The sequence below is a fragment of the Scyliorhinus torazame genome, chromosome 5, assembly GCF_047496885.1.
Source record: "Scyliorhinus torazame isolate Kashiwa2021f chromosome 5, sScyTor2.1, whole genome shotgun sequence".
NCBI classification, from domain to species: domain Eukaryota; kingdom Metazoa; phylum Chordata; class Chondrichthyes; order Carcharhiniformes; family Scyliorhinidae; genus Scyliorhinus; species Scyliorhinus torazame.
In genome coordinates, this window is record NC_092711.1 from 294,651,786 (window position 1) to 294,795,964 (window position 144,179).

Consider the following 144,179-nt stretch of genomic DNA (forward strand, 5'->3'; position numbering starts at 1 on the left):
TGATATCAGGGTATAGATGTTAACAACAGCTAACTTCATCTCTCATAGTACCACACAAGGCATTTCTATAATTGCTCATTTGTTTTGGGATCATAAATGGAATGCACTCACTCATGAAGAATTGACCACTTAAGCAAGGTACCATGGGGTGGCCAGTGCTCAACTACCTATAACATAGCATGCACAAAGAGTGAGGGAAACCTATATGAACAGGGCTGTGAGCCCTGAACTGCACATTGTACAATAGGTTGGTAGGATGAAGTTTCATGGCCATAACTTAGGACTGTAAAAGTTCCAAGCTATTTTGCCACGGACAGGAGCTGCACAGCAGTCAGAGACTTAGCCCCAGCTAAAGAGGAGGTCACCCAATACTCTATTTAATGGCTCTCTTTATGATGGCATAAGCAGTCATTTTCAAAGATAATCCGTAAAATAAAAAAACTGCACATTAATAAGTTATGTAATGGAGTTGGACCTGCTATTTGTCTTTTTGCTTGAACTGTTGGTAAATGCGGATCCTCCAGAGCACATTGGTTGTTAAGCCTTGCTGGCTGTGGAAAACAGTATTGAAGTGCAGTTTCAAAAAAAAAAAATGTCCGACAGCAGATGTCCTTTTTGGCCGCTTCGGAGTTGCAGCATGTGCTGACATTTTACGCCTGAAGCAAGTCTTGCCAATTGGTACTATGCTGTGCTTAATTCACTTCTGTCCGTTATTTTGGCAGTATTGATAGCATGTTCATTCTAACTATTTTGACATGGAGATGGGTGATAGTTATTTGTGATCGTGCATGCAGATATAAACTTCCATAGCTGTCAGGATATTCATCTGAGTGCTAAAGTGACATTTAGCTGGGACTTTGGAAGACTTAATTGAGTAGAAACCGTCTCATACTCTTAAATGATGAGGATAAAGTTATAAGCCTTGGATTGGAATATAACCTATTGTTAAGGCCCTGTTATCTGTCTTTTGCCATGCAGTCTCCATGCCCATAAGTTTATTTCTTGCTATTTAGTTGCCCCACTGCGACCATGCCCAAATCTATATCACCCTCCATTCGAGAGGTTAGACAAGAGACCGTGCCATTTTAGTCCCATTCCAAATTCCTGTTGAGGAATTGTCCAGAAATTGACTAAGCTCAGAATCTTGTGCCAGCAATCAATTCATCAAACCTGAATCTGCTACTTCTTGGCACAATGGATTGGAGATGTGAAATTTTAAGATGTAAATGAATTTTTGAGCATTCCAATGTTTCAGAATAATACCGCGTGTTGAGACTGTATTCTTTTCTAATATTGTTACTGCAAATTCTTTGCAAAATGGTTTGTACTGGATTGCAGGGAAATTCCAAGGCACTGCTAATCTATTACATGCATTCTTCAGAAATTCAACACCCCAGAATACAATCTCTTGTCTCCTTGCCAGTGAAACCACATTTGTAATTGCAGCATGTGGTAATAATACTTGAGTTTTGTACAGATTAGTGGTACTTAATCATGCACATTCTCATTATCTGTAAAATAAACGTGGTTAGTTGTAAAACTTGATAAATGATGGAAATGCATGAGTGAGTGATATACGTGGTCAGTGATTTGCAGTTTATCTAAGTATTGCAAACTTGCCTATTGAATAATCCATATCAATAGCATGGTTAGACTATGTATAAATGCATTTTAAAAAGTTTTGTTCTTTGTATATTTTAAACATTGAAGGCAATTAAATGCTTCCATGATGCCATGAGGAAAATACTGAGATCTTAGTGTGTACAGTGACTTGTTTTTATTTCGCTGATTAGAAGTATAACTTATAATATTGCCACATGTTGAACCTACTATCATCCATGTGTTTGAAGCCTGGTACTAATATTTTTCCAACGTTCATAATTGATCTGCTGAGGAACAGATCATCAATGCTTTCAGCCCTTTCAATTTTATGGTAAACTTGAAATGCATTTTGTGGTTGATTTATATATTTTTTGAAACTGAGCAAAATTTTATATTCAATGAATTATCATGTTTGACCATCAATATTAAAAAAAAAAAAAAAATATTCATTTTCAGACTTTTTTCTGTCTCTTTCAATCTAGGTTTATGTTATTTCCATCCTCCCCTGAAGACATTGACACTCAAGTTTGATGCCACCAGTACCTTGTAATGCTAATTCTTTAAGATGATGAACTTTCTTTCATAAGTTTGATCTGTCTTTACATGCCATTTATCTAACTGGTTTGAAAGCCGTGACTGATTTTCCTCCTTGCTCTGAGCTGATTTTACCCAAGTCCAATTATAGCGCTCCTGCCACTTCTCTGACTGAGATCAGTGAACTCAGCATTGACTTGAAATATAATCTCGGACCTTCTGTGGTACACTCACTCACTGATTAACCTGCTGAGGCATTTGGGAGTATTTTTAAATGAACTAAGAGAATGACTGAGCCAGCAGGTTAGTGTTACCATCTTCTGCATTGATTGTGCTGGGATTGCTATTCCCTAATCATTATGGAGTGGGGTATGTAGTTACTTTAGAGGTCACCTTCTCATCTAGAATGGCACATTGACGAGGAAGAAAAACCTGGAGAAATTCTACATACTAAATTAACTTTTTTTTCTCGATCGTGATTATTGCAAATGTTCCTCAATTCAGCTGGCCCTGTTGTAAATAGCCTGCGGTGAAAGCCTGAATTTACACTAACTTGAGTTTTTGAGGTGTTTCACTTGTTTCATTGCAGAACGTTGTAAAGTCTAAGTCGAATTTTTGGGACATGTTTGAAAGACCTACATGGGAGCATTTAAAACACCTGAGGTTAAGAAATTTGTCTTCAAACTTTGAAAAAATAAAACTTTAAATAAATGGTTTTAGATAATTTATCTTTTAAGCAAGCATGTGCCCTAATTCAGAAACCATCAATTAAAAAAAAAAAAATTTTAAATGCCAAATTTTTTTTCCAATGAAGGAGCAATTTAGTGTGGCTAATCCACCTACCCTGCTCATCGTTATAGGTTTGAGACCCACGCAGACATGAGGCGAATGCACAAACTCCACACAGACAGTGACCCGGGGCCGGGATCGAACCCGGGTCCTCAGCGCCACAAGGCAGCAGTGTGCCGCTCTCAGAAACCACCAATTAATAGAAATATGCAATGGACAGTTCTTAAAAGATAGCAATTGTAATTATGGATGACTTGGATAAAGCTGCAATTGATGCCCCTGTATGTTTTGCAAAGCAGCAAAAGAAGATTCCATTTTCATTAAAATATGAAATGAAGTAACAGTAAAATAAGATTAGTTTTATTCTACATTTTTTTTTATTTTATACATTTGGAATATCCAAATCTTTTTTTCCAAATAAGGGGCAATTTAACATGGCCAATTCACCGACCCTGCGCATCTTTGGGTTGTGGGAGTGAGACCCACGCAAACACTGGGAGCATGTGCAAAATCCTCACGGACAGTGACCCGGGGCCAGGATTGAACCGGGTCCTCCGATTCTACGTTTTCAATTCTCACCCCATTCATAACACAGTGGTCATCAAAGGAATGCATCCTAAAGAATGCAAAAATGGGGAATTTGATGGTAGTAGGATTTTGGTGTACAGAAGGGAATGCTTTTTGCCTCATTGTGGTGATGTGAGGAAGCTCGAGCCAATGAATATTTAAAATTTTTGTCCCATGTTTTAGTGCTTCTTGCCGAATAGTGTGTGGATAAAGGAAAGAAAATCTCAACAAACTAAGTAGAGGATATAAATATTCCGGAGTAAGATGCAGAGCAGGTTGCGTATTTGGACGGCTGTATGTGGTAGATTATGGTCTGTGAGATTGAACACATGCACTAGCTGCTTCTGACTCATTACTCCCGCTACGAGTCATTTAGCTGGAATGCGAGGTAGAGGCACTTTTGCCACGTAAAAAAGGGGGAATAATATCTGGACAGAAACGCTGAAATAAAGAGGCAAGTCCCTCAAATAGTACATCAAACAGAAGAAAATGCAAGGAATATGGGAAAAGACTGGGCGAGGGACTAACTAAAGAGCCAATGCACTCTGGGTGAAAGACCACCATTGGTGCTGTACTAATCTGCAGTTCTATTTCAAACTGGCTTGAAATGGTATTGGGAGAGGCAGGGAGCATGGCCAACTGTTGTGATCCATATTGGGACTGACAATATGATTGTTGGTAAGTTAACCTGTTTGAAGAGTACGAGGAACTAGGAGCTAAATTCCAGGACAGGACTTCAAGTGGATAGTAGTTAATCATCTGGATTGTTACCTAGCCGTGTGCAAATTGACATTGTGTTGAGAAGTTTAGGGAGGTGAACATGTAACTGAGGAAGTGGTGTGAGAAAGAAGAATTCCATTTCATGGGACACTGACCGGACAGGTAAAGAACTGTACCATTCAAACAGGCTGTACTTGAACCTGGGTCCTGGTGAAAAGCGCAAATAAGATGGTCACTGACATAGTCACTGGACTAATAAACCAGAGGCCCAGAGTAATGCTTTGGGGACCCGGGTTCAATTCCTGCCATTGTAGATGGTGAAATTTGAATTCAATAAAAATCTAGAATTAAAAGTTGAATGGCCATGAAACCATTGTCGTAAAAACCCATCTGGCTCACTAATGTCCTTTAGGGAACGAAATCTGCTGTCCTTACCTGGTCTGGTCTACATGTGACTTCACAGCAATGTGGTTGACTCTTAACTGCCCTGTCAAGGGCAATTAGGGATGGGCAATAAATGCTCGCACAGCCTGTGATGTCCACGTCCCATGAATGAAATAAATAAAAAAAGGTCTTTAAACTAGTGAGTGGGGTCTTGGGTGCAAATGACAGAAGAGATAATAGTTCAAAATAAATGGAAGAAGCCAGTAGAGTAAAAGTCAGAATTTCTGCTTGGGGTCAATAGGTAAAAGGCAAATTGAAAGGTGTAAAATAATAGAATTAGAGAAAAATAAAAATTGAGAGGAAAACATTTTGGCAGAAGGACGGCTGGTGTGTGTGGCCCAAATAAATGTTAGTTATGCCAACACATTGCTAGAAGGAACAACTTAAATGAATTGCAGGTATAAACTTAACTTGGAAGGTATAACATGGTGACAAAAAGATCAACAGTGGGCATTAAAAAACAAACCCGATGGCAGCACCGTGGCGCAGTGGGTTATCACTGCAGCCTCACGGCGCTGAGGTCCCACGTTCGATCCCGGCTTTGGGTCACTGTCCGTGTGGAGTTTGCACATTCTCCCTGTGTTTGCGTGGGTTTCTCCCCCACAACCAAAAAATGTGCAAGCTAGGTGGATTGGCCACGCTAAATTGCCCCTTAATTGGAAAAAATGAATTGGGTGCTCTAAAATTTAGAAGAAAAAAACCCAGATTATAACATCTACAGGAAAGACTTCTGGTGACGGCGGGCGGGAGGCAGCTGCGCGTTGGAAGGCTCCCGTTCGGGAACGGCATTGTCGGGGGTTAAAGCCCGGTCCTAGGGCTAGCGAAGGCAGTAAAAGTCGGGAGACAGCACAGAGGAGGGGAATGTCGAAGACCAGCAAAAAAAACGGCCATGAAAAAAACAGCTGAAAGTCTGTCGGAGAGTGGAAAGGTCACCGCGGGGTCAGTAAAGAAAATGGAGGCTGGTGCACCAGGGGAGGCCGCAATGCTTACGGCTGAAGAAATAACTAAGGTGATGGCTGCGGAATTCGAAAGGCAGTTTGCAAAATGCATGGAGATGGTGAGGAAGGAGATGCGGGAAGTTTTGAGTGCTCTGGTGGAGGAGGCGATTGCCCCGGTGATGGCGGTCGCAGTGGCGGAGGTGCGAGAGCAAGGGGAGGCGCTGAAGGAAGTGGAGGAGATGTTATTGCAGCACGGTGATCAACTTGCCTCGATGGGGGAAGGAGATGCGGAAGGTGATGGACATTAACAAGAACCTGCGAGGAAAAATGGAAGACCTGGAAAACCGATCCAGGCGACAGAATTTGAGGATTGTGGGGCTGCCCGAAGGAGTTGAAGGACCGAAGCCGACTGAGTATTTTGCCGCGATGCTGGCAAAACTACTGGGGGAGGACCCCTCCCGATATGAACTGGATCGGGCTCATCGGTCGTGGAGGCCTGTACCAAAGGCGAGTGAGCCGCCAAGGGCAGTGACTCTGTGCTTCCGTAGGTACAGTGTGAAGGAGAAGGTCCTGAGCTGGGCCAAGCAGAAGCGGGTGGTGCAGTGGGCTGGAGCTGGTATACGTGTATACCAGGGCTTTACGGTGGAGCTGGCGAGGAGGCGGGCTGCCTTCAACCGGGTGAAGAGGGCACTGTACATTAGCAAGGTGCAGTGCGGCATTGTATATCCAGCGAAGCTGAGGGTGACTTATAAGCTCAGGGACTTTTATTTTGAACTGTGGAAGCAGCGGAGGAGTTTGCGAAGGCAGAAGGACTGTGGCAGAACTGCCATTGAGAAATGGCCATGTGCCGATGTAACCTCATGACTGTATTTTCTTCTGTTTTGTTTCACTGCGTGTGGGTGTAGGGGCTAAAGGAGCCAATGTTGTATATATTTGGACAAGGGAAGGGATGGGACTTTCACTCGAAATGAGGGCTCTTTGGGGTGTAGGTGGATATGCGGGGCTAAAAGGAGATCTCTGGGCTTTCCTAGGGCCGGGCAAGGGGGAAAGGGACCCGGGCGGGGGCCTCCACGCTGGCTGGTTTAAGCCGGCCAGTGAAGGGAGTGAGGTGGGGGGAGGGGCTGCGGCCATCGGAGCCTGGCAGAACAGGGTCCGAGTGTTCTAGCCGGGGTGGAAAGTTGGGGGGAAGGAACTGAGGTTGGGAGGAGGAGTTTTACAAGAGGCAGTGGACGGGAGGAGCTGGAGACTTGGGGGGGGGGGGGGGGGGGGGGGGGGGAACAACTCTTGGGTATCATGTACGGTACTCTTTCAGAGGTTGGATGGCGTTGAGAGTAGGGGGGGGGGGGGGAGGGGACTCTATAGGTCAATGGTGACCATGGGCGGTCCCGGACTCTTTTTTTTCTTTTTCTCCTTTGTTTTTTGTTTCCACCGTGGGAGGGTTTGGTTTATTGGATGCATATATTGACAGGTGGGCCGTTGTTTGGGGTGGTGGGAGGATGGGATCATTGGTATTGTTAAGGGGATTGATTTTGTATTTGTTACCATTTACTGTTTGTGGGTGGGGTGTAAATTTTTGAAGGAAAATGTGAAAATGTAGAATAAGTTCTTTTTTAAAAAAAAAAAACATCTACAGAAAAGTAGCATGGCAGGAGTAACCATAGTGATTAAGGATGAAATAATTTCATTGTGGGGTAAATAATAAGAGGTATTTAATAAGGGATAAACAAGTGATCGAGAATTGTGTATAGGTCCTCTGGAGCAACTGTTAAAATGATAGATTGTATAAATGCAGAGGCTAGGCAGGTATGTGGCAAAGACAAGTGGTTTGATGGGGGATTTTTACTTCTATAATACATTAAGATGAACATAGTAACTTGTCAACAAGGTTGTGAATTTGAGTGTATTTGGGAGGTTTTCTGGAGCATTATGTCTTTGACCCAATAAGAGGACATGCCTCATTAGCTAAATCAGATTTATTAATAAATCTAATGTTTAACAGTGTGTGAACTTTTAACTGATAGTGATCCCTATGATTGAATTCGAAATGGTGTTTAAAGGAAATGTGAATTCTAGATTGATGTGAGGCTGACTTAAATGCCATGAGACCGACACTGTCCAAAGTAAACTGGACAAATTTGTTAATGAGTAAAATGACAAGATTTCTGGAAGTGTTTAAAATTGGTTCCGTCTCAAATGAATTTTTATGCTTCTTAGGGGCAAGAACGTTGCCAAAAACAGCCACTGGCAACTAAAGAGGTAATAGACAATATAAAACAAAAAGAAAAATCATACAAAAATGCAAAAAATAACACCTGGTGAATGGGAAAGATGCAAAGAACCAAAGTGTGGTCAAGAGAAAAATGCACCCCATGACAGTTGATACATCAGTGATATCATCGAGGAAAATAAGAATAAGGTGGATATGCTGAATAATTACATTAGTATTTACAGCAAAAGAATAAGTCAGCATGACTGATATCGCAGGGTAACTAATATCAAATCAGGGATTCCCAATTAGCATAAGCAAAATAATAATAATGAAGAAAAGAATTCCACTAAACTGACAAACCCTAATGACCAGGTGGTTTCCATCCCAGGGTTTTAAAGGAGCTAGGTGAAAACATTGCAGATGTCCTGACAATCTTCAAAATAAATAGAATACCGCGGATGCTAGAATCTGAAACCGAGGACGCTGGAAAAACTCAGCAGGTCTGCAAGCATCTATCAAATAGAGAGAAAACATTTAATGTTTCTAGTCATAGACCCTTTGGAACTGAAAGTAGGGAGAATGTTAGTTCTCGTTAGGGAAATGTCTCTCGATCTTATTAATATGGGCTTACAGAAAGCATTTAACACTCATAAGAGATTGTTGACTAAAGTTCATGGAATTGAAGGCAAATTATTGACCTGTTTAGAAAATTGAGTGATTGGAGACGGAATAGGAGTACTGGTCAGATACTCTTGAAAGGCAGGATGTGATTAGTGATGCCCCGCAAGATTCTGTTTTACAGTTTCAACTGGTCACCAGAGTCCTTGTGGCACAGTGGTGGTGTCTCTATATCTGGACAAGAAACTCCATCAGGTCTTATTAGCTACGGGAGGAGCATTCATAACATTGTTCAGCGGGTTGGTAATCAGTTTGGGAATCCTTCCACCACTTACACTTTTTTCCCTTTGGGGAATATTGGGAATGTGTGAAGTTAGGCTAAAAAAACTGGTAACCATATTTAATTTTGACATGGATGATGGGATAGAAAGGCAAATACTCAATTGGAAGGATGCAAACAAAGGCAGTATTGAAGCATTGTTGAAGGAAGCATAATGTTACGAAGATGTATTGATAGATTAGTGAATGGGCAAGACGAGCAAAGGATTACAATGAAGACAAGTGTGAGGTATTCCACTTTGGGCCTAAAAGGTAGATAACAGGGTCATGTGATGAGAAGTTGGGAACAGTGGAGGTCCAGAGATTGAGGTATATAAATCATTGAAATGTCAGGTACAGAAAATAATCAATTGAATGATGGCCTTTATATCTAGAAGACTATAATACGCAAGATTCAAAGTCTTGCGTCAGCTATACCAAACTCTAGTTAGAGGGCACTTGGAGTACTGTGAGCAGTTCTGGACACCATACATTTGTCCTTTTAGGTACCAGGCCCCAAGAGGGCATTGGCAACCATGGACTTGCATTGGATTGTCTCAGATTGATATTTGGCAAAGTACTGCACAGGTTTGCTGTTGCCTTCTGCAATTTGGCTGACCAGTAAACTCTCCTGCTCTTAGCACATGCCATCAGGCTATTGGAAGGATTTACAGGCTCATAATCAACCTGTTTGGCCAGGCAATGCATGCATCTTCCAAGGCCATCAAGTCCTGAAGAGGGACCTTGGTATGCATGTACACCCGTCCCTTTAATGTAGCAGAGCAGTTGGGATACAGTGGTTAGGCCACAGCTAGAATCTTGTGTGTAGTTCTGGATTCCACATAATAGGAGTTATGTGATAGTACTTGAAAGGGTCCGAGGAGATTTACCAGGATGTTGCCTGTGCTGGAGAGTTTTAGATAGGAAGAGAGATTGCATAGACTTGGATTGTTTTCCTTGGAGCAGTGGAGACTGAGGGGACGCATGATTGAGATGTATAAAATTATGAGGGGCACAGATAGAATAGACAGAAAGAAGCTTTTCCCCTTGGAGGGATCAAATACCAGGAGACATAGATTTAAGGAAAGCGGTTTAGAGGGGATGTGAGGAAAATTAATTTAACCAGAGGGTAGTGAGAATCTGGAACTTGCTGGCTGAAAGGGAAGGTTGAGACCCTCGTATCATTTAAAAAGTATTCGCCCTTGCAACCCCAAGACTATGGGCCAAGTGCTGGGAAATGGGGTTAGAATTGTTAGGTTGTTGTTTTTGACTGGCGCAGATGCATTGGGCCGAAGGACATTTTCTGTGCTGTATGATATAACTGACTTGAACCTAGAAAGTCTGGTCCGGAGTTAGTGACCCGATCACTTCCTTATCACCACATTTCGGGAAAGATCTATTTCCCTTGGGAGGACTGTAGTGTGGATTCCTAGAATGGCATCTGGACTCCCAAGAGTTAACTAACCAGGTCAAATTACATCAACTAGAGTTGAAAGGTTAAGGGTGAATTGGTCAAAAGCATTCAAGATATTAAGGCAGACAGGATAGATATCAATAGAAACTGCTGTTGGCAAGTCTAAGGCTAGGGGACACAGTCTAAAGATTAGAGCCAGACCTTTTAAGTGGGAAATAGTCCTACACAAAAATGCAGGTGGAAGTTTGAAAAACACTTCCACACATGGTAATTGATGCTAGATAAATTGATCATTTAAAATCCAAGATTGAGAAGAATTTTGTTTGTCAAAGGCACGGAGCAAAATGTATATGGGGTTAGATCAGCAATGATCTTGCTGAATAGAGGAACAGACTCTAGGGGTTAAATGGTGTATTTCTTGTTCTTATCTTTATGCTGGGATGAAATTTAAATGTGTTGCCTAAAGGACTACCTCGTATGGCAGCTTTTGTGGGTGCAGTTGGCTATTCTTCCCATAAGGGCCATCTCCTTGGCTAATCTGATGATGCATGTGTTCTCCAGTAAAATTCGTATTGGATAGTAATTCCGTAGGAATTTTAATAGAACATTACAGCGCAGTACAGGCCCATTGGCCCTCGATGTTGCGCCGACCTGTGAAACCAATATAAAGCCCATCTACACTATTCCATTATCATCCATATGTTTATCCAATGACCATTTAAATGCCTTAATGTTGGCGAGTCCACTACTGTTGCAGGCAGGACTTTCCACGCCCCGACTACTCTCCGAGTAAAGAACCTACCTCTGACATCTGTCCTATATCTAGCTCCCCTCAATTTAAAGCTATGTCCCCTCGTACTAGCCATCACCATCCGAGGAAAAAGGTTCTCACTGTCCACCCTATCTAATTCTTTGATCAATTTGTATGCCTCTATTAAATCACCTCTTAACCTTCTTCTCTCTAACGAAAACAGCCTCAAGTACCTCAGCCTTTCCTCATACGTGCTCTCATCCCACGTACTCCCCGCATTGGAGATCTCTACTGCCTCCCGAAAATACATAAGGCGAACACACCAGGCCGCCCTATCGTTTCAGGCAATGGGACCTTGTGTGGGAACCTCTCTGGCTACATCGAGGGCATCTTGAAACCCATCGTACAAGGTACGCCCAGCTTCTGTCGCGACACGACGGACTTCCTACAGAAACTCCGCAACCATGGACCAGTTGAACCACGAACATTCCTCGTCACAATGGACGTCTCGGCACTCTACACCAGCATCCCCCATGACGACGGCATTGCTGCAACAGCCTCGGTACTCAACACCGACAACTGCCAATCTCCAGACGCAATTCTGCAACTCATCCGCTTCATTCTGGATCACAACGTCTTCACCTTCGACAACAAGTTCTTCATCCAGACGCACGGAACAGCCATGGGGACCAAATTCGCACCCCAATACGCCAACATCTTCATGCACAAGTTTGAACAGGACCTACTCACCGCACAGGACCTTCAACCGACGTTATACACCAGATACATCAATGACATTTTTTTCCTTTGGACCCACGGCGAAGAATCACTGAAACGACTACACAATGATATTAATAAGTTCCATCCAACCATCAGACTCACCATGGACTACTCTCCAAAATCAGTTGCATTCTTGGACACACTCGTCTCCATCAAGGACGGTCACCTCAGCACTTCACTTTACCGCAAACCCACGGATAACCTCACGATGCTCCACTTCTCCAGCTTCCACCCTAACACATTAAAGAAGCCATCCCGTATGGACAAGCTCTCCGTATATACAGGATCTACTCAGACGAGGAGAAGCGTAACAGACATCTACAGACATTGAAAGATGTCCTCGTATGAACGGGATATGGCACTCTACTCATCGATCGACAGTTCCAACGCGCCACAGCGAAAAACAGCACCGACCTCCTCAAAAGACATACATGGGACACAACCGACAGAATACCCTTCGTCGTCCAGTACTTCCCCGGAGCGGAGAAACTACGTCATCTTCTTCACAGCCTTCAACACGTCATTGATGACGAACATCTTGCCAAGGTCATCCCCACACCCCCACTACTTGCCTTCAAACAACCGCGCAACCTCAAACAAACCATTGTTTGCAGCAAACTACCCAGTCTTCAGAACAGTGACCACGACACCACACAACCCTGCCATGGCAATCTCTGCAAGACGTGCCAGATCATCGACATGGATACCACTATTACACGTGAGAACACCACCCACCAGGTACGTGGTACATACTCGTGCGACTCGGCCAACGTTGTCTACCTCATACGCCGCAGGAAAGGATGTCCCGAAGCGTGGTACATTGGCGAGACCATGCAGATGCTGCGACAACGAATGAACGGACATTGCGCAACAATCACCAGGCAGGAATGTTCCCTTCCAGTCGGGGAACACTTCAGCAGTCAAGGGCATTCAGCCTCTGATCTCCGGGTAAGCGTTCTCCAAGGCGGCCTTCAGGACGCGCGACAACGCAGAATCGCCGAGCAGAAACTTATAGCCAAGTTCCGCACACATAAGTGCGGCCTCAACCGGGACCTGGGATTCATGTCGCACTACATTAATCCCCCACCATCTGGCCTTCGAAATCCTACCAACTGTCCTGGCTTGATACAATTCACACCTCTTTAAACTGGGGTTACCCCATCTCTGGATCTGTAAAGATTTAATCACCTGCTAATGGTCGCATTCCAAGCATTGTTTGGCATCTTTGAATTTGTCTATATATATGTTTCTGGAACATACCTCTTCATTCACCTGAGGAAGGAGCAGTGCTCCGAAAGCTAGTGACCTCAAAACAAACCTGTTGGACTTTAACCTGGTGTTGTAAGACTTCGTACTTTCCTCATAAGAACATCCCTCCATACCAGGCAACATCCTGGTAAATCTCCTCTGCACCCTTTCTAATGCTTCCATATCCTTCCTATAATGCGGCGACCAGAACTGCACACAATGCTCCAAATGCGGCCGCAGCAGAGTTTTGTACAGCTGAAACATGACCTCATGACTCCGAAATGCAATCCCTCTACCAATAAAAGCTAACACACCGTACGTCTTCTTAACAACCCTATCAACCTGGGTGGCAACTTTCAGGGATCTATGTACATGGACACCGAGATCTCTCTGCTCAACCACATTACCAAGAATCTTACCATTAGCCCAGTACTCTGTATTCCTGTTACTCCTTCCAAAATGAATCACCTCACATTTTTCTGCATTAAACTCCATTTGCCACTTCTCAGCCCAGCTCTGCAGCTTATCACTGCCCCTCTGTAACCTGCAACATCCTTCCGCACTGTCCACAACTCCACCGACTCTGGTGTCATCTGCAAATGTACTCACCCATCCTTCTACGCCCTCCTCCAGGTCATTTATAAAAATGACAAATAGCAGTGGCCCCAAAACAGATCCTTGTACACCACTAGTAACTGAACTCCAGGCTGAACATGTCCCATCACCACCCTCTGTCTTCTTACAGCTAGCCAATTTCTGATCCATAACCGCTAAATCACCCTCAATCCCATGCCTCTGTATTTTCTGCAGTAGAATACCATGGCAAACCTTATCAAACGCTTTACTGGAATCCATATACACCACATCAACTGCTTTACCCTCGTCCACCTGTTGACTAGCCCTAATCAAATTATTCCTTTCTAGATGATTATAAATCCCATCTCTTATTCTTTCCAAGACTCTGCCCACAACAGAAGTAAGGCTCACTGGTCTATATTTACCGGGATTGTCTCTACTCCCCTTCTTGAACAAGGGGACAACATTTGCTATCTTCCAGTCTTCTGGCACTATTCCTGTAGACAATGACGACATAAAGATCAAAGGCTCAGCAATCTCCTCCCTAGCTTCCCAGAGAATGCTAGGATAAATCCCATCCGGCCTAGGGGACTTATCTATTTTCACACTTTCCAGAATTGCTAACAGCTCCTCCTTATGAACCTCAATCCTGTCTAGTCTAGTAGCCTGTATCTCGGTATTCTCCTCGACAACATTGTCTTTTTCCTGAGTGAATATTGATGAGAAATATTCATTTAGCGAATTTTAACTGTTTATTTCCGTCCTCCAGCAATCCCAGGTCTAGAGGGAATGATGGAGTTTCCCATTGCAAAATATACTCATTCTAATTTGTGAAATATAAAGGATTTCAACGCAGTAAATCATCTTTTCACCTTGTGGTTTGCGTTCAAATCTAGCTAATGGGATGTAAAGAAATTAATTTAGGTGGTCTCAATCTCAGAGGCTTTTCACAGTAACTTCATTGAAGCCTACTTGTGACAATAAGCGATTTTCTTTTCATTTTCATTTCATTTCATCAGATCAAGAAACTAAGGATTGTTGAAATGAGAAATGGAACAAAAAGAATGTTAATAATCACCATGGTATTTAGTTTGCCTGCTTAATAGCTACACAGTGATGACCTTCGATTTCAATGTGATAATTCACCACTATTTCATTTTCCTTTGTTACCATGCACCTGACTCCATTGTGTCTTTCTCCCTGTTTTCCACTTGTCTGGTTCCAATAAAGGGGAGACTACAATAGATGACAGAAAATACAAAAGCAGAGTGACAAAGGAAGTCTGAAACCAAGTTTTATTTTGTCGTTTGACAGTATGCAACATTGGTCACATTACGGGCCAGGGTTTAGAGAACCCCAAAGTGTATCATGGAGTTCACCTGACCCACAACTTTTAATAGATTTTGTTTATGGGGAGAGCACAAGGGCCCACTCTACAGGTGTGATGCAACAGAGATCTAAAGTACTTTTAAAACAAAACAATGTTTATTCTGTCAATCCAGGTAACATTTTATAAACACACAGTAAACATCTTAGCAACTATCAACTCAAATACTCTTTCCCCCCCCCCCCCCCCCCAAAAAAAATATGGTACTCTATAAGCAGCCCTTAATCTTTCCTAGCACCATCCATAAGCCAAATACCCTCCTTTAAAATCTCTACTGAGAGCAGTTACACTTTTAAAATGAGCAAGTGATCTGAAGACATTCTTTTCATACAGAGAGAGATCAAAATTACACCTTGTTTGGCTGGATGGAGCTCCAACTCTGAACAAAACTAAACACACACACTAGCTGCCAACCCAAAAACAAAAGTAAAAGCAGACAGACAGCCCACTGTAGACATCACTGCAGCTATTGGATAAACACTCATTTCTTAAAGGTGCATCCACTACAGCTATTTGATAAACACCCATTTCTTAAAGGTACTCACACATGACCGTCACTAAATGTCCACGTTGTATCCTGTGCTGATGGTGTTTCTGTAACCAGCTGGTGACAGAACCAAGAGGATCAAAGCAAACCTCTTGACCTCACCATTGCCATCTACCTGTCACAGCAGTATCTGCCCATAAGTGATGCTGGAAGTGACCTTTACACAGTTTTTGTGCAAATGAAGTCTGGGCTTCTCATACACACGATCTGTTGTGTCTTACCACCACCATGCTAAAGGGAAAAATTCAGACCAAATCCAGCAACACACAAACTGTGCTTTCATGATGTAATGATGGCTATCACCAGCAGTATTCATCTCATGGCCCAGAATATCACTCCAAATCGAACATGAGATCAATCTTTAGCATGTTAGGATCAGTGAAGTTGTAGTGTAGGACTCTATGCATGTTAAACAGCAGAAGTAGCATGAGAAAGGCAGAGCCAAGTGATACCACAACCAACGGATCAGATCAAAGCTGTACTTTCCTGGCACATCCAGTCATCAATGGTGGTGGATAATTAAAGAACAAACTAGAGGTGGAGGCTCTTCGCCCTCACTGTGGAAGCTCAACTTATTTGTGCAAAAGGAAGGCTCGGGTATGTTAAACTATTTTCAGTCTGAAGTGCTGAGTGGATGATCCATCTCCACCTTAGCTCCCCAGTGTCACAGATACCAATTTGATTCACTCCATGAAATAGCAAGAAACAACTTAATGCACTTGATAAAGCGAAGGCGGTGGGCCCTGACCACATGACACTTGTACTGAAGACTTGTGTTACAGAACGAGCGGCGCCTCGAGCCAAGTTGTTACTGTACAGCTGCAACAGTGGCATCTATCTGGCAATGTTGATAACTTGCCCAGGTATAACCTTTCCACAACTAGCAGGACAAATTCAATCTGATCATGCTGCTCTTGATCATCAGCAAAATTGTGGAAGGTGCCATCGACTACTATTAAATGGCATTTAATGAGAAATAACATCATTAACTCGTTTTGGATTCCATCTGGATTACGGTTCCAGACTTCATTATAGCCTTGGTCTAAAATGGAGAACAGCTGAATTCAAGAGGTGAGGTGAGAGTGACTGCCCTTGACATAAAGACATCATTTGACTAAGTGTGGCATCATGAGCCCTAGCAAAACTGAAGTCCATGGGAATCTAGGTGGAGGGTGGAACTCTCCACTGGTGAGTTGTGGTTGGAGGTCCGTCATCTCAATCCAAGCACACCATTGCAGGAGTTTCTCAGGGTAATGACCTAGACTTAATCATCTTCATCTGTTTCATTAATGACCATCCCTCCAAAATAAGTTTAAAAGTGATGATTGCACAGTGTTCAATACTTCCTTAGATACAGAAGCAGACCTGCTCCCATGCAGCCAGAACTGGACAACATTCCGGTTTGATAAGTAGCAGGTAATAGCGTGCCACTCAAGTGCTAGGCAATGACCATCTTCAACATAAGATAATCTAACCATCTTCCTTTAATGTACAACGGCATTATCATCAACATCTTGAGGGGTTGCCAGGCAGTGGCATTTTACCTGCCTTCAAACCAGCCAGCGGAGTTTGTGGAGTGTGAAATAGTTGCAGAGATGATGGTTGCACTGGTTCTCATCTTTCAAAACTCACTGGATTCTGGAAATGTCCTACCGGAATGGAAACATAACACTCTATTCAAGAAAGGGGGGAGACTGAATGCCGGAAACTAAGGGCCGGTTAGTCTAACATCTGTCATTTGGATAATGCTAGAATCTATTATTAAGGAAGTAGTAGCAGAACATACAGGAAATCATAGTACAATCAGGCAGATTAACATAGTCTTGTAAAAGGGAAATAATGTTTGACAAATTCATAGAATTCTTTGAGGATATAATAGGATGGATAAAGGGGTGCCAGTAGATCTAGCATATATTGATTTCAAAAAGGCATCCAATAAGGTGCTGCATTAAAGGTTATTGCACAAGATAAGAAAGAGCTCATGATCAAGGGGGTTTAATATTTGCTTGGATAGAGGATTGGGTAACAGGAGGATGAATTTTTTGGTTGCTGTAAGGATGTTGGGGTCTCAATTATTTACGATCTAAATGACTTGGATGAAGGGACCGGCTGTATGGTAACCAAATTTCCTGACAATGCAAATGTGGGAAAGCAAATCTTGAGGATACAAAGAGTCTGTCAAGGGATATAAATGGGTGAATGAGAGGGCAAAAAACTGGCAGATGGAATATAATGTGGAAAAATCTGAGGTTCACTTTGGCAGGAAGAATAGGAAAGCAGAATATTATTCAAATGGAGAGCGACTGCAGACTGCGGGGGGATCTGGGCATGCTAGTAGTATATAAATCACAAATCGTATATAGGTACAGCATGTAATTAGGAAGGCAGATGGAGCTGGCTTAATTGCCACGCTATCCACCACTTTGAACACTCTCCCTCAAGCACCAATGCAGAGGGGCAGCACCATGTATCATTTAAAGATGCAATGTCGCAACTTGCCAAGCGTCCTTCAATAACACCTTCCAAACCTGCGACCTCTAGCACCTAGAAAAACAAGAGCTGCAGATGCATGGCAACACCACTGTCTGCAAATTCCCCTCCGAGTCGAACACCATCCTAACTTGGAACTATATCGCGCTTCCTTCACTGTTGCTAGGTCAAAGTCCTGGCGCTCCTTTTCTATCAGGTCTGAAAATATATACCATACTGCAATAAAATAAAATACAAATGTTACACCGCTTTTCAAAGTAGGCCCAAGGTCACTCAATCGTATTGAATGGCAGTGCATGCTCAGTGGGTCATATGGTCTACTTCTCCTCCCATATCTTGTGTTCCTATGAACTCCAGTGATATCCAAGTCCCATGAATAAATAAAATGAAACTTTCCAACCTTACTATGTTTCCCAAATGGCTATTCTCCATATGTCAGTTGAGTCCGTGAATCTGGGCTGTTCAGGATGCCTGATTCCTCAGCCAAGCTTGATCAGCACATGTCCACAATTCATCTAGTCCTGTGGTTCCCTAACTGTGGTTGCAACCCCGATTGGGGTCACAGAAACAGCAAATGGAAATAAAATCACTTCAATTCCATATAATGTGGTCTAATAGAGCAGGGTTTTTCAAAGTGTGGGTCATTACCCATGGGTGGGTCGTGGGCAGGTGTCCGGAGGATCACGGAGCGATCTGTCGAAGCGTTCCCACGGTGGTCCTAATTGAGGCATTTTTATTGAGAATGGTGGTCACTGCAGCCTTTTAAATGAGAAGGAAATGAGGCTGTGTGCAGTCTTTTGACCAGTAGTGGCAGCAGTGAGCAAGTCACACCCCTGCATGTACACTTGTCATCAAGCGCCCTCTGTGTATGTGCTTTTGGTGCCAAATCACGGAGGAGAGCTTCTTCCGTTTCCAATTGCTGGCAAGCAAGGCAAAAGGACTATGAAGATGAATCATTATTTTACAAGTAAGAGATGGCCAGGGACACACATAGGCAGTGCACCTTATGGCAGGGATGTCACAATTGGAGCTGCAGGAGAGAGCTGCACAGGAGAGTCCCAGGCAAGACAGGGCAGTGCTAGTGTTAGCTCTGTACAGAGCGCCAGCAACTCTGGTTAACAGCCTACAAAGAAGAAACTGAAATCGGAAACAAAAGAGTAGAAAGATGATTTATTGCTTTGATACAGGGTCATCTGGACTCGAAACGTTAGCTCTTTTCTCTCCCTACAGATGCTGCCAGACCTGCTGAGATTTTCCAGCATTTTCTTTTTGATTTTTTGCGGTATGGTTTTGTCAATTGTGCCAATGCAAATAAGAATGCAAAGCCTATTTGTGTTATATGCAGGGAAGTACTGGCAAATGAGAGAAGTTTCAAATTTGGAAAGACGTGGGTGAAAAATTCCTTTTGAGGTTCAGATCCCCGAATCAGTTAACTTACAGCTGACTTCAAATGAAATGACTACGCTGCTGTACCTGATCTGTGATAGCACATTTTTAAAAAACAGCTAAAGCCCATAAGACTGCTAGCATTCTGGAGTATCCAGAGCTGAGTGAAACCAGCATTTTTTTAACTATTGCCCTTCACGACGGCTTGCATGTGCGAGGTTGGATTTTACTTTTTCACAAAGATGAAGATGGCACAAAGGAACTGGCTGAAGTCTGCAACTGATATGCGCATTGCCCTCTCCTCATGTGAACCTGATTGGAGTGAGATCGTGAGGATCAAGCATGCTCCCCATTTGCATTAACAGTAAGCGAACACGGCGTGTGTCGCGAAGGTCGGCTGGCGTAGGTCCCGAAGGTCAACCGGCTGGCAATGCTGGGTCACGGGGGTAGGGGGAAAGTTTTAAAAGCACTGTAATAGAGGGCTTCCAAAATCACTAGATACTGGGACAGCTCTTCCGTCACAGTTATAGAATTTAGGGCAAGTCAATACACTGTAAGATGATGACTTAAAAAATTTTTTTTAGAGTGCCCAATTAGTTTTTCCAATTAAGGGGCAATTTAGTGCGGCCAATCCACCTATCCTGCACATTTTTGGGTTGTGGGGGGTGAAACCCACGCAAACACGGAGAACGTGCAAACTGCACACAGACAGTGACCCAGGGCCAGGATTCGAACCCAGGTCCTCAGCGCCATAGGCAGCAATGCTAACCACTGTGCCACCGTGCTGCCCTAAGATGATGACTTTTGAGCTGTGCATTTTGTCATGAGCTGCAGTGTCTGGTTTTGATGCTGAGATTGCTGCCATCCTTCAACTCTTCACTTGGTTTGCACAGGATCTCATGTTCCCCTGCCCTGTAGCTCAACAACCTTTGAAACAAGTGATCTGAGAATAAATGATGGAGCAGGAAAATCGAAACGCCGGTGGGGAGGGAGCTTCACCAAACAGATGGGGATAAGGAAATAGTGGTGCCAGTGACCTTTCTCACACCAAACCCAGGGAGAGTTTGCACTGAGCTCGCAAAATATATTTTCATATTCAAGTAATAAATGTTAATCTCTTAAACATTAAGTTTAATAGTTATATGCTAAATGTTACTGTGCTGTTTTATTGCTTTTGTTGTACCTTCTAAAGCGCAGTGCGTATTTAACCTGTACACGATGGACAAATGACCACAAGTTGTTTAATACAATAAGATTTTATTACACACACACAGTTAATATTAGTTAATCACACACATACAAGTTGAACTCTAAACTAATACACTAGAAAGACCTTAACTTAACTTCCAGGTGACTGGCATGTACAGCGCAGATATGACCTTATCTGGGCTCCTGTGGTCTGGCAGTGCTGGATGTCTGTTGCTGGTCGTCTGTGTCCTCGGCTCTGGTCCCTCTGTGGATGGCGCGGATGGTCTTCCTCTTGGCTGGGGAAGGGTTCACCTTTGCTGTTGGCCGTTGAAAGCTGCAGTCCAGAGAGCGAGTGGTGGGCTGCTCAGCACCTTTTATCCTTTGGGAATTTTGCGTGCTTTTGGGCGGTCCCAGGTGATTGTCCAGTGGATCGTTCAGGGCTCGATCACCAATTAAGGGTTGCCACCTTGTTGATTCCCAGTCAGCCATGGCTATTAGTGCCCAAGGCACATAGGCCTTCCCAAGTAAGGAAAACACACGCCACCAAGTCTGCCACTTATTGTTAGTTTCTACCTGGAGCCCATCGTCCGGGATGGCCTTTCTCCTGTGTCAGTTTCTGCAAACGTCTGAGCTGCAGCCTTTGAATCTTTGCATGCTGCAGCCTGTCTGTGCTCTGGCTTTGGCCAAATTTTAGGTGGACACACCTTTCTGTTCTAGGGTGGCATAGCTGTTAAAATTGAGTTTTATTGGAAAACAGTATGAGAAGTGTTGATCTAATCACTTTTTAAAATAATCGTTATTGTCACAAGTAGGTTTACATTCACACTGCAATTAAGTTACTGTGAAAATACCTTAGTCGCCACATTTCGGGCCTGTTCGGGTACACCGAGGGAGAATTCAGAATGTCCAAATCACCTAACAGCAAGTCTTTCAGGACTTGTGGGAGGAAACCGGCGCACCCGGAGGAAACCCATGCAGACACACGGACAGACAGTGACCCAGGCCGGGAATCGAACCTGGGACCCTGGCGCTGTGAAGCAACAGAAGTGGACGCGATAGGGCCTTGCTTTCACGTCATTCCATGAACGATGGTGGTGGAAGAATCGATGTATTGTGCGAAGATTTGAAAACCTCGTCATTATTCGGGCTTGAGTGAAAACCGTTTAAGGGGAGCATCAACTGTAATTTTTTTAAATGACTCATTTAAGGAAAACATCAAGATTCTGCTTTTATAAACTGAACTATAATTTATGCTGCCTCTTCTGGATACAGATGTAGTACATACCTTTTGCCAGTGAAAGGAGCTGTTGCATTTTGCATGGACTGCTTTACAATACTTCACAAAGCAATTGATTAACAGAAGGGCTATAATAATATGGAATGGCGCTGTTCAATTTAAAAAAGAAAATGAGATGAGAAACAAGAGAATTAAAATGGTTGCCAGTTCACAAGAAAGGGCAAAAAATTGTTTTTAAAAAATTCATGGGATGTGGGCATCGCTAGCTAGGCTGGCATTTATTGCCCTTGAGAAGGTGGTGGTGAGCTGCCTTCTTGAACCCGCTGCAATACATGTGGCGTAAGTACACCTAGAGTTCTGTTTGGGAGTTTTAAGATTTTGTCTCAGCGACAGTGAAGGAACAGTGATAAACTTCCAAGTATATCACTGGGACAGCACGGTAGCACTGTGGTGAGCACGGTTGATTCACAGCTCCAGGTTCCCAGATTTGATTCCTGGTTTGGGTCACTGTCTGTGCGGAGTTTGCACGTTCTCCCCGTGTCTACGTGGGTTTCCTCCGGTTGCTCCGGTTTCCCCCTAGTCCAAAGATGTGCAGGTTAGGTGGATTGGCCATCCTAAATTGCCCTTAATGTCCAAAAAGGTTGGGTGGGGTCACTGAGATTGGGTGGAGGTGTGGGCTTGGGTAGGATGCTCTTTCCAAGGGCCGGTGCAGACTCGATGGGCCAAATGGCCTCCTTCTGCACTGTAAATTCTATAAGTCATGATGGTGTGTGGCAGTGCATCTTGTAGGTGGTATACACTGCTGCACTGTGTCGGTGATGGAGGGAGCAAAATATTTGTGGCGGGGCTACTTTGTCCTGGATGGTGTCAAGCATCTTGAGTGTTGTTGGAGCTGCTCATCCTCATCCAGGCAAGCAGAGAACATTCCAACACAATCCTGACTTGTCCCTTGTAGATGGTGGACAGGCTTTGGGGAGTCATGAGATTTGCCACAGGATTTCAAGCCTCTGACCTTCTTGTGTAGCCACAGTATTTATGTGGCTAGTCCAGTTCAGTTTCTGGTCAGTAGTAACCCCCCCCCCCCCCAGGATGTTGATAGTGGGGGAATTCAACAATGGTGATGCCAATGAATGTTGAGGGGTGATGGCTAGATTCTCTTGCTGGAGAAACGAAAAATAAAAATGGACAAAATGGTGATTATTAAAAACATTTTGGGAAGACAGTGGCATAGTGGTATTGTCACTGGGCTAGTAAACTAGGGACCCGGAGTAATGCTCTGGGGACGCAGGTTCAAATCCCGCCACTGCAGATGGTGAAATACGAATTCAATAAAATTCTGATGACGACCATAAAACCATTGTCGTAAAAACCCAACTGGTTCACTATTGTAATTTAGGGAAAGAAATCTGCTGTCCTTACCTGTTCTGGCCTACATGTGACTCCAGACCCACAGCAATGTAGTTGATTCTTGACTGCCCCTTCAAGGGCAATTAGGGATGGGCAATGAATGTTGGCAGAGCCTGCGACTCCTCCGTCCCATGAACGAATAAAAAAAAAACATTCCTGCATGTACTCTACAATGGCAGAGAGTGGGAGTCAAGGGGACGAACAAAGATGCAACATGTCCCATGGGTGAGGTAGGGGGCTGCTGATGCTCTGGAATTCTAGCCCAGTATGAGTTTGCAGAGGGTAAGATATACAGTGGGGGTGGGAGGAGACAATGGAGGGGTGGAGAGGGTCGAAAATTAACTTATGCACTCAGAAAGTGGCAGAGCCAGCGAGAATTGCATAACTGACAGCCTTTTTCCTCAGTTTTAAAAAAAGTTTTATTTTTATTTTGGTGCAAATAAAATGCTACTGCAGCGCTTTGAAACTCTCAGGTTACATCAAAGACAATGACAGCAGCGACAGATATGTTGCAATTGCTCTGAACTTTTCTTTATTCTTGGATTCCTAATAAAATCCGTAAAAGAGCAGAAAAGCACAAGGCTTGTGAGATTGATGACTGAATGCTACTCCATTTTGGAACGAGTCAATTGCTAAACCATAGTCTCCACGTAAACATATTGCACAATTAGAAACACACCATGAGAAGGATTCTAATCACGATGAAGATGATGATCTAGATCGTGACCACAAGACGGTCTTGTTCCACACATCATCAGCCACAGGACCATTTGTTCCAAAATGGTGTCCATTTACAATATATTCCTTTTTATTTTTTTACAGTCACATTTATACCGCTAAAAAAGGAAGAAAAAAAGTGTTATTTTTTAGTATTTTTAACTGGTTATACCTAATGATAGACCAGCACCAACAATTTTTTTTGTTTTTTTTTAAATTTGGGAGGGGAGTGGTTGGCGATGACGAGCGGAGAAGCCACGCTTGGTCTGGGGCCTACCGCCAGTGGCCGATCGATTCTGCAGCTACTCCCACACAAGATGCTGGCGTCGCCGTCTGACAGTAAGTGGAAAATGATGGTTGTCCTGCTGTTGCTTGTAGTGGCGAGGAATCACATTACATGCAAAGTGAGCACCAGCCACAAATGCAATCGTTGTACAAGCCAATTACTAGTGATGTGCACTTTTTGATTTCTCACTACTTCTCCTTCCTGTAATGTAACACTGTTTTAAAGAAAAATTGAATAAAAATACAGTTCAACAGTGATCCAACTCCAGTTAGGGTGACCAATCCAATGGCTTCCATTCTCATACCAAGCTCAAGAACCTGTGAGACCTTAAGAGATGCTTTTATTTCCTCCCCCACCACCCCCACACTAGAAAAGCATAAACATGCAGTGCCGTCAATCAACTAACTGCACATGCAAATAGCATGAGAGAACTTCAGGTAAGGAAGCCCAAAACTGCCTCAGAAGGGTTGGAGGCCACCAGACTAATCAACAGCTTAAATCATAAATTTTTTTTTTAAAAATAAGAGTACCCAATTCATTTTTTTTCCAATTAAGGGTCAATTTAGCATCGCCAATCCACCTAACCAGCACATCTTTGGGTTGTGGGGGCGAAACCCACGCAAACACGGGGAGAATGTGCAAACTCCACACGGACAGTAACCCAGAGCCGGGTTAAATCATTTAATGTTGGCCTGTGTAAATTTGGCTTCTGAACCCATTTTAATATTGGCAAACATGATGAGGATCCTGTCATTGAAATTTCAGTAGGATTGGGTAAATCAACCATGCTCATGTGGCACACCGCATCATAGCAGTGCATACCTCTATAACCACTGACTAGGATAGGAAGAAAGTTCACATGATTCATTAGTGCCTTTTTTGGGCAAGCTCAAGAAATGTTGAGTCCTTGTTGGCTCGCCGTCCTTCCTCCCTTCCCTTATTCAGCCACCCAAGATTTACGAAATTCACAGCTCATTGGCACAGTTAACCTCTTCCTCCTCACGATCACCCCCTCCCCACCCACACACGTGCACGCGCGCACACACACACACACGCATACACACAAGGCTTTGGATAAGTCATAAAACCAAAAGTAATATGGCAAGGATTTGGAAACGCCATTCCAATATGAAACAGACTCAACACGTGTCAAACATATTATCTGTTATTACTATTCATAGCAAAAATAAGTCTTTCTTTTCCAAAAAAAAGGGGGCTCATCTGTCCCAACATCAAGGCTTGAAAATATTCTGTACGTTGATGGTAGTCACACAAACCACTGATGCGATAGCCTTTTGACTTCCGAAAACTTGTCGAGAGATTGAAGATCCTCAAGTGAATACTTGGTGTCGAGGCATGAAACACTTTTGTGAAATTACATCACTCTCTGTACACAGTCACAATGCTCGATTGTGTCACTGTCAATAATTGCACATTAACTGCCACAGACACTGCGGCATGGTACCAGCTGCCCTGCGATGCCTCCATCCATGAAGACGCTCAAGTCTTTAAGCTTATGTTTAGTCCTTTTTTTTAAAAAGTCCTCCGCAGGTGAGGAGATCCTTCTTTATGATCGTCTTAAGAGATCATATAGTGGGTTATTGCATGCAGTGCATAGAGAAGCTCTGCCTGCATCCGAGCTTCCAGGATCAACAGATTCACACGAACCTACCAACAGAGACAAAGAAGTGTAAGAACAGTGCAAGGCTTCTCTCCTCAATAATACGCAAACAAATCAAAAGGGGTTAGTTACTGAAATTAAATGGCACACATAGAGAGCAAAAATGGAAATGTCCAGCAGGGCAGTCAGCAGCTGAAAGGAAAAAGGCAGTTCAGAAAAGACTGCCATGTAGAACTGATGGGGTTCTGCTGACCTGTTCCCCATCCCCTCCCCTCCCCATCTCAAACCACAAACTTTTTTTCTCTAGCTGTGTGAATCTCCCCACACTGTATTGTTTTTACATAGTTGTAATTACTGTACATTTGTCGTTAAGGAATGGTGTGTGCCGTCTGCAATCAGCCAGTAGGTTCAGAGGATTAAGAGGTATGCCGTGATTTGCAAATCTCTAGAACAGCAGGCGGGATTCAACCAAACCATTTCTATGCCCGGTTTTGAGTACATTTAGCAGGGAAAGATCCCACTATCCGGTGGATCGTCCACTGCACCCAACCTATCTCTTCTGGGGTCCTAAAGCACCCTTCCCTCACCCCACCTCTTAAGAGCAGGGCACCCCTAGGCCTGACCCCTGGCATGGGCAGCCTGGCACCTTGGTACTGCCATGCTGGCAGGGACACTGCCAGCCTGGCAGTGCCACTCCTGCCAGGGTGCCTGTGCCAAGGTGCTATCTGCAGTGCCCGGTGCCAGGGTACAATTCTGTCCAATACCTGACCACCTAGCGGTCTCCAATGGCTGGGAGACCCCCCCAGCTGCTGTTACGACTGATCCACGTTTGTGTGGACCCATTGTAAACGGCACCCTGGATAGGTCTCCTAGGCATAGCTGATGCATCACGGGAGAATCCAGCAAATGAATATTTAAATAAGTCTAATGGATCATTTAAATATGCATATCTGGATTACGCCCAGTGAGGGCGAGATCCAGATCGCGACATCTCGCGAGATGTTTTGAGTGTTGTGAATCTTGAGAGAGGCCTCCCGCGAGATTCAACGATCTCACCCCGACACCACGTTGGGGGTGACAAAGCCGTTGATATGTGCCCTGGGTTTCCCAAACTTTTCCAGGTGTGGAATCCTTTTGACTTCCCAAAGGTACGAGGACCCCATGGAAAACATTCTTAGATTGAAGAACTAAATCACAAAAAATGACTTAATTGCGTGCCAGGTACAATCGTACAAAAACAAACTGAAGGTGTTTCTATCTTATGTGTATATTTATTGTAATAAAAAAGTCCTGTTATTCAACAAAGTCTTTTTGTTATTTTTATTGGGAGCAACCTTTGACAGAAGCTCCGTAAATGTAAATGTCAGAGGACCACAGGCTGCACTCCCCTTCGATAGCTGACTGGTGGTATTTTAACCCGAGTTTCACCACACTTCATGCGAGGGCCATAGTTGAGAAGATTCAGGGATAACCTGAGCCAGTACGGGAATTGAACTCATGCTGTTGGTGTCTGCATCACAAACCAGCTGACCCCTGCTCCAGAACCTAGTTCAAACAGTGCATCATGCTTGGCTTGCCAGAATTTTTAAGAATTTGCGGGATTTGTGCATTAGCTGTCCATTAAACTCATTGAAAAATGTAACATCTCGTATATTAATTCAGACTGCAAAAAATGGGAATTGGTCTTCCACGCTGTTTGGAAAAATGCCTTTCTATTCTGTGGCTTGCCATAGTCATGTGACCTCAGATCATCCTTTGTGCATAAATGCTTGAGAGCAGAGGCCATTTCATCCACCACTTGAAACATGGGGCACAAGTTAATGATCGCACTGCGCCCAAAAAGCAGCACGCCGCAGCACAGCATGGCCAATAAAAGCTGGGAGACCCAGCTCCCGGGATCTACCCAGCTCGGAATGCCTCATGATGTGGGTGGGATCACTTTTTAGCAAATCTGCATAGTAAAGCGAGACAGCTAGTCTCACTTTAATGTGCAGTTTCCTGAGCTACCTGAGGTGTGGGAACAATCTCCCTTGCTTCGGAGCCCTTGGGAGAGTGCCGTTCAGTCCTGGTCTCCACAAACAAGAACCAGATGGAATGGCACTTCTGGGGTTCGCCCAGGGGACTAGAGGCCCCCAGGTGCATTCCCTTTGGGCAGGGTGTCATCCTGGCACTGGCATCCTGGTAGTGCCACCTGGGTGTCAGTCGGGCACTGCCAATGTACCCAGGTGGTGCTGGCAGGGGTGCCTTGTGTGGGTGTTGGAGAGGGTGTGGGGGCTGCCAGGGACTCTCCCATAGTGCTTTTGGGGCCTTGGAGATAGAGGATTGGCTGACTGACTGAAGGCAGAGAGTGGGGATAAAGGGGTCTTTTTCAGGATGGCAGCCGGTGACTAGTGGTGTGCCTCAGGGGTCTAGGGGTCTGTGCTGGGACCACAGCTTTTCACAATATACATTAATGATCTGGAAGAAGGAACTGAAGGCACTGTTGCTAAGTTTACAGATGATACAAAGATCTGCAGAGGGACAGGTAGGATTGAGGAAGCAAGGGGGCTGCAGAAGGATTTGGACAAGCTAGGAGAGTGGGCAATGATGTGGCAAATGAAATACATTTGCTTCCTCAATACTACCTGTCCATCTACAGATCTTTATATAAATTTGTCAGGAATAAAAGAATGACTAGGGTAAGAGTAGGGCCAGTCAAGGACAGTAGTGGGAAGTTGTGTGTGGAGTCCGAGGAGATAGGAGAGGTGCTAAATGAATATTTTTCGTCAGTATTCACACAGGAAAAAGACAATGCTGCCGAGGAGAATACGGAGATACAGGCTCCCAGACTAGAAGGGCTTGAGGTTCATAAGGAGGAGGTGTTAGCAATTCTGGAAAGTGTAAAAATAGACAAGTCCCCTGGGCCGGATGGGATTTATCCTAGGATTCTCTGGGAAGCCAAGGAGGAGATTGCTGAGCCTTTGGCTTTGATCTTTATGTTGTCATTGTCTACAGGAATAGTGCCAGAAGACTGGAAGATACCAAATGTTGTCCCCTTGTTCAAGAAGGGGAGTAGAGACAACCCCGGTAACTATAGACCAGTGAGCCTTACTTCTGTTGTGGGCAAAATCTTGGAACGGTTTATAAGAGATAGGATGTATAATCATCTGGAAAGGAATAATTTGATTAGAGATAGTCAACACGGTTTTGTGAAGGGCAGGTCGTGCCTCACAAACCTTATTGAGTTCTTTGAGAAGGTGACCAAACAGGTGGATGAGGGTAAAGCAGTTGATGTGGTGTATCTGTATTTCAGTAAAGCGTTTGATAAGGTTCCCCATGGTAGGCAACTGCAGAAAATACGGAGGCATGGGATTCAGGGTGATTTAGCAGTTTGGATCAGAAATTGGCTAGCTGGAAGAAGACAAAGGGTGGTGGTTGATGGGAAATGTTCAGACTGGAGTCCAGTTACTAGTGGTGTACCACAAGGATCTGTTTCGGGGCCACTGCTGTTTGTCATTTTTATAAATGACCTGTAGGAGGGCGTAGAAGGATGGGTGAGTAAATTTGCAGATGACACTAAAGCCGGTGGAGTTGTGGATAGTGCGGAAGGATGTTACAAGTTACAGAGGGACATAGATAAGCTGCAGCGCTGGGCTGAGATGTGGCAAATGGAGTTTAATGCAGAAAAGTGTGAGGAGATTCATTTTGGAAGGAATAATAGGAAGACAGAGTACTGAGCTAATGGCAAGATTCTTGGTAGTGTGGATGAGCAGAGAGATCTCAGTGTCCATGTACATAGATCCTGAAAGTTGCCACCCAGATTGAGAGGGTTGTACGGTGTGTTAGCTTTTATTGGTAGAGGGATTGAGTTCCGGAGCCATGAGGTCATGTTGCAGCTGTACAGAACTCTGGTTCGGCTGCATTTGGAGTATTGTGTGCAGTTCTGGTTGCCGCATTATAGGAAGGATGTGGAAGCATTGGAAAGGGTGCAGAGTAGATTTACCAGAATTGTGCCTGGAATGGAGGGAAGATCTTATGAGGGAAGGCTGAGGGACTTGAGGCTGTTTTCGTTAGAGAGAAGGTTAAGAGGTGACTTAATTGAGGCATACAAGATGATCAGAGGATTAGATAGGGTGGACAGTGAGAGCCTTTTTCCTCGGATGGTGATGTCTAGCACGAGGGGACATAACTTTAAATTGAGGGGAGATAGATACAGGACAGATGTCAGAGATAGGGGGTGAGATTCTCCGACACCCCACCGGGTCTGAACTCGTTGGGAGTTCAGAAGGATGAAGGGGGATCTTATTGAAACTTACAGGATACAGCGAGGCCTGGATAGAGTGGATGTGGAGGGGATGTTTCCACTTGTAGGAAAAACTAGAACCAGAGGACACCATCTCAGACTAAAGGGACGATCCTGTAAACAGAGAGGAGGAGGAATTTCTTCAGCCAGAGGGTGGTGAATCTGTGGAACTTTGCCGCAGAAGGCTGTGGAGGCCAAATCACTGAGTGTCTTTAAGACAGAGATAGATAGGTTCTTGATTAATAAGGGGGTCAGGGATTTTGGGGAGAAAGCAGGAGAATGGGGATGAGAAAAATATCAGCCAGGATTGAATGGCGGAGCAGACTCGATGGGCTGAGTGGCCTAATTCTCCTCCTAAGACTTACGGTTTTATGGGTCACCGTCTCTCGCTACACTGGCGAGTTCTGGCAAGCGGAGCTCCTAAGTGCACAAAACTGGGTACGGCCGGGGCTGCGCGTTCCCCATTGAGGTCCTTTATCAAACACATCACGTTTTATAGCCTTGTGTTTCCAGCAGAGAATTATTAAAACTTCAGTCTTCAACTTTGCACAGTACGCCATTGAATGTTCCAATACTCAGTATCATCTTGAAGTAGATGAGGGTGTGAGACCAATTCACCATCTTCCGAAGAGACTTTCCAGCTGCCCTCAAATCCAGCCCGAGATAAAAGATGGGAGTAATCAAAAAAAGTGACACAAACCTACAGACTGGATTAGCAGCGTGGTAGCTGTGAAGAAAAAAACCCTGGAAAGCTGGGCGTGTGCAGGGACTTCAAAGCTTTCAAGAGATCTCACTACCCCATGCCAACCATTGAAGAAATTTTACCACAGCGTAGCAAGGCAAAGGTATTTGCCACGCTAGATGCAAAAGATTGATACTGGCAAGTGATGTTGGCTGGAAGCGGCAGTTTTCTGACTAAGTTCTGCATACAATTTGGTCGGTATAGATGTGTTTTTTATTCATTCATAGGACGTGGGCATCGCAGGCTGTGCCAGCATTTATTACCCATCTCTAATTGCCCTTGAGGGGGCAGTTAAGAGTCAACCACATTGCTGTGGGTCTGGAGTCACATGTAGGCCAGACCAGGTAAGGACGGCAGATTTCCTTTCCTAAAGGGCATCAGTGAACCAGATAGGTTTAAAAAAAATAAAACATTTTTATTAAAGGTTTTCATAAAATATCAACAACAAAATGAGAAAGAAAAAAGAACCCAAAAGGGTTAAGTACAAAACACAATCTAAAAAAGCAACCCCCCAAACCCCTCCCCCCTGTACATAAATAATAAATTAACATTAACACCCCGACTTAACACAACAGGTGTATACACCCCCCTCAGACCCTTCAGTGTAAATAACAAAAACAATAGTAAAGTAACCCCCCCCCCGGTGCTGCTGCCATTGACCAATGTCTATCATTCTGCCAGAAAGTCTAAGAACGGTTGCTACCGCCTAAAGAACCCTTGTACCGACCCTCTCAAGGCGAATTTCACCCTCTCCAATTTAATGAACCCTGCCATATCGCTGATCCAGGATTCCACGCTTGGGGGCCTCGTATCTTTCCACTGAAGGAGAATCCTTCGCCGGGCTACCAGGGACGCAAAGGCCAGAATACCGGCCTCTTTCGTCTCCTGCACTCCTGGCTCCTCTGCCACCCCAAATATTGCGAGCCCCCAGCCCGGTCTGACCCTGGATCCTACCATATTCGACACCATCCTCGCTACGCCCTTCCAAAATTCCTCCAGCGCTGGGCATGCCCAGAACATATGGGTGTGATTTGCTGGGCTTCCTGAGCACCTAACACACCTGTCCTCACCCCCAAAGAACCGGCTCATCCTTGTCCCGGTCATGTATGCCCTGTGCAGCACCTTAAACTGTATGAGGCTGAGCCTCGCGCACGAAGAGGAAGAATTCACCCTCCCTAGGGCACCTGCCCACGTCCCCTCTTCGATCTCCTCCTCCCACTTACCTTTCAACTCCATGACCGAGGCCTCCTCCTCCTCCTGCATCACCTGGTAAGTTTCCGAGATCTTCCCCTCTCCCACCCACCCTCCCGAGAGCACCCTGTCCTGTACTGTGTGTGGCAGTAGCCGCGGGAATTCCACCACCTGCCATCTGGCAAACGCCCTTACCTGTAAGTACCTGAAGGTGTTCCCCGGGGGGGAGCCCGTACCCCTCCCCCAGCTCACCCAAGCTCGCGAACTTCCCGTCCACAAACAGGTCCCCCAACTTTTGTATCCGTGCCCTGTGCCACCCCGAAAACCGTCCACCTGTTCTTCCTGGGGCGAACCGGTGGTTCCCCCGTAATGGGGTCCACGCTGAGGCCCCAACTTCCCCCCCCTATGCCGCCTCCACTGCCCCCAAATTTTGAGGGCTGCCACCACCACCGGGCTCGTGGTATACCTCCTTGGAGGGAGCGGCAGCGGCGCTGTTGCCAGCGCCCCCAGATTCGTACCCACACAGGACGCCGTCTCCAGCCTCTTCCATGCAGCCCCTCCCCCTCCATCACCCACTTGCGCACCACCGTCGCATTGGCGGCCCAGTAGTACCCACAGAGGTTGGGCAGCGCCAGCCCCCCCTATCTCTACTCCACTCCAGGAACACCCTTCTCACCCTCGGAGTTCCTCGCGCCCACACAAACCCCATTATACTCCTGTTAAAAGCCTTTGGGATAAAATGGGGAGGCACTGGAACAGGATCAATAACCTTGGGAGCACCGTCGTTTTGATTGACTGCACCCTACCCGCCAAGGACAGCGTGAACGCGTCCCACCTCTTGAACTCCTCCTCCATTTGCTCCACCAGCCTTGTAAAGTTAAGCCTATGCAGGGCCCCCCAGCTGCTAGCCACCTGGACCCCCAAATATCTGAAGCTCCTCTCCGCCCTTTTTAGTGGGAGCTCGCCAATCCCCCTCTCCTGGTCCCCTAGCTGAACTACGAACAGCTCGCTCTTCCCCATATTGAGCTTGTACCCCGAAAAGTCCCCGAATTCCCTAAGGATCCTCATTACCTCTGGCATTCCTCCCACCGGGTCCGCCACATACAGCAGCAGGCCGTCCGCATAAAGCGACACCCTATGCTCCTCCCCACCCCGCACCAACCCCCTCCAGTTCCTCGACTCTCTCAGTGCCATAGCCACTGGTTCAATCGCCAGTGCGAAGAGCAGGGGGGACAGGGGACACCCCTGTCTCATCCCTCGGTGCAACCGAAAGTACTCGGACCTCCTCCTATTTGTGGCCACACCCGCCATCGGGACCTCATACAACAGCCTAACCCACCTGACAAACCCCTCCCCAAACCCGAACCTCTTCAGCACCTCCCAGAGGTACCCCCACTCTACCTTATCGAAGGCTTTCTCAGCGTCCATCGACACCACTATCTCCGCCTCCCCCTCCCTCGCCGGCATCATGATAACGTTCAAAAGCCTCCGCACATTCGCGTTCAACTGTCTCCCCGTCTGGTCTCCATGGATGATCTGCGGCACACAATCCTCAATCCTCGTGGCTAAGACCTTCGCCAGCACCTTGGCATCTACCTTTAGCAAGGAAATCGGTCTGTAAGACCCACATTGCAGGGGATCCTTGTCCTGCTTCAGGATCAAGGAGATCAGTGCCCGGGACATCGTCGGGGGTAATGCCCCCCCCCCCCCCCCCTCCCTCCCTTGCCTCATTAAAGGTGCTAACTAACAGCAGGCCCAACAGGTCCATATATTTTTTTGTAGAACTCGACCGGGAAACCATCCGTCCCCGGTGCCTTCCCCGCCTGCATGCTTCCTATCCCTTTGATCAGCTCCTCCAGCCCAATCGGGGCCCCCAGTCCCGCCACCAGTCCTTCTTCCACCTTTGGAAACCTCAATTGGTCCAGGAAACGGCCCATCCCTCCCTCCTCCCGTGGGGACTCGGATCGGTACAATTCCTCGTAGAAGTCCCTGAAGACCCCATTGATGCCAACCCCACTCCGCACCACGCTCCCTCCCCTGTCCTTAACTCCCCCGATCTCCCTAGCTGTGTCCCGCTTCCGAAGCTGATGCGCCAGCATCCGGCTTGCCTTTTCCCCATACTCATAGACCGCCCCCTGGGCCTTCCTCCACTGCACCTTCGCCTTCCTTGTGGTCACCAGGTCGAATTCGGCCTGGAGGCTGCGCCTCTTCCTCAACAATCCTTCCTCAGGCTCTTCCGCATATCTCCTGTTTACCCTCACCATCTCCCCCACCAGCCTCTCCCTCTCCCCCCGCTCCTTGTGGGCCCTAATGGAGATCAGCTCTCCCCTCACCACCGCCTTCAGTGCCTCCCATACCATCCCCACTTGGACCTCCCCGTTGTCGTTGGTCTCCAAGTACCTCTCTATACTTCCTTGGACCCGCTCGCTCACCTCCTCGTCCGCCAACAGCCCCACCTCCAAGCGCCACAGCGGGTGCTGGTCCCTCTCCTCCCCATCTCCAAGTCCACCCAATGCGGGGCGTGGTCCGAAATGGCTATTGCCGAATACTCGGTATCCTCTACTCTCGCTATCAGCGCCCTACTCAAAATGAAAAAGTCGGTTCGAGAATAAGCCTTATGGACATGTGAGAAGAATGAAAATTCCCTTGCCCCCGGCCTTGCAAATCTCCAACGGTTCACCCCTCCCATTTGGTCCATAAATCCCCTCAACACTCTAGCCGCCGCCGGCTTCCTACCCGTCCTAGACCTGGAGCGATCCAGTGCCGGATCCAACACCGTGTTAAAGTCTCCCCCCATTATCAGGCCCCCCACTTCCAAGTCTGGGATCCGACCCAACATACGCCGCATAAAACCCGCATCGTCCCATTTCGGAGCATACACATTGACCAGTACCACCCTCTCTCCCTGCAACTTACCATTATGTACCTACCGCCATTATTTGCCACAATGCTCGAAGCCTCGAATGACACCTTCTTTCCCACCAAGATCGCCACCCCTCGATTTTTGGCATCTAGCCCCGAGTGAAACACCTGATCTACCCACCCTTTCCTCAGTCTTACCTGGTCTGCCACCTTCAGGTGTGTCTCCTGGAGCATAACCACATCCACCTTGAGTACTTCAGGTGCGCGAACACGCGGGCCCGCTTTACCGGCCCATTCAGTCCCCTTACATTCCAGGTTATCAGCCGGATCAGGGGGGGTACCTGCCCCCCTCCCCCGCCCCCGCCGACTAGCCATGACCCCCTCCTTGGCCAGCCACGCGCCCGCACCCCACACCCGGCCCGTTCCCCACAGCGGCATACCCCCGTCTCGAGCCCCCCCACTCGCTCCAGCTCCTCCTTGACCTTAGCAGCAGCAACTCGATCCCCCCCCCCCCCCCCCCCCTGCCGCCGCCCCGGGCTAGGACCCATCCTGGCTGGTTTACTCCCCCCATTGCACTTCCGCAAGTCAGCTGACTCCTGCTGACCCCGGCCACTCCCGCCTCCCCTTCGACTCCTCCCATTGTGTGGCACACCCTCCTCTCCCGCTCCCCATCGACAGGCTCTCCCCCTCCCCCCTCCGTTCTAAGCGTGGGAAACAATCCTCGCTTCCCCGGACCCCCCCCCCCCCCAAATCTTCGGCGCGGGAAAAAAGCCCGCGCTCTCCACCTACCAGGCCCCGCCACCAACCAACACAGTGCCCAACCCGCCCCATCCACCCTCCCCAACCCGAAATTGAAAAACACAGAGAAAAAGAAACCCAAAACAATGCAAAGGCACACCCCCCCCGAACCAAAAATAGGCATAACATATCCACCGCAGTCCCCAATCGCCCATCCCGACCCTCAGTCTGTGTCCAGCGTCTCGGCCTGAACAAAGGCCCACGCCTCCTCCGGAGACTCAAAATAATGGTGCCGGTCCTTGTAGGTAACCCACAGATGCGCCGGCTGCAGCATGCCAAACTTCACCCCCTTCCTGTGCAGCACCGCCTTCGTCGATTGTACCCGGCCCTCCTCTTCGCCACCTCCGCGCTCCAGTCCTGATATATCCGAACCTCCGCGTTCTCCCACCTGCTGCTCCTCTCCTTCTTGGCCCACCTGAGCACACACTCCCGATCGCCGAACAGATGGAACCGCACCAGCACCCCCCGCGGAGGCTCGTTAGCCTTGGGCCTCCTCGCCAACATTCTATGGGCCCCTTCCAGCTCCAGGGGCCCCTGGAAGGACCCCACTCCCATCAGCGAGTTCAACATGGTGACCACATAGGCCCCCACGACCGGCCCCTCCGGCCCCTCCGTGAGGCCCAGAATCCGCAGATTCTTCCGCCTCGACCGATTCTCCATCTCCTCGAACCGCTCCTGCCATTTCTTGTGGAGCGCCTCGTGCGCCTCCACCTTTACCGCCAGGCCCAAGATCTCGTCCTCATTGTCAGAGATCTTTTGTCGAGCCTCTCGGATCGCCACCCCCTGGGCCGTCTGTGTCTCCAGCAGCTTATCAATAGAAGCCTTCATCGGCTCTAGCAGGTCCGTTTTAATCTCTCTGAGGCAGCGCTGGATACCCTCCTGTTGCTCCTCTGCCCACTGCCTCCACGCTGCCTGGTCTCCGCCCGCTGCCATTTTGTCCTTCTTGCCTCCTTTCTTCTGGTTCACCACCACGTTTTATGTCGCCCCGCTCCTAGTTAAAGCCATATACTGACGGGGAGCTATTATTAACTCCTTCCCACACCGGGAAACGTCGGAAAAGTGCCCTTGGGGGCCCTGACAAGAGCCCAAAAGTCCGTTTTTGCGGGAGCCGCCGAATGTGCGACTTAGCTCCGCATAGCCGCAACCGGAAGTCTCGAGAGGGAATCCTTTTGGCAGTGTTCGCTTCACCAATCTGCCCCCAAAAGTCTATGGAAACTCCTGAAAAAGGTCTGAGAGTCCGTTCCAGACGGGAGCTGCCGAATGCGTGATCTACTCCTCCATGGCCGCCACCGGAAGCCTCGTCCCCGCTTCTTCAATGGCCTTGGCAGATCTTTTCACAGCTGATCCCTCTGCTGCTAGAATCCACCTTTAATAGAGGCCCTCAAGTCAGCTTGCAGCTTTAAGCTTGCCCTTCCCCCGCCTGCATGCTGGAAGAAGCCCCTCTCTCCCCTGCAGTTACAGCCAAATCTTTTACTGTTTCTGCCGGGTCTGGTAACCAAAAGACATACCATTCCTGGGGACACTGTCAGGGGAATGTTGCAGTCTTCTTCGCACACCGGGAAATGTCAAACAAATGCCGTGGGGCCCCTGTAAAAAAGCCCAAAAGTCCGTTCCAAGCGGGAGCTACCGAATATGCGACCTAGCTCTGCATAGCCACACCCGGAAGTCAACCAGATAGGTTTTAAATGACAATCGGCAATGGTTTCATGGTCATCATTAGACTTTTAATTCCAGATTTTTGCTGAATTCCAATTTCGGTCCCTGGGTTTCTGGTTTACTAGTCCAGTGACAATACCACCTACCCACTGCCTCCCCGACGAGCATGCTGCTTGGCATTTCTACTGCTCCAGGAGAGTATCAATACAACATGAGACATGGTGGCGCAGTGGTTAGCATTGCTGCCTCACGGCGCTGAGGTCCCAGGTTCGACCCCGGTGCTGGGTCACTGTCCGTGTGGAGTTTGCACATTCTCCCCGTGTTTGCGTGGGTTTCGCCCCCACAACCCAAAGATGTGCAAGGTAGGTGGATTGGCCATCCTAAATTGCCCCTTAATTGGAAATAAATAAATAATTGGGTACTCTAAATTTATTTTTAAAAATACAACATGAGATAGTCAATGATCTTCCAGGAGCGCAAGCAATCATGGTGATCTGCTAGACTACGAATATGGAGATATGATGGAAGAAGCCATGGCAGACCATAATCAGAATCTACTAAGATGGCTAGAGAGAACTCACCAGGTGAACCTGAACTGGAAAAAACTGCAACTGTTTGAAATGAAGTCAAGTACATCGCTCATGTACTGACAACGAAGCAGCTCGCCCATGTCCTGATGAGAGAGCTGTAGCAGAGATGCAGCAATCAACCGATATGAAGGCGGTGCAACGATTTCTTGGATTTGTAAAATGCCCGGCAAAGTCCTTGCCCAATTTGTCATTAAATTGTGAACAGTGGAACAGTTGCACGGTGGTTAGCACTGCTGCCTCACAGCACGAGGACCTGGGTTCAATTCCAGCCTAGGCTGACTGTGTGGACTTTGCACATTCTCCCCATTTCTGAGTGGGTTCCTCCGGGTGCTCAGTTTTCCTCCTGCAGTCCAAAGATGTGCAGGTTAGGTGGGGTTACGTGGATAGGACATGGGCGTAGGCCTAGGTAGGGTGCTCTTTCAGAGGAAGGGTGCTCTTTCTGAGGGTCGGTTCAGAGTCGATTGGCTGAATGGCCTCCTTCTGCACTGTAGGTTTTCTATGGATTAAGCTCACTGTAACGGTATTGGCGCATGAAGCAGCTTTTATTTGAATCAATCAACTAGTAATGCCAACACCAGTGCTGAGGTACTACGATGTTAATGGAGGTCACGCTGCAATTGTGATGCCAGCAACAAAGGACTTGGAGCAACCCTCATGCAGCAAGGGCAACCAATTGTATTTGCAGCCAGAGCATTAGCACAAATTGAATGACGCTATGCACAGATTGAGAAAGAGTACTGGCTATTGTTTTTGCTTGTGAGCATTTTAATCAGTACCTGTCTGGGAAGCCAAAGTGATGGCAGAGTCTGACCACAAGCCATTTCAAAGCAACTTTCTCAGACCACTTCAAGTGCTGCAACAAGTAGTGATGAAAGGAATGTTGGAAATCATCAAGAAGACAGGCCGGAATGCCGGAAATCATCAAGGGCAGCATGGTAGCACAAGTGGATAACGCTGTGGCTTCACAGCGCCAGGGTCCCAGGTTCGATTCCCCGCTGGGTCACTGTCTGTGCGGAGTCTGCACGTTCTCCCCATGTCTGCGTGGGTTTCCTCCGGGTGCTCCGGTTTCCTCCCACAAAGACGTGCAGGTTAGATGGATTGGCCATGACAAATTGCCCTTAGTGACCAAAAAGGTTAGGAGGGGTTATTGGGTTACGGGGATAGGTGAGGGCTTAAGTGGGTCAGTGCAGACTCGATGGGCCGAATGGCCTCCTTCTGCACTGTATGTTCTACGTTCTATGAGATACTGGGCATCTTTTACAAAGGAATTAGTCATAATCCCTAAGGAGATAAGAAAAGAGATGTTGAAGCGCTTCCATGCAAACCATCAAGAAATCGAGTCTAGTCTGAGGAAGGCAAAGAAGGAATGCTCTACTGGCCAAACATGAGCAATGGGATAAAGAGCCACATCAGCCAATGAAGTACTTGTAATGAACAGAAGCTAAGCCAGCTAAAGAGCCATTAATAACATCACAGGCAGACCACAGATGGAGCTTGGAATAGACCTCTTTACTCTCTTTGTAACTGACTATCTCAGACTACTGGGAGTTAGACAAGCTGAAGTCAATGACCACCAGTAAAATCGCAGAATGTCTAAACAGACACTTTTCAGTCATTACGGTATTCCTGACATTGTGATGGAGGACAGTGGCCCTCAGTTCACGATGAGGAATTCAGGCATTTCGTAAATGATTGGGTAATTCAACATGATACGTCATCTCCGCGCCATCCCATCTAATGGAAAGACTGAGACAGCAATGAAAATTGACAAAGGTTTCATCAAAAAATAAGAGTATGTCCAGCACAGATGTACAAAGCAATCCTAGAATGGAGAAACAAGGCATGGAACGTAGTCCAGTTACTAATATCATGCCCAACCTACTCTTCAAGTAACTAAACCAGAAGTCATAACAGGAATGAGTGGTAAAATTAAAGTGAAATGACAAATTTCACTTTGATAAAGCTGCCAAGTCGTTGCCAGAGCTGAGAGTTGGAGAGCTGATCAGAATGCAAATATTCAACTTTCTCCACAAAAGTCAGCCCACTTGGCAACTTGGGACCTGTGTAGAGAAGTTATCATCTCGATCGTACACGGTGAAAATGTCACCTCGATCGTACATGGTGAAAACCAACGACCAGATATATCGCCATAGCAGCAGAATACAAGTACAACTGGCAAAGCTACTCCTTCACGGCAGACAGCTGATGAGGAAGCGGTGAGTTCACCAACCGCAAAAGGAACCGAATGGTCCCAGAGGTCAATCATTCCCCTACAAAGGCAACGGATCAGCAGCAACACTTGCCACAGCAGCGACATTTCCTCGAGAGGTAACATGACTCGAAGAATGTATGGACACCAGACTGAGAGACAATAATAACCGACATGCGAACCATTAGAAGACCTGAACACATTAGAATGATCAGTTTTCTGTACATGCATGATTTTCTTGGTCGATCATGTTTGTGCCGGACTTGCAAATGCAAACGATAAAGAAAAGGGAGATAATTGGCAAAGTGTCTTTATGCAATGTGACTTGCAGTAGTCATGTGACCCCGGCCATCCTTTACAGTATGAAGGCTTGAGAGCAGAAGCCATTTCGTCCACCACTTGGAACACATAGGGATTAGTACAGGGTTCAATGCTGCTCACAACTTGAATTCAGTTTACGATTTACATTCAATTTGCTGTCAGAAAGACTGAATAGGCTAGTGCTCTTTTCCCCAGAAAGACAAAGCTGAGGAACAATCTGATCTAACAAAGGTGTTTATGATACTGAAAGGATTTGACAGGTTAGGCTCTGAGAAATATTTCCACTTGTGGGAAAAATCAAAACTCAGGGCCATACATATAAGATAGCGACTAATATATTTAAAGGGAATTCAAGAGTATTTTTTTTACCCAAAGAGCATGCCAGCACAAGGGGGGGGAAAATCATATGGTACATAAACCCTGGCAAAGACCAGTTGAGCCAATTAGCCGGTTTTCTAGCTGTAAACGTGATGTAATTCAGATCTTTCTATGTTACACAGACATGGGGAATATTGCATAGAGATGGGTATAACTTTGTTACTGGACTAAAAAGCTAGAGATCTGGACTAATAATCCAGTCAAGTATGAGTTTAACTTTCAGCGTGGTAGTCTGAAAATCTGAATTAAGAAGAAAATCTGTAAGTTAAAAAGCTGGTGTGGGACTTCCGGTTGCGGCTATGCGGAGCTAAGTCGCACATTCGGCAGCTCCCGCTAAAAACTGACTTTTGGGCTCTTTTCAGGGCCCCCAACGGCACTTCTTCAACGTTTCCCGGTGTGGGAAGGAGATTGCAATAGTTCCCCGACAGTGTATGGCTTGGACCAGGAGCGGGGCGACTAAAAAAGTGGTGGTGAACCCAAAGATGGTGCGAGGAATGGCGGCGGGCGGGGACCAGGCAGCGTGGACGCAGTGGGCGCAGGAGCAGCAGGAGGTTATCCAGCACTGCTTTAGGGAGATCAAAGCGGACCTGCTGGAGCCGATGAAGGCTTCTATAGACAAGCTGCTGAAGACCCAGACGGCCCAGGGGGTGGCGATCCGCGAGGTCCGACAAAAGGTCTCCGACAACAAGGATGAGATCTTAGGCCTTGCGGTAAAGGTGGAGACGCATGAGGCGCTCCACAAGAAATGGCAGGAACGGTTCGAGGAGATGGAGAATCGGTCGAGGCGGAAGAATTTGCGGAATCTGGGCTTCCCGGAGGGGCTGGAGGGATCGGACGTGGGGGCCTATGTGGTCACCATGTTAAACTCGCTGATGGGAGCGGGGTCCTTCCAGGTGCCCCTGGAGCTGGAAGGGGCCCATAGAGTGCTGGCGAGGAGGCCCAAGGCTAACGAGCCACCGCGGGCGGTGCTGATGCGGTTTCATCGGTTCGCTGATCGGGAGTGTGTGCTCAGATGGGCCAAGAAAGAGAGGAGCAGCAGGTGGGAGAACGCGGAGGTTCGGATATACCAGGACTGGAGTGCGGAGGTGGCCAAGAAGAGGGCCGTGTACAATCGGGCAAAGGCGGTGCTGCACAGAAAGGGGGTGAAGTTTGGCATGCTGCAGCCGGCGAGACTGTGGGTCACCTACAAGGACTGGCACCATTACTTTGAGTCTCCGGAGGAGACGTGGGCCTTTGTTCAGGCCGAGAAACTGGACACAAACTGAGGGTCAGGATGGGTGGTCGGGGATTGTTGTTGGGTTGTTATACTTTGAGGGGGGGTTCTTTGCCCTTATTTCTGTTTGGTTCGATGAGGGTGGTTAGGGTGGGTTGGGCACTGTTTTGGTTGGATCTGTCGGGACGGCTCTTGGAGGGGGATAAGTAAATGGAGTCGGGGCGGATGGCCGGTAGGGAGGATGGGGCCCCGCGGGGGAGGGGGAGGCCCGAGTCGGGGGTGAGGGGACTGGGCCTGTAAAAGGAACGGCGACAGGGGTGGCGGGGCCGGGCAGGTGGAAAGCGTGGGGTTTTTCCCGTGCTGAAGTCTGGAGGGGGCGGGGCAGCGAAGGTTGTTTCCCACGCATGGGAAGGAAGGGGGAGGCGGAGAGCCTGTGGATGGGTAATGGAGGAGGAGGATATGTCCCACAATGGGAGGAACTGAAGGAGAGGCGAGAGTAGCCGGGGTCAGCAGGAGTCAGCTGAATTGCGGGAGTGCAATGGGGGGAGTAAAGCAGCTAGGAGGGATCCTAGCTTGGGGGGTGGTGGGGGGAACCGGGTTGCTGCTGCTATGGTCAAGGGGGAGCTGGAGCGAGTAGAGGGGGTTGGGACGGGGGTCTGCCGCCGTGGGGAACGGGCCGGGTGTGGGGTGCGGGCGCGTGGCTGGCCAAGGAGGGGTTATGGCTCGTCGGCGGGGGAGGGGGGCGGGTGGTCCCCCGATCCGGTTGATAACCTGGAATGGAAGGGGACTGAATGGGTTGATCAAGCGGGCCTGGGTGTTTGCGCACCTGAAGGGGCTGAAGGCGGATGTGGTCATGCTCCAGAAGACACACCTGAAGGTGGCAGACCAGGTAAGATTGAGGAAGGGGTGTGTAGGTCAGGTGTTTCACTCAAGGTTGGATGCCAAAAATCGGGGGATGGCGATCTTGGTGGGAAAGAGAGTGTCGTTCGAGGCGTCGAGCATTGTGACAGACAATGGCAGCAGGTACGTAATGGTAAGTGGTAAGCTGCAAGGGGAGAGGGTGGTGCTGGTCAATGGGTATGCCCCGAACTGGGATGATGCGGGTTTTATGCAGCGCATGTTGGGTCGGATCCCGGACTTGGAAGTGGGGGGGTCTGATAATGACTTTAACACAGTGTTGGGTCTGGCACTGGATCTCTCCTGGTCTAGGACGGGTAGGAAGCCGGCGGCGGCTAGAGTGCTGAGGGGGATTATGGACCAGATGGGAGGGGTGGACCCTTGGATATTTGCAAGGCCGGGGGCTAGGGAATTTTCATTCTTCTCGCATGTCCATAAGGCTTACTCTCGGATCGACTTCTTTATTATGAGTAGGGCGCTGATAGCAAGAGTAGAGGATACCGAGTACTCGGCGATAGCCATTTCGGATCACGCCCTGCATTGGGTAGACCTAGAGTTGGGGGAGGAGAGGGACTGTTGTGGCGCTTGGAGGTGGGGTTGTTGGCGGACGAGGAGGTGAGTGAGGGGGTTCGAGGAAGCATAGAGAGATACCTGGAGGCCAATGATAACAGGGAGGTCCGGGTGGGGATGCTATGGGAGGTGCTGAAGGCAATGGTTAGGGGAGAGCTGATTTCCATTAGGGCCCACAAGGAGAGGAGAGAGCAGAGGGAGAGGGAGAGACTGGTGGGGGAGATGGTGAGGGTAGACAGGAGGTATGCAGAGGTGCCGGAGGAGGGACTGCTGAGGAAGAGGCGTAGCCTCCAGGCCGAATTCGACCTGTTGACCACCAGGAAGGCGGAGGTGCAGTGGAGGAAGGCCCAGGGGGCGATTTATGAGTATGGGGAAAAGGCAAGCCAGATGCTGGCGCATCAGCTTCGGAAGCGGGACGCAGCTAGGGAGATCGGGGGAGTTAAGGACAGGGGAGGGAGGGTGGTACGGAGTGGAGTTGACATCAATGGGGTCTTCAGGGACTTTTATGAGGAATTGTATTGGTCCGAGCCCGCACGGGAGGAGGGAGGGATGGGCCGCTTTCTGGACCAAGTGAGGTTTCCGAAGGTGGAGTAGGGACTGGTGGCGGGATTGGGGGCCCCGATTGGGCTGGAGGAGCTGGCCAAAGGGATAGGGAGCATGCAGACGGGGAAGGCACCGGGGCCGGACGGTTTCCCGGTCGAATTCTACAAGAAATATGTGGACCTGTTGGGCCCGTTGCTAGTTAGGACCTTCAATGAGGCAAGGGAGGAGGAGTGCTTTGCCCCCGATGATGTCCCGGGCACTGATCTCCTTGATCCTGAAGCGGGACAAGGATCCCCTGCAGTGTGGGTCTTACAGGCCGATTTTGCTGTTAAATGTAGATGCTAAGGTGCTGGCGAAGGTCTTAGCCACGAGAATTGAGGATTGTGTGCCGCAGGTGATCCACGAAGACCAGACGGGATTCGTGAAGGGGAGGCAGCTGAACGCGAATGTGCGGAGGCTCCTGAACGTGATTATGATGCCGGCGAGGGAGGGGGAGGCGGAGATAGTGGTGGCGATGGACGTTGAGAAGGCCTTCGATAGGGTAGAGTGGAGGTACTTGTGGGAGGTGCTGAAGAGGTTCGGGTTTGGGGAGGGGTTTGTTGGTGGGTTAGGTTGTTGTACGAGGTCCCGATGGCAAGTGTGGCCACGAACAAGAGGAGGTCTGAGTACTTTCGGTTGCATCGAGGGACGAGGCAGTGGTGTCCCTTGTCCCCCCGGCTCTTCTAACTAGCGATTGAACCCCTGGCTATAGCACTGAGGGAGTCGAGGAACTGGAGGGGGTTGGTGCGGGGCGGGGAGGAGCATAGGGTGTCGCTCTATGTGGATGACTTGCTGCTGTATGTAGCGGACCCGGTGAGAGGAATGCCACAGGTAATGAGGATCCTGAGGGAATTCGGGGACTTTTCAGGGTACAAGCTCAATATGGGGAAGAGCGAGCTGTTCGTAGTTCAGCTCGGGGACCAGGAGAGGGGGATTGGTGAGCTCCCACTAAAAAGGGCGGAGAGGAGCTTCAGGTACTTGGGGGTTCAGGTGGCCAGGAGCTGGGGGGCCCTGCATAGACTCAATTTCACGAGGCTAGTGGAACAAATGGAGGAGGAGTTCAAGAGCTGGGACGCGCTGCCGCTGTCCCTGGCGGGTAGGGTGCAGTCAGTTAAGATGACGGTGCTCCCAAGGTTTTTGTTCCTGTTCCATTGCCTCCCCATTTTTATCCCGAGGGCCTTCTTTGGGTGGGTAAACAGGAGCATAACGGGGTTTGTGTGGGCGCGAGGGACTCCGAGGGTGAGAAGGGTGTTCCTGGAGCAGAGTAAGGATGGGGGGAGCTGGCGCTACCCAACCTACTGGGCCGCCAATGCGGCGATGGTGCGTAAGTGGGTGATGGAGGGGGAGGGGGCTGCATGGAAGAGGCTGGAGACGGCGTCTTGTGAGGGTACGAGACTGGAGGCGCTGGCAACGGCGCCGCTGCCGTTCCCTCCAATGAGGTATACCACGAGCCCGGTGGTGGCGGCTACCCTCAAAATCTGGGGGCAGTGGAGGCGGCACAGGGGGGAAGTTGGGGCCTCGGTGTGGACCCCAATACGGGGGAACCACCGGTTTGTCCCAGGGAAAATAGATGGAAGGTTTTCGGGGTGGCACAGGGCAGGGATAAGAAGGTTGGGGGACCTGTTTGTGGACGGGAAGTTCGCGAGCCTGGGTGAACTGGAGGAGAAGTATGGGCTCCCCCTGGGGAACGCCTTCAGATATTTACAGGTAAGGGCGTTTGCCAGGTGGCAAGTGGTGGAATTACCGCGGCTGCTGCCACGCACAGTACAGGATAGGGTGCTCTCGGGGGGGTGGGTTGGAGTGGGGAAGATCTCTGAAACTTATCAGGTAATGCAGGAGGAGGAGGAGGCCTCGGTGGTGGAGTTGAAAGGTAAGTGGGAGGAGGAGTTGGGAGAGGAGATCGAAGAGGGGACGTGGGCAGATGTCCTAGGGAGGGTGAAATCTTCCTCTTCATGTGCGAGGCTCAGCCTCATACAGTTTAAGGTACTGCACAGGGCACACATGACCGGGACAAGGATGAGCCGGTTCTTTGGGGGTGAGGACAGGTGTGTTTGGTGCTCAGGGAGCCCAGCAAATCACACCCAGATGTTCTGGGCATGCCCAGCGCTGGAGGAATTTTGGAAGGGCGTAGCAAGGACGGTGTCGCAGGTGGTAGGATCCAGGGTCAAACCAGGCTGGGGGCTCGCAATATTTGGGGTTGCAGGGGAGCCGGGAGTGCAGGAGGCGAAGGAGGCCGGTATTCTGGCCTTTGTGTCCCTGGTAGCCCGGCAAAGGATTCTTTTTCAGTGGAGGGATGCGAGGCCCCCAAGCGTGGAATCCTGGATCAACGATATGGCGGGGTTTATTAAATTGGAGAGGGTGAAATTCGCCTTAAGGGGATCGGTACAAGGGTTCTTTAGGCGGTGGCAACCGTTCTTGGACTTCCTGGCAGAACGATAGACAATGGTCAGCAGCAGCAGCAACCCGGGTTTTGTTTAGTTGCCCTGGGGGATCTGAGGGGGTGTATATATTTGCTATGTTTGCTTTGAGTTAAACTCGGGGTGTTAATTTATTATCTATGTATAGGGGGGGGAGGGGGCCACGGGGGTTGTTTTACTTTGTTCTGTATTTAATTTTATTGGGTTTCTTTTCCATTCTGTTGTTGATATTTTGAGAAAACCCTAATAAATTTTTTTTTTTTTTTTAAAGTTGGTGTGAATAGAAATGACCATGAAACTTCTGGATTTTCTGAATGGTCAGCCGTCTCTTAGCTGCTTTTTGAAGTGGTCTAACAAGCCACTCAGTTACTTCAAACTACAACCAATGTCCAGCACCACCACCGAGGGCAGCTATGAATGGACAATAAATGTGACCTTACCAATGAACCCACATCTTGTGGCAACCAGGACAGGTCAAAGGCTAGGAATCCTACGGCGAGTAACCCACCTCCTGACCACCCAAAGCCTGACCACCATCTACAAGGCACAAGTAGAAGTGTAATGGAATACTCTCCTCTTGCCTGGATGAATGCAGTTCCAACACCACTCAAGAAGCTCAACACCATTCAGGACAAATCAGCCCGCTTGATTGCTCCCCCTCCACCACCGACGAACAGTGGCAGCCATGTGTACCATCCACAAGATGCACTGCAATAACTCACCAAGGTTCCTCAGGCAGCACCTTCCAAACTCACGCCCACTACCATCTGGAAAGACACGAGCAGCAGATACTTGGAACCCCCACCACCTGGCGGTTCCCCTCCAAGTCACTCACCACCCTGACTTGGAAATATATCGCCGTTCCTTCACTATCATTGGGGAAACATGCTGGAATTCCCTACCTAACAGCACAGTGGGTGTATCTACACATTAAGGAATGCAGCGGTTCAAGAAGGCAACTCACCACCACCTTCTGAAGGGCAACTGGGGATGGGAAAGAAATGCTGGCCTAACCAGCCCGTAAATGAAAAAAAAATCCTGAGAACCAATTTTGAAAATGTGTACATATGTGCCCACCAGCGGAATCGTGCGCAATCACACACCAAAAGAATAGTGCATGCGATCACACATGTCGCATGCTCGCAGGCACTCGTACACTCAGTGGTGGTGCAGAGGTGAAACAGACTGTGTAATCTGTATCTGTTCGCTTTAACAAGGTGTTACCAATTACTTAGAGGACTGACTGTTTTGTTATGTTTCACTAGGGCTCAGTTGGGTATGTGTTACCCTGTGCTTCCCTGAATTAGTACTCACCTTTTCTGAATATTTAAATTGCCTCCAGTACCTCTCAAACATCTGAGGCTTTGTTTTTTCTGGGTAGCAAGTCACAGTCTTCAAGTAAACCTTCAGATTCCTCTCCAAGAAAAGATTCACCTCACCATAATCATAATCATCGTACCTGCCAATTGGAAAAGGAAATCTTTTCACTGACTACGGTCAATAATCTCCCGTGCATTTGTCTAAATGGATTTATACTATTTACAACATTTGTTTTCCTCCTACATTATATATAAGTGTTTTATTAGATTTGACAGAGGTATTCAAAATCATGGGAGGTCTTGTGATGCAGTGAGTAGTGTCCCTGCCTCCGAGCCAGAAGCTCCGGGTTCACTCCAGGACTAGATGGTCACGGAAGGTGCGTTCATAAGGTAGCCAAATAGGTTGGGTAGCAACTTGTAAATCCTTCCAACATACGCCTGTGGTATGTTGTAAGAGCAGGAGAGTTTACTGGTCAGCCTCCTGCAGAAGGCATTGGCAAACCATTGCAGTTACCTGCCCAACGTAACCATGGGCCAACATATGGAAGTCCATGGTCGCCCATGCACCCTCATGGGGCATGGTCCCCGAAGAGAGAAGTATTCAAAATCGTGCAAGGTCAGTGTAGATGGGGAAAAGCTGTTACCATTGGTCATTGGATCAAGAACCAGAGGGCATGGATTTACAGTAATTGGCAAAAGAAACAATGGAGTGTGACAAAAAGATTGTTCATATAGCGGGTTAAGAGTCTGGAGTGCACTGCCTAAGAATGTGGTGGAGGCAGGTTCAATTGTGGAAGGAATTGAATGACCGGAGAAGAATGTGTGGGACTATGGGGAAGAGGAGAAGAGGAGGTAGAGGCACTTAGTGAATTGCTCGTTCAGAAGACCAGCACAGACACAATGGGCTGAATAGCCTCCTCTCTGCAGTAACCATTCTGTGATAGTGATGCCATGGCAACCCTTTTTGTCAGTTAATGTTAAACACTGACAACATTCACCAAGCTCCATGATAGTATAGGGGTAAATTCACTCCCCAATTTGATACTAAGTCTAGGCACAAAGGTTTTGGGTTCAGTTCTTTCTCTGTTTCACAGGCTGGTTTCAAACGTGGCATCTGGAGGGATGAGAGACTTTAGCTGCGGTAGTGGGGTATTAACCCTGATAATTATCCAGTCACCATTGCTCGGAACTACTTGTGTGGACACTCAAGGTCGCACACCAAGAATGGTTGGATGAGTTGCCAGAAAAGAGGCCAACACCTGTGAGAGTGTATTCCATTGCAAGTCCGAACCTTGCCGAGGGGACGAGAGAAAGTATTTGAGCTACCGTGGTATCCTGTTTCATAAATGAGTTATTTTAACCACAGAGATTGTGGGTGATTTTGTGTGGTTATGGTAAGAAAAGGACCTAGCTCACATTTCAACCTACACAATGTGGAGTTCTTCCCTTGTCTTGTTCCTATATCAGAGAGTTTTAAAACCTTTCTGAGAAACCTACGCGTTTTTATTGAAAACAGTATTGTACAGACAACAGTCAAAGTTACCTAATACCAAACATGCAGTGTATGTAGTTCCAAATGCCCCTCTTGAGTGCCGAGAAGTCACAGCCCCGCTGCTTGGCCATGGTGCCATTCTTCAGACTATACACAGTACGGAACTTCTCGTCCAGAAGGTGGCCAATGTCCGAATACAGCCGGTTCACAAGTGAGAACCCATGGTCTTCCCAAGAATAGTCCTGTAGAGGAAACACCAAATGTAACCAGTTTTTTTTTAAATTAAATATTTTATTGAAAATTTTTGGTCAACCAACACAGTACATTGTGCATCCTTTACACAATATTATAACAACACAAATAACAATGACCTATTTTATAAACAAAAAATGAATAAATAATAAATAACAAAAATGAAAACTAGCCCTAATTGGCAACTGCCTTGTCACAAGTAACACTCTCCAAAATTATAATTTAACAGTCCAATATATAATTATCTGTAGCAACGACCTATACATACTATACAGTACATATTAACAACCCTGAGAGTCCTTCTGGTTCCTCCTCCCCCCACCCCCCCCCTCCCTCCCCGATCCTGGGCTGCTGCTGCTGCCTTCTTTTTTCCATTCCGTCTATCTTTCTGCGAGGTATTCGACGAACGGTTGCCACCGCCTGGTGAACCCTTGAGCCGACCCCCTTAGGACGAACTTAATCCGCTCTAGCTTTATAAACCCCGCCATGTCATTTATCCAGGTCTCCACCCCCGGGGGCTTGGCTTCTTTCCACATTAGCAATATCCTGCGCCGGGCTACTAGGGACGCAAAGGCCAAAACATCGGCCTCTCTCGCCTCCTGCACTCCCGGCTCTTGTGCAACCCCAAATATAGCCAACCCCCAGCTTGGTTCGACCCGGACTCCTACTACTTTTGAAAGCACATTTGTCACCCCATCCAAAACCCCTGTAGTGCCGGGCATGACCAAAACATATGGGTATGATTCGCTGGGCTTCTCGAGCACCTCGCACACCTATCCTCCACCCCAAAAAATTTACTGAGCCGTGCTCCAGTCATATGTGCCCTGTGTAATACCTTAAACTGAATCAGGCTTAGCCTGGCACATGAGGACAACGAGTTTACCCTGCTTAGGGCATCTGCCCACAGCCCCTCCTCGATCTCCTCCCCCAGCTCTTCTTCCCATTTCCCTTTTAGTTCATCTACCATAATCTCCCCTTCGTCCCTCATTTCCCTATATATATCTGACACCTTACCATCCCCCACCCATGTCTTTGAGATCACTCTGTCCTGCACCTCTTGTGTCAGGAGCTGCGGGAATTCCCTCACCTGTTGCCTCGCAAAAGCCCTCAGTTGCATATACCTGAATGCATTCCCTTGGGGCAACCCATATTTCTCGGTCAGCGCTCCCAGACTCGCAAACTTCCCATCCACAAACAGATCTTTCAGTTGCGTTATTCCTGCTCTTTGCCACATTCCATATCCCCCATCCATTCCCCCCGGGGCAAACCTATGACTGTTTCTTATCGGGGACCCCCCCAAGGCTCCAGTCTTTCCCCTATGCCGTCTCCACTGTCCCCAGATCTTCAGTGTAGCCACCACCACCGGGCTTGTGGTGTAGTTCCTCGGTGAGAACGGCAATGGGGCTGTCACCATAGCCTGTAGGCTAGTCCCCCTACAGGACGCCCTCTCTAATCTCTTCCACGCCGCTCCCTCCTCCTCTCCCATCCACTTACTCACCATTGAAATATTAGCGGCCCAATAATACTCACTTAGGCTCGGTAGTGCCAGCCCCCCCCTATCCCTGCTACGCTGTAAGAATCCCTTCCTCACTCTCGGGGTCTTCCCGGCCCACACAAAACCCATGATGCTCTTTTCAATCCTTTTAAAAAAAGCCTTCGTGATCACCACCGGGAGGCACTGAAACACAAAGAGGAATCTCGGGAGGACCACCATCTTAACCGCCTGCACCCTCCCTGCCAGTGACAGGGATACCATATCCCATCTCTTAAAATCCTCCTCCATCTGTTCCACCAACCGCGTTAAATTTAACCTATGCAATGTGCCCCAATTCTTAGCTATCTGGATCCCCAGGTAACGAAAGTCCCTTGTTACCTTCCTCAACGGTAGGTCCTCTATTTCTCTACTCTGCTCCCCTGGATGCACCACAAACAACTCACTTTTCCCCATGTTCAATTTATACCCTGAAACATCCCCAAACTCCCCAAGTATCCGCATTATTTCTGGCATCCCCTCCGCCGGGTCCGCCACGTATAGTAGCAAATCGTCCGCATACAAAGATACCCGGTGTTCTTCTCCTGCCCTAAGTACTCCCCTCCACTTCTTGGAACCCCTCAACGCTATCGCCAGGGGCTCAATCGCCAGTGCAAACAATAATGGGGACAGAGGGCATCCCTGCCTTGTCCCTCTATGGAGCCGAAAATATGCAGATCCCCGTCCATTCGTGACCACGCTCGCCACTGGGGCCCTATACAACAGCTGCACCCATCTAACATACCCCTCTCCAAAACCAAATCTCCTCAACACCTCCCACAAATAATCCCACTCCACTCTATCAAATGCTTTCTCGGCATCCATCGCCACTACTATCTCCGTTTCTCCCTCTGGTGGGGCCATCATCATTACCCCTAACAACCTCCGTATATTCGTGTTCAGCTGTCTCCCCTTCACAAACCCAGTTTGGTCCTCGTGGACCACCCCCGGGACACATTCCTCTATTCTCATTGCCATTACCTTGGCCAGGATCTTGGCATCTACATTTAGGAGGGAAATAGGTCTATAGGACCCGCATTGTAGCGGGTCCTTTTCCTTCTTTAAGAGAAGCGATATTGTTGCTTCAGACATAGTCGGGGGCAGTTGTCCCCTTTCCTTTGCCTCATTAAAGGTCCTCGTCAGTACCGGGGCGAGCAAGTCCACATATTTTCTATAGAATTCGACTGGGAATCCATCCGGTCCCGGGGCCTTTCCCGCCTGCATGCTCCTAATTCCTTTCACCACTTCTTCTACCTCGATCTGTGCTCCCAGTCCCACCCTTTCCTGCTCTTCCACCTTGGGAAATTCCAGCCGATCCAAGAAGCCCATCATTCTCTCCCTCCCATCCGGGGGTTGAGCTCCATATAATTTTTTATAAAATGTCTTGAACACTCCATTCACTCTCTCCGCTCCCCGCTCCATCTCTCCTTCCTCATCCCTCACTCCCCCTATTTCCCTCGCTGCTCCCCTTTTCCTCAATTGGTGTGCCAGCAACCTGCTCGCCTTCTCCCCATATTCGTACTGTACATCCTGTGCCTTCCTCCATTGTGCCTCTGCAGTGCCCGTAGTCAGCAAGTCAAATTCTACATGTAGCCTTTGCCTTTCCCTGTACAGTCCCTCCTCCGGTGCTTCCGCATATTGTCTGTCCACCCTCAAAAGTTATTGCAGCAACCGCTCCCGTTCCTTACTCTCCTGCTTCCCTTTATGTGCCCTTATTGATATCAGCTCCCCTCTAACCACCGCCTTCAACGCCTCCCAGACCACTCCCACCTGGACCTCCCCATTATCATTGAGTTCCAAGTACTTTTCAATGCACCCCCTCACCCTTAGACACACCCCCTCATCTGCCATTAGTCCCATGTCCATTCTCCAGGGTGGGCGCCCTCCTGTTTCCTCCCCTATCTCCAAGTCCACCCAGTGTGGAGCGTGATCCGAAATGGCTATAGCCGTATACTCCATTCCCCTCACCTTCGGGATCAATGCCCTACCCAGCACAAAAAAGTCTATTCACGAGTAGACTTTATGGACATAGGAGAAAAACGAGAACTCCTTACTCCTAGGTCTGCTAAATCTCCACGGGTCTACACCTCCCATCTGCTCCATAAAATCTTTAAGTACCTTGGCTGCTGCCGGCCTCCTTCCAGTCCTGGACTTCGACCTATCCAGCCCTGGTTCCAACACCGTATTAAAATCTCCCCCCATTATCAGCTTTCCCATCTCTAGGTCCGGAATACGTCCTAGCATCCGCCTCATAAAATTGGCATCATCCCAGTTCGGGGCATATACGTTTACCAAAACCACCGTCTCCCCCTGTAGTTTGCCACTCACCATCACGTATCTGCCCCCGTTATCCGCCACTATAGTCTTTGCCTCGAACATTACCCGCTTCCCCACTAATATAGCCACCCCCCTGTTTTTCGCATCTAGCCCCGAATGGAACACCCGCCCCACCCATCCTTTGCGTAGCCCAACCTGGTCTATCAGTTTCAGGTGCGTTTCCTGTAACATAACCACATCTGCCTTAAGTTTCTTAAGGTGTGCGAGTACCCGTGCCCTCTTTATCGGCCCGTTCAACCCTCTCACGTTCCACGTGATCAGCCGAGTTGGGGGGCTTCCTACCCCCCCCCCCCCCCCCCTTGTCGATTAGCCATCACCTTTTTCCAGCTCCTCACCCGGTTCCCACGCAGCTGTATCTCCCCCAGGCGGTGCCCCCCCGCCCATCCTCTCCCATACCAGCTCCCCCCTCTCCCCAGCAGCAGCAACCCAGTAATTCCCCCCTCCCACCCCCCCCGCTAGATCCCCCGCTAGCGTAATTACTCCCCCCATGTTGCTCCCAGAAGTCAGCAAACTCTGGCCGACCTCGGCTTCCCCCCGTGACCTCGGCTCGCACCGTGCGACGCCTCCTCCTTCCTGCTTCTCTATTCCCGCCATGATTATCATAGCGCGGGAACCAAGCCCGCGCTTCTCCCTTGGCCCCGCCCCCAATGGCCAACGCCCCATCTCCTCCACCTCCCCTCCTCCCCCCATCACCACCTGTGGGAGAGAGAAAAGTTACCACATCGCAGGATTAGTACATAAAACTCCTCTTTCCCCCCTTTTTAACCCCCCTCTTTGCCGCCCACATTCGCCCCACCACTTTGTTCAAACGTTCTTTTTAATAACCCGCTCATTCCAGTTTTTCTTCCACAATAAAAGTCCACGCTTCATCCGCCGTCTCAAAGTAGTGGTGCCTCCCTCGATATGTGACCCACAGTCTTGCCGGTTGCAGCATTCCAAATTTTATCTTCTTTTTATGAAGCACCGCCTTGGCCCGATTAAAGCTCGCCCTCCTTCTCGCCACCTCCGCACTCCAGTCTTGATAAACGCGGATCACCGCGTTCTCCCATTTACTGCTCCGAGTTTTCTTCGCCCATCTAAGGACCATTTCTCTATCCTTAAAACGGAGGAATCTCACCACTATGGCTCTGGGAATTTCTCCTGCTCTCGGTCCTCGCGCCATCACTCGGTATGCTTCCTCCACCTCCAACGGACCCGCCGGGGCCTCTGCTCCCATTAACGAGTGCAGCATCGTGCTCACATATGCCCCGACGTCCGCTCCCTCCACACCTTCAGGAAGACCAAGAATCCTCAGGTTGTTCCTCCTTGCGTTGTTTTCCAGTGCCTCCAACCTTTCCACACATCGTTTCTGATGTGCCTCTTGCGTCTCCGTCTTCACCACCAGGCCCTGTATGTCGTCCTCATTCTCGGCTGCCTTTGCCTTCACGACCCGAAGCTCCCGCTCCTGGGTCTTTTGTTCCTCCTTTAGCCCTTCGATCGCCTGTAGTATCGGGGCCAACAGCTCTTTCTTCATTTCCTTTTTGATCTCTTCCACACAGCATTTCAAGAACTCTTGTTGTTCAGGGCCCCATGTTAAACTGCCACCTTCCGACGCCATCTTGGTTTTTGCTTGCCTTCCTTGCCGCTGTTCTAAAGGATCCGCTGCACTCCGGCCACTTTCTCCTCCTTTTTCCATCCGTATCCAGGGGGGATTCCCTTCTGGTTTACCGCAGTGTTTTTAGCCGTCAAAATTGCCGTTGGGGCTCCTATCAAGAGCCCAAAAGTCCGTTTCACCGGGAGCTGCCGAAACGTGCGACTCAGCTGGTCATCGCCGCACCCGGAAGTCCTGTAACCAGTTTTTTAACATTTAACAGCGACCAGTAGAAAAACAGGAGTGGTGGGATGAGGGGCAAAGAAAGGAAAGATCGCTTCATTTTCGGGCCTTTAAATATGCTGTTTCATCGAACTAATCAACCCGCTGAATCAAATCTCCACTATAAATTCACGTGAGCATTGATTTATGTTTTGTGGCCTTAATGCACAGACCCCAGTTGAGTCTTATGTTTAGGCAATAGCTCCTTCCTGCATTATCCACGTCAGCCCAACTTCAGAATTCAAGTTGTATACGCCAACCAAGGCTCAGACACAGGTTCTTCCTTTTATTATACCAGTCATTAACATCAAACCAGGTCACCTGCACACACAGTTTAAGCCAACCTTAATATCAAGCTTGAAATAGAGGCTCCTTGAGAGTTAGCTACATAAAAGGTTACTACACAAAGTAAGAGCTCATGGTGATGGAAGTGATATATTAACTTAAATAGAGGATTGGCTAACTGGTAGGAAACAGAGTTGGGATAAATGGATCATTTTCAGGTTGGCAAACTGTAACTAGTGGAGTGCCACAGGGATCAGTGCTGGGGCAACTATTATTTACAATGCCTTGGATGGAGGGACCACTTGTATTTTGGTCAAATTTGCTGATGATCCAAAGATAAAGGAGAGCAAGCTGTGAGAAGGAAACAAAGAGTCTGCAAAGGGATATAGACAGGTTAACTGGATGGGAAAAGATTTGGCAGATAAGAGTATAACATGGGAAAATGTGAACTTGTCTATTTTGGCAGGAAGAATAGAAAAGCAGAATATTAATTAAATGAAGAGAGACTGCAGACTGATGCTAGACAGAAGGATCAGGGTGTCCTTGTACATGAATCACTACGGATACAGCAAGTAATTAGGAAGTGAAATGCTGACCTGTATTACGAGGGGGATGGAGTATCAAAGTAGTGAAGTCATGCTGCAACTGTACAGTTTTTGTCTCCTTACTCAAGGAGGCATATATTTGCATTGGAAGCAATTCAGAGAAGACTCATTCAGCCGATTTCTGCGATGAAAGAGGTTGACTTATGAGGAATGGTTGAGGAGGTTGGGCCTGTACACATTGGAGTTTAGAAGAATGAGAGATGATCTTATTGAAACAGGTAAGATTCTGAGCAGCCATGACGGTACATGCTGAGAGGGGAAACCTAGAATTAGGGGACACGGTTAAAAAAGGAGGGGCGGGGGGGGTGGAGCATCGGGTCTCGCTCTACGCGGATGATCTCCTCCTGTATATCTCGGACCCACTGGAGGGGATGGGGGAGGTCATGCGGATCTTAAGGGAATTTGGCAGTTTCTCGGGGTATAAATTGAACGTGGGGACGAGCGAGCTGTTTGTGATCCAGGCTAAAGGACAGGAGAAGAGACTAAGGGAGCTGCCGCTGAGGAGGGTAGAGAAGAGCTTTCGTTACCTGGGTATACAGGTGGCCTGGAAGTGGGATTTGTTGCATAAGCTTAATCTGACCCGGCTGGTGGAACAAATGGAGGGGGACTTTAAAAGATGGGACATGCTCTCGCTGTCACTGGCGGGGAGGGTACAGACCGTGAAAATGACGGTCCTCCCCAGGTTCTTATATGTATTCCAGTGCCTTTCCATCATCATCCCTAAGGCCTTTTTTAAGCGGGTTAATAAGATCATCTCGGGATTTGTTTGGGCGAACAAGACCCCACGAGTAAAGGGAGCGCTGTTGGAACGCAGTCGGGGGGAGGGTGGGCTGGCGCTGCCGAACCTTTGCAACTACTACTGGGCGGCCAACATTGCCATGATCAGGAATGAAATGAAATGAAAATGAAAATTGTTTATTGTCACAAGTAGGCTTCAAATGAAGTTACTGTGAAAAGCCCCTAGTCGCCACATTCCGGCGCCTGTTTGGGGAGGCTGGTACGGGAATTGAACCGTGCTGCTGGCCTGCCTTGGTCTGCTTTCAAAGCCAGCGATTTAGCCCTGTGCTAAACCAGGAAGTGGGTATTGGGGGAGGGGTCGGAATGGGAGCAGTTGGAGGCAGCGTCATGCAAAGGCGCCAGTTTGGGAGCCCTGGTAACGGCACCTCTGCCGTTCTCGCCGGCCCGCTACTCCACAGGTCCGGTGGTGGTGGCGACATTGAAGATCTGGGGGCAGTGGAGGAGACACAAGAGGGTGGAAGGCGCATCGGTCTGAACCCCGTTATGTAATAACCACAGGTTCCTGCCGGGTAGGATGGATGGCGGGTTTCAGAGCTGGCAGAGGGCGGGTATTAGAAGGATGGGTGACCTGTTTATAGATGGGTGCTTTCCCAGCCTGCAGGCGCTGGAGGACAAATTTAAATTGCCGCCAGGGAACGACTTTAGGTATCTACAAGTGCGAGCCTTCCTGAGGAAGCAGGTGGTGGCCTTCCCGCTGTCACCGCCACGGGGGATAAAAGATAGAGTAGTGATCTGTATGTTGGTGGGGGAGGGGAAGGTGTCGGATATCTACCAGGAGCTGTTGGAAGCGAAGGAAACCCCGGTGGAAGAGCTTAAAGGCAAGTGGGAGGAGGAGTTAGGAGGGGAGTTAGAGCCAGGACTGTGGGCGGAAGTCCTAAGTAGGGTCGATTCCTCCTCGTTTTGTGCCACGCTCAGTCTAATACAGTTTTAAGGTGGTGCACCGGGCACACATGATGGCGGCGAGGTGAGCAAATTTTTTGGGGTGGAAGACAGATGTGTGAGGTGTGCGGGGAGCCCAGCAAACCATGTCCATATGTTTTGGGCATGCCCGAAGCTTGGAGGGTTCTGTTAGGGGTTTGCCAAGGCAATGTCCAAGGTGCCAAGTACGCGGGTGGTGCCGAGTCCAGAGGTGGCGATCTTTGGGGTGTCAGAAGACCCGGGTGTTCAGGGAGTGAAAGCGGCCGACGTTCTGGCCTTTGCCTCCGTGGTAGCCCGGAGACGGATCTTGTCAATGTGGAGGGACTCGAAGCCCCCGAGTGCAGAGACCTGGGTTAGTGACATGGCTGGGTTTCTTAGCCTCGAGAAAATAAAGTTTGCCTTAAGAGGATCAATGTTAGGGTTCTCCCAGAGGTGGCAGTCGTTCGTCGACTTTCTTGGGGAAATTTAATTTAAAATGTCGGCAGCAGCAGCTTTCCGGGGAGCTTTCTCGATGGTCTGCGAAGACAGAGCCGTTCGGGGAATTATCTATTTTTGCACTATTAATGTTTAACGCTGATTATTCTTTTTCTGTTTTTGTAATAAAATTTTACAAATACTCCAATAAAAATATTTTTTTTTTTTAAAAAGGGGTCTGCCATTTAAAATGGGGTTGAGAGGTATTTCTTCTCTCAGAATCTTTGGATTCTTTGGAATTCTCTTCCGCAGAGAGCAGTGGAAGCTGGACCATTGAATATATTCAAGGCTGAGTCGGAAAGATTTTTGATCAACGTGGAAGTCAAGAGTTATGGAGGGCAGGCAGGAAAGTATAGTTAAGGCTACAATCAGATCTGCCATGATCTTACTGAATGGCGGAGCAGGATTGATGGGTCGAAGGACATACTCCTGCTCCTATTTCTTATGCTCTTAACCTCGCTCCTAATCCTTGCTTCACCCCGAACCCTTGAATCCAGCGGCAACCCTGTGGTGCTGATCAGCCTCTGAGACCAGCCCAGAATGTCAGCTCTTGTTGTTCATTTCAGGAAGAAGGGAACAAAGTTGCAAGTAAGAAAATTAATTAATCAAGTTAACGCCCGTGTCAAATTTGGCATATACTTTTCACCCCTCCTTCCCAATTTGTAAATCAGTCTTAATTTCAAGTTTCACATATGGGAACCCACACCCTAAATGTCATGGTAGAGTAAGCGTATCCTTAGCCACATTCTACGGCAGAGATCATACCTGAGCTCGGAAAACAGGCAGCTGCTCTCCACTTCTTCTGGCAAACTCAGGGTAACCAAACTCAGGGTCTTCTACGTAACAGGACAAGTCAGGTATTGTAACAGGTTTATCTTCCAGAGCTGTGTAATCAAAGTGTAAGATGTCAGAGACAGGAGATTAAAAGGTATCGCAAGAACAACAATCTTCTTCCTCCTGTTCCACTTTGGTTTTCTGTGAGGGGGTTCTAGTTTTGGTTGTCAATTTTCAATCTCTCATCTGGTCTAACCAATTCTGCGAGTGATCAATAGGATGACCTCCCCAAAGACATTCTGCCTGTGCTGCACCCGTGTTGACCTCTAACACGACCCGATGAAGTGACCCAGCAATGACTCTTCCCCCCTGCACCCGGATTTCCCCTTCTTTATCCCCTGAGAATGGTGTGGCTGAGGTTTAGAGTCCAGTCACAGAGAGCAAATGTAGATGCCACCATTTTATAGTGCGGTACTGTGGAGCTCCAAGACGCTATTCCATCTCACTTCCAGTTGTTTCACAGTTCTAAATATGTAGGGCATGCACATGACGTCAAGAATAGCGTCAACTTAAAAGCAGGTAGACCTGTGCCAGGGAAAGGAAACTAATTACTGGCAGGGTGAAATACAAGACAGGGGGAATTAAATAAATAGTTTGAGACAGCATAGCTTTATAAAGTCAGTTAGTCAGTTGCAGGAAGTCTTGCTTACCCCTGGTCAATGTTGGCGGACTTGTGTCTTTATCCATCTCCAATCCAATCCATATTTCTTCCCGCAGCATTTCCTCTTCATTCTCTTTCTCTGCCTGGAATTTCTGCATCCTGTCTGCCAAACATTCGGAATCACTGGAATAATCCACTGACTGAAGAAATGAAAATACAATCATTCAGCTCTGGTAATGGCCATTGATCTGAAAAGTTCACTCTGGTTCTCTCTCCACAGATGCTGCCAACCCTGCTGAGTGCTTATTTTCTGTTTTTATGAGCCTTCGTCTTTCAGGAGCTCTCACTGCACTTGATACACACCCACCTGAATTGTCGTCCTCTTTATTCAGCACATTAAGCTGGAATTTCCCAGCCCTCCCACGATGCCAGAAGACTAGAGGATAGCAAATGTTGTCCCTTGTTCAAGAAGGGGAGTAGAGCAAGGTCTTGGAAAGGTTTATAAGAGATAGGATGTATAATCATCTGGAAAGGAATAATTTGATTAGAGATAGTCAACACGGTTTTGTGAAGGGTAGGTCATGCCTCACAAACCTTATTGAGTTCTTTGAGAAGGTGACCAAACAGGTGGATGAGGGTAAAGCAGTTGATGTGGTGTATATGGATTTCAGTAAAGCGTTTGATAAGGTTCTTCACGGTAGGCTATTGCAGAAAATACGGAGGCATGGGATTCAGGGTGATTTAGCAGTTTGGATCAAAAATTGGCTAGCTGGAAGAAGACAAAGGGTGGTGGTTGATGGGAAATGTTCAGACTGGAGTCCAGTTACTAGTGGTGTACCACAAGGATCTGTTTTGGGACCACTGCTGTTTGTCATTTTTATAAATGACCTGGACGAGGGCGTAGAAGGATGGGTGAGTAAATTTGCAGATAACACTAAAGCCGGTGGAGTTGTGGACAGTGCGGAAGGATGTTACAAGTTACAGAGGGACATAGATAAACTGCAGCGCTGGGCTGAGAGGTGGCAAATGGAGTTTAATGCAGAAAAGTGTGAGGTGATTCATTTTGGAAGGAATAACAGGAATACAGAGTACTGGGCGAATGGTAAGGTTCTTGGTAGTGTGGATGAGCAGAGAGATCTCGGTGTCCATGTACATAGATCCCTGAAAGTTGCCACCCAGGTTGAGAGGGTTGTTAAGAAGGCGTACGGTGTGTTAGCTTTTATTGGTAGAGGGATTGAGTTTCGGAGCCATGAGGTCATGTTGCAGCTGTACAAAACTCTGGTGCGGCCGCATTTGGAGTATTGCGTGCAATTCTGGTCGCCGCATTATAGGAAGGATGTGGAAGCATTGGAAAGGGTGCAGAGGAGATTTACCAGAATGTTGCCTGGTATGGAGGGAAGATCTTATGAGGGAAGGCTGAGGGACTTGAGGCTGTTTTCATTAGAGAGAAGGTTAAGAGGTGACTTAATTGAGGCATACAAGATGATCAGAGGATTAGATAGGGTGGACAGTGAGAGCCTTTTTCCTCGGATGGTGATGTCTAGCACGAGGGGACATAGCTTTAAATTGAGGGGAGATAGATATAGGACAGATGTCAGAGGTAGATTCTTTACTCAGAGAGTAGTAAGGGCGTGGAATGCCCTGCCTGCAACAGCAGTGGACTCGCCAACACTAAGGGCATTCAAATGGTCATTGGATAGACATATGGACGATAAGGGAATAGTGTAGATGGGCTTTAGAGTGGTTTCACAGGTCGGCGCAACATCAAGGGCCGAAGGGCCTGTACTGCGCTGTAATGTTCTATGTTCTATGGGCTTTCCTGCGGCTGGCCGTTGGCGGGATCTTACGGTCCCGGCGAAGTCAATTTCCATGTCTTGCCCGTCCTGCCACCGGGGAACACGTTGCAGTGGTTGACTTCAGCGGGACTGGAAGATTCTGCTGGCCAGAAGTTCAAGAAAATCCCACCCTTAGAATTCAACTTCCCTTCTCCAGAAAATCCCACCCATAACTCCCCATCCATTGACTCCATCTACACCTTCTGCTGCCTGGGGAAAGCGGGCAGCATAATCAAAGACTCCTCCCACCCGGCTTACTCACTCTTCCAACTTCTTCCATCAGGCAGGAGATACAGAAGTCTGAGAACACCCACGAACGGACTCAAAAACAGCTTCTTCCCGCTGTTACCAGACTCGTAAACGACCCTCTTATGGGCTGACCTCATTTACACTACACCCTGTATACTTCATCCGATGCCGGTGCTTACGTAGTTACATAATGTACCTTGTGTTGCTCTATTATGTATTTTCTTTTATATATTTTCTTTTATTTCCTTTTCTTTTCATGTACTTAATGATCTGTTGAGCCGCTTGCAGAAAAATACTTTTCACTGTACCTCGGTACACGTGACAATAAACAAAATCCAAATCCAATCCCTTACAATTCAACTTCTCTTCGCCCCTAATACCTTGACAAAAGCAAGGTCATACCTATTAATCTCCTCACAACTCAAATATAGTGTTCAACTACAAAACCCCATTACGCATGCAGCCGGCTCATCGCCTACCAAAGCCCTGACACACATCTCCCCACTCCCCCACCCCCCTCCCAACAAACTAACCAATATATATGTTCCTTCTTCGAATTGTTCCTTGATTATGTAGATTAAATCCCAACCACTATTCTTTTCAACTGATGAGAATTAATCAGCTCATATATAAAAAGGACAACAACAGAGTTGGAAGTCCAGTGGAAGGCTTGACAGGTTTGCCAATGGTTTAGTGGGAAAATGCAGAGAGAAACAGAGATGCCGGGACCAGGAAAGGAAAGGTTAATTATGGTTGGTGCTGGGTTTGCTGCTCTCAGCAAGGATAGTAGAATGCTACAATAGGCTTGAGCACCACAAGGCTATGGGGAGGAAAAGACAACCAGGGTTCAGACTAACTGAAGTCCGTTGACTTAAACTGCAAAGTATTTGAAAGAAAGAAAAAGACTAGCATTTAGGTAGCGCTTTTTATACCCGCCGCATGTCTCAAGGCACTTTCCAGCCAATGAATTATTGGTCACTTCTGTGGGAAACCTGGCAGCCAAATAGTGCACAGCAAGCATGTACAGCAATAACCAGATAATCTGCTTTTGGAGGTAGAATTTTTGGCCAGGACATCAGGTATAACTCCCCTGTTCTTCTGCGAAGGTGTATCATTGTTTACATCTGCCCGAGAGGACAGACAGGGCTTCATTTTAACGTCTCATTTGAAAGGTCACACCTCGGATGGTACAACACTCCCTCAGTACTGCACAGTACTGAAGAGTCGGCGTTGATTTTTTTGTGCTCAAGTACTGGAGTGGGACTTGAACCGGGTACTTTGTCTCGGGGGGGGAAGAGTGCTATCAACTGAGGCACCACTGGCTTGTGCGCGAATGCTGGATGGAGTCAGGAATGGGCTCAGCTGTGATACATAGCTGGAACTGAATAGCCTTCTGAAACACAGGGCCAGGATTTTGTCAGAAATCCAGCAGCTACCTCTCCTTGGCTGTTTGGGGCAGCCCTGGTGGGTTTTTAGGCCCACCATGCAAGTAATGAGCTGCCATTGGGGCTCCCATCCCAATGACCTGTCTCACCAGCAGCAGCGGAAAGCTGTTAAATGGCTACTTAAAGGACATAATTGGCCACTGGGCGGGAAGGCCTTTCTCCATCATCCACATGGCGGTGAGAAGGTGACTGACATTCCATCCCTCACCCTTTTTCAACCTCATCTCCTATCTCTCTTGTCGTCTGCAAAGAATTCAGCTCTCAGTCTGGGTTTATTCGTGACCAATTGTCATTTGGATGTGGTACCAGTGGAACTGTACTTCAGCAACAGTCTGTGTCTTGAGAAAAGGGGAGTAACAACCCAATTTTGTTTGGGATTACTGCTACTGTGTATCTACATTTACAAAAGTCTGCATATGCACACAACAATGAACATAAATCTGCTTTTCAAAATGGTGGGGAAAATTGCTCTGCCTGTAAACACCTACACTATCCGTGGAAAAAGGTGGGATCCACTTAGGCTCAAAGCAGCCACAAGGTTCTGTGAAATATTACTTGCAAAGCCACTCCCAACTCAGATAAAATGTCATCAAATTCCGCCCTGCAAAAGCAAGGCTGCTACTGAAAATGTTTCCCAGTCATAAAGGGTTATAATTGAAATTCACTACCCATCACCACGGAATCTTGCGTGTAAAGTCAGCCAGGGCTCTGCTGCTCTAGCTTTCTGTACAGCCTAATGTCATCCCTCCCACCCCTATCTCCTCACGAATAAGGTGTTGCTTACCCTTCGCCTGCGATGTGCCAGTGACGGGTCCGGGATGTTGCCGTTCCCGTTAGTCGTGTCGCTGGAGCACTGGTTGTTAATCGATGATGGCCTTAAGACATGGCCACCCTCGTGTCCTGCCTCAGCACTAATCCCACAGCCGAAAACAAAACTCGCCAGCGAGTGGTAATGAGCCAGCAGCACGACCCCATGGACCAGCTCTGCCAGTGACCAACAGTGCTCACCGATTTTAAGCAAGTTCTAGGTAGATGGAAAATGCAAAATGCTAAATTTTAAAAGGTGGCAAAAAATAATGATTTCATTGTTTTTCCCCTGCTTCACTTATTTCATTGCTTAATTTTTCTAGATTCCCCCCCCCCCCCAAACACACACATACACACAAGAGAGAGACTCCCAGGCCTCCAATATTATTTTAAAATGAGCCCAAAGAGCCAGGCAAGAGACATCAGATTTACCCAGAGGAGAAACATTTGGCTAGTGCACTCTACAAACTAAGAGGTGGTTTTGATAGAGTAAATAAGGAGAAACTGTTTTCACTGTTGGGTGTTTTGTGAACCAGAAGACACAGATTTAAAGGTAACTAGCAAAAGAACCAGGGAAATAGGGGGCGGGATTCTCCCATCGTGCAGCTAAATGTCGACGCCGGCGTAAAAACGGGAGTGTTTTACTCCGGCATCGGCGCCTGTTCCGGGACCCCATTCTCCGTCTCACAGGGGGCTAGCACGGCAGTGGAGAGACCCACGCCGCTCCAGCTGCCGATCCCGGCGTGAACCGGGCGCCGCAGGATCTGCGCATGCGCATTTGGGCAGGCACCAACTAGCGCATGCGCAGTAGCCTTCTTCCCCATGCCAGCCCCAACGCCAAATGGCGCAGGGCTACAGGAGCTGGCGCGGAGGAAAGGAGGCCCCCAGCCAGAGAGGCCGGCCCGCAGATCGGTGGGCCCCGATCGCGGGCCAGGCCACTACGGAGGACCCCCCCCCAACCCCTCCCCCCCAGGCCGCCCCCGGACCCTTCAACGCCGAGGTCCCGCTGGCTCAGAGATGTTAGAACGGCGCCGGCGGGACTCATCTCGATTTTTTGTGACGGCTGCCCGGCCCATTCAGGCCGGAGAATTGGTGCGCTGGCCCGATCCGGATAGTCATCGCATACCCCGACCGGCGCAGCGCCAACCACGCCAGCGCTGACGGGTCGGAGAATTCCACCCAGGATTTCTATTCTTACAGAGCAAGTAGTTCTGTTCTGGAATGCACTGCTTGGCAGTATGGTGTGAGCAGATTAAATAGTAACTTTCAAAAGGAAACTAAATGTGAATGGGAAAACAAATTGCAGGGCGGGGCACCCACACAACCCAAAGATGTGCAGAGTAGGTGGATTGGCCACACTAAATTGCCCCTTAATTGGAAAAAATGAATTGGGTACTCGAAATTTATTTAAAAATATAAAAAATTGCAGGACCATGCGAAAGAGCAGATGAGTGGGGCTAATCTAATAGCTCTTTCAAAGAATTAGCACAGGCACAATGACTTAGACTTAGAACATACAGTGCAGAAGGAGGCCATTCGGCCCATCGAGTTTGCACCAACCCACTTAAGCCCTCACTTCCACCCTATCCCCGTAACCCAATAACCCCGCCTAACCTTTTTGGTCACTAAGGGCGATTTATCATGGCCAATCCACCTAACCTGCACTTCTTTGGACTGTGGGAGGAAACCCACGAAGACACGGGGAGAACATGCAGACTCCGCACACACAGTGACCCCGTGAGGAATTGAACCTGGGATTCTGGCGCTGTGAAGCCACAATGCTATCCACTTGTGCTACTGTACTCCCACAATGGTCTCCTGTGTTGAATGATTCTATGAAACAAGGATAGCACAGTGGTTAGCACTGTTCCTTCAGGGTAGCATAGTGGTTAGCACCGTTGCTTCACAGCTCAAAGGTCCCAGGTTCGAATCCCGGCTTGGGTCACTGTCTGTGCGGAGTCTGTGCGGAGTCTGCACATCCTCCCCGTGTGTGCGTGGGTTTCCTCCGGGTGCTCCGGTTTCCTCCCACAGTCCAAAGATGTGCAGGTTAGGTGAATTAGACATTCTGAATTCTCCCTCAATGTACCCGAACAGGTGCCGGAGTGTGGCGACTAGGGGATTTTCACAGTAACTTCATTGCAGTATTAATGTAAACCTACTTGTGACAATAATAAAGATTATTATTATTAAGAAGAGTACACAGACATTTCAGAACTCATTTTAATAGAAATAATAATTGATCAAAATGGTCTTGCTGTTTTAAGTTTATTATTTTATTTCTTTCAAAATGATTGTATCACAGGGAAATCCAAACATATATACAGGATGTGGTTGAATGGTGGCTCAAATTCAGCCTCAACCCAGATGGTATGTACGGTTCTTAGAAGGATGAATCTCACCTCAATGTGTTGCTTGGTGATGAGCCAGGGCCTATGTGCCAGGATCTTGTTGATCTCATTAAGGTTCCTCAGTCTCTGAGGGATACAGTCGAGTCCCTTCAGCCACTGTGGGTCACCACCCACCTGCAAAAACTGATTAATATGAACCTCCACCAAATAAGAGGACTGGTGTCGAGCTGCCGCCTAGAAAGGTGCGTGTGTGAGAGAGAGAGAGAGAGTGAGTGATTGAAGGTTTAACAGACAAAAATCAAGATTATCATAGAATTTACACTGCAGAAGGAGGCCATTCGGCCCATTCAGTCTGCACCGGCTCTTGGAAAGAGCACCCTCCCAAGCCCACAACTCCACCCTACCCCATAACCGAGTAACTCCACCCAACACTAAGGGCAATTTTGGACATTAAGGGCAATTTTGGACACTATGGGCAATTTAGCATGGCCAATCCACCTAACCTGCACATCTCTGGACTGTGGGGGGAAACTGGAGCACCCAGAGGAAACCCACGCACACATAGGGAGAACATGCAGACTCCGCACAGACAGTGACCCAAGCCGGGAATCGAACCTGGGACCCTGGAGCAGTGAAGCATTTGTGCTAACCACTATGCTACTGTGCTGCCCTAGGACCTGAAGCAACAGTAAATTAAACAATGTTCCTTGATTGGCCATTGCACCGCCTTGTGTGACACTGAGGCAAAGAGGCGCAAGAAATATGAGCAGGAACATGCCATTCGGCCCCTTGATCTGCTCCACCATTGAGTAAGATCATGGGAGTAAATTTTGAGGAAAACAGAATTCTCAGTCACAGCACTGGAGAAAGAAACAATCAAGTGCTCGTTCCACCTCTGAACAGATACTGGGTTCCATACTCTGAAACCATTTCGCACCATAGGGTGAAATAGGGAGGACATGGTACGGGGAAGCAGGATTTAGGCACTTGTGAGTTTCTCTGCCTTCAAAGCGCAACCCTTAATTTAAAAATGAATGATTTGTTTTAAAAGTTTCACACAGAGGGTGGTGAGCATCTGGAACGAGCTGCCAGAGGCAGTGGTAGAGGCGGGTACAATTCCTTCCTTTAAAAAAGTTGGACAGTTACATGGGCAGGGTGGGTATAGAGGGATATGGGCCAATGTGGGCAAGTGGGACTAGCTTAGTGATAGAAACTGGACGTCATGGACAAGCTTGGCCGAAGGGCCTGTTTCCATGCTGTAAACATCTATGACTCTAATAAAAATCCATGAAACATTAACCAGAAGTGACAGGGATTTACCCAGAGGAATGAAAAAAATCCCTGCCTAGGCTAGAAATGGTACATGTGTCAGGAGGCTACAGGGAAATAACACAAACAAAAATTCCCCCAAACCTCCTGAAATCAGAATAAAGGCTGGAAGAAGACGTTGTGATTTTAGTCGGGTCTTGAGTCTGAAATGGACGCTGTAGCTGAGACCTGGCTTTCATGGCATCCCAATCTTAAGTGACTGAAGACAGAGACACAAGGACCCAAGAAATCAATGAACGGCCTATGAAAAGGTCCTGTATAGGAATCCTGATTTGTTTAAGCTGGCTATTTGCCTACAACACATTTGTTGAAGTGCACCTCAGTGGGTTAGATTATTGCAGTACTCCAGCTCCCACAGTAGAGGATGCATTCTATTACTAGACGGCACAAGGAGATTCAATTGCTTCAGTGGGCATCCTGTTTTGAAAACTCCATTAACGGCATGCTGACTACCATGAGAATCTCTGCTTCAGCACAACTAACACCTGCTGTAGAGGATGTCTTAATTTTAAAGTTCTTAAATTTGTGTTCAAATTTGCCTCTTCAACTTGCCTCTTCCTTATTTCCATGGTCTGTTGCATCTCCTCTATTGTCTTAAAATCACCTTCATTGGCAGCCGTGTCTTTTGAATCCCATCCCTAAACCTCCCTGCCCCTTCAGCTCTCTCTCTTCCATTAAACAATCGTCTCTGACCAAGCTTTCAGTTGCCTGTCGAATGATCCCCCTTGTAACATGGTGTGAATTTCTGTTTGATAATACTCCTGTGAAGCATTGTGGGATGTTTTACTACATTGGAGGTGCTTGTATAAATGCAAGTTATTATTATTAGGCGTTATAGGTTTAAAACATAAGATCTGACACAGCAAAAAAAAAAGATTGGAAAAAGAGAAAAGCAAATCAGAAACCCTCACTCTATCCTTCTTAGGTATGCTCCCTTTACAAGTGTTCCTCTAGGCCAATGAGGCCTGTGACTGAGAGGCTGCACAGGTCAGCCTGCTCCAAGGGTAACCATGAGGGGTTAGTGTGACACGCACCAGTAATGAAATCTCTTCTGAATGTCTGTCTCTCCTGTACAGAGAGAGCAAAATATGAAACTCCGCAAAGTGGTTGCTAAACCCCGTGCATTAATGCCACACCAGACCATGTTATTTTCCAAAGCTCGGCAGAAAAGACACAATGACATTACCATGATGGCGATGTAGTGTCGGTAGTGGAAGGGGAGGGGTCCGTCCATATTTAGCAGGTAGTGTTGGGTTTTCAGGAATGTCTCCAGGTACTGAGGGTGGCATCCCATGAGCTGCACGACTCCGTCCAGGCAGCTCCTGCTGCCCAGTGCCTTCACAAACAACAGGTGGGTCCGCTCATTCTCTGCACCCGTCTTGTTGATCCAACATTAAAAACAAGCACAACAGCAAAGTCAGTATAATTCCTCAAAACCCATTCACTTCAAAGAAACCAGGCTAGCCATCAAGTTTATCAATCTCACAAGCTTTCATTATCTTCACCCATACCATCTGATCCCAAATGTGGAAAGAGAAACGTAGATGGTTACAACTTTTAACATTTCCCCCACTTCATGTGTATGGAGCAGGAGTAGTCCATCTGGCCCTTCGAGCCTGTTCTGCCATTCAATGAGATCATGGCTGATCTTTTGTGGACTCAGCTCCACTTTCCCGCCCGAACACCATAACCCTTAATCCCTTTATTCTTCAAAAAACTACCTATCTTTATCTTGAAAACATTTAATGAAGGAGCCTCAACTGCTTCACTGGGCAGGGAATTCCATAGATTCACAACCCTTTGGCTGAAGAAGTTCCTCCTACATTTGTTTTATTTATTATGTGTGGCCAGTGAGTATTTCCAATTCATCTAAACTAGGACATCAATGGTGGTAAGCAGAACACTAACTGAGATAATAAGAATACAGGCATAAGCAAGACTAGTCAAATAATTCATTAATCTAAACACTATAGATGGCAGGGCAGGCAATGTGCTGTAGCTGCAGTATGTGAGAACTGGTGCTTACCATTGTGCCTGCAGCTCAAGGAACTTCGACTCAGAGTTAATGAGTTGTAGTCTGAGCTTCGGACACTGCGGTGCATTCGGAAAGGGGAAAGTTACCTGGATACTTTGTCCAGGAGGGAGTCACACCTCTTAGGCTAGGATCTTCTGATTTGGTCCACAGTCAGGGGCAGGAGGGTGCAATGAGGCAGCTATGAGGAACGGAAGGTAGAAATGGAACCTCAGTCTTTGTAACTGTCCAATAGGTTAGAGGTTCTTGAAGCTTGTATGGGCTACAGGGTGGATGGTAAACAGACCATGATCCAGGAAGCGATTCAAGTGGGGGGAGTTAATAGGAAAGTAGCGGACAGTATGGTCAGGGGGATAGACACAATTCTCTTTAGCCGAGAGCAAGTCCATGAGTTTGTGTTGCCTGCCCGATGCCTAGGATTGGAACACTGCTCTGGGCTGGAGAGGAACTTACAGTGGTCTCTTTATTTAAGACAGGCCATAATTGCATTGAAAGCAGTGCAGAGAACGTTCACTCGACTTATCCCTGGGATGAAGGGGCTGTCTTATGAGGAAAAGTTAGACAGGTTGGGCCTGTAACTTTTGTAGTTGTGAAGAATGAGAAGTGATCTTGTTGAAACATACAAGATCCTGAAGGACCTGATCGGTTGGCCACTGAAAGGATGTTTCCCATTATGGGAGAGACTAGAACTAGGGTATGCAGTTTAACATAAGGGGGTCTCCCATTTCTCCCTCAGAGGGTCGTTAATCTCTCCCCCAGCAGAGGCTGGGTCTTTGAATATCTTTAAGGTTGAGTTGGATAAGATTTTTTTACTGACAAGGAAGTCAAAGGGTACGGGGGGTGGGGGGTGGGGCACGTAGACAGGAAAGCAGAGGCTACAATCAGATCAGGCATGGTCTTATCAAATGGCAGAACAGGTTCAAGGGGCCAAATGGCCTACTTCTGCTCCTAATTCATATGTTGTGATGTTATATTTCCCACAACGCTGGCATAGGCCAAGCTGTGCATTTGGTGGAAACCATCAAGAGGAAAAGCACTTGCTTCCCCAGGAATGGGAAGAACATGGGAGGGAAGGGTCACTCATGTTTCAGTAATCTATTCTTAATTTCTGGTTACACGGCGGCACAGGTTTGTCTAGGAGGGAAGGTCGCACATTTACTCTCTCGTCTAATATTCACAGGTACCGATGAAAAAAAAAAGCAACCAAAAGCCTGCGAACATAAATTGTTGGCAAAATAAATTAAAACCTTTTTAATAACTGCTCTTGAGATGGCTTCTCAATACGCAAGGATAAACTGAGCCATTCGGGTTCTTTCCGGGCTGGGACAGCAATATGGGCCAGCGAAACTGCAATTGGGCTTGGGAGTTGAAAAATTAATCAGACAGGATTCCAATACTTGATTTTTATCCAGTGACCTATTGGACTTCAGTATGATAGAATTGGGTTGGCAATTGTTGGCAATGATGTCCCTATAATTGAAAATCCCTCACTTGAGCAAAAGCCAATGGACAAGATATTGGTGGCCCGAAAATGCCCGTAGAACTATCCTTCAGTGTTAGTCGCGGGAGCGCTTTGCCCACTAGTAGCAACCGTCTCTAGAGTTAGCCCGTACAAGACTTTTTAAAAAACCAAAATAGCTCATTTTCCAAATCTCCTTTCAGTAAACAATTAATTTGAACATTACCTCATGCTCGGGTATCAATGGATTTTGCCCATTGGTGCATGGTCGAGGGACCCTGCCTGCCCGCTCCTGGAAGAGAATCAGGAGAAACAAATGTTACCAAACACCAGATTGACGTACTATTCGGCTACTTTTCAAAGTTCTTTTCACAACCAGGCAAGCTTCAATAATAATAATAATAATTGATTATCGTCACAAGTAGGCTTCAATGAAGTTACTGTGAAAATCCCCTAGTCGCCACATTCCAGCACCTGTTCAGGGAGGCCGGTACGGGAATTGAACCAGCGCTGCTGGCATTGTTCTGCATTACAAGCCAGCTGTTTAGCCCACTGTGCTAAACCAGCTTCAGTTGATTTCCTTTCTTCTTTTATAAGTATATTTAGAAACTTAGTTGTGAAATCACCCACAGAACACTGGCAGAGGTTTAAAAGAAGAAACAAGAGGAGGTAAATCAGGAAATAACAATTAGACAACGGCAGGTTTGGTTTTAAAACCCTTTGAGATTCTAAGTGGAATAATAAGTTAAAGCACCAGGCAGGTTGCGGACTGCTCCAGCCCCGCTCGCCAGGATCGTCCAGCCCTGCCAAAAGTCAGTGGGCTTTTGGCTGGGCCGCCGAATCTCCAGGGGCGGCCACGATGGGGCCAGAAGATCCCGGCCTTCATTTCCACAGCGTGCGGATGGAGGGAACAGAGGTGTATTTGGGGGTTAGAAGAAACAAGGGAAGAAAGGTCAGTACAGCATTGACTACAGTTGTGAATGCTAAATTGAAAAAAAAGTGAAAATTTTGCAACAGAGAGACAAAAGGTTGCCAAAAGTTTCAGCAGAGGTTGAAAGGAATCCATATCTCTGAAAACACTGGCGACTGGGGACTCTCTTGGTACATGAATCTTGCATCATTCACTTGCATGGGGAAATGTTTTGCTGGGGTGATTTACTGTCAGCATTTTAACTTATACTCTTCAAAGGACATAAAGGAAGTAAAGTACTCAAATAACCAAGGGAAGAAGTGAGAAATAAAGAAAATACATTCCTTAAAACCCATGTCCCAGCTTTTAGTCAGTGTCCTAATGTCTCCTTATGTGCCTTGATTGATTACACTGCTGTGTGGCAACTTGAGACATTTTACTACATTTAAGACGCTATATAATTACAAGTTGGTGGGTGTAAGGGCAATGAGTGATGACAAGTTCAGCTATCGTACCCTACATGACAAAATAGCCAGCCAACGATCATTAGGTTCAGATATTAATAATTATGAGAATGATGTACCACTGGGTGGTCCTTGCCTGTGGAACCATACCCACATCTGAGGCAGTGCCTACAAACACATCAATCAGTCCAACAATTGTGCAGCAGGCAAAGCTGTTTAAAATTCTGGCATTGAAAAGCTTTACAGTAAACACAAGACTGTTGAGGGGGTTTCAAATAACTCGGGACGCAGAGAAGCAAGTCCAGCTCGTACTGTGGAGATCTGCAAATATGTGTCCGTGTAGAGAAATGTGGAACAGTGGTGCTGCTCGCATCTAGGTCATGTCAACACAGCACCGAAGTGATAATCTATCAGTGTATTCTGAACTTCATCTACCACATTACGCTACTGTATAGCTGGACAGAGTGGCACAAAAGGCAGATAAAGAAACACAAAGGCTGAGAGAGCAATATATAGTAGCTAGGGGAGAACCAAAAACAGAGGCAGAGAACAGAAAAAAAACTAGAAGCAGAGAGAGAAAGCAAAATGTCAACAGAGAAAAACAAATGCGAAAAAAAGATTAAGCAGAACAGAAAAAGAAAGAGGCAAGTAACAATAGAATCAAAGGTGATACACAGAGCCAGAGATAGAAGAATGAAGGGTAGAGGGAGAAATGGAAAAGAATTAGGTTTAAACATAAAAACAGCTTTACAGGAAAAGGGGAAACACAAAATGGAGGCAAAGAAAGTGACAATAAATGTTGGCCACGGCAAAATGGTTATTAATGATTAAAGGTCAGTTATTACTCACACTGGAAAAGATCACGCTAACATTTTAAAAGAATGGGGTCTAGTTTTTCAGTATTTGCTGGCACTATCATGCCCATGGTAGCTCTGGAAAAGTGCGCATTGCAGCAGCCTCAGTAAATAATAAGTTGTTTCAAAGATGACTGATATCTTCGTAGTTATCAAAGCTGTGCGCACAATGGAGGCTTTAAGGAGTTGGCCACTGGAAACCTTTAAAAATAATTGATAGCATGAACCCAAAGATGCAATCGGTGTAGATTTGCACCTAAGTGGTAGAAGATACCCTACAGGTTTGTCGGTCAGGCCAACGGCACCATTTTCAACTTTGATGTCCCCGTGTTCACCTGACAAATGGTACGGTTAAAAGCCATTTCAGCACATTAACACGAGTGACATTTCAACTGGCTTAAACCGTACTTCCTGGTGCCATACCACTCTCATAGTCCTCCCTCCTCACACATATACCATAAAATGGCAGTGTTACCTTTGCCTCCCTACACAAAAATCCGAAGCCAATCACAATCGAGCAATGGAAAACTCTCCAATTTCAGGAACACAACATCAGCACATGTACCTTTCAGTGAGCATTAGCACAGTTAGATGCAGAGTTTATCTTCAACAACCAGTCTCAATGTCATGCCAACTTATATTTCCATTTCCCACACCAGCCACAAGTGGGTGTTTAAAATTCCGCAAGTGCAGATTTAGCTCAAGCCAGAACATTTCCATTTAGTCTGGAAATTAGGCCACTGCCAATCTTGCTTGCTGGGAGGCGGGGGGGGGGGGTTATTTGTGCCCCGTCTCCCTGATTGGAGAAGTCCGAAGTCCTCCATAAGCTGGGCTGGGCACTATATTTTAATGTTCACTGCAAAAATAAGAGACACTCTTTTACCTGCAATGGGCCTAAAGTAAGTAAAGTCACCATAGTCCCAGGTGACCATAGGCTGCTTTCCCCTTTGAGGGGGAGAGCTGACCGGTGGTGATTTAACCTGAGGAGCACCACACCTCAGACGAGGGGCAAGTTTGAGAAGGTGGGCCTTCATGAAAAAGCTTAACCAGCACTGGAATTGAACACTCTGTTGTCATCGCTCTGCGTCACAAAGCAGCTGTCGAGCCAAATGACCGAAACCTGCCCCCAAAGGGCCTAACACCTGTATTATGTATGGCTAAAGGTGCCTCTCCTTTGTCTTTACTGATATGGTATGCATTATGCTTCCAGTCAATGTGCACATGCTGTCTGCCCATCCACCATATTGGGTCCTATGTCATTGCATCCAAAAAATGCAGTTTAGCTCATTTGGCTAGCCAGCTGGTTTGTGATGCAGAGCAAGGCCAGCAGCATTTCTGCACTGGCTGAGGTTATTCATGAAGGCCCTGCCTTTTCAACCTTGCCCCTCACCTGAGGTGCAGTGATCCTCAGGTTAAATCACCACCAGTTAGCTCTCCCCTCAAAGTGGAAAGCATCTTATGGTAATCTGGGACTATGGAGACTTTTACCTTTTACTTCTTCAATTTTGGCACAGCCGCTGATGCACTGAAGACGCAAACAGTTTGAGCGCTACCTGGCATTGACACTGGGGAATGTTTGCACTGCAAGCTTTTCTTATGCTGATCAGGGTGGCAGGTGTCCATGTTGGAGAGTGAAATGCTCATTGCCAATTTTGCCACATAGTCAGCATAAAACATTCACATGGAAACCTCTGACCCCAAAAATGCGCCCAAGTTCCATTTGCGAAAAACAAAATCTCACTGCAGCAGTGCCTTTTTTCATTCTTCTCACATAATCCAACACTGAAACCAAACCGAAACTATTGTATTTGTGCCATTTCATGGGTAGCTGTGTGCTGTAGGCCGGTGCCCACTTGCACCTAAGTTCACATAAGACCATTTCAGTCAGTAGACTGTGGAGACCTTCACCCCAGCAGTCCCGGCTCACAGACTTCAATAGAAAACAATACTCTGACATATTGTAGGCTAGAGTAGGAGTTACTCTTCTGAGGTTCTACGCTTCGTTCACACGAATCCGAGGCGTGATATAACTGTCGCAGGTTGCTTGATGCTGGCACTACAGATGCCTGAAATGGCAAAGTGTTCCATTTCCCCTGCACCGACCTCCCCTCCTAAATAACCACAGAAACTGCGCAGAGAATAAATGTAAAACTTTGTTGAAAGTTTTGCTGCACGACTTCTCCTACAAATGCAACAAGTTGAAAAGGCCATACCAACACAATAATGTCACAGCAGCCTGGACTCCCAATGCATCAGGCCTTCAGTTCAACCAACATTATGGAAAAAGGTATTCCACAAAGACTAACTTTGGATGCTGAAATTCACAGCATGTCAGCATTAAACAATTCATCACCTTGGACTGAGACCAAGTTTTTGAGACTGCAGCTGACGGCTTTCTTTAGTCCTTTACGGTTTGAGAGGAAGAGTTTCTTGGTTTCCTGCACTGAGGAGTTTTATTTAAATACTAAAACTTTCTTCTGACATAGAGAAAAAAATGTTAACCCTTTCTTTCCCACCAAGAGGAAATAAATACATTGATGTCAACTGCGAAAACAAATGCGTAGCTTTATTTTTCGAAAGGAGAGATGAGATGTTTTGATCAAGAAGTACTCTCCATAGACATTCCTTCCCCTGTCAGCGTTCAATCGAGCTGCAGTGAATGGGTCTCTCTCTCTCTCAAGCTTAAAATTCAGCTGTCACATTTCAGGATTTGATTATTTTTTGCACATTGTTCTATTTAAAGGCTATGTAAAAGAAAAAGTACTTTAAAATATTGGATTTCCACTGTTTAAAAAAAGGCAACAGCCACTTTCCAACGTATACTAGAGCCAGGCACGAACAACATTATGAAGGATTGTGGGAAACATCTCATCCCAAGGGCTCCGAATAGATGTTCATACTGTGGGCGAAGAGAGGCAAATGGAATGTTGTTGCCTATCAAAGAAAGAACTTGCTTCTATACAACACCTTTCACAACCATTGGAATGTCCCAAAGAACAAAGAAAAATTACAGCACAGGAACAGGCCCTTCGGCCCTCCAAGCCTGTGCCGATCCAGATCTGTACATCAATTTTCCCCAGGGCTTTTTCATTTACCGTATAGTTCGCTCATGAATTGGATCTTCCAAAATGCATCACCTCGCATTTGCCCGGATTGAACTCCATCTGCCAATTCTCCGCCCAACTGTCCAATCTATCTATATTCTGTTGTATTCTCTGACAGTCCCCTTCACTATCTGCTACTCCACCAATCTTAGTGTCATCTGCAAACTTGCTAATCAGACCAAAGCACTTTATAGGCAATATGGCATTTCTTGAAATAGATTCACTTTTATAATGTAGGAGACATGGCAACAAGCTTGCACACAGCAAGATCCCACTAATCGTTGAGAGGTAAATGGCCAGATAATTTTCTTCCATTAGTGATCCCGGTTGAGGGATAAGTATTGGACTGGACACCAGGGAGAACTCCTTGCTCTTCTTTAAATGGCACTATGGGATATTTTACATCCACTCGAGAGCATATGAGGCCTCACTTTACTGTCTCATCTGAAAAGCTGCTCCTTTAAGGCCTACCCTCAGTGCAGCACTTGAGCATGCGCCTGGATTATGTACTGAAGTCTCTAGGGGCTGGTTTAGCACAGTGGGCTAAATAGCTGGCTTGCAATGCAGAACAATGCCAGCAGCACGGGTTCAATTCACGTACCAGCCTTCCCCGAACAGGCGCCGGAATGTGGCGACTAGGGGCTTTTCACAGTAACTTCATTGAAGCCTACTTGTGACAATAAGCGATTATTCTTATTATTATTGACCCCATAGCTTTCTGACTCAAGAGGCACGAGTGCCACAGCTAACACCTGCAGAGCTTTACACAAGTCTAGTTTCACAATCGAGGTGGGGTGCAGGAGCAGTCTTGATTCGCAATTGTTCTAGCCAAAACCAGATAGAGAAGAGGTCAGGAACCATGTTCCAACATCCTGTAGGGATATAGGTGAACAACCTGTAAATATCGTGAGGCAGCTGGGCAGCAGCATTCAGAGGAAGGATGGAACACAGAAGAGAGAGGAGAGAAGGGCGGTTCAGTGGCACAGTGGTAGCACTGCTACCCGACCGCACCAGGGACCCTGGTTCCATTCCAACCTTGAGTGACTGTGTGGAGTTTGCACATAGTTTCTGCGTGGGTTTACTCCGGGAGCTCCGGTTTCCTCCCACAGTCCAAAGATGTGCAAGTTTAGGTGGATTGGCCATGATAAATTGCCCTGTAGTGCCCAAAAGGTAAGGTGGGGTTACCGGATTAAGGGGATAGGATAGGGGCGTGTGCCTAGGTAGGGTGCTCTTTCGGAGGGTCGGTGCAGACTCGAGGGGCCGAATGGCTTCCTTCTGCATTATAGGACAACAGCACATCAGTACACACAGATCAAGTCTGCAGCCAGCTTTTACAAAGGGGCGGCATGGTGGCACAGTGGTCACAGTGCCAGGGACCTGGGTTCAATTCCAGCCTTGGGTGACTGTGTGGAGTTTGAACGTTCTCCCAGTGTCTGCGTGGGTTTCCTCCGGGTGCTCCGGTTTCCCTCCACAGTCCAAAGATGTGCAGTGCAAGTGGATTGGCCATGCTAAATTGCCTCTTAGCGTCCAAAGATGTGTAGGTTAGGTGGGATTACGGGGCAGGGCAGGGGATTGGGCCTAGGTAGGGTGCTCTTTCAGCGGGTCGGTGCAGACTTGATGGGCCGAAAGGCCTCCTCCTGCAATGTAGGAATTCTATGGTTCTATGGAGTTGGAGTATTAGCTTTGAGTCAAGCAGGGTAGGATGGTATAGTTATTATTTCCATTTTATTGCACAAAGTTTTACAGACGGAATTACATGATTAACTATTGCCCTATGTTCAATTTACCATGAAACAAAAGCATCTTAGATAAAACTTTGTCTCACCTATTGGTTAACGCAGTCTGTCAAGGAGATTCATGCAAAAAGATACGAATGTTTAGTCCAAATCACAAGGGGATAGATACTATTGTTACGATCCAGTGAGACAATCTGAAAATGTTACATATCTATTAGATTTTGCTGGAATCACAATGTCCCAAGTGTTGCATGAGAAAGTGACCATGAAACCCTACAGGTTGGCCCACTTGTTGAAAGCCCACCAACAGTACAATTTAAATTCAGACCACATGTTTCTATATATTTCTCCCAGCGCCAGGTCTTTAGGAGCAGATGGTCAAGCCAGTACACACCAAAGGCAAGACTTTGTCACCCCTTCAGTTCTGAAGGTCCTTTAAGTTTCCTTGAAAGTAATGTGCTGCTCAGGAACATATGCTCAGACTTGTTCTGGGCTCGTATCCAAATATTCCCCATTCTTGAAAGACTGGTCAGCATCACACACTGCAGTACAACATTCTTTTTGATTTTTAAAATATATATCTCTAAAAATGTACTTCTGATGATGTTATCTAACATCAGAATTTTGGGGTTAAATTTGTTTTCTTCCCTATCCTGAAGCTACTTTGGTGGAAGGTGCAGTACTGATTAGTGCCACTTATGGAGTTGGCAGGTGTTCAGCCATAGCAGGCCACCTCATGCCCATTGTGTCAGGGACCACAGCGATTCATCTGAGATCTCTATTCTGTTGCATAGGATTACCAAAAGTACAAAGCTAATCTCAACCTCAAAGAGAGGTTGGATGGCTTGGATTGGTTCCGTTGGAGCAGAGAAGACTGAGGGGCGACCTGACCGAGGTGTAAAAGATTATGAGTGGCATGGACAGGGTGGATAGGGAGCAGCTGTTCCCCTTAGATGAAAGGTCAGTTACGAGGGGACACAAGTTCAAGGTGAGGGGCAGGAGGTTCAGGCGGGGGGGGGGGGGGGGGGGAATTGAGGAAAAATCCTTTTACCCAGTGGATGGCGATGGTCTGGAATGCACTGCCTGGGAGGGTGGTAGAGGTGGGTTGCCTCTCATCCTTTAAAAAGTACCTGGATGAGTGCTTGGCACGTCATAACATTCAAGGGTATGGGCCAAGTGCATGCAAATGGAATTAGGTAGACAGGTCATGCATCGGTGCAGACTCGATGGGCCGAAGAGCCGCTTCTGCACAGTATTATTCTGTGAACTCTGAAATCCCAGTCCCAGGCACACAGAAGTGGGTGAACTTCAGAAAGCGCAAGCAGCTCTGATGAATCAGGTCATTCAAGCTTTAGTACTCCTCTTCCCCACAGGCTCACTGAATTATATTTGGTTCATCAGACTGCCCAAATGTATCAAGCTGTCATTCTTGGAACCATCCAAATCCTTGATTAGGTTTTGGCCTGTAATATAAACCATCCAAATTCTTCAAATAGATTCCAGATTGTAACTCAATCTTAGTTATCAGCTATTATTCTTCATATTAATGGGTGGAACTTTACAGCCCATCCCGCATGTCCGGTCAAAGTCAATAGATTTTTGAATGGATCGCTGCATTTTTCTCCGCGCTGCGACGGGCTGTAAAATTGTGCCCCATGTTTTTTTCCATGGCTTTGCTCATAAGTAGATGTTGATTGAGATGTTTGTAACAGTACTGATCAGGTGCCCCATTGTGTGTCTGCTGCGGCTCAGTGATAGAGTTTTTGTCTCTGGGTCTCTGGGTTCAAGTCCATTTTCCTGTTTGGCTAGACATAAAGGAGCCCATGGTACTATTTCAATGAAGAGCATGGGAGTTATCTCTGGTGCCTTTGCCAATATTTATCGACTTCACATCAAAAAAAAGATAATTTGGTCATTATCTGATTGCTGTTTCAGGGAACATGTTGTGTGCAAATTGGCTGCCACATTTCCTGTATTACAACACTTCAAAGTACTTTGAGATACCCAGAGATCATGAAAAGCGCTATGTAAATGCAAGCCTTTCTGTGAAGAGGTTGCCTGAATCGACAAGTGTAAGTAACCTCAGGTGCCCGTTGACAACTGGGCCCAATAAAGGAAAGGCTTGCATTTATATTGTGTTTTTCATGGCCTTCAAGAAATCCCAAAACACCAATGAAGCACTTCTGAAGGATAGTCACTATAGTAACATAGGAAACACAGCAGCCAATTTGCGCATAGCAAACTCAAATAGTAATGCGATAATGACTAGAATACCATTTTAGTGGTGCCTTTTAAGTTTTGACCAGGACACCGGTGAGAATTTGCCTGCTCTTCAAAATAATGTCACGCGATTTTCCACATCCGTCTGAGAGCAGACAGGACCTCAGCTTAACCTCTCATCTGAAAGATGAATTGGAACCACTTGTAAATTTCCACCTCAAGGACAGAAGATCCCATTTTGAAACACCTGGCCATTTCCTCATCATTCTTTTTAAGAAAAACAAAGTGTCACACTTTCAGACATGGCATCCGCAGTGTGACAAATGTGCTCTAATTGCAAAAGGTTTTCTGTGGCGTTGCTGATGGAAAATTGGAGGATATGCTGTTTTGGAACTATACTGGAATTATCAAAAAGGGAGTGAGAGGGAAAGTGTTCGAGGATGTAAATGTGACACTAAAACGAATAGCTGCTACAGAGAGGATTTAACAATATAACATATATATAACACACACAAATACAAAAGAAACACTATTTGAATCCCTGCATTAAATTTTAATGTCTAACCAAAGCTTGGTCTCTACTTCTTTTCATCATTAATATTGCCCCAAATTTAAAATATTCAACGGTGAAAGCTATGCATTTACACTTTAATAAAAAACACACTTTATAACATTCTTGCTATGTGCACCACAAGATTTTCTGAACTATCATAATAAGAATCATAGAATCCCTACAGTGCACCAGGAGACCATTTGGTCCATCGAGTCTGCACCCACCCTCCGAAAGAGAACTCTACCTAGGCCCACTGCCCCACCCCATCCCCGAAACCCTGCCTAAGCTTGGGACACTAAGGGACGATTTAGCATGGCCAATCCACATTACCTGCACATCTTTGGACTGTGGGAGGAAACCGGAACACCCGGAGGAAACCCATGCAGACATGGGGAGGAAGTGCAGACTTCACGCAGTCACCCGAGGCTGGAATTGAACCCAGGACCCTGGCACTGTGAGGCAGCAGTGCTAACTACCGTGCCACCCCAAAACATGTTTTTTTCTTTCCTTTAATCTATGAAAGCAGTTGTTTCTCTTTAGTGTAAAGTTCCTATTGTGCTTTTCCTTTTCTTGAGAACTTTATAGATACATTGAGGCTATATTTAAGTCACTTTCTTTCATATGTTCATAAGTTTTAAAGTACAGATACATGAGCCAGGCTTTTGTTGGAACAGTGGGCCCAAATGTTGGGCGGCAACTCCAACTTGGCCATTTGTGGGATCCCTGGTCACAGTGTTTGATCATCTGGCAACTAATTAGTTGCCATTGGTGCTCCTTGACCTTTCAAAGGACAAGGGCCTGTCTCGAAGGATTGCCAGCCAAATGGAGGGCAAGCGGTTGGGCAGCGCCATTGGGAGTGGTGGCCTGCTGGGACTGGACCTCGCAGAGAGGATGCCATGGGAGCAGACCACAATCCCAACAAGGTAAGTGGGGGTATTAGGGGGTGTACCAGGGCCAGTCAGGCAGGTTGAGACAATGGTTGGTGTGGGCTGGGAGGGGTTGCCATGGTAGCGCCCATTGTCACTGTGGGCCTGACTAGGACTCAGAGTTCACCATGCAGTCTCCCCATGGGGTAAAATGCCAATGATAGCAGGAAGAGGCCCTCAATTGGCCAGTTAAGTGACTTAATTGACCTCTGCGCAGGAGGTTAGCCTTTTCCTAGAGGGCTGGTAAAATCCAGCTTACAGTAAAACAAGACTGAAACCACCTCAGAGAATAAGAACACAATTTTACAGTTTATACATTTGATGTTATTCACAAAATTGGTCCAACAATAAACAATCCATGGAAAGAAGAAGCAAAACAATATGTTATAATGGACAGACTCCTGCAGCAACAGTCCTGGTAGATTAGAATATCATAAGAAAGATCAAGTTGGCTGCAATGCCATTGAGGGGTTGGGTTACATTTAAAGTCCATATGTCGAGTTCAATATGAATGGGAGGATAGAAAAGGGAGGAACTTCTATTGAGTGATATAGTGCAACCATGCGCCTATGGATGTGAGAGTTGGACCCTGAGAATAACAGCTTTTGAAATGTGGGTTTGGCGGGGAATGCTCAGAATCAGCTGGATGGACAGAAAGACAAATGAGTGGGCTAGAGCAAGGATAGACGTTCAGGAATCAAAAGGATTGCCAAGTACAATTAGAGAGAAAGATAGCCAAGTACGGACATTGGAAATGATACCCTGGCAGCATTATTCTGGCAACAACTGATAAAGAAATTGAGGGTAAAAACAGAAGAGGAAGAAGAAAAATCAGATGTTGGGATAACATTGAGATGTGGACTGAAGGAGGCTTGAAGGAACAAAGAACAAAAGAACAAAGAAAATTACAGCACAGGAACAGGCCCTTTGGCCCACCCAGCCTGCGCCGATCCAGATCCTTTATCTAAACCTGTCTTCTATTTTGCAAGGATCTACTTCCCTCTATTCCCCGCCCGTTCATATATCGGTCTAGATGCATCTTAAATTATGCTATCGTGCCCGCCTCTACCATCTCTGCTGGCAAAGTGTTCCAGGCACCCACCACCCTCTGCGTAAAAAACTTTCCACGCACATCTCCCTTAAACTTTCCCCCTCTCACCTTGAAAAGCATGGACTTTATGGAGATTTGATTGAGGTCTTGAAATGGTGAAATGATTAGATTTGGTGCATGAGGATGTGTTATTTGAGTTAGGTAGGTTATAAAGGACCAGGACACTAGAGTATAAATTACGCAAAACATAAAACTAGGTTAGATCTCAGGAGGTACCTCTTTTTACAGAGATTCATCACCCTATGGAGCAAGAAGCTACACAGAAAAACAATGGTGGAGACAAAGATTTGCTTAAACCTCCAGAACTACCCTTGCTATTGTTCTTGTTTCCTTCAGAAGCCTCTTAATAAGCTTTCCTCAACAGCACTTTTGATTCAATCATCTTTTCCATCTGGTACTTTATGTCTTCTGACCTTATCACAAACTCTGACCTATTTTTCCACACAGTGTTACTGTATGAATAGAAGGAATCTTGTTAATAAAAAAAAGACATGGATGAACCTTGACAGCGAGTGCAAGGATTTTATCTCACACAGCTGAGCCTATTCCAATGCTCATCTGGCATCTGTACCCTGGCACCTTCAATGTGCACGTCAAAGCCCTTTCGTAATGTAACTACGGCTAATGGAGGAGCCCCTTTTATTGTCCCGGATGAGGAAAGATAACTCGGCCGAGACCAGGGTATCGTTTTGTTCAAAGGTCAAAGACAAGAGACTTAACCCTTGTCAAATGGGAGCTAAAGCCAGTGGCCCTTGAAAACACTGACAGGACTTCTTAGACGCAGCATAATGGAAGACTTTGAGTGAGCTTTGCTGGTATCAATCTTCGGAGTTGTTCAGTGGTAGTTTCTGTTTAATAAATAAGCTCGATTCATTAAATCTTTAGCAGCTTGAGCACCTTATTGCAAGTCTGAAGCAACTGTTTCACCCAACAGATGAGCAAATGTAATACTTGCCTCCAAATGTCTGTTAGCAGTTTGAAATATCATCTGATAGGAGGTTTATTCATTTAAAAGCTGTTGCAGTTGATTGTTTATGGTGATAAACTGGCACATGGTCAACGAAGAACAGGTTAACAGAATCATGGGGCGGGATTCTCCGACCCCCTGCCGGGTCGGAGAATCGCCGGGGGCTGGCGTGAATCCCGCCCCCGCCGGTTGCCGGATTCTCCAGCATCGGATATTTGGCGGGGGTGGGAATCGCGCCGCGCCGGTTGCCGGGCCCCCCCACCCCCCGGCAATTCTCCGGCCCGCGATGGGCCGAAGTCCCGCTGCTGGAATGCCTGTCCCGCCAGCGAGAATCGAACCACCTCTCTTACCGGCGGGACATGGCGGCGCGGGCCGGATCCGGGGTCCTGGGGAGGGGGCCGATCTGGCCCCGGAGGGTGCCCCCATAGTGGCCTGGCCCGTGATCGAGGCCCACCGATCCGCGGGCAGTCCTGTGCCGTGGGGGCACTCTTTTCCTTCCGCCTTGGCCATGGTCTCCACTATGGCGGAGACGGAAGAGACCCCCTCCACTGCGCATGCGCGGGTATGCCGTGAGCAGCCGCTGACGCTCCCGCGCATGCGCCGCACGGCAAAGTCATTTCCGTGCCAGCTGGCGGGGCACCAAAAGCCTTTCCCGCCAGCTGGCGGGACGGAAATCAGTCCGGTGCGGGCCTAGCCTCTCACGGTGAGGGCTCGGTCCCTCAAGATGCGGAGAATTCCGCACCTTTGGGGCGGCGCGATGCCGGACTGATTCGCGCCGTTTTTGGTGCCGGTCGGCGGACATCGCACCGATTGCGGAGAATCCCGCCCATGATATCCAATCCAACTATTGTCAACCTTCATCAGCATTGAAACGTGACCACCTCGCACGGTAGCATTGTGGACAGCACAATTGCTTCACAGCTCCAGGGTCCCAGGTTCGATTCCGGCTTGGGTCACTGTCTGTGCGGAGTCTGCACATCCTCCCCGTGTGTGCGTGGGTTTCCTTCGGGGCTCCGGTTTCCTCCCACAGTCGAAAGATGTGCAGGTTAGGTGGATTGGCCATGATAAATTGCCCTTAGTGTCCAAAATTGCCCTTAGTGTTGGGTGGGGTTACTGGGTTATGGGGATAGGGTGGAGGTGTTGACCTTGGGTAGGGTGCTCTTTCCAAGAGCCGGTGCAGATTTGATGGGCCGAATGGCCTCCTTCTGCACTGTAAATTCTATGAATTCTATGATATTGACCGTGATACTGACAGACATAACAGCTGTCCACCCATGGGAAGCCTCATCTGTCACTAACCTGAGCAAATGCTGTATTGGATTACCCATCAGGAACTATCCTTTTAGAAGTGGCCCCTCCCAAACTCCATCTGGTCATTAACAATTTTTAACCATCCATTTGGACTCAATGGGCAAATTCATTTTTTGTTAAATTCTCTGCATGGAAATTTGCTGCTTTTCCCATCCGAACTTCAATCATTCCTTTACTTTTTTTTATTTGTTCATGGATGTGGGCATCGCTGGCTGGGCCAGCATTTATTGCCCTTCATTGAGGGCATTTAACAGTCAACCATATTGCTGTGGGTCTGGAGTCACATTCAGGCCAGACCGGATAATGATGGCAGATTTCCTTCCCTCGACGACATTAGTGAACCAGATGGGTTTTTATGACAATCGACACTGGTTTCAGGGTCATCGTTAATATTATTTTAATTCCAGTTTTTAAGAAAATTCTAATTCCACCATCTGTCATGGTGGGATTCAAACTCAAGTCCCCCGAGCATTACCCTCGGTCTCTGGTTTATTAGTCCAGTGACAATACCACTATGCCACTGGCAGATGCCAACCTCAAATGGATGAAAAATAGACTAATTTGAGCCCAGCATTTTAGTGCAAAAATAAAGGCTGAAGCATTCACAATAATCTTCAGCGAGATGTGCCAAGTGGATGATCCATCTCAAAAGTCTCCAGCATCGCAGAAGTCAGTCTTCAGCCAATTCGATTTGATTCGATAACCCCACATGATATCAAGAAACGCCTGAAGACACTGGATACTGCAAAGACCATGGGCCCTTACAATATTCCAGCAATAGTATTGAAGGCTTGTGCTCCAGAACTTGCCTCACCTCTAGCCAAGCTGTTCCAGTACAGCTACAACACTAGTAATATGGAAAATTGCTCAGGTATGTCCTGTACACAAAATGGACATATACAACCCAGCCAATTATCGCCCTATCAGTCTACTCTCAATCATCATCAAAGTGATGGAAAGAGCCATCAACAGTGCTATCAAGCAGCACTTATTCAGCAATAACCTGCTCACTGACACCCAGTTTGAGTTCCGCCAGGAACACTCAGCTGCTGACCTCATTATAGCCTTGGTTCAAACAAGGACAAAAGAGCTGAACTCCAGAGATGAGGCGAGTGTGAGTGTCCTTAACATCAAAGCAGCATTTGATAGAGTATGGCATCAAGGAGCCCTAGCAAATCTGGAGTCAATGGAAATCAGGGGGACAATACCGTCAATGGGAATCAGGGGGACTCATACCTGGCACAAAGGAAGATGGTTGTGGTTGGAGGTCAGCCATCTCAGTCCCGGGACATCAACGCATGAGGTCCTCAGGGTAGTACCCTAGGCCCGACCATCTTCAGCTGCTTTATCAATGACTTTCCTTCCAACATAAGGTCAGATGTGGGTATGTTTGCTGATGACTTCACAATGTTCAGCACCATTCACGACGTGCAAATTCAGCAAGACCTGGACAATATCCAGGCTTGGGCTAACGAGTAACGTTTGCACCAAACCAAGCAATGACCATCTCTAATAAGAGAAAATCAAACCATCGCCCCTTGACATTCAATGACATTACCATCACTGAATTCCCCCACTATAAACATCCTGGTGGTTACCATTGCCCCAAAATTGAACTGGACTAGCCATATAAATACTGTGGCTACAAGAGCAGGTCAGAGGCTAAGAATCCTAAGGCACTTCATGACTCCCAAAGCCTGTCCACCACCTACAAGACACAAATCAGGAGTGTGAGGGAATACACGCCACGTGCCTGGATGAGTGCAACTCCAACAACACTCAAGAAGCTTGATGCCATCCAAGACAAAGCAACCCACTTGATTGGTACCCCATTCACAAATATTCACTCCCTCCACCACTGACACACAGTAGCAGCCCTGTGTACCATCTACAAGATGCACTGTAAGAACTCAACAAGTAGTGACCAACATTTGAGATGATGAGAGGTTCAACATTTTAGATACAGTCATAGAGCCATTTATGGTACAGCAGGAGGCCATACAGCCCATCGAGTCTGTGCAGGCTAACAGCAGAGCAATTCAGTCAGTCCCACTCGGACCCCATAGCCTGATCGTCTTGATTTTGTGTCATACTGTCAGAGCATTGGGATGTTACGAGATAGAATCATAGAATTTACAGTGCAGAAGGCCATTCGGCCCATCGAGTCTGCACCGGCTTTTGGAAAAAGCACCCTACCCAAGGTCCACACCTCCACCCTATCCCCATAACCCAGTAATCCCATCCAACACTAAGGGCAATTTAGCATGGCCAATCCACCTAACCTGCATATCTTTGGACTGTGGGAGGAAACCGGAGCACCCGGAGGAAACCCACGCACACACGGGGAGAATATGCAGGCTCCGCACAGGCAGTGACCCAAGTCGGGAATCAAATCTGGGACACTGGAGCTGTGGAACAATTGTGCTAACCACAATGCTACCGTGCTGCCCTAGGTTTCTCAAGCAACTGACTGAAGAATAACCAGGACTGGCATGATTTGGTGCTTTAACTTTTCCCAGTGATCAGTTTCTCCCACTAGACGGTAACCAAGAGCAGCAATATGGAATGACATTGAAGGAAATGTGACCTCATGGGTACAGAGGTGGTTCAAGAGCAGAACAAAAAGGACCAAGGTAAAAAGAAGATTCTTACCCTGGAACAACAGGGTGAGTTGAATGTCATGTGGATCCATAAGACCATAAGACATAGGAGCAGAATTAGGCCACTCGGCCCATCAATTCTGCTCTGCCATTCAATCATGGCTGATATTTTTCTCATCCCCATGACCCCGGATCCCCTTATTGATCAAGAGCCTATCTATCTCTGTCTTAAAGACACTCAGTAATTTGGTCTCCACAGCTTTCTGTGGCAAAGAGTTCCACAGATTCACCACCCTCTGGCCGAAGAAATTCCTCCTCATCTCTGTTTTAAAGGGTCGTCCCTTTAGTCTGAGATTGTGTCCTCGGCTTCTAATATTTCCTACAAGTGGAAACATATTCTCCACGTCCACTCTATCCAAGCCATGCAGTATCCTGTAAGTTTCAATAAGATCCCCCCTCACCCTTCTAAACGCCAATGAGTACAGACCCAGAGTCCTCAACCGTTCCTCATATGACAAGCTCTTCATTCCAGGGATCATTCTTGTGAACCTCCATCAGGACCCTTTCCAAGGCCAGCATATCTTCCTTAGATACGGGGCCCAAAACTGCTCACAATACTCCAAAGGGGGTCTGACCAGAGACTTATATAGCCTCTATATCAGGAAAGATCTTATTTACTCTGTACAAATAAATATTTCTACTCCAGAATGGAAGAACAATATCAACATTTTCTGATGACAAGAGGATTGTGAAGGTGTCGGTAAATTAGCTACATGGGCAGATAAATGGCTGATGCAGTACAATATGAGGGATAGAATTGAAAAGTAGAGTTATGATAACATTTATATTGTACCCTGATGAGACCAAATTTAAAGAAGTACTGTGTCAGAGGTGCCAGAGAAACTGCAGCGAAAATTTACAAGAGTGATACTGGAAACGCATGGCTACATTCATCAAGAAAGCAGTGACAAGCTGAGTTTCTTATTTTTGGATAAAAAGGAGGTAGAGGGGCGACCTAATAGAGGGATTTAAAATCATGAAAGGTTTGGATAGAGTGGACCCAGAGAGAATATTTCCTCTTGTAGGGAAGAACATCAATATAAAATGGTCACCAAGAAATCCAATTCAGAAGAAACCTATTTACCAAAAATGTGGCGAGAATGTGGAACCCGCCACCAAAAGGAATGGGTGAAGTGAATAGCATGGAGGCATTTAAGGGGAAGTTAGACCAGCATATATGAGGGAGAAGGAAACAAGGGTTTATGATAAGTAGATTTAGATGGGGAAAGAAGGGAGGACGTTTTAGTCGAGCAGAAACACAGGCCGAATGGCCTGATTCTATGCCATATATCCTGGGCAAAGATACAATGTACAGTCAGCAGAAAAATAACTGGGAAAACAAAAGTGATAAGATTTTGTGTTTCCATTTGATAAGGAAGTTATCTAGACACCTCCTAACACCTGACTAAAGAGATGGTATTGGTCTGGTGACTATGCTTCTGCTTGGGCATAATGGTGCATAACTTCATGAGGCAGAGTGGTTGGACTCAGTTTTGCAATTTCAAAACATCAAGTTTTAGACTTTTTCTGTGCCCTTAGGAGTTACACAGAGGTATCCTTGTAAAAGGTGAAATGGGGTTGGCTTATGCCAATTCATAAGGTGCCCATTTGTAACTATGTAGAGTCAGACGTAGCACCCACAAAAGCAGAAAAATCACTTGATACATCCAGATAATTTTGTTATGTCAACTGTCACAATGTAATTTTGGGCTCCAGCAAGTTTCTGAAGTTTGTTGCTAACTTGGAGGCTATTATTCGCATGGTACCTATACTGGTCCTTTATCAGAACGGCCCCATTAGTCCCATCCCCTGCTCTTTCCTCACAGCTGCCAAGTTTTTTTTTTGTTTCAAGTATTTATCCAATTTCCTTTGGGAAGTTACTGCTGAATCAGCTTCCAGTACTCTGTCAGACAGTGTATTCCCGGCCATAGCAACTCACTACTGTGTGAAAGGTTTTTTCCCTTATGTCAGTTCTGGTTCTTTTGCCAGTTATCTTGTCAGGTTGCCAACCCTTCTGCCACTGGAAACAGTTTCTCTCTATTTACCCCATCAAAACCTTTCAGGGTTTTGACTACCTCTACCAAATCCTCTATCAACTATCTTTGTGGTAAGAGAACAATCCAAGTTTCATGTAACTGTGGTGCCACCTCTCTGGTACCATTCCAGCAATTGTCCTCTGCATTCTCTCAAATGGCTTGACATTCTTCCTTAAATATGGTGCCAAGAACTAATTACAGTACTCCACCTGGGGTCTAACCAGTGTCATATAAAGACTTAGTGTAACTTCCTTGCTTTTGAACCCTCATCTCTACTTAAGAAGCCAAAAATCCCATATGCCTTTTGAACCAACTTCTCAAATTGTCCTACCACTTTCAATGATTTGTGTATTTACACCCCCAGTCTCTGTTCTTGTAGCCTTTTGAAAATGGTACCATTTATTTTGTTACCTCTCTTCATAACACTTCCCTGTGTTAAATTTCATCTGCCCATTTGACCAGACTGCCCAAATCCTTTTCAAGTCTGTTGCTATCCTGCTCACACTTATTTGCAAGAAAAACTCATATTTATCAACTCACTGTGGGGAATGCAACTGCAATTTATAATTGAGGCAGTCTAAAGGAACATAGGTTCAGTAATAATTGGATAATTCCACAAAATGCACCCCCGGCAGGAATCGTGTAGGGAATGCAAGTCAGAGGAGCATCTTCACCAAATGGACTGCGGCAGTTCATGAAGTAGGTACACAAACAGTTTCTCAAGGAAAACCAAAAATGGGCAATGCGTGTTGGCCTCTCTAGCAACTCCCATATCCCAGTGGTGTTTACTGATAAAGGTAGGGCTACAAACTTTAGTCCCAATCCTAACCTGCACTCCCTGTGGGCAAAGCTCCCCTCCCGCAGTGCCTCTTCTATGTTAACAGAACTCATTCAGCCAGAAAATTGCAGCTGAGTCCCTTTTGGCAGATCCCTTGAAAATTACATCGGCCTATTGCTCTTTACAAAATCTTCCAAGTCACTCAGTGCATTTTATGACAACTATTTTTTTTTTTAAAAAGAGATTCCCGAGTACCCACAAGTTTGAGTCCCAGTTGAGCTGGTTAACCTCAAACAAGTAATAATTAGCTTCAGAGTCCACGGACTAGGGATGAAAAAATCAGCCCAATTTCTCACATCACCGCCTCCTGCTGGAAAGATGGAATATGTGCATGTCTAAATGTGCACGGGCGTGTGGACAATACATGACTAACGAGTTCCATGATCAGTTGGCCATCTGACACGAGGATCAGAAATGAAAAACAAGGAAATACCATTTGGCTGCCTGTGGGATCAGAGTCCACAATGTGTCTGCACATTCAGCAGAAGAAAAAGCATTGCAACAGAATTCCCATTCCCAGTCCCTACTGAAAAGTGCACACGTGTGGTCTCAAGTGTGGATGTTGGAATATTTCCAAACAAATTCATTTGCAAAAAAAAAATAAACAAAGTGAGATCATATTCATGACATTCAGGTCTGAGCAGGTGGAACTGTAACAGTAGAGGATGACTTTGGGCTTCACTGCCAGGTTCACAGATCACAGAACAGATCACAGAATTTACAGTGCAGAAGGAGGCCATTCGGCCCATCCAGTCTGCACCGGCTCTTGGAAAGAGCACCCTACCCAAGGTCAACACCTCCACCCTATCCCCATAACCTAGTAACCCCACCCAACACTAAGGGCAATTTTGGACACAAAGGGCAATTTATCATGGCCAATCCACCTAACTTGCACATCTTTGGACTGTGGGAGGAAACCGCAGCACCCGGAGGAAACCCATGCACACACGGGGAGGATTTGCAGACTCCGCACAGACAGTGACCCAAGCCGGAATCGAACCTGGGACCCTTGAGCTGTGAAGCAATTGTGTTATCCACAATGCTACCGTGCTGCCCGATATCAGCAATTTTCTCACTACTGTGCTACAGGTATTTGCGAGGTGTGTCTTTAATCTTCTGCAACACTTATTCTCCATTAACTGCAGTTTTTTTGATTGCGAGCAATAACTAGCGCCACTATGCTGTAGTTCCCAGAGGTCCAGGATTGATTTAATTAAGGCAAAAACAAAGTAGTTAATTCTCAACAGTCCTGCAGTGCGATCGAAGAACTCCCCACCAAAAAAACCCACATATTTTACAAAAGGAAAAGCTATGAAAGTTTATGCTAACAATAGAGCAGCTGACGTCATCTGTGATGATAATCTCTATTTTTGTCAAGTCTCCTGTGAATCCTATTCCTATGTGGTTCAATGCTATGGGTGCCATGATCTGAGATCACATCTCCACTTCCAATTGTCACTGGAGTTTTTTTTTTTGCAGTGCATTTTAGACTGAGCAGTCAGAACGGCAGAGAAAGGAAAAGGGAGAGTGGAAAAAAGTAACACAAAAGCACATCAACGAGATGCTGAGAGTGTGAAAGACAAAAACGAGTGCACCACAAAAAAATGTTTTTGTTTCTCTTGGGGGGGGGGGGGGGGGGCACTAATGTTTCCCAATACGAATTAGAATTTATGTTCTCCTGCTTATTTCGTATTATTGAACGATGCGTAAGGAAGTTGTGAGTATCCATTACATCACTGGGGAAACCCAGCTCAGAGGGGCACTGGGAGACAGAAAAACAAGGTGCAGCTGCAGGCAGGAGAGCTATTTCACTAATTTCACCTTTTGAAAGTGATTTTCAAACTTTTTTTTCCCCGGGACCCACTTTTACCAACCGGCTGACCTTCGGGACCCATGCCGACCTTCGCGACCCACGCCGGCTGACCTTCTTGACCTCTGCCGGCTGACCTTTGTGACACACCATTAGTGCTTACATTTAATGTGACAGGTCAGCCTGCGTGGTCCTCACAATCTCACTTGTTTTGTCATTCAATGTTACATTTTTGCTAAGAACTTCAGCTGACGATTTAAGCTCTCGCTGCATCTTTTGAAAAAAATCAAGAGATTTGTCCTTGAACTCGCCATGTCTTTGAAGTTTTGAGGGTTTAAACTTCCATTTGCCTGCATATAACACACACGGGCCTTGCATCCTGATTAGCACTGGCAAATTCACAATGCCATACCCCAAGAAATCATCTTTATACTGCTTTGTTCCTAATATCCGTTTCTCATTAATGGGTTATTCACCAGAGGCCCTGGAGTTCTGGATACAGCTCATGGCAGCACTGCTTTGTCCTGCCGTGGACTCTCCTGTGCAGCTCTCTCCAGCAGATTCAATTGTGAGATCCTGGCCTATTTGTGTCTCTGGCCCTCTCTTCCTTATTACAAACTGATCCATCTTCAGTTCTTCACACTGTCCTGTTGCCTGCTTACCAGCAGGTACGAAATGGAGGAATCTCTCCTCTGTGATTTCACGCCCAAAGCACAGACCTACAGGGCGCGTGATGCCACTATACATGCTGGGCGCGTGATGCCACTATACATGCTGGGTGCGTGATCTGCTCTCTGCCGCCGCTTCTGGCCGGAGCAATCCAGCGTTCGCATTTAAAGCGGCCAGCATTCTCAACTTAAAAGTCCATCACTGCTGGCACTCTGAAAAGCCGGTCGCGGCCATTGGGCACTTCTCCTGCGATCGGGAACACTTGTTTTGTCATCGAGCGATTGATCACTCCGTGCCCCTCCCGACACTCACCCGCGGGTCCCCACCCTGAGTTTGCAAACCTCCCTTAGTGGGTTGCTGGGAGCACAAAAGGATCAAGGAACAAATCACAACACCCACAAACTAATGTACATGCTACATCAGGCATGGTTCAGCAAGGAATTTCTTAAGGGAGGGAGTTCCAGGCTATATTACTCCATGGGCAGACGTGGCATGGCATTCTCTCTTCTGGGGACTAAGTCCCCACACCGGCGGGAAAACCGGCGCCAACAGCCCCAAAAGTGAGGAATTCTCCGAACTTTTGGGGGCTAGGTGGACGCCGGAGGGGTTGGCGCTGCTCCAGCTGGCGCCGAAGGGCCAGCGCGAGTTCGCGCATGCGCGGAACGGCCGGTGTGATCTCGCGCATGTGCAGAACGACCGGTGTATTTCCGCGCATGCGCTGGGGGTTCTCGCCGGCCTCCGGGCAATGTGGCGGAGCCCTACAGGGGCCCGGCGCGGAGGAAAGAAGTCCCCCCACGGAACAAGCTCGCCCGCAGATCGGTAGGCCCCAATCACGGGCCAGGCCAACGGGCTCGGACCCCCCCCCCACCGAGCACCGCCCCCGCACATTTACCTGCCAGGTCCCACCATGCATGAGGTGAGTAATTCACGCCGGCGGGACTGGCCAAAACTGGAATGCCGCTCGGCCCATCCGGGCTTGTGGAATCGGCGGGGGGGGGGGGGGGGGGGGGGGGGGGGGGCGCTGTCAATGGCCCCCGACCGGCGTGGCGAGAACCTCGCCGCCGCCCTAAAATTGGTGCCGGAGAATAGGGCAGCCAGCGCCGGGGCGGCAGGGCGGGATTCGCGCCTCCCCCCGGGGATTCTCTGACCTGGCGGGGGGTTGGAAAATCCCGGCCATGATGTATGAAGATCTCCCACTGGTATCTCTGTGGATTACTGAGAGTGACTTGCAACAGAACTAAATTCTGAGTAATCGTATCAACAAGTCTGCATCTCAGGCTTAACCATTGCCCATTTGAGCACAGCTTGTGCTCCCCCCCACCCCCTCCACCCCTGATTGAATTCTAACCCTTGAGAGCTTTAACCAATATATTCAACAAAATCCTCACTCCAGAGACTGGAGCTGTTTGATTATTGAAGGGCATCGCAGTCCTGCTAAAACGATTGCTGAATTGATGCGAGTTTCTTAAAAAATTTAACGCCAGACTCCCTGATGGCTTGATGGATAAGTACAGCGCTTGGTATGACGATGACTGCATAGTCCCAGATTTGCACCCCTTCCCAGCTATGTTGTGGTGTTTACTTTCAACTGGGAAAGCAGTGGAGGAGCTCTATCTCTTTTCAGTGCAATTGGGCAGCAACGGGTGAGAAATCAGCCAAGAAAAGAAAGATAGACTTGCATTTATTTAGCGCAATTCACGACCACCGGCCATCTCAAAGCACTTTACATCTAACAAAATACTTTCGAACTGCAGTCACTGTTAGAATGTAGAATAAGCAGCAACCAATACACGCTTAGCAAACTCCCACAAACGGGCATGCAATAATGACCCTATAATCTTTTTTCCGTGTGTTGTTGATTGAGGGGTAAATATTGGCCAACCCGCCAGGGATAACTTCCCCGTTCTTATTCAAAATGGTGTCATGGGATCTTTTACATCCACCCAGCTAGCAGATGGGGCCTCAGTTTAACGCCTCATCTGAAAGATGACACATCCAACAATGCAGTGCTCCCTCAGTACTACACTGGAGTGTAAGCCCTGGTTTTTGTGCTCAAGCTCTGGAACTTTGTGATTCAGGGGCAAGAGTGTTACCAACTAAGGGCCTGTTCCTGTGCTGTATGGTCCTTTGTTCTTCTTTGAGACTATCCCTAAATATTGTCAAGTGGGAAAACCTGATTCCAAAACTTGACCTGTACTGATCTACATATGGGAAACTAGCTATTACGCACCCTGGTTGGTCCTGCAACTCCCCCAGATGACGCACATGTATAAATGGGGCAAGGACTAGATTATGCTCAGCTGTGTTGTCCCCAATAATGAATAACCTCACAATACCTAATGGCAAGTGGGGCTATTTTGTTGAGGCAGTTGCTCTGTTGGTAGCAATCTTTCCTGGGAGTCAGAAGGTTCCAGGACACTGAAGGCTACACTTTCAAAGGGGCTGCCTTTCGGAATAGACGATAAACCAAGACCCCATCTGCCCTCCGAGGCAGATGTAAACATTTTGAAGAGGAGCAGGGGACTGATCCCCTGTATCCTGGCTAATATTTATCCATCAATCCATCTTTGTCACATTGCTCTCTGTGGGATTCTTGCGGAGTGTTAACTAGCCGCTGGGTTTCCTACATTGCAACAGTGATTACACTTCAAATAGTACGTCATTGGTTTAAAGCACTTTGCAACGTCAGTGTTCGTTAAAGGTGCTATATAAATGTAAGTCTTTCTATTTCTACTTTTGAGGCACTAGAAAATTTAGACGCAATATTTTAGGGGTAAATAGGAAACTGAAAAAGCTCCATTACATAAATTGTGATGCAGCAAAAACGGAGTAGAAAGTTGTCCCCGTAGCTAACATGTTGGCTCTGGAATGGGTTGTTCCAAGATGCAAATTAGCTAGTTTCCCATATGTAGATCAGTATAGGTCAAGTTTTGGAATCAGGTTTTCCCACTTGACAATATTTAGGGATAGTCTCAAAGAAGAATGAAGGACAATACTGTACAGGAACAGGCCCTTCGGCCCTCCAAGCCTGTACCGGTCATGATACCACCCTTGGCCAAAATCCTCAGCACTTGCTAGTGCCGAATCCCTCCATACCAATCCTATCTATGTATTTGTTGAGATGCCTTCTGAATGCCGGTAATGTATCTGCTTCCACAACCTCCCCTGGCAGTGCATTCCAGGCGTAAAAAACCTGCCACGCACATCTCCTCTAAACTTTGCCCCACGGACCTTAAACCTATGCCCCCTAGTGACTGACCCCTCCACCCTGGGAAAGACCTAATGAAAACAGTCCAAGTCTATTCAGCCTCTCCATATAGCTAACACCGTCCAGACCAGTCAACATCCTGGTAAACCTCCTCTGCACCCACTCCAAAGCCTCCACATCCTTCTGGTAGTGTGGCGACCAAAATTGTGCGCAATATTCCAAGTGCGGCCGTACCAACGTTCTATGCAACTGCAGCTTGACTTGCCAGCTTTATACTCGATGCCCCGTCCAATGAAGGCAAACATTCCATATGCTTTCTTGACTACCTTGTCCACTCGTGTTGCCACTTTCAAAGATGTGGACCTGTACACCCAGATCTCTCTGACTTTGCACATTCCTAAGTGTTTTGCCATTTACTCTACATGTTACCCCTCGATGTTACACCTACCAAAATGCATTACTTCACATTTGTCCGGATTAAACTCCATTTTGCCATTTCTCTGCCCATGTCTCCAACCTATCTATCTCGCCACCAAGTTCAATTGAGACCATTCCAATGACAATATTCCACCATGACCTAAACCAGGCTCAGAGCAACAGATATCGCAGATGTAAGCAAGTCACTTAATTTGAATTCTGAGCGCAGAATTAAAAGACATTAACATTAAATTGAACATAGGATTTGAGCCTGACAAGACAAGGATTTTAAGTTGAACAGCAGTCTTGTCAAACGTTGCTATGTTGAGCAGAAGTAGAACGTAGAACATTACAGCGCAGTGCAGGCCCTTCGGCCCTCGATGTTGCGCCGACCTGTGAAACCACTCTAAAGCCCATCTACACTATTCCCTTATTGTCCTCTGCTCTCCTTTAGCCCACAGATAAGTAGATATTGTACAGGTTCTCAGATAATGCATTTGATACCACGCTAATAATTATATTTGAAAAAAAATCCTTATAAATATTTGTTTCAGAATAGGATTGATGGTTGCAAGGAAATGTGCAGAGAGATATGATCAAATGCTACATGGAACATCATACTTCTTAATCTGTTGGGGCTGTGCACACGTTATCTGTTGGCAATAATGTAGGGTGTGAGGTTAGATAGATATCTGGAGGGGCAGGGAAAAAGTTGGAAAGGCCTTTCCTCAGGAAATTAAATCGACTGGACAGAGATCACCACCTCATTGTACGTGATAAGTGAAAACCAACAGGCTAAAGCTCTAAACAGCTCTCATCTTTTTTTTAAAAAAAGATCTTATATTAGTCTTATTATTATTATTATTATATTTGTGGAGAAGCCTACCTTCCTTTGCTTTTTTAGTTTGATTAAACTCTTACACAGTCTATATTTACAACAACAGAAATTGCCCGGATCCCCCCGTGCAATTGTTAGCTGGAAGTAAATGTTGCCATCAGAAGTAAAAATTTAAGACAGATTTTCTTCACTACTTGGAAACTTTCTTCAGTGCCATTTTACATTTCTTTCCCAGTAACATTTCCGTGATGAATATATCAACATGATTTCTATTATTACCTGTTCCAACTGAAGCTGAATTTAGGGAAAGGACTATGGCTGAAAAAACAACCCTATGGCTGAGGATAATGAGCCCGTCCCTTGGTTTGCTGCTTTATAAGTCCAAGATCAGCGACAGGACTTCGAGGAAATGTGCCGGGTTTTAAGAATGACACCAGACACTGTTGACTCACTTCGAAGCTATATTCAGTGTCACCTCTGACTGAAATCTTACACTGCTCTTCTAAATACCAGAGTATCCAGATATTACACTGGATGAGCTTTCAGGCCCAGTATGTAAAGCCCTCATTAGTTAACTTTGCACTTTCTCCCTTCCTCTACCATTCCTCCAATCTGGGTTGTGTCTGAAGAGCGTGCTTTAAGCTAGAAAACACCAGGATAAATTATTGATGGTTACAGGTCTATCACTGGTGGTGAAGGTTCTGGAAGCATTCTGAGGTAATAAATTCAGAGCGTCACACATTAAGTACAATTTTTCCCTGCGGTACAATGGCACCAAAATGTTAAATAAGCCGGTTGATAATATGTTCAAGGGGTAAGAAAGTGCAGCAACCCGCAACATCAAAGCCCAAGAGGCTCACAAACGTTGTGCAGACTCAAATGTTGTAATTCTTTATAAAATGCATGGCAGACACGAACACATTTAAATTCTTAACTCTTAACCATTTTCAACCGAGATTTATTTCAAAAATTGACTATCCTGAAATTTCAGTAAGTGGAAAGCAAACAGACGAGCAGTACATCAGTGACATAGAGAAGAGTGTTAAAGTTTGTTTAAGCCATCATTACCAACACCCGAAAGAGGATTAATTTGGAGTCTATGGGCTGGATTCAATGGAGGTCTTGACCACTGGCTGCAGAGATGGCGGAAACACGGTGCCTCTTTCAGGGAAGGCCCACTGAATTAAGCACCATTCAGTTTCTTAAGTGGACAGCGGTGGGTCGTTCCTGAGATCAAGGACCCCAGGGGCGCAAGCCAAATCCCAGAGGCACCTGCCAAATCATTTATTGAACAGCAGTAACACCATGGAGATGCGGGCTGCTGCTGATAACACACCCACCCAAAACCAAGAATTGTTGCTGGATCCCAGGCCATAGGTGTGGTGACGGAAGGTGTGGGTTACTGGATGGAGATCATGGGGAGGGTAATTGGCAGCAAGGGCACAGGTTTCTCTCAATAGTGCACCCCCACCTTTTCCTGATGCTGAGTCCCTTGGTGCGTTTGAACAAGGGACTGTCATCGAGGAACTGGAGGGGGTTGGTCCGGGGTGGGGAGGAGCATAGGGTGTCGCTTTATGCGGACGACCTTCTGCTGTATGTGGCGGACCCGGTGAGAGGAATGCCAGAGGTAATGAGGATCCCTAGGGAATTCGGGGACTTTTCGGGGTACAAGCTCAATATGGGGAAGAGCAAGCTGTTCGTAGTTCAGCTAGGGGACCAGGAGAGGGGGATTGGCGAGCTCCCACTAAAAAGGGCGGAGAGGAGCTTCAGATATTTGGGGGTCCAGGAGCTGGGGGGCCCTGCATAGGCTTAACTTTACAAGGCTGGTGGAGCAAATGGAGGAGGAGTTCAAGAGGTGGGACGCGTTGGCGCTGTCCTTGGCGGGTAGGGTGCAGTCAATCAAAATGACGGTGCTCCCAAGGTTATTGATCCTGTTCCAGTGCCTCCCCGTGTTTATCCCGAAGGCTTTTTTCAGGCGGGTTAACAGGAGTATAATGGGGTTTGTGTGGGCGCGAGGGACTCCGAGAGTGAGAAGGGTGTTCCTGGAGTGGAGTAGAGATAGGGGGGGGGCTGGCGCTGCCCAACCTCTGTGGGTACTACTGGGCCGCCAATGCGACGATGGTGCGCAAGTGGGCGATGGAGGGGGAAAGGGGCTGCATGGAAGAGGCTAGAGACGGCGTCCTGTGTGGGTACGAGTCTGGGGGCGCTGGCAACGGCACCGCTGCCGCTCCCTCCAAGGAGGTATACCACGAGCCCGGTGGTGGTGGCGGCCCTCAAAACCTGGGGGCAGTGGAGGCGGCATAGGGGGGAAGTTGGGGCCTCGGCGTGGACCCCATTACTGGGGAACCACCGGTTCGCCCCAGGAAGAACAGGTGGAGGGTTTTCGGGGTGGCACAGGGCAGGGATACGAAGGTTGGGGGACCTGTTTGTGGACGGGAAGTTCGCAAGCTTGGTTGAGCTGGAGGAGAAGTACGAGCTCCCCCCCCCCCCCCCCCCCCCCCGGGGAACACCTTCAGGTACTTACAGGTAAGGGCGTTTGCCAGATGGCAGGTGGTGGAATTCCAGCGGCTACTGCCACACACAGTACAGGACAGGGTGCTCTCGGGGGGGTTGGTGGGAGTGGGGAAGATCTCGGAAACTTACCAGGTGATGCAGGAGGAGGAGGAGGCCTCGGTGGTGGAGTTGAAAGGTAAGTGGGAGGAGGAGGTCGTGGGCAGATGCCCTAGGCAGGGTGAATTCTTCCTCTTTGTGCGCGAGGCTCAGCCTCATACAGTTTAAGGTGCTGCACAGGGCACACATGACCGGGACAAGGATGAGCCGGTTCTTTGGGGGTGAGGACAGGTGTGTTAGGTGCTCAGGGAGCCCAGCAAATCACACCCATATGTTCTGGGATTGCCCAGCGCTGGAGGAATTTTGGAAGGGCGTAGCGAGGACGGTGTCGAGGGTGGTAGGATCCATAGTCAGACCGGGCTGGGGGCTCGCAATATTTGGGGTGGCAGAGGAGCCGGGAGTGCAGGAGGCGAAAGAGGCCGGAATTCTGACCTTTGTGTCCCTGGTAGCCCGGCGAAGGATTCTCCTTCAGTGGAAAGATGCGAGACCCCCAAGCATGGAATCCTGGATCAGCGATATGGCAGGGTTCATTAAATTGGAGAGGGTGAAATTCGCCTTGAGAGGGTCGGTACAAGGGTTCTTTAGGCGGTGGCAACCGTTCTTAAACTTTCTGACAGAACGATAGACATTGGTCAATGGCAGCAGCAGCTCGGGGGGGGGGGGGGGGGGCGGGGACGGTTACTTTATTTTTGTTTATGTTATTTACACTGGAGTGCCTGAGGGGGTGTATACACCGGTTGTGTTAAGTCGGGGTGTTAGTGTTAATTTATTATTTATGTACGGGGGGGATCCCGGGTTTGGGGGGTTGCTTTTTTAGATTGTGTTTTGTACTTAACCCTGTTGGGTTCTTTTTTCTTTCCCATTTTGTTATTGATATTTTATGAAAACCTTGAATAAAATTTTTTTTTAAAAAAAAGAACAAGGGACTGTCCTACCCCAAACTCCGGGAGCCCACAAGCAACACTACATGTTGTTTGCTTGTCATGCTCCACGCATGGTGAGACCCCATTAATCTTCCCACTTAAAGGCCTCAATTGATGGCAGGCTAGAAGGTCATTCATGGGCCTTTCCACCATGGTCTTAATCAGGGTGGAGGTGGGTAGGCAGCAGGGTCTGCACCTGCCACCCTCACATCTGATTAAAAATCCCTGCTACAAAACCTGCCATGGGGGAGAGCATTAAATTCTGCCCTATTTCCTTGGTATATACTGTACACAGAACGCTGGTGGTCAGGACTTTCATCCAGAATAACATGAGAAAGCACTGGAATTTATAGAGCCTCATTCATGACCTCAGGACATCTCAAAGTGATTCACAGCCAATGAATTATCGCAGTTGCAATATAGGGAAACAGTATACAGATTTCACAAGACTTTAAAACATTCAAGCAATGTTATCTCAAACTTGTGCTACAGTGCTATTCTGCATTGCATTTACATAGAACTTTCCTTCGCAGGAGATTAAATGGCTGGACAGAGAGTGCTCGATCAGGTTGATTATATGGTTTTAAGAGAATGGACTTTATGGATCAAATGGCCATCTTTTTGTTCCATGTCTTGTTCTTATCTTTCATTTTCCAGCATATTTACTAAAATCTCCATGTCAAGGTGTTTCTTTTTTTGTCCTCCAGATCTTTGACATATGGAAATCCATCACCTTGACCATTCAAACCAAAGTACAGAGAGAGAGATGCTTGACAGGGAATTGACAGTCATTCACCATTGGGAAACATCGCATGATCCCAAACACAGGGTAGAAGGGAAGAGACAGGGTAGAAGGGAAGAGACTTGCAGTTGTTCAGTGCTTTTCACAATCATGGGCATCTTAAAGCGCTTTACAACCAATTAAATATTTTTGAAGTGTAGCCAATGTTGAAATATAGGAATATGGGTGGCACGTGGCTCAGTGGTTAGCACCAGGACTACGGCACTGAGGACCCGGGTTCGAATCCCAGCCCTGGGTCACTGTCCGTATGAAGTTTGCACATTCTCCCCATGTCTGCGTGGGTTTCACCCCACAACCCAAAGGTGTGCTGGTTTGGTGGATTGGCCATGCTAAAATTGCTCTTAATTGGAAAAAAAAAATAATTGGGTACTCTAAAAGTTTTTTTAAAAAAAGGAAAAAAAATAAATATAGGAATATGTAGAGTATTCAAGTGTAAGAGGCCGTGGTGAATACAGGGATCTTGCTGGTTAACTTAGCTAATTCTGTATAATCAGCACATGGCTTCATAGTGCTTGTTCAGTTCAGACCATCCAAGCCACGAGGGCATTGGTTTACAGGTTATCTCCAGAAGACTGAGGTAGTCCTCTAGATTACCCCTCTAGGACTCACCAATGTGCCAGGCGAGGTATCAATCAGTAATGAAATCTTGGGGTAGCATGGCAGTGCAGTGGTTAGCACTGCTGCCTCATGGCATTGAGGACCAGGGTTTGATCCTGGCATCGGGTCACTGTCCGTGTGGAGTTTGCAAATTCTCCCCATGTCTGCATGGATCTCACCTCCACAACCAAAAGGTGTGCAGGGTAGATGGATTTGCCACTCTAAATTGCCTCTTAATTGGATTAAAAAAATATATATTTAATGGAATCTTGAAGTATTGCGGACCTCTTGACTCAATCTGCCAGAGAGATCATCTTGGTTTCTACTTCCCACTGCTAAACATGGCACCTAAGCATCAACTGGATCCTGTAAATCAACCCCCCCCCAACAACACCACCCCGACTCCCTCACTGGAACAGTTATTAGTTCATTGTTGATCATCAGGAAGCATTAAAAAATATGTAGGTCTTTTAAAGTGGGTTTGCCCTCATTCAACGGTGGTGCCTTCTGGCTTTAGAAGCATAGAATTTACAGTACAGAAAGAGGCCATTGGGCTCATCGAGTCTACACCAGCCCTTGAAAAGAGCACCCTACTCAAGTCCACACCTCCATCCCATCCCCGTAGCCCCACCCACCTAATCTTTTGGACACTAAGGGGCAATTTAGCAGAGCCAATCCACCTAACCTGCACATCTTTGGACTGTGGGAGGAAACCGGAGCACCCGGAGGAAACCCACGCAGACACGGGGAGAAAATGCAAACTCCATACAGACAGTGACGCAAGGCTGGAATTGAACCTGGGACCTTAGAGCGGTGAAGCAACTGTGCTAACCACTGTGCCACACTGTTCAATTTTATTCCCCAGCACAACCTCTCACCATAGCAAAAATGCTGTGGCAAGCCCACTCTGCATGTTTACTAACCCCTGGTCCAAGGGAATGAGTTGAGGCAGTGAGGGGAGGATGAGGAATCAATTGGTACTCTTTCTCCAGTCACCATCATCCCCTCAGTCCAGGAGACCAATCATCAGCTCATTTCATCAACTCCACAATTAAGCAACAACAAACCCCATCCCCCAACAAAGAAAGAAGTCCAACCTTAGATGTCGTCTGTATCAGAAAGCCACCAGAACCGTTGTGTAAATAATAAGTCGAGGAACCTTGCTAGTATTGCATTCAAAATCTTGACTATGCAAGAGTCATAACACAAACCAACAGTTCGATGTGCATCTGCTAAAATAAATGCACTTACTGCACCCACAACTCTAACAAGATCAATATGTTTGGGGCAGCACGGCAGCATTGTGGATAGCACAATTGCTTCATAGATCCAGGGTCCCAGATTCGATTCCGGCTTGGGTCACTGTCTGTGCGGAGTCTGCACGTCCTCCCCGTGTGTGCGTGGGTTTTCTCCGGGTGCTCCGGTTTCCTCCCACAGTCCAAAGATGTGCGGGTTAGGTGGATCGGCCATGATAAATTGCCCTTAGTGTCCAAAATTGCCCTTAGTGTTGGGTGGGGTTACTGGGTTATGGGGATAGGGTGGGTGTGGACTTGGGTAGGGTGCTCTTTCCAAGAGCCGTGTGCAGACTCGATGGGCCGAATGGCCTCCTTCTGCACTGTAAATTCTATGATCTAAGCTTGGGATTCATTCCTACCCGTTATCGTGAAACTGGCACCTGGCCATCAAACTGTTTCATATTGTCCAATACAACAAATTTGATGAATCTCACTATGGAATGAACAAGTTACCACAGCTTCAAGATATTTATTTCACGGATGCAAGGCAAACCAGACTTTGAGGGCAACCTCAATCATTTTACAGCACCCTTTTCATGAAGCCACAATATGGGATGTCAGATGTCTGTCATCAGTGAAGGACACCTTCTGTTAACACGCTGCTCCTCAAAATGTCCACCTGTATCAGACAGAAATACTGGGTAGCCATGAAGCTGTAGCAGATTATCCCAACAGCAATATATTTCAAAAGTCAAGCAGCCAACAGCAAACCATCAAAGCCAAAGGATTACAGCAATCCTGTTCCTAGAGAAGCGTTCCTAAAGGAATGCAGTTGTGTTGAAGAAAATGTTCAATATGTTTTTGCACGCTTATGAGCTACAGGTCCAATAAAGTGTGGCCAAAATGATCATCGCACCATGTTACAAAACACCGAACAAAGAACTGGACAACATTAGTTAATTATTTCAATTATAGTTTCATACAGCTTCTATTAAATATTTACAAACACAATGTGAACACCCAGAATCATTGTGCCTTATAGGAGCTAAAGCAGAACTCATGAAATTGAAGTATGTAACTCAAAAACAGACCATACCCTGGTAAGTAAATTGGTAGCTGCGTCGTGGTGAATGGAGGTGCACATTTTCTCACGGGTTGCATTCAAAAGACACAACAGGCCCCGCGGTTCTTTTGGTTAATTGGACATTGTTACAAAATGACAACCTGCAAAACGTGGGACAGAATGGAGAGATCACACTTGGGAGTACTGTGTACAGTTCTGATCTCCTTACCTAAGGAAGAATATACTTGTCTTCCAAGGGGGGTGTCACAAAGGTGCAATAGATTTATTCCTGAAACAAGAGGGATGTCTTATGAGAAGAGATTGAGTAGAATGGGCCCATATTCCCTGGAGTTTGGAGATCTCATTCAAACGCTTGGAGGGCCAAAGGGCCTGTTCCTGTGCTGTACATTTCTTTGTTCTTTGTTCATACAACATTCCTAGAGGGCTCAATAGGGTAAATGCGGAGAGCCTGTTTCCTCACACTGGAGAGTCCGAGGCCGGGTGCCATGGTCTCAGATTAAGGTGTTGGCCACTTGAGGACTGAGATGAAGAGAAATCTCTTGTGAGTCTTTGAATTTCTCTACCGCACAGGGCTATGGATACTCAGCTGATAAGTACATTTGAGACCGAGACCAATAGAATTTTGGGCACTAAGGGAATCAAGATAAATGGGATTGGGCAGGAATGTAGTTGATTCATTCAGCCATTATATTTTTGAATGACAGAGTAGTTTCAATCAAGGGTCCATATGGCTTTTCCTGCTCATGTCTCTTATATCCTGACCGAAGAAATTTGAAGCTCTAAGCACTTGACCATCTCAGTCTACACCCAAACCCAATCCATTCTCCACTAGATATGCAAACAAGTAAAAGGTGCTTTGGTGTACAGATCATACTGCTGTTTCAATTATTCCCCTGTGCTTGCTAAGCTGTTGAAAACATTGGGCACAGTGGGATTTTCTGCACCCGCCAAAATAAATGGCTGTTTGAACGGTTTGTTGCATTTTACAGCCCTGCCCCCACCACGATGAAGCTGTAACGTTGTGCCCATTTTCCTTTTTGTCCAACTCGTATGGTTAACTGACATAGCGGTTGAATAAAACAAAAGATCACATCATTATGTCATTTAGTAGTGAGAGTTGTTCACTGCATGAATGGAGGTTACTTATATATGGATGGAGGCCAATGATTGGATGGTTACTTGAGCAATTATAAAGACACTGACATAGGGCGAGTCAAGCCAGGAGATAATACACCTGTAATGATTCACTCAGTGATTAAACCTTTATCAAGTAAAGACGGGATCTGGTTTCTTCCTTCACCAACTAGCCATCAAGAGTGTAGCGGTTATGAAACTGCACTTACAATCTATGAGTCTATGAGTTCATGGGGTGGCACGGTGGCGCAGTGGTTAGCACTGATGCCTCACAGCGCTGAGGACCCGGGTTCAATTCTGGCCCCAGGTCACTGTCAGTGTGGAGTTTGCACATTCTCCCCGTGTTTGTGTGGGTCTCACCCCCACAACCCAAAGATGTGCAGGCTAGGTGGACTGACCACACTAAATTGCCCCTTAATTGAGAAATTAAAGAATTGGGCACTCTAAATTTATTTATTTAAAAATGTTTATGAGTTCAAATCTTACCATGATGAGTTATGAAATTAAATTAATAAATACGACTATTATGCAAAATGGTATGAAGAAACTATGGAAACTGATGGAATATCCTAACTGTCCTTCAGGAACAGTGGGGTCTTCATATGCCCTTGAGGAGGCTTCACTCAACTGAGTGTAATGGAGCTCATGACTTAGTGGTTCATTGCCTGGCCAGTGATTTGTCTTGTATGGGGCACAGGTAAGCGCACTCGCAAAGCTCCTGGCAAAGGTGGGGGACTTGGTGCGAACAGGTTGGATCCTTGAAGAATACTTCCTTCCAAAACAAACAGCCAGCTGGCCAAGGTTAAAGGGCTTTTGATGAATTGTTGTCAACCTGAAGCAGTTTCGTCACAGATGCTGCCGTAGTATTTATTTTTATTTCAGATTTCCAGCCCCTGCAGTATTTGTTTGCCAGGTCTGGGCAGCTCCCCACCTTGCAGATGGATGCTGGGGACTTTCCAGCGGCATGGGCCAGATGAGAACCAGAAATGCAGTCAAAAGTCGTGCTTGTGTACACTTGTCCTGTGAAAATGATATGCCCCGCAAACTCCGCCAGGGTTACAACCCGGGAAATATCTGGGGCCTTCTTTTATATGTGTTCTTTGCGTAAGAATGAGGTTAGCATGGCAGCATTAATTGCCCAACTCTCGCTGTCGGAGAAGTTGGCAGTAAAGTGTCTGTTATTTCTAATTGAGAGTCTGTCAGCAGACCTAAGACAGGAGATTAACCAAAAGCTCCACCACAAGTATTTTCAGGGCTTGCAATAATAGTCACTATTTACAAAGCATACTGAAGTCACCCAAGAGTGGAAAACTGTTACTGCGCCAAATCATCTCCAGTAATGCATCCCAGAGAATTGGGAACAAGGGTTCATTGGGCTGATTCTGCTCAAGTCTCAGTATAACCATTTTGGTGTATTTACAGCATGCACTGTATTAAGCAGTTATAACGGATTCCTGAACAGTGGCTAAGTCGGTGATTAAACAGCAGATTTTACTGGAGATAAGGCAAACTGCCATTTTCTGCTATATTTTTTCCTGTGCACTTAATGGCACATCTGAAGAGGAACAAAAAGAGAAACGTGCTCGAAATACTCAACAGGTCAGGCACATCTATATTTAGTATTTCCCTCATAGTTAGACCAACATTAGATAAATTACCCCAGATGTGCTGCACGATATATAAAGTAGCTGAAATTTACAGAATGATTCGAATTCACTGACAAACTTTGATGCAATTGTAGAATATATCTGGAGGAGGCATGCAAAGGCTTCAATATTTGCACAAAGGGACTTTATGGCTGACGATATAACTGAAGGGTACACTGTATATAGTGCACCAGTTATAAAAACAAGTGTCAGTAAACCAGCTCCCAGGCACTTTAAGGAAATGAGGAACCATGGCAGAAATACATTTGTCAGAAAACACCAGAAACAAAAACCAAGACACAGGGTCATGGATTCCTATTTCAAACGGGGAATGTGACTATGGTTGGAGAAACGGGGTGGGAAACAGAAAAATACTTTGTAGTAACCCACAAATGTCAAGCCGATTGAAAGATCCCCTTATCCACTTGCATGGCCAATCCCACCAATCGGCTGGGTTGATAACTGACCCCAGTCGACTTTCATTTTAACACCAGCATCAAGGAGCCAAGAGGATGTCAGTACAGGCTTTTCTCAAAATCAACCACCAGAAAAAGACTTGGCGATAATCATCCAAGCAATTATCTTGTGTAGTGCCGGAAAGGGATGTTGTTAAAGCTTTTTGTCTTGTACTCATCAGGACAAACACAAGAATGCCAAATTTCAAACAATCACAAAAGTTTATAATACATTTATAAGGCGAGAAAAGTGCCGATTGGTTGGTGAGTCAAGTCTGATTGCTTTCTTCATGGGGATGCCTCGGACAATGGGGAAACTACACACGCTCCAAATTTCTGGGTAATCCAAAAAGGGTGCAAGGTTTGAACAAATTCCTTTTATTTGCAGAGAAGGGTCCCTACATACGAATGTGTATCGTGCTTGACTGTTTGGTTGCTAGTCTAGCTATTAGCGCACTCAGGATTGTTCAGCAAGAGCTGCCCAATCGCAGAATCACACCTAAATTGGATGTGGTGTCTTGCTTGTTAATTAATAAGTAGAGATCCGTTCTCTGTGAACAATAGGACTATTTTCAAGCTTTGCGCCTTTTTTGAATTACCCGGAAGCATGGAGCCTATATTCCCCATTTATTTCTCCAGGGAAACGCCAAGACCATTCAGAGTTGATTTGCCAACCAATCGGCACCTACTTTTCTCCTGTATAAATTGTTGTGTTCTTTTGAAATTTGGCCTTCTTATGATCATCTTTATGAACGCAAGCTGAAAAGCTTCAACAACATGTCTCTCTTTTCAGCAATGATCTTGTACAAATTTATGTTTTGATATGTAACAATACAAGCTCTTCCTTGCTGGAGAAAGATTTTTCCTTGACATCTGCACCTCCTCCATCTCTCTTGGAGGGGCTAACTCTTCCTGGAGCTGACAGCCTTCTTGGATGTCACTCAACTAGCCATTATTCACACTCGAGTTTAGACTCAGCATTGAGGATGCTCCATTCACAATTTTCAGCGGGAACAACTAAATTGCAACTGTTTTTCTCACCAACACTGTTGTGTGGAGGATCATTTCTTTGTTTAATACCAGCAGAAGCCAAGAATTTTCCTGATCTGTGTAGCTGGATATTACCCCAGTGATGGATTTATTAATGGTGCCTTTGAGGGAGCTGGAAAAAGTATTAACAATAATCTTTTCTAACAGCTTTATAACTAAAATCCCTACAATACTTATTTTGTGTGTTGTGCCATTCATCACAACAGTGAATTTCTAGTTTGATTTGATACAGTTTCCTGATTAAGTAGGTCTGAACCTATCAACAACAATAATAATGGCTTATTTAATGGCTTCAGTGAAAACAACCAAATAAATTATAATTTATAATGGATATTTTATATGAGTAACATCAGAAAGTTGGTGGTCAACTACATTAAGTTGATGATTGTTATAAACTAATGTCCAAGACTGGGTGCAGAGACATCATCACTACAAGGACTGTCTACATTGAGTTGCACATTACCCAAAGTTGAACTCGAAGGATTCCCAAAATTTCAGACATGCTGACCATCAGAGGACTCATTAAGACACTTGATGCAGACTAATGCTGCCAAGGGACCAACCAAAGCCAATTCTGTCCCCATGCCAATTTGTATCAAGTAATACAATATGCAGTTCACATAAATTCTACACACCATTCAAAACATTCATGGTGCTCCAAGGCTTTTGGATGCTCCTTGCCTGTCTCAAGCTCTGGGTGGGTGGCTGAAATTGAATTGAAGAACTCCTGACCCCCATGGCTGATGTGTCACTTCACGTTTTCAAGGTGCCCAAGAGGCCCCATCCTTCGGTAAGGTAGCCGGGGAAGGGTCCTGCAACTAAGCTTAATGTCCCAAAATTGTCTTTTCCTGGCTCCTTGGACGTTGAGGAGGTTAAATGGCAGTAGTGTCCATCCTCTCTTTCAATTTTTCCTTTTGCCTGGTGATAGTATTTTCTTATGAAGGATTAGGTGTGGATGACTTCGAGAATGTGGATGATCTGTGTAGATATGAACGTATGACTTATGAATATATGATTTTGACTGTGTGTGATATGAGGGTTAAATCTGAAAATATGAAAGGGCAACGCAAGATATCATACTATTTTCGATGACCAAATTTTGTGAAATGAAATCAAATGTCAATTATTATAAACACATTTGCATTCTATCCTACTGTATTCCACATCATAGTAACCTAGTCTATATGTGGTTTGAAGTTTTGGACAGTGAACTACATGGTATAATAATTTGTTAAGAAAACCTACCAGAATTGGAAGCTGTGTTGGATGGGTCGTCTTCCTTGCCCATCATGTTGAAAACTGCATCAGTTTTTTCTCATCAGCAATCAGTTCCACCCAACACTCTCCTCACAACCTGGTGAAGTACTTCCACCAATTTTTCTCAAACCTTTAATAAGGGCCTCATACAGGTTATGGCGATGGCCTTTTTTCCCCTCTTTAAACCGTCTGATTTTTATTCATTTAATTTGACCTACTTTGGGTAAATTGTTTTCAAGAAGCCACTGTTTCCTTTTCTATTCCATCTGATTGTTAAATATACAAAGCTTCTCTCCCACAAACATGGCTTGCATATTTGCTTTTCCAACATTTGCCTCTGGTGGGGATCAATTGCTTGTGTTGGTGAGTCAGGCCTTAATGTGTTCAGATCACGTCCAATGCATGTCTTACATTAAAAAAAAGAGTAAGAAATGTCATGGCGAAGAATAGGCTATTCAGCCCTCCAACCCTAGTCTCTCCAGTGCTCTAAATCTTTCATTATAGCATCTAGCCTCACGTTGTACGTTTCTAATGTTTTGTCTTGATCATAAATGGTAATTATTATTAATGAATGCATTTACTCCATGCTAACAGCTTGGTGCTAAACATGTTAAATTAGTATGTACTAACTGTCGCGCCAGGCTAAGCTCTAGTAGGCAAGCAGAGCCCACCCTCAATATTTAGAACAGCAACATACATTCCATATTCTTATTCTACAATGAATGAAATGTGTAATTGAAATATCAGATTTGGGAATCTTCTTGAGAATAACAAAGCCTTGATCAGCACAAAAGGGTGGGATGATATGATTCCCACATATCGGGACTATAATCACCATTATGTCAGTGCCAAAGGCTCGGCCCAATAGCACAGTATATAAATGTATTACCTACTGTAGAGCTGTGCCACACAGATCTGTTGGTTCCAAGATTTGATTCTCGTTTTGTGCTCAGTTCGATGATCTAATTGGGATGGTCATAAGGGCACTGGAACTGGTTAAACTAGGCACAGTGAAAATTAACCAGATTTTGTGCTCCTGATTGGCATTCAGTGACCCTGGTTTACAGACTTGAATGCTGGACGAGGACTAGATTGGGGTTGGCTATGATGTCATCCATTTAAAAGGCCTGGTCAGTATACATGTCAAAGATCACACACAAAGAATACTCATTTGCATGAGGTACCAGACAGTTCTGGAGCCCATAAAAATACAGAGTAGCATGAGTCAGCACCTTCAGGATAAAACTGGGCATTGAATTTTTTTCCTAAAAGGTCGGTGGGAAAACATAGAAAAGGGAGGGGAATGGCGATGGTTGCCTGAAGGGATGGTGAGAGAGCAATAGTGGCGCAATTTTGTTTACAGCTAAAGGGTGCACCCCCTTCTTCCACCACACCAGCTGACCTTCAAACAGAATCAAGGTTGTTTAAACCTCAAGCCTATTGCAATGGGCTCCAGGTCCGAAACCGTCACCCCCAAAATCCTTACCCAGTTTAGCTTCCCCTCTGGTGCTTCTATCCTTTTAAGCGATCAAAACCTAGAATCCTGAAAAGACTGATACGACTGACAACCTGTGCAGTCCAGAACTGGTCAAGATGTAGAATAGTGGGGGGGGGTTAAATGCGTCCTGTGACAAAGGTTCATTGAAAACTTCAACTCCCTTAATAATTAATGCTCCCAAGTCGCAAGACACACAAGTGGGAAAATTGATGCCTTGTAAGAAACAGATTTTTAGGCAATCCCTGCTTCCATATTAGAAATTGGATGAGTCAGCTCTTAAGCTGGACGGTCCAGTCCAAAACAGGACTGGCGGTGATCTTAATCAGCAGGAACTAATAAACAAGCAGCACTTCACCAGAGCTATGTTTCAGTCCCACTTTCTAACAATCCTCTGCACCAGGCCTTTAATTAATCCACAGAAGCAGTAACTGTTAAAAAGAAAACCCAGCAGATTCAATACGAAATTTCGGGGACGCGGCTCGGTAAGAAAACAGTCCCAATATATTTCTTAAAACCCTGGACTCCATTTGTGACAGGCGCGCAAGGGGAAAAAAAAATTGGGGAGTGAGAAATCAGGATGAGCGCACAAAAGGATGGAGAAAACAAACAAGAAGCAGGGATAAGCAACTGCAGAATGCCAAGTATTCTTGACAAAATGCCCCACGGACGGCAATAAGTTAAGCTGGTGCTGTTTTCCTTTGGCCCCTCGTTTGATCACAGAAACTTAAAAAAACACCCACACAGAGGGTAAAAATAAAAAAAGGCTCTTGTCTCTCTCACCTCTCCACAACCTTAATTTCAAATTCCAGGGATTTGTTTTTCCTTTTCTCTTGTTTTCCCCGCAAAAAATAAATAAAATGCAATTGTGTGGCCACAATAAATCTATTTGTCTGCCCTGGCACATCAATGTGAATGCACAAGCATTCTGTCAGTGGGTGAAAACTGCAGAATTTGGCAGGTTGAAAAGCGGGGGGGGGGGGGATCTGCAGCTTTAAATGAAATCACAAAGGGGTCTGGAATAAATCCAGCAATGATGTAAACAAGCAAATCTCGACTAGAGCTCCCCCCTGCCCTGGCAGAACACACACTGCAGGGCAGGGCTGAAAGAGAAAAACAACTTTGATTGGCATCGATGTTGGGCCAAATGCTTTCTTTGCAAGCAAAGGGGGGGGGGGGGGGGGACCTGTAAAGTAAAAGGAAGAGGTGTGTTTTTTTTTGAGAACCCAGATGGGTGATGCCAACAGATTGCAATTTCAATCGATTGGCCAGGGGGGCCACCCGCAGCACAGGCAGGGATCATTCATATAGACCTGAACTAAAATGGAATTGGGACATTTGAAAAGAAAGCAAGACAGACAACGGGACGTGTTTGCTGCCCTCGGAGCAGGAGTTTTAAACACTTCGGTGCGGTGGAATTCGCAGTTAATTTTAGACCCGACTATTTTTACGTTTTGCGCTTGGAACTGCACCCCCCCCCAACCTAAATGCAATCGAGGGGGTAAAAAACCCTGGGTTTTTTTTAACACATAATTAATGCAGATTTAGTAGGGAGAGGGGGGGGGGGGTCAGCGCAATACCACCATCCCCGGGGGGGGGGAAGAGAATAATATTGTTTTCTTTTGTGTGTGTGATTATGGGCAAGAAGTTTCCCAATCCCCCCCCCCCCCCCCCCCCCCCCCGCATCAAACCCTCCAGTCAGCGATTCAATGGGAAGGATCGGCCGGGTCCGGAAAATGCACCTTTTTCATTGTACCTTTTGTGACTGGAAATCCAGCAGCAAAACAACCCCCCCCCCATGTGTATGATAGGAAGGGAGGAGTGGGGGGGGGGGGGGGGGGAGGCAATAAGGAACAACCGGGAGGAAGACCAAAAAAAAAACGTTCAACTTGAGAAAGAGAGGAAAGCTCAACACAAATGCAATCGGATTGATTATTAACCCCCCCCCCCCCCCCAACAAACAAACAAACACACAAGTTTCATTAAAATTCCCGGGCTCCCTGAAGAAGGGGCGAAGGAAAGCTCCGCGGGAGGAAAAAAAAAAGAAAAGATTTTTAAAGAGAGGATGGGAAAGAGAGATGGAGGGGGTGCTAATGAATCGGACCGGCGGGGGGTGTGGGGGGGGGGGGGGGGGGGTGCTGCTGGCCAGCCTGTCACTGACTGACCCCAGGCTGAGCTGATGGAGAGGTGCAGGGAGCTGCCTCTCGCTCCTCTCTCTGCCTTTTGTTCCTGTCTACAGTGTAGGGTTTCTGCACGGTTACCTGTCTGGAGATCCTCTGACAGCGGTTTAAATACTCTCCCGCTGCCATGTTCTCTGGGTTCCTCTCGTTTTCCTCACTGATGCTGATGATCATTTTCTTTCATTGAGGGGGGGGGGGGGGTTGTTTTTTTTTTTTTGTGCCTCTTTCTTTCTTTTCCCTGATTTCCTCCTCCTCCTCCTCCTGTCTCCCTCTGGTCGGAGCCGGGGCTTTGTCCCGCAAAGCCGCTCTCCCTCTCTCCCGACAAGTCAGGACACAATCTCTCCTTCGGCAGGAGGCGGCAGCCCGCGCGCGCCCACCCACCTGTCACACGAACCGCGCGCCCGCCCGTCACTCAAACCGCCCGCCAATCGTCGGGAGGAAGGGGCGAGGCGGGGCGGGCCGTGCCCCCGCCCTCCACCAATCGGACACCCGTTGTCCCCATCTCCCGCCCCCCCACCAATCAGGGACGCTTCCCCCCCCACCCACCCACCAATCAGAGATGCTCTTACGTCCACCCAATCAGAGACACTCCTTCACCCAACCACTCAGAGACGCTCCTCCATCTGACCAGTCAGGAACGCTCCTCTAGCCCCCGACCAATCGACGACGCTCCTTTGCCCGCCAATCAAGGACGCTCCTCCAGCCCGGCCAATCAGGGACGTTCTTCCCGCCCCCGCCTCTTGACCAATCAGCGGTCCGCCTCCTCTGTATCCGAGAGGAAGGCGGCGCGCCGGCCAATCGGAGCGCGGGCAGCTGGAGGCTGGTGACCCAATCGGCGAAGGGCGTTTCATCAGCCTCCCCGGGTTGCGATCGGGTTGCAGCAGATAGAGGGGGGAGGGGACGAGGGGAGCAGGGGACCACCACCTAAAGTGGAGAGATCTCTTTGAAAGGCGCAATAGCCTTGACCGCGCTCCCGCCCGCCCACTTCAATATACAGTTTGCACAGCTCACTTTTATTTTCTGCTGATGTGACCGTACGATGCGGCAGAGCGTCGCTTGCAAAGAGAAAGGGGGGTGGGGGGGAGGTCGGTGTCGCCTCCTCCTCCTTGAGGGTCTCCAGCAGTTTTCAAGAGTATGTGTCAGATGATTGGCGTGGCCAATCCACCTATCCTGCACATCTTTTTGGGTTGTGGGGGCAAATCCCACGCAGAGACCGGGGAGAATGTGCAAATTCCACACGAACAGTGACCCAGGGCCGGGATTCGAACCCCGGTCCTCAGCGCCATAGGCAGCAATGCTAACCATTGTGCTACGGTGCTGCCCCCAAAAGGCTTGCATTTATATAGCATCTTCCCCAACCTCACTTTGCAGGTGATGGAATAGGCAGCGGTGCAATGTGTCCGCGAGGTCCCGTCACCGCTAGTGTGATGAACCAATCGCAGTTGGTTTAGACATAGGTTGAGAAGGGACAAACGTGGTGGAGGTACACCACGGTCGGCCAACAAAGGAAGCTAAGGGGCCTCAGAGGTCAATGGAAGCTCAGTGATTGAGTATGGACGCAATCTTCCCAAAAGGGAACAAAGTCTCCAAGCGAGCGCATTTAGCCGCGTGTTTCCCAGCACTTGCAGAGCCAAGAAACACATGCAACTCGCTTTTAATAAGGGGCCTAAACGGGGAATGACCGAGGCCGCACATAGTCCCGTTTTCTACAAGGGGGAGCTCTGCTCGCCGTAAATCTCCATTATAGCGAGATAAATGGTGTCCCGATCTCCGAAGCCCACAAAACAATTCCAACCTCGCCCCCCCCCCCCCTACCCCCTCCCCAGCCGAGCACAACATGGGAGGTCCCCCGGCACTCCCAAAACCCACAGTGGTCAACCCCGACTGACCATGCGCATAAAATGCCAGCTTGGCAGTGCCAGCCTGGCACCACCCCAGCCAGCTGGCAGTGCCACCTGGGCACTTTGGGTGGCAGGCTGGCAGTGTCTGGATGGCATTGCTAGGCTACGCAGGGGGCACCAGCAGTGCCAGGGCACCACTTTGCCCAAAGGGCATGCAGCTAGGATCTTCCAATTCCGTTGGAGACCCCCATGAGTGCTGTTCCATCTGGTCCCCATTTGTGGGGACCAGTACCAAACGGTGCTTGCCCGAGGTCTCTTGAGGCACAGGGATTGAATTCCAAAGCCTCAGGTACCTTGGGAATCTGCACATTAGAGCTAGGTTTACTGCCTCGCTCTAATATGAAGATTTGCCAAAAACTGATCCTGGCCATCATGGGCGGGATCCCCCTTGCAACGTCTCGCGAGAATGCGTTGAATCTTGCGTTGCGTTGTGAGCTAGGTAGATCCCAGGAGCAGATTCTCCCGGCTTTCACTGGCCACGCTACGACACGGCGAGCTGCTTTTCCAGCGCAGCTTGACTGGAAGATTATGTCCTCGATTTAAAACGGAGATTGACAAATTTCCCAATAACAATGACGTAAAGAGATATGAAGCTAGATTGGGAAAACGGCATTGAGTTTTGACTGGCAGAGCAAGCTTGATGTGCTGAATGGCATACTCCTGCTCCTATGTTCCTATAAACTAGGATAATTCCCCACCTCTTCCTCCTAAGAGGGTAGCCAACTTCTCTAAAAGACAGTTGGTGCGATCTACCGGCCGTGTCGCGTGCAAACAGGAGCTTGACATGGGCGGTAGATGCCGGGAGAGGCCTCACGCAGGCTTCCCAGCAGCCAGTACACCTCCCGAGATCTACCCAGATCAGGATCCCACCCACAATGAGCGTGACCAAGCCTTTCGTGCCCAAATCGATTTTAAACCCACTTTGGCATGGCCACCCGGGATCTCGCATCTACTGGCCTTCCCAGGGGGTCCCCAGCCACAAATGTGGACCTGGGGGTGTGGGGGGCTCCCGGGCTATCGGAGGCTCCTGGGTGGTCAGGGACAGGGCAGGGTGGCCCCCTGGCCCTCTCCCTGGAACGCAGGCACCTTGGCACTGCCAGACTGACAACTTGGCACTGCCACCCTGCCACTGCCAAAGTGCCCAAGTGGCACTGCAAAGCCGGTAGGAGCACTGCCAGGATCACGGCCTGAGGGTGGACATGCCTAAGAAGGGTGGGGGTTGGGGTGGTTTGGATGTGGGGTGGTGCTGGGTCGGTAATAAGGGTCCTCCAGAAGGTTGGAGGGGGTAAAGGGTGGGGGTCCTGGGAGGGGGGCTGAAAGGGGACGTGAGAAGCCCTGAAAATGGTGGGTCCTCTGTGCACCCATAGCGTGGTGCCATCACTTGGGGGGTGTGGAGTAGTGCCCATGTGTGTGAGGGGTGACATTGCCTGTGGGTGGGAGATGTGGGGGACACTCAAGCTCACTTAGAGATTGGGGCACCCTTTGAAAATGGTGGCCCAAGCTCAGAGGAGCCAGTCTGTCCAGTGAGTTCAGGTCCCCAGTGCTGAAAATAATTCTAAGCGTGGGCCTGACTACTCCCCAGAGCCCCAAAAAGTGACTAAGTGTTGTAAGAAAGCAGCGGGGAACTTGCCAACAGAACCGGCGGGAAACTCCCAGCAAAGCCCGCCACAAATTACACTTAGAAATGTTTCCATTAGACGGTGCCCAGTACCTCTGTATTGTATTGACGCATCAATCTAGATTGTAGATTCAAACCTCTGGAGTGAGAATTTAACCCACAACTTTCTGGCTAAGGGTACAAATAGCTACCACATTGCCACAGCTGATACTGTGGGGGGTAAGGGGGGGGGGGCACTCCTTTAGGACCGGAAAGGGTTAGCTGTGATGTTTTCTGATGTTGTAAAGCCTAAGCTCAATGGACGAATCAACCATGAAAAATGCTCGGAGCGAGGAATCTATGGAACCTAACATTTATGGAATTGTATTTGTAAGAAGTCAACAATTTAAGGAAATTTTAAAAAGGGAAGAACAAATAGATGGAGAAAATTGGCAACAAAAAAAAAATTACTTGAGTGAAAATTACTATGGAAGAAAAAAGGTATAAAATGGATGGCTGAACCAATATTGTGCATAAATGCGAGGGTCTAAAGAGACGATTATCCCCATGACACTAGTTGAACACAATTTAATTAAGGCAGAAAATAATGGAATCACACAGCAACTGTAAATAAGGCATTTATAAAGCGCCTCCGAGACATCTGCTTCAGATGCAATGAATTAATTTGAAATACTGTGTTTCTCACTTTGCAAGCAAATGTGACAACTAATGTGAGCACAAGTTAGCCATAAACTGCAATGAGGTGAATGACCAGCTAATCTGTTTTTTGTTGAGGGAGAAATGTTAACCAGGACTTCAGGAGAACTTCCAGCTTTTCTGAAATTAGGATGGTGAGATTTTTCCCGCCTGCATGGCCAGACAGAATCGGAATTTCATATAAAAACACAACCTCTGACTCCCTCAGTTCTGCACTGGAGTATCAGCCTTGGATTATGTACTCAAGTCCTGGACCGGCCTTAAAGCCATGTCAGAGACAACAGTGCTACAAAAATAAGGCAAGTTGGTGTGCTAACATTATAGCTGTAAGCCTTTATCAAAACTGACAGTCAGGCTGCAGAGGCCCCTGAGATATGGCTGACAAGTACAAGCCTGGACGTGTCCAAGGAAGTTAGAAAGTGAAAAGGCTAACAAGACAGAGTTAAAATATACTGTCTCCTTTCTAAAGTGCCAGCTAATTTTTGGGCAGATTATTAGCAGATTTTAATAAGTTGGAAAGAGTTATAAACTATACAACGGATATTTTCCAACAACGGTTCGACTTTCCGGCAATCTTAAGTCAAAGGCAGAAGGATACAGTCATAAATAGCCCGAGATAAATGGGAAAAAAACAACAGAATGCTAACAACAATGGGAAAAACAGAGGAGACAATGAAAGTTTGACATTGTTGAAATTTGTTTAACACGTAATGTCAAGAAGCAGAGGCGGGCCAAACACAAATGATGAAATGGTCAGTCATTACCTCTGAAGACAAAGAACAAATTCATGTTTTTGGTTTGTGTCATATGTTGGTCAAAAAGCCTTAGTTGCTTTTCTACATTATCTTACAATCCTTTTCCCCTCTATAAACACAAAATGCTGAATCCACCAATAGTGAAAAATGTGAGGTCATGAAATTTGTCCCATACTTTTCTTTATACTTCCAGTGTTAAGATTAATGCCAAATTCCTCCATCTCCTTGGGTCCTTTGGTGCCTTTCTTCTGCACAATTCTCCAAATACTAACAAAAGGTTCACATGCACAAAATAGATGGGCAGGATTGTCCGGCCCTCCGCGCCTGGCGCGGGGGCACAGAACAGCCATCCAGGCGGGCATTGAAAGCCGTCCCCGCGGCGATTCTCCACGCTCGACGGGCCGATTCCCGCCGGCGTGATTAACATGTGGTCCCACCCAGCGGGACCTCGGCGTTCTGGCTGCGGGGGCCGTCCTGGTGGGGGGGGGGGGGGGCGGGAGGATCAGACTCCGGAGGGGCCTCCACGGTGGCCAGGCCCGCGATGGGGGGCTACCGATCGGCGGGCGCGCTCATTCCGGGGTTGGCCTATGTTCCTCCGCGGCGGGCCCCTGTAGGGATCCGCCATGTTGCGCGGGTGCGAAGAAGGCCTCCGCACGCATGTGCAGACCCGCGGTCGGCCGCCGTGCGCATGTGCGGCCGCGCGGGCGTAACTGCCGGGCCCCGCCGGCAGCCGGAGCTGCGGAACACACGCCGGGGCTCTGCTAGCCCCCTTGAAAATGGAGAATCACCCCGGACCTTCGAAGAAAAAGTCCATTTCCTGGCGGGCGTGGGGACTTAGTCCCCAGAAGGGAGAACCCTGCCCGTTGTCTTTTGTTTTTTCTTTTGAGAACATTACAATGTCCCTGTTCATATTTTCAGAAGGCGTGAGAAATCCTGGATATCGTAATATGTCAGAAATCTACACTCTGTGACGAATTAAGAATTTTAGGTATCTTGGATTATAAACATTTGGCGATTTACGGGTTAAAAACCTTGTTTAGAGTGCTACACTGCAGTATTCATGTTTTTAAAAAGAACCACTTTTGTTGGGCCTGGTGCCAGAAGGTGAAACTGACCAGAGGAACGTGTTCTAAAAAAAATATTTTTATTGGTTTTCACATTTTATATTATATATTTTTAGTTTGAACGTTGAGTTACAGGTAGTATTTTACAAAGCCAATCAGGATGTGGTTCTGGTTTATATAAGAGATAAAATTAAAAAGTCAACCAAAGTACGAACAGATGAGGCTTCGTCTCCCTTCTGTGGCTGAGAGCCTTATTTGGCCGGTCAGCCACTGCTGCCCTGCCTGTTGGTGGTCCTCACTTGTGCCTCACCCCATTGTAGCTACTCCCTCAGGTTTTCCTTTTGCCCTTGGGTCTGTCCCCTTGTGGTTGTGCCCCTTTTGTGTTTCATGTTTCGCGGTCTTCTTGTGGGTTTTTATCTTGTGGAAGCCCTCTCTCGACCCTCGGATTGTGGAAGCCCTCTTTTGACCCCCGGATGGCGAATTTGATTTTCTCCACTTGGAGAAATTCTGACAGGTCGGACAGCCAGTCTGCAGCTTTGGGTGATGCTGCTAATCGCCAGCCAAGTAGGATTCTTCGGTGGGCGATTTGAAAGGCAAAGGCAAGGGCATAGCGCCCCCCTCCCCCTCCAGAGTTCTGGCTGGTCTGATACCCGAAGACGGCCACTTTTGGGCTTGGCTCCATCCTCATACCCACAGCCTTGGACAATGCCTCAAAGAAGGCTGTCCAGAACCCGACAAGTCTGGGACATACCCAGAACATATGGGTGTGGTTGGCCAGGCCTCCCTGGCATCAGTCACATTTGTCCTCCACCTTCTAGAAGAACCTGCTCATTTGAGTTCTGGTTAGGTGCGCTTTGTGCACCACCTTCAGCTGCCTTAGGCTTAGCTTTGCGCATGTGGAGGTGGGGTTTGCCCCGTTCAGTGCTTCACTCCAGAGTCCCCACTTTATTTCTATCCCTAGTTCTTCCTCCCATTTTTCCTTCGTCTCGTCCAGTGGGGAACGTGCCTCCTCTAACAGTCGCCTTCCTAAGTCACCCGCATCCAACAGCTCCTCTATCATTGAGTGTCCCGGCGTCCATGGGTATGTTGTCATCTCATTACAGAGGAAGTTTTCGACTTGTAAATGTCGTAGTTCATTCCCTTTGGGCAGTTGCAATATTTCTGTCAGCTCCTCTAACATCGCTAGTTTGTCGTCCGTGAAGAAGTTCCTAACTGTCAGTGTGCCCCCCGTCCTGTCTCCCCTCTTAAAGGTGGCGTCCAATGGGGCTGGCGCAAACCTGTGATTCTTGTAGATGGGGGCTATGGTAGACATTATGGTCGAGTCGAAGTGTTGCCTTAGCTGGTTTCATGACCAGAACGTGGCTATTAACACTGGGCTTGTAGAGTATTCGGCTGGTGGGGGTGGGAGTGTTGCTGTGGCAGGAACTCTCCTCCAAAATTACCCATTCTGTTTCTGGCTCCGTTACCCATCCTTTCACTCTTTTTGCTGGTCACCCAGTGGTAGTTTTGCAGGTTCAGGAGGTCAGACCTCTCATGCTTCTTTTTCTCTGCAGAACCTGTTTGGGGGATCCTTGGGTTCTTACCCCCCCCCCCCCCCCCCACCCCCCCCCCCCCCCCCCCCCCCACCCCCACACACACATACACACATACCGACAGCCATGCTCACTTTATCTAGCATGTTAAAAAAGGCCACGGGGATGTAGATCAGTATGGATCTGAACAGGAAGAGGAGCCTGGGCAATACGTTCATCTTGAACACCTGCACCCTCCCTGCCAGGGAGAGTGGGAGTGTGTCCCATCTCAGCAGGTCCTTCTTTACTCCCTCCACCAGACCCGTCAGGTTCCATTTGTGGATCTGTGTCCAGTCGTGGGCAATTTAGATCCCCAGGTAGCAGAAGTTTTGGGGGGCTAGTTTAAATGGCATTTCTCCAGCTCTGCGGGTTCACTGGGAAAGTTTCACTTTTGCTCAGGTTGAGTTTGTAGCCCGAGAAAGCTCCAAACTCTTTCAGGAGTTTCATGATCCCCTCCATGTTGCTTTGGGGGTCCAAGACATGGAGGAGCAGGTCATCTGCATAGAGGAGACTCTGTCCTTCTCTGTCCCCTCTGTGGAGGCCCTTCCAATTGTTTGCCGTTCTGAGGGCAATCGGCAGTGGTTCAATCGCCAGGGCGAAATAGGAGTGTGGACAGCGGGAATCCCTGCCTTGTGCCCCTGTGCAGCTGGATGTATTTAGAGCTGGTGGGGTTGGTTTGCAACCTTGTCGTAGGAGTGCTGGTGAGTTAACTCCATGGGGAGTTAATATTTTTTCAGCTTGCAGAGTTAATTTGTTTTTCAGCTTGGGGAGATGATGTCATCATTGGGTGGAGCTGAGAGATTGAGAGACATTTCAGAAAAAGCTTTTGAAAGTGAGGTCTGACCTGGCTAACCCTTTAGTCCACAAGTACAGGCAGTTTTGTATCCCAGTAGAATAGTTTTAAAATAGTAATGGTATTTTGAGGCAGAGCAGACTTTCCGAGGATAATGAAGAGGCTGAAACAAGCCAGTTGAAACAGCTTGTTGAAGACATCCAGCCAGAAACTGCTGGGGTTCTAACAGGAGCCAATTCTGTTCCGTGAAGCAAGTATTACTAGGTGCCAGGGCGATTTTAAGATGGTTGAAAGATGTATGGTTTTTTTTCTTGTTTAGTTCAGAATAGAGTTGGAAAGTAAGATATTGTATTTACTTTGTAGTATTGTTTAAGGGGTAATTGCGAGCTATTTTCAGGTGTGTTATTAAAGAGTTTAAGAGTGTACAGGTTGAGCATCCCTTATCTGAAATGCTTGGGGCTGAGTTTGTATCGAATTGCGGACTTTTTTGGATTTTGGAATATAATGTTCATCTGAGTCGCATTGGGAACTGCGCATGTGCAGTGTGCGTTGGGAACTACGCATGTGTGATGTGTTGGGAACTGCGCATGTGCAATGTGCGTTGGGAACTGCTCATGTGTGATTTGTTGGGAACTGCGCATGTGCAGTGTTTGCATTGGGAATGGCGTGTGTGTGGCATGTTGGGAACTGCGCATGTGTGGCACATTGGGAAATGTGCATGTACAGTGTGCGTTGGGAAGTACACACTGGGGGGGGGGTCAGGGTCGTGTTGGGGGCCTCGGAGATCGGGACGCAATTTTTAAATGGTGCCCCGATCGCTCACTACACTGAGGAATTCCGGCGAGCGAGTTCCTCAGTGTAAAAAATGGGGCTATGTGCGGCCTCGGCCGCGTATTCCCCGCTGCGGTCCCTTATTTAACGCAAATAGAGTTTTATAGCCATGTGCTTCTTGGTGCTGCAAGCTCTGGAAAACATGCGGCTAAATGCGCTCGCCGTGGGACTTTGTTCCCATTTAGTTGAATCGCGCCCAATATGTTTTATACTTATCCAAAAAACAATGTTTTTGCCATAGTCTCTTCAAGTGTTGTCTTTTCACCATTCATCTGCATGATGTCTATGGGCACTTTTTCCACTGTGTTAACAATGTCATCTTCATCTTCACTGTTACCATCACAATCAAAAATTCAAAGGAAGATAAATTCAGTGTAAGACTACACAAGGCTCTGAGGGTAAGGATGAGCCTGCACTGTGCTGGATGGCTTTCTTAAATGTTTGTTCTCGCATTGTCTGCATCATTAAAAATGTTTTTTGTCGTAGCAGACTCTCTTTGATTCTATAGACTGACATGATTTCTTGTTCCGTTATGAAATCACGCTGTTCTAGTCCTTCAATGAGTCCGTCACACATTTTCACCATCTGTGGGCACTTGTTCCCTTGTGCTAACAATGTTATCTTCACTGTTATCAACACGATCTCCTTGATTCAGAACCATTTCAGCCATTTCACCATCAGTCATTGAATGAACAACTACAGCCTCATTATCAATGTTGAGAAGTTCTTCAATGTCCACTTCCTTCAGCTTATTGATGGCATCCGAAGGTGTTCCTTTTGCATGTGTAAGGAGATCCAATATCATCCTTTTCTCACCTGTCATACGGAACCCATGAAATTCATCACTTTGTTCATCATCATCATAGTTGTAAGCCACAGGTTGTGCCAGGCATGCACAAGGGTGTCTTTATCTACAGTGTTCCATATGTTAGCAGTGGCATAGATGGCATCCTTTATATTAAACTCCTTTTGGAAACCTTCCACACCCATGCCTCACTGCTGCCAACGTGCTGTGCAAGAAAAAATCTTTATATTTACTCTTCATTGATCTAAGGATACCTTGATCACATGACTGAATTAATGAAGTCACATTTGGGGGAAAGTACATGGCGTAAACACTGTTCTTGACGAGAAGTTCAGCTGGGGGATGTGCAGAACAGTTGTCAGGGAATAACAAAATCTTGCAGTCATCATCCAGTCCAGCTTCCCTGCAGCGAGCACAAGCTGCTGGTACAAAATGTTTGTGAAACCAGTCAAAAAATATGTTCCTGGTGACCCATGCCCTCTTGTTCGCGTAATAATGGACTGGTGAGGTATTCACTCCTCTAAAACAAAGAGGACGCATGCTCTTGCCTATCACAGCAAGTTTACACTTGTGCGTGCCTGCACATTAATTCTGTCCCTGGCATTCTTAACGCCTGAAGGGGCCTTCTCATCAGCTGTAGTCGGTGTCTTCCTGGGACAAAACTCCAGAACAACGATGTCTCATCAGCATTGTAGGTTTGTTTAAGCATTAGGGGTGGGATTTTCCAATCCCACGGCAGAGTGTCCACGCTGTGGTAAACGCCGTCACGCTTTATGAGGGCGTGAACGGGCCGCTCCCAGTACTAATTCTGGCCCCTAAAGGGGGCCAGCATGGTGCTGGAGAGGCTCGCGTCGCTCCAGCTGACGATCCCGATGCGAACTGCGCGCCGTGGGATCCGCGCATGCGCAGATGCGCCGGCGCCAATGAGGACATGCGCAGTGGCACCGGCGTCAACACACTCATGTGCAGTGGCCTCCTTCAACGCGCCGGCCCCAATGCAACATGGCGTATGACTACAGGGGCTGGTGCGTAGGAAAGGAGGCCCCCTGCCACAGGGGCCGGCCAGCCGAACGGTGGACCCCGATCGTGGGCCAGGCCACATCCGTGGCCCCCCCCCACCCCCCCTACAGGCCGCCACCCGACCCTTCCACGCCGAGGTCCCGCCGGCCCAGAGCAGGTTAGAACGGCGCCAGCGGGGCTCGGCTCTTTTCTTACGGCCATCCGGGCCAGAGAATCGGTGGGCCGGCTGCGTAGAGCGGCCCACGACCGGCGGCGCGCCAACCCATGCTGGCACCAATGGCGCCGATTCTCCGCATGGCCCGGCCCAGGGCTGTGAGAATCCCGCCCCAGATTTCCATCAGTGATGATCTTGGCAAACCCATCAATGAATTCCCCTGCTGCCTCGTGATCAGCAGAAGCTTTATCAGGACAAATCTTTAAAATAAATTAATGCTGTGTCTTTTCTTCAATTTCTGCTACCAGCCTGCTGAATATTCACAGTTACCTTCAATTCCAAGTTCGTCATGATAGATCTTTGCTTGTTTCATGATAAGCAAACCGTTAAGTGGCATCTGTTCAGTCCAACGTTGACGAATCCATTCTTTCATTACACGATCAAGATCTTCAGTTTTCACCTTATGTAATGTTTTTCTAGTTCTCATTAGCTTCTGTTCATCACTTTCAGCTTAGAAGTTTAACATTCCTGCAGAGAAGACGGCGGGCAGGGGGTTTGGGCCACCTGAATCTATTATATTACTGGGCGGCGAATACTGAAAAGGTGAGGAGCTGGGTCAGAGGGCAAGACCTCCAGTGGGTTAGAGTGGAGGAAAGTCTGTGCAGGGGTTGGGGGCTGAGGGCATTGGTAGTTGCGCTGCTCCCGATGGCCCCGGGGAAATATTCGGGGAGTCCGGTGGTGGTGGTGATGCTGAAGATCTGGAGGCAATTGGTCCAGTTGTGGGCGGGATCAAGAGAGATGCCGATAAGAGGGAACCATCGGTTTGAGCTGGGGAATTAGGATGGAAGTTTTCGGAGATGGGAGGAGTAGGGAGTTAGGGTATTAAAGGATTTGTTTCTAGGGTTCGTTTTACGAGGCTGGAGGTGTTGGGGGAGGAATATGGGCTGGGGCTGGGGGAGGTATTTAGATATCTGCAGGTCCGAGATTTCTCCAGGAAGGAGGTTCAGAGCTTCCCGATAGCGCCGGCCTCCACATTATTGGAGGAGGGATTGATGGCAGGGGGAATGGAGAGGGGGATGGTGTCAGCGATCTACGGGAGGATTCTGGGGGAGGACAAGATATCATTGGAAAGGATTAAAGCGAAGTGGGAGAAAGAGCTGGGGGAGGGTATGGAGGAAGGGCTGTGTTGTGAGGTGCTCCAGAGGGTGAATGCCTCAACCTTGTGCGCGACGTTGGGGCTGATACAGTTGAAGGTGGTATATAGGGCGCAATTCACGTGATGAGGATGAGACGACTCTTTGAGGGGGTGGAGGATGTGTGTGAGCGCTGTGGGAGGAGCCCTGCAACCATGTTCACATGTTTTGGTCCTGTCCGAAACTGGAGGGGTTGGAGGGAGGTCTTTAAGATCATCTCGGGGTTGGTGCATGTGAGGTTCGAACCAGGGTCCCTAGAAACCATTTTTGGAGTGTCGGACCAATCTGGGTTGGAGGCGGGTGCAGGGGCAGATGTCTTAGTCTTTGCCTCGCTGACTGCCCAAAAACAGATCCTGTTGGGGTAGAGGTCAGCTTCTCCGCCCTGTGTCTCGACGTGGCAGGGGGACCAGCTGGAATTTTTGACGCTTGAGTAGGTGAAGTTTGAGGTGAAGGTGAAGCTGAGGGGAAGGATGGAAGGGTTTGACAATTCATGGGCATTGTTTATCATGCACTTTCAAGAATTGGATGCCATTGAACATTAGGGGGTTAGTGGGGGGGGGTTGAGTGTGTGGGTTTATTGGTTTCCGTGTACGGGATGACCATGGAATCTCTTTTTATTTTCTTGTTTAATTTTGTATTTGGGATGTAGGAGGGAGATTTGGGTTTGTATGATAAAGGGGCTGTTGGTCAAGGGATTGCTATTTTATTTGTTATTGGGTGGATATTTGATATAAATGTGGAATATTGGGAGAATAAAAATATTTTATTTAAAAAAAGTACTTTTAACAGTTTGTCCTTCTGTATCTTCAGATCACAATAGTGGTCTTTCCAACACCATACTCCTCTGTAAGACGCCTCACACTTACACCACGCTCCAGATTTTGTAATAAGTTGATTTTCTGTGCTATAGATAAACATATATTCTTCTTTTTAGGGGTATCTGCAGACCCTTTTGACATTTTCAACGCGATAATCACAGTGACTACACAAATTTATTGCACTTGTGTCTGGCTTTGTTGAGGTTTTGGTGGCAAAACAGCCCTGTCCAGGGCTTGTGACCGGCTGCAGTGCATGTGCGGCACGTTGGAAACTGCGCATGTGCGGTGCATTGGGAACTGCGCATGTGCAGCACGTTGGAAACTGTGCATATGCGGTGCATTGGGAACTGCGCATGTGCAGCACGTTGGAAACTGTGCATGTGCGGTGCATTGGGAACTGCGCATGTGCAGCACGTTGGAAACTATGCATGTACCGCACGTTGGGAACTGTGCAAGTGTGGCACATTGGAAACTGTGCATGTGCAGCATGTTGGGAACTGCGCGTATCCGGTGCAATGGGCACTACGCATGTGTGGCAGGTTGGGACCTGTGCATCGCCCAGAAATCTTCCCAAAGCCTTGTGGGATTTCCCACATGTGACATCACGTCGGCGCTCGAAGAAAAGTGTGGATTTCAGAATATTTCAGTTTTCGGAATTCTGTATAAGGGATGCTCAACCTGTATTAATAATAAAGTTTTGTTTTAAAAATACAAATTCCTATTCCTTTATGCAATCACTCCTGGAGCGAATCTTTCGTTCCGCACTGTCTTACAAAATAAACTAAAATAGTGGGGTTTCAGACCAGTATCCTAGCCACTGTTGGGGTCCGGTCTGGGGTTGTGTGTGTGCGGGGGGGTCTTAGTTTAGTTGTTCCCTTTTAAAGGTGCTATCACCTCAGAAAAAAGAAAATATGGAAAATATGCAATAAAAAATGAGAGAACTTTGATTTAAAGGCAGTTATTAGGGCTTAGCTCCATCAACATGATAGGAAATATTGTAAATGACACCACTAGCACTTGTACATTAATAGTAATTATTGCTTTAACCAAAAGACGTGAGTCAAAGGTGAATTTAAAATTGTCCAACAGTGTGATGATGTATGTTATAAGAATTTTCCATAGTCTTGCTAAACTGCTGAATAATCTTTCAAAGCAACACAAGTGGTATTCGCTACTAACAGGATGCTGCCGTCATTCCAAAAGGACATTCAGCCTATCATAGAAATTAGTAATGTGGTGTATGAATTTCAGTACTGGTGTGATGCTAGGTATGTAGGCCATACGCCTCAAAGACTGGCAGATTGTATCAAACAGCATATCCCAGCCGCTATTCACAACGGGTAAGGTACAGTCTGTACCCAACCAGCCTGTGCTTGCAAAATACAAAACAGAGGGTGGAATTTTTCTGGCCCTTTCCAATGGCTGATTATCCATTCCAGCTGAGTTTGACCTCCCCATGGCGGGTTCCCTGGTGACGGGGCCAGTGAGCCACGCAAATGTCCATTGACTTCAGTGGGACCGAATGATCCTGCTAGTGGCCAATAGCGAGCCTCCTCAGCTGCGGGAAGGCCTCCATGAAGTGGTGGGGGAGGCAGAAAAATCCAAGCTACAGAGTCCAACATTAGATTTGATTTCGTGTTCTGGAAGGAAAGTACTTTTCTCATAACATTCTCCCGTTTCTTGACAGAGTTTCCTCCTACCAAGATGGCCACAGGAAGTCAACCCGGAAGTCACATGGGAGACTGATGGAAAACCCCTATCATGACTCAGTGCAGCAAAGATCAGCTGTGTAGCCTTGCTAGACTATAAAAGCAGAGAACTGAGCCCTGCTTGAAGGGAAGCCAACATAGTGAATGCAAGGAAGGAGCCTTGGGGAGTGAAGAATTTGCTGTGTGCATACTGTGTGTCTGTTGCTGACATTGGAGTCTATGAAAACCCTGATTTGGATTGAACTTTGGCCTGTATGAGAACCAATTCTGGTAATCTGAATGTTGGTGTGATATATGGTGTGGGTTTTCCCTGGGAAATGGATTAGCCATTCAGGTTTACATAAGAATATTCTGGGCCGGATTTACCCTGCCAAGTGTTTTTTGGCGGGAGGATTTCCCATTGACAATACCCCTCGTCGCTGGGAAACCCATTCCGCTGACGTGAAATACCCGCCCACTGTGTATAAAGTTAGGCTCAAAGAAAAGCTAGGTGATTGAAGACTTTTAAGTAAAAACTCCGTTTTTTGGTACTTTGACAACTATGTGAGCTATTGAACTGAGATAACTCCACCCTGCCTATTACCATCCCCAACCCCTTTGCGACATCACAACACATTGCGTTGTTTCAGCTAAACAAAATAAGTGACTGCCATTCACTGACTCATTCCTTAGGACGATGCCTTGACCAATATTGCTCAAGCTGCCTGGTTTAAATTTCAAACAATGCTTGGCAGTTAACTGTCAATCACTATCACTGGTGCTTTTTCCATGACAATGCCTCTCAGCATCCACTTGCCAACCAATTAGCATTCTTTTTTCATGGAATATAAGTTGTGTTGTTTTTCCCTTGTATTGAATATTGGTATTTTTGCAAAGTGCACTAATGAGAACAAGCCAAAAATCTTCGACATGTCTCTTTTCGTTCAGCAATAGTCGAGTTTCTAACGGTTTACTGAGATCAATCTTACATAATATACAGAAGGATTTGAGCTCTATTACTAATAGATACAATTATTTATGTTTAGGGAAGATGCGTCAACTGAATTAGTCTTGATCATTAGAAAGCTTCAGATATAATTTTAATTGTGTTTTCCATAAAAATGGGGCTTTAGGACAATACCTGTGATTTGATAAAATTGCGACAGCCCCTCTCCCACCCCCAGCATAGTTTTAGTAGACATTGATGATTGACCGATTTGCTTTACTTCTGCTTTGTAAATGTAACACCTAAAACTCTATGTGCAATATATATATGCTTCTTTGTAACAGAAGGTGTCAGAAAGTATACCAAGAGGAAGAGGATATCTGTCCTTCTACATGGTTTTCCACTGTTGCTCTGTAGACTTCTTTTTTTTAAAATTTAGAGTACCCAATTCATTTTTTCCAATTAAGGGACAATTTAATGTGGTCAATCCACCTAGCCTGCACATCTTTGGGTTGTGGGGGTTGTGGTAAACCACTGTTGCAACTATATTAGGTGATCTACGGTAGGACCTGTACTACAGGTACGGCGGTAGATCCTGCCTGGGGCGGAGTATAACTATGTGTGTCCTCCGTGCAGCAGTCATTTCGCCAGCTGCTGTGGGAGGTCACACATCTTAGAGCAATAAAGCCTCAGTTGTATTCAATTCTTGTCTTTCTCCAATTGATTGTGCATCAATTTATTGCATCAATCTAAGATTTTCAGAAGATGGACCTCCGTATCAGGCTGGATCGCGTGCAGCTGGATCCACAATCAAGCGACGCCAAAAAGGACTTTCAGCACTGGCTAGCTTGTTTCGAGGCGTACATCAGGTCTGCACCAGACCCTGTTCCGGAGGCTCAGAAAATACAAATACTGTACTCGAGGTTGAGCTCCAACATCTTTCCGCTGATCCAGGACGCGCCGAACTACGATGAAGCCATGGCGCTACTTAAAGAAAATTACGCCCAGCGGACAAACACGCTCTTCGCCAGACAAGTACCCGCCACTCACTCTCAGCTCCTTGGTGAGACCACGCGCGGGGAGTGGGCGCCGCCATCTTCCCCTCCGCGCAACACGCGCGGCCCATGGGCGCTGCCATCTTGTTCAACCCCCGCCATGTGCGGCTCATGGGCGCCACCATTTTGTCCTCCCCAAGATCTTCAGGCACCGCCATCTCGTCTCCCCCACGGCACATGAGCACTACCAGCGTTCCAGGACCCGTGCCCCCCGGACACCCCATCATCCGACACCAGCGACGACCAACCACGACTCGCCTCGGTCACCATCGACCAGTCTCGTCCACACAACCTGGCCACCGCATCGACCAGCGTTAAAATCGACAGACACGTGACCTCTTGCCTGCTGGACTCCAGGAGCACCGAAAACTTCATCCACTCGGATACGGAAAGGCGCTGCTCCCTCACGGTACACCCCGCCAATCAAAGAATCTCCCTGGCCTCCGGATCCCATTCCGTGGCGATCCGGGGGTACTGTACGGTCACACTCACGGTCCAGGGTGTAGAATTCACTGGTTTCCGCCTCTATGTCCTCCCTAACCGCTGCGCTGCCCTACTACTTGGACTGGATGTCCAGTGTAACCTCCAGAGCCTAACCCTCAAATTCGGCGGGCCCCTACCACCCCTTACTGTGTGCGGCCTCGCGACCCCAGAGGTCGATCCACCTTCCCTGTTCGCATATCTAATCCCGGATTGCAAATCCGTCGCCACCAGGAGCAGATGGTTCAGCACCCAGGACAGGACCTTTATCAAATCCGAGGTCCAGCGGCTGCTTCGGAAAGGCATCATCGAGGCCAGCAACAGCCCCTGGAGAGCCCAAGTGGTAGTAGTTAAAACTGGGGAGAAGCACAGAATGGTCGTGGACTACAGCCAGACCATCAATCGATACATGCGCTCGACGCGTACCCCCTCCCACGCATATCTGATATGGTCAATCAGATTGCACAGCACCGGGTCTTCCCAACGGTAGATCCCAAATCTGCCTACCACCAGCTCCCCATCTGTAAGGCGGACCGTGCACACACTGCCTTCGAGGCAGACGGTCACCTCTATCACTTCCTCACGGTTCCCTTCGGCGTCACCAACAGGGCCTCGGTCTTCCAAAGGGCGATGGACCGAATGGTCGACCGGTACGGTTTGCGGGCCACCTTCCCGTACCTAGACAACGTCAACATCTGCGGCTACGATCAGCAGGACCACGATGCCTACCTTGCCAAATTTCTCCACACCGCCACTCTCCTAAACCTCACTTACAACAAGGAGAAGTGCGCATTCAGCACGAACCGCTTAGCCATCCTCGGCTATGTGGTCCAGAACGGAGTTCTGGGGCCCAATCCCGACCGCAAACGCCCCCTCATGGAGCTCCCCCTCCCCCACTGCCCCAAGGCCCTCAAACGCTGCCTGGGGTTCTTTTCATACTACACCCAGTGGGTCCCAAACTATGCGGACAAAGCCCGCCCACTCATACAGTCCACCCATTTTTCCCTGACGGCCGAGGCTCAACAGGCCTTCGCCCGTTTCAGACCGATATCGCCCAAGCCGCGATGCACGCAGTAGACGAGACGCTGCCCTTTCAAGTGGAGAGCGACGCATCAGACGTCGCCCTGGCCGCCACCCTCAATCAGGCAGGCAGGCCCGTGGCATTCTTTTCCTGCACCCTTCATGCCTCAAAAATTCTGCACTCATCCGTTGAAAAAGAGGCCCGAGCTATCGTTGAGGCTGTGCGACATTGGAGGCATTACCTGGCCGGCAGGAGATTCACTCTACTCACTGACCAATGGTCAGTAGCCTTCATGTTCAATAATACACAGCGGGGCAAGATCAAGAATGGTAAGATCTTGAGGTGGAGGATCGAGCTCTCCACCTACAATTACGAGATTTTGTATCGCCCCGGTAAGCTCAACGAGCCCCCAGACGCCCTATGCCGAGGTACATGTGCCAGCGCACAAGTAGACCGACTCCGGGCCCTGCACGACAGCCTTTGTCACCCGGAGTCACACGGTTGTACCATTTCATAAAGGTCGCAATCTGCCCTACTCCGTTGAGGAAGTACAGACAATCACCAGGGACTACCAGGTCTGTGCGGAGTGCAAACCGCACTTCTACCTGCCAGACCATGCGCACCTGGTGAAGGCCCCCCGCCCCTTTGGACGCCTCAGCGTGGATTTCAAAGGGCCCCTCCCCTCCACCGATCGTAACACATATTTTCTCAGTGTGGTCGATGAGTATTCCAGATTCCACTTCGCCATCCCATGCCCCGACATGACGTCTGCCTCCATCATCAAAGCCCTCAACACAATCTTCGCTCTGTTCGGTTTCCCCGCCTACATCCACAGTGGCAGGGGATCCTCATTCATGAGTGATGAGCTGCGTCAGTTTCTGCTCAGCAGGGGTATCGCCTCCAGCAGGATGACCAGGTATAACCCCCGGGGAAACGGACAGGTAGAGAGGGAGAACGGGACGGTCTGGAGGGCCGTCCAACTGGCCCTATGGTCCAGGAACCTTCCGGCCTCCCACTGGCAGGAGGTCTTCCCCGATGCACTGCACTCCATTCGGTCACTACTGTGCACCGCCACTAACGACACACCCCATGAGCGTCTCTTTGCCTTCCCCAGGAAATCCACATCCGGGGTGTCGCTCCCGACTTGGCTCGCAGCTCCAGGACCCGTACTCCTCCGTAGGCACGTCCGACTCCACAAGGCGGACCCATTGGTTGAAGGGGTGCAGTTGCTCCACGCGAACCCCCAGTATACCTACGTAGCATATCCCGACGGCCGCCAGGATACTGTCTCCCTCAGGGACCTGGCACCAGCAGGTCCCAAACACACACCCCGCTGGCCCAGTTCCACCCCCCCCTCCCCAGGCGCTCCCAACAGCAACCCCCCCCAGGACCATCCGTCCTCCCCCTGCCCATGCCCGAGGATGAAGAGGATTTTGGCACGCTCTCGGAGTCACCGAAGACCAGACCAGCATCAGCATCGCCGCCACCACTGCATCCTCCCAGCGGCACATCAAGGCCCCGGACCGGTTAAACCTCTAACTGGTTCACTGGACTTCAAAATAATTTTTTTCCCCCGCAAATATTGTATATGTAAATTCAATTGCTGTATATAGTTCTCCAGCACCCCCCGCCGGACTCAATTTTAACAGGGGGTGAATGTGGTAAACCACTGTTTCACCTATATTAGGTGATGTACGGTAGGACCTGTACTACAGGTACGGTGGTAGATCCTGCCTGGTGCGGAGTATAAATATGTGTGTCCTCCGTGCAGCAGCCATTTCGCCAGCTGCTGTGGGAGGCCACACATCTTAGAGCAATAAAGCCTTAGTTGTATTCAACTCTCGTCTTTGTCCAATTGATCGTGCATCAGGGGCGAAACCCATGCAAACACGGGGAGAATGTGCAAACGCCACACGGACAGTGACCCAGAGCCGTGATCAAACCTGGGACCTCGGAGCTAAGAGGCAGCTATGCTAACCACTGTGCCACCGTGCTGCCCTTTGCTCTGTAGATTTCTGACTATGTGCATTCATTTTAAATTGTTAATTGGAAAAAGAATACCTGACTCACCTGACTTTGTTATTTTCACCATGTCAATTAAATTGCAGGAATGTGCGCTTTCTGAGAATATGAGAGGCCTAAAATTCCAGCCACAATGGCTCTTAAAGCAGGGAAGAAACCGCCTAACCATTATAAATGTTGGAATGTTCATTAATCTAATATGCCCTCTTGACTAACAATGGAGTCTTCATCTCCACAAGCTACAATTAAAAAAAAAAGAATTACTATGATGAGTCTTGCAAGTGTCGTCACAAAAGTGTTGCATTTGAAGAGATATTGGCAAGTTGGACCAGACTGGATGTGACTGAATAGCCATTGAGTCGCAGAACCTACCTTGTGTTCAACTTTTTGAATTGCTATTTGAATCACCTTGGCTAAGAATGATGAGCACAGTGAATTTCCTGCCTCCTGGGTGATTTAGCAGTGAAAGCTGCTATGATGATTCTGTTTCCTTTTGATTCTAACTTGCATTCGGTGAGTAAATCCCTGAGCATTCTGGATGATGAGTGGAGCTAACCTCTATCTAATTGCACCCATAGCCCTTGTGCGGTCCATACGTGGATTGGGGCTCATGGCCATTTGTGTTCGTAATCTATGTTCAATACCAAACCTATGTTTCAATGGTGTTGAGCAATCAATAAATGTCAGGGTTGCAGCATTTGTATATATTTGGTAGAATTCGCAAGTCTTTGAAGCTCAATCGGGGGAACAATGACTGGGACCTCTGGGAGGTTGAGTGGTGAACTCCTTCAACTGTTGAGCTCACCTCTCTCTCCATCTGGGATACTTCCATTCAAGATTGAAGTTTGAGCACAGAACGAGCTTCAGAAAATGGGTTGGCACAGTCAGTGTTCCTGGTGATACTGCTGGAGAAGGTTAGATATTCTGGGAGGCTTTCTCCAGAAACAGATCTCCTCACAACCAGGAGTTCATCACTACAATAACGGGTCATTCAATAGCTTGAACTGGAATTGAAAAAATGAAAGCTTTTGGGGATTGGATACCATAATTCACAAATACGCACAAATGTGCATCACCTATCTACCAAAAAGCAGACTGATTAATATATTATGAATATAAGGCTAGATGCGAATCATGAAGTTGCTTTCTTTTAGAAAGTATTCGGCTATAACAAATGACAACTTTTAAACTTAATTTGACTCATAGATTCATTGACGTTTACAGCACTGAAGGAGCCATTTGGGCCACCGTGTCTACGCCGGTCAACAAAGATCTGACGACACTAATCCCGTTTTCCAGCGCTTGGCCCATAGCCCTGGAGGCTATGGAAGCGTAGGTGAATACCCAAATGCTTCTGAAATGTTACGAGAATTTCTGAATCAACCACCTTTCGGACAGTGAATTCCAAACTCCCACCACCCTCTGAGTAAAAGTTTCTCCTCAACTCTGTCATAGCCTTCTACCCTTGCACCCTGCCCACTCTTGAATACAAATCAGGGGTCTCCTATGTTGTAGGCGTCTATGAGCTGTTCGGGACTACATATTATATCAGCATTTGATATAGCTGATGGAAGGACAATGTGGGGAATGAGAAGAGAATCAAGAGGAAAGGAAAACATTTTGATTGATTTGATTTATTATTGTCACATGTATTAGTACACAGTGAAACGTATTGTTTCTTGCATGCTATACAGGCAACGCATACCGTACATAGGGAAGGAAGGAGAGACTGCAGAATATAATGTTACAGTTATAACAAGGTGTAGAGAAAAGAACAACTTAATACGAGGTAGGTCCATTCAAAAGTCTGATGGCAGCAGGGAAGAAGCTGTTCTTGAGTCGGTTGGTACGTGACTTCAAACTTTGGTATCTTTTTCCTGACGGAAGAAGGTGGAAGAGAGTATGTCCGGGGTGCGTGGGGTCCTTAATTATGCTGGCTGCCTTTCCGAGGCAGCAGGAATTGTAGACAGAGTTGATGGATGGGAGGCCGGTTTGCGTGATGGACTGGGCTACATTCACAACCTTTTGTAATTTCCTGCGGTCTTGGGCAGAGCAGGATCCATACCAAGCTGTGATACAACCAGAAAGAATGCATTCTATGGTGCATCTGTAGAAGTTGCTGAGTGTCATAGATGACATGTCAAATTTCCTTAGTCTTCTGAGAAAGTAGAGTCGTTGGTGGACTTTCTTAACTATAGTGTCGGCATGGGAGGACCAGGACAGGTTGTTGGTGATCTGTACACCAAAAACTTGAAATTCTCGACCCTTTCTACTTCGTTCCCATTGATGTAGACAGGGGCATGTTCTCCACTACGCTTCCTGAAGTCGATGACAATCTCCTTCGTTTTGTTGACATTGAGGGAGAGATTACTGTCGTCGCACCAGTTCACCAGATTCTCAATCTCATTCCTGTACTGTCTCGTCATTGTTTGAAATCCGACCCACTACGGTGGTGTCATCAGCAAATCTGAAAATCGAGTTGGAGGGGAATTTGGCCATACAGTCATAGGTGTATAAGGAGTATAGTAGGGGGCTGAGGATACAGCCTTGTGGGGCACCGGTGTTGAGGATGATCGTGGAGGAGGTGTTGTTGCCTATCTTTACTGATTGTGGCCTGTGGATTAGAAAGTTCAGGATCCAGTCGCAGAGGGAGGAGCCGAGGCCAAGGCCACGGAGTTTGGAGATGAGTTTCATAGGAATGATGGTGTTGAAGACTGAGCTGTAGTCGATAAATAGGAGTCTGACATAGGTGTCTTTGTTATCTAGGTGATTTTACATGCCTTCATCTTGTAGCCCGTTATGTCTTGCAGATCTTGCCATAGACGGCGGGGATCCGTGTGGCTAGTCTGGGACTCGAGCTTGGTTCGGTACTGTCTTTTGGCATCTTTGATGGATTTCTTTAGATCATATCTATGTGGTGAACCACTGTAATAGGAGATGTAAGGTAGGACCTGCACTACAGGTTCGCCGGTAGCTCCTGCCGGCTGGCTCCGTCCACGGAGAACTGTATAAATATGCATGACCTCCAGTGCCCTGCCATTTCGCCAGCTGCAGCAGGAGGCCACACATCTGACTGTAATAAAGCCACAGTTGTACCCAACTTTAGTCTTTGTGCAATTGACCGTGCATCAATCTGGCTTTCTTGTAGAGGTCAGGGTCGCCTGACTTGAACGCCTCAGACCTAGACTTCAGCAAGCAGTGGATATCCCTGTTCATCCAGGGTTTCCGGTTGGGAAACACGCGGATTTGTTTCTTTGGCACACAGTCTTCTACACACTTACTAATGAAGTCAGTTACTGTAGTGGCGTTCTCGTTCAGGCTGGTCGCAGAGTTTTAAAATACTGACCAGTCCACTGACTCTAAGCAATCCCATAGGAGATCATACGATTCCTCAGACACAACTTGCACAACTTTCTTTGATGGATTCTCCCGCTTCAGTTTTTGCTTATAGACCGGGAGCAGGAGCACAGCCTTGTGGTCAGATTTGCCAGAGTGTGGATGGGCGATAGAGCAGTACGCATGTTTGATATTTGTGCAGCAGTGGTCCAGGATGTTTGGGCCTCTGGTGGAACAGGCGACGTGTTTGTGGTAACTTGGTAGTATGCTCTTGAGTTTGGCCTGATTGAAGTCCCCAGCTACAATGAACAAGACCTCGGGATGTTTCGTTTCCAGGCTATTTGTGGTGGTGAATATTTCATCCAGTGCGATTTTCACGTTCGCATGGAGTGGGATGTAAACTGCCGTCAGGATAACGGAGCGGAAGGTAGTAGGGGCGGCATTTTAGCGTCAGGTGTTCTAGGTCTGGGAGCAGAAACTCGCCAGTGTTGCTGCTTCTAGCCACCAGGAGGTGTTGATTAGGAGGCAGACTCCACGATCCCTAGCCTTGCCTGAGGCCGCCATATGGTTCATTCAGTGGATTGAGAAGCCCTCTGGTTGTAGGGCACAGTCCGGTGAAGCAGGAGTGAGCCATGTCTCCGTGAAGCAGAGCACACAGCAGTCCCTCAGTTCTCTTTGAAAAGTGAGTCTGGCTTTAAGTTTGTCTGGTTTGTTTTTTAGAGATTGGACATTAGCTAGGAATAAGCTAGGCAGAGGGGCTTTGGGGCCGCGTTGTTTCACTCTCACCTGCAGGTCTGCACGTTTTCCACTCTTCCTGGAGTGACGGCTTCTTTTTGAGCTAAGGAGACGGTGAGAGTATGCGATGTTAAGGATATAGTTGTAAATTACAGATGAAACATATTGAGAAGCAAGAGTAAAGGACATGAGAGGAATGAAGCAGAGCATCATAGAGAAGCCTGCAGAGAGGACAGAAGAGGAAAGTCAGGGAGCAGAAAAAGAGAAGAAAGTGCATTTTCTCATGACTCACAATGCCCGAGACAGTCCTAAACCAACTATATCATAGTTGGCGACAACAGCAATAGAGATCCGAAAAGCAATAAATGCATGTTGAAAAGCTGGTTTGAACTGCAATTCATTGAATGGATGTGTCTCTTCCTTTGCTGGCCGTAGCTCTCCTAGAGGCAGCAGTAATAGTTCCTTTTGTTCCTGGGTCACAACACAAAACCACACTCAGCGAGAAATAGTTGCTAGGTGCATTCAAAAAAAGCCACTAAGATGCTTGGTGTGAGAAAAGTTCTATATTGCTGCTATACCGGTGGAACTTCTGAAGCACAAACTGCGGTATGACTTTGGGAACGTTACTCTGTATGAACTGTGCGAAGACAAGGGGGAAGAAAGTGTCTCTTCAACAAGTGTAAAAGATTCAATTTTGTTGGCTGCAGCTTACAGTGCGACCACAACGAAAGCTTTGCCCGAGATAAGAACCAGATGAGTCACAACAGTGGGCCTGCTGGGCATTAGTCAGCTAGTATCAATGCTCGAGACATTGTCTGCCGCTCCAGCAGCAAAACAAATTCTATCTCCTGAATATCCGTCGGCCAAGTGTTTACGCAAGAGCTAAGCTTTCCACTCATTTCGGTAAGCATGTGAGGAAAGAATATCCCCTGAAATTCTTTAAAGTCAAGTCTCGGTGTCTAATCAAGCAACTACCAAATTAAAAAAAAAATAGATTCGAACATTACTGAACAAAATGGAGCGATGCAAACCCTCCCCTAAAGATTTCACTGCCGGTTTGCTTTATTACACTGTCCCTGAAGCAAAATGATTGAATTCGGATCTGTATTTCTTTCCAAGAGGTGCAACATAAAAATTAACTTTTAACACAAGAGTGAACACTTGTGTTTAGTACAGGCCATCTTAAAACATCCTAAACATTAAAGTGCAGCTATTTTTAGTGATACTCTGTGACCAGCTCCAAAAGTGAGCTACGTCAAAAAGGTCGCGGTAAGCGGCTATACTGTTAGTAATTACCGTCACTAGTCTGATTACATGATCACTCAATCCAGTTTTTAGACTATTTATTAAATTAGGCTAATGTCCTACCTTAATTTCTGTCTAAACATTTGTTGAGTCAGATTGCAATTATGTGTGGGATTAATGCCTCCCACTTTTTACAAACCTTTCCCTTCAATTCAAATTGGCCATGTGGCAGACGAATATAAGGCATTTTTGACCATCACTGAGGTGGAATTCCTCAAACATTTTAATTAAGCAAAGGAATGTGTGTTGGAAAATCTTGTTGCAGTGTTGATTTGAGCTAATAATATCATTATAATTTCATTTCTTTGAAATTGTGCCACATCAATTTACTAATGGTAGGCAGGGCACTTTCTACACAAATGAGGGCCTAAAGCAGTGTGTCGTGCAGTGTGGGAACATGGATTTGATGTCCACTTGCCTGACCCCCTGCCCTCCATCGCTATTGGTGGGGGACGAAAATAAAAACCTACACAGTCAGGTCTTGCTTGCTCCCTCGAGGTCGATTAGAATAGTTAGGTGGTTGTTTTTGACTGGTGCAGTCTCTGTGCTGTATGACTCTGTGACTCATACCACTTCAGAAATAGACTTACGAAAGATAGAAGACAGGGAAAGAAGTATGGTCCTTCCTTAAGATTGACAAAATAGTGTTAAGTTTGCTACATTAGCAGCAGGAAACAAATTGGTCTAACCAAAGACTGGCAATACTTGGATTACTCATTCAGGTCCTTGGGCGTCATTCTCCGCCGGCGGGAGTCTCCGTTTTGCCGGCGCCCGGGGGTTTCCCAACGGCGTGGGGCTGCCCCACAATGGGAAACCCCATTGACCGGCCGGTGTAACGGAGCATCCCGCCGGCGGGTCGGGGCAGAAATGTGGCGGGGCGGGTAGGAGAATTTCGCTCCTTATTTTCATCTGGGGTATTAAATTTATCGGTAGGCTTGTAGAAAATAGTATCAACCATTTCTCCTGTGCTTATCATCATGTTAAATCTTGTCTCCATGTTAAAAGGAGTTGATGAAAGGGCGGCCTGGTAGCACAGTGGTTAGCACTGCTGCCTCACAGCTCCAGGGTATGGGTTCAATTCCGGCCTCGGGTGACTGTCTGTGTGGAGTTTGCATTTTCTCCCCGTGTCTGCGTGGGTTTCCTCCAGGTGCTCTGGTGTCCTCCCACAGTCCAAAGATATACAGGTCAGGTGGATTGGCTCTGCTAAATTGCCCCTTAGTGTCCAAAATGTTAGGCGGGGTTACTGGGTGATGGGGTCGAGGCGTGGGCTCTTTCCAAGGTGCTCCTTCCAAGGGCCAGGGCAGACTTGATGACCCGAATCGCCTCTTTCTGCACTGTAAACTCTATGATTCTATGAAAATGAGCAGATATGTTTGTAAGGGCAGTTAATGCCTGAAGAACTTAAACAAGGGCCATGGAGAAGCATTTTATCCTGCGAGTATTTCACCCGGCCCCAGCCTAGCATCAAACTGTATTTTGAGATATCGTGGGCTGGATTCTCCGTCGGCAGAATCCTCCGCCTCGCCAGCAGCTCACTCACGCCCACGGATTTCTCAATGGCGTGGGGGAGCCCACAATGGGAAACCCCATTGGCCGGCTGTCGGGACGGAGGATGGGGGCATGCCGCACCTGAAAAGAGCTGCGGCGGGATGGAGAATCCCGCCCCGTGTCTTTGACTCCACCTAATTACATAAATGTTTATTCCAAACCCTTTGTTATGACAAAAGCAAAATGCTGCAATTGCTGGAAATCTGAAATAAAAACAGAAAATGCTGGAAATGCCTTTGAAAGATCACCAAGCTGAAACTTCAACTCTTTTCTCCCTCCACAGATGCTGCCCGGCCAGCTGAGTATTTCCAGCATTTTCCGTATTTGTTATAAGTTTTAAATTCCCTTTGACTCATTTAAGTTTAAAAAAATATTCTACTCCCCCCCGAAGGGAATTGTGCTGAGCATAACAAAACAAAGTTTTGAACTCGCACTCAGCTGTCTGAGTTAAGTACATTTTAAAAAATATATATATATTTTATTCAAATTCTTTTCGGTCAAACAAGAACAGTACAGGATTTCCCCCTTTTTACAACTTTAAAACAATATAAATAATAATGATGACCGTTTTTTTTTAAACAAATAAATAATATATTAACTAAACGGCAACTGCCAACAACAAAATAATAACTCTCCAATACAATAAAGTCCCACACGCCAGTATAAATAACTAATATACAAACAACTATAGGAAACACCTGAGGGCCCGCGTGGAACCTATGGTTGTTCCTTATTGGGGACCACACTGAGGCACCCGTCACTCCCTTATGTCGTCTCCACTGCCCCCAAATTTTCAGTGTTGCCACCACCACTGGACTTGTGGTGTACTTTCTCGGGGAGAACGGTAAAGGCGCCGTCGCTAATGCTTGCAGGCAGGTTCCCCTACAGGACGCCATCTCTAATCTTTTCCACACCGCTCCCTCCCCTTCCCCCATCCACTTGCATACCATTGATATATTGGCGGCCCAATAATAGTCACTTAAGCTCGGCAGTGCCAGTCCCCCCCTATCCCTGCTACGCGTCAGAAATCCTTGGGGTCTTCCCAGCCCACACGAAGCTCATAACGCTCTTGTCCACTATTTTGAAAAAAGCCTTGGTAATCATCACAGGGAGGCACTGGAACACAAAAAGAAATCGCGGAAGGACCACCATTTTGACCGCCTGCACCCTGCCCGCCAGTGACAGGGGCACCATGTCCCATCTCCTAAAATCCTCTTCCATCTGCTCCACCAATCTTCCTAAATTAAGCTTATGCAAGGTTCCCCAGTTCCTGGCTATCTGGATCCCTAGGTACCGAAAATCCCTTGTTACTCTCCTCAGCGGCAAATCATCTATTCCCCTGCTCTGTTCCCCAGGGTGCATCACAAACAGCTCACTCTTCCCCATATTCATTTATATCCCGAAAATTCCCCAAACTCCCTGAGTGTCTGCATTATCTCGGGCATCCCCTCCACTGGGTCCGCGACATACAACAACAAATCATCCGCGTATAATGACACCCGGTGCTCTTCTCCTCCCCTAAGTACTCCCCTCCACTTCCTAGAGCCCCTCAGCGCTATGGCCAGTGGCTCAATTGCCAACGCAAACAGTATCGGGGACAGGGGACACCCCTGTCTTGTCCCTCTATATAGACGGAAGTAGTCAGATCTCTGCCTGTTTGTGATCACACTTGCACCGGGACCCTATATAAAAGCTGAACCCACCCAATAAACCCCTCTCCAAATCCAAATCTCCTCAACACTTCCCACAGGTAATCCCACTCCACTCTATCAAATGCTTTCTCAGCGTCCATCGCCACCACTATCTCCGCCTCTCCCTCCGGCGGGGACATCATCATCACACCTCGCAGCCTCCGTATATTAGTGTTCAACTGTCTCCCCTTAACAAACCCAGTTTGATCCTCGTGAACCACCCCTGGAACATAATCCTCGATCCTCGTCGCCATCACCTTGGCCAAGAGCTTGGCATCTACATTCAGAAGGGAGATAGGCCTGTATGACCCGCACTGCAGCGGGTCTTTGTCCCTCTTCAGGAGCAACGATATCGTCGCCTCTGACATCGTCGGGGGCAACGTCCCCCCCTTCCCTGGCCTCGTTAAAGGTTCTCGTCAGAAGCGGGGCTAGTAGGTCCATGTATTTCCTATAAAATTCCACCGGGAGCCCATCTGGTCCCGGGGCCTTCCCTGCCTGCATGCTCCCAATCCCTTTTACCACCTCCTCCACCTCAATCCGTGCTCCCAATCCTGTCCTCTCCTGCTCCTCCACCTTCGGGAATTCCAGCTGATCCAGGAAGTGCATCATTCCCTCCTTCCCTTCCGGGGGTTGAGCCTTATACAGCCTCTCATAAAATGCCTTAAACACCCCGTTCACCCTCTCTGCTCCCCGTTCCATCTCACCCTCCTCGTCCCTTACCCCACCTATCTCCCTCGCTGCCCCCCTCT

General features: G+C 47.3%; 1 protein-coding gene across 5 annotated transcripts; it reads right to left on the minus strand.

Moving 5' to 3' along the window:
• Positions 1–23,544: 23,544 nt before the first annotated feature.
• LOC140421222 (sestrin-1-like) lies at positions 23,545–114,743 on the minus strand. Of its 5 annotated transcripts, none has more exons than XM_072505770.1 (11): positions 114,466–114,743; positions 110,088–110,430; positions 71,511–71,576; positions 68,980–69,171; positions 66,516–66,698; positions 64,094–64,333; positions 59,830–59,980; positions 59,111–59,229; positions 49,345–49,535; positions 47,797–47,941; positions 23,545–25,821 (listed from the first exon to the last, which is right to left on the minus strand). In XM_072505770.1, exons 2-11 carry the CDS (start codon positions 110,088–110,090, stop codon positions 25,732–25,734), a joined length of 1,380 nt encoding a protein of 459 aa, XP_072361871.1. In that variant the 5' UTR covers positions 110,091–110,430; positions 114,466–114,743; the 3' UTR covers positions 23,545–25,731. The 5 variants fall into 5 exon arrangements, with proteins under 5 accessions (XP_072361871.1, XP_072361873.1, XP_072361872.1 ...); XM_072505772.1 differs by having other exon boundaries at positions 68,980–69,180; positions 71,510–71,576; XM_072505771.1 differs by lacking the exon at positions 114,466–114,743 and adding an exon at positions 110,698–111,398.
• Positions 114,744–144,179: the final 29,436 nt, after the last annotated feature.

Coding starts and splice junctions, on each gene's coding strand:
- LOC140421222 (XM_072505768.1), bottom strand. CDS start 114,558: ATGATCATCAGCATCAGTGAGGAAAACGAGAGGAACCCAGAGAACATG. Junction 71,577..114,465: donor GTCAGAGGATCTCCAGACAG/GTAACCGTGCAG, acceptor ATTCTCTTCCAG/GAGCGGGCAGGCAGGGTCCC. Junction 47,942..49,344: donor CACTGCATGTTTGGTATTAG/GTAACTTTGACT, acceptor TCCAATTGGCAG/GTACGATGATTATGATTATG.